The sequence below is a fragment of the Kogia breviceps genome, chromosome 6 (genome assembly GCF_026419965.1).
Source record: "Kogia breviceps isolate mKogBre1 chromosome 6, mKogBre1 haplotype 1, whole genome shotgun sequence".
NCBI lineage: Eukaryota > Metazoa > Chordata > Mammalia > Artiodactyla > Physeteridae > Kogia > Kogia breviceps.
This window is the reverse complement of record NC_081315.1, coordinates 34,030,300-34,174,478: the sequence shown is the minus strand read 5'-3', so window position 1 is coordinate 34,174,478 and position 144,179 is coordinate 34,030,300. Positions and strand designations below refer to the sequence as shown.

The window sequence follows — 144,179 nt, the reverse complement described above, 5'->3', positions numbered from 1 at the left end:
AATGTCCATCAACAGAAAAATGCACCAAGAGGAAGTGGTCCATGGACACAAGGCAATATGAGCCATGGAAAAGCATGGAACAGTGCCGTTGGCACCACCATAAAAGGATCTGGAGATAATCACCCAACTTGAATTACGAAAGAAACCGAAAGACAGGTATCCTATGGCATCACTTATAGGTGTTACCTAAACATTGACACCCATGAAATCGTTTCCAAGAGAAGGACATGCAACATCCAGAAAAGCAAATTATGTTTAACCAAATGGAGAGGTGTAAGGAATGTATGAATTAGGATATGGGGGTTAACAGATATTTACTAATACATATGAACTATATCATCACAAAATACCTATGGAATACCAAGAGAGGTCTACTCAACACTCTGTAATAACCTACACGGGAAAGGATCCAAAGATGAATACATCGATACATAGATATAATGAACCAGATTCTGTACACCTGGAACACACACACCATTTTAATCAACTTTGCTCTGATAATAAATAAAAATTAAATTTCAAAAACAAACAGCAAGTAAGGAGACAAAAGCTCTTGGGGATTTGCCCTGGCACCTTCCACTCTCATTTGCATCCTACTAACACGATTTCCAGGAAGGCTCTGTTGCCCCAAAACCCAGAGATGGAAATGGAGAAGTGCTGCCGCCTTGTGGCCGTTTCCCGCAAGAGCGGCTTTAAACCCACAGCTAAGGGTCACTTAACATTCACAAGGACTCAGGGCTGTAAAAGACACCGGCCCTCAAACAATGTCCTGATCTAGGGAATGGCCAAAAAAATTTAAAACAGACAAATGTTTCAAGGAGATAGTATGATAGTAAGCATGATAGTAAGAGAGTAAGTTTTACTCACTCTTTTTCAAAAACAAAGGAAAATGGATAAGGGCTCAACATCAGGAATTATTAGACTCATCGAATCTACAAAAACGTTTCAACTCACACAAGTCAACTACCATCAGCAGAAGGTCTACAAGCAATAAATGCCGAAGGGGTTTTAGAGAACTCTGTACCCTCTGGCTGCTGGTGAGATGTAAAGTGGTAAGAGCCAATCATGAGAACAGAAAGGAGCTGCGTTGAAGAGGAAAAACTGAGCCAGCATCGCATCCAGAAGGCCCGCCGCTGAGCCTCTCACCTGAGAACACCAGAGTCGAGAAGACACGGGCTGCAACAGCTGCACTGCAGGACTTTTCACAATAGCCTACACACGGAAGCCACCGAATGTCCATCAACAGATGAATGGATAAGAAGAACTGGTCGATGTACACAATGGAATATTAGCTATGGAAAACAATGAAACACTGCTCTTTGAGGCACCATAGTTGAGCCTAGAGATAATCACAGAACATGAGGTAAGTCGCAAAGAAAAACACATACCCTATGATATCACTTATAGGCGTTATCTAACACCTGACACAAATGAATTTCCACAGAGAAAGACACTCACAGACTCAGAAAACAAACTCTGCTTATCTAAAAGGAAAGGTGGGGGAACGGATAAACTAGGATTAGGCTTACCATATGTGTACAAATACATATTAAATACATAGATCAAGAAGACCGAGCATATAGCAAGGGAGCTCTACGGAACACTATGCAATAATTTACAGGGAAAGAGGAGCTGGACGTGAATATATATATATATAATGTACACATGAACCGGATTGTGTACACCGAGGACAAACAACATTCTAATCGTTACCCCGATTAAAAAACTTAAAACCGATGAACAAGAAGTAATGTGACCTAAACTTATGGGGGTTTCTCCTGGCACATTCCACTCCAATTGACAACCTGGGAACACGACTTCCAGAAAGGCTCTGCTGCCCTAGTGACCACATTTGGGAATGGAGCAATGCCGCCGCCTTGTGGCCGTTTCCCACAACAGCAGCTTTAAACCCAGTGCTCATGGTCACTAAATAGCCACACTCATTGCAGGCCTGTAAAGGACACCTGCCCTCAAAAGGAAAAAATCGTGGCGTCAAAAATCGACCAGAAAATCAAAACAGGGCAACCTTCCAAGAGGACAATTTCCAGAGGTTTATTGGGCTCACAGTTTTGTTCTGTTTTTGTTTAACAGAATAAAAAAAGGCGTGGAAAAATGCTGAACATTAGGAATTATTAAGGACCTGCAAATCCAAATTACAAAACCCTATCAGCTCACACCAGTCAGAATGGCCATCAGCAAAAATTCTGCAAACAATACATGCCGAAGGGGTTGTGGAGAAATGCGTACCCTCGGTTCTGAGTGGGACGTGGTAAGAGCCACTGATGAAAACAGAATTGAGGTGCCTTGAAAGTGTAAACTTTGAGGTACCATTCAATCAAGCACACCCGCTGCTGTGACTCTCGCCTGAGAGGATGAGAATCAAAAAGACACGGGCTGGCAATCCTGCACTCCAGCAATATTTGCCAGAGCCAACACGTGGAAGCAATGAAAATGTCCATCAAGGGGAAGGCACAAAGAAGAAGTGGTCCATGTACACAAATGGACTATTACTCCAATGAAAACTATAAATTCAATGTTAAGAACAAACATAAGTAAGGAGACATCAGCTTTGGGGGATTTATGCGGGCACATGCCACTCTAAATTAGAACCGAGGATCACCACTGGCACGAATGTCTGTGTCACTAGTCACCAGATTGGGGAACGCGGAAATGCTGCCACTCTCCGGCCGTTACCTGCAACGGCCGCTTTAAAACCTGTGCTGATGGTCACTTCATATGCACAAGTACTGGAGGGCTGTAAATGAAACCTGCCTTCAACATGCCTTGAGGGAGGTCATGGTCCAAATATCTCAAAATGTAGCACATACTTCCAGAAAATGATTCGAAGAGGTAAGCTGTACTGGCAGACTGAAGAAAAAAAGTACATGTCTGAAAGCTCAATTTCCATGGCTTATGAGATGCATGCAAAACCAACCACAAAGAGGTATCAGCTCCCACCAGTCAGAAGAACCATCAGCACCAAAACCACAAACAATAAATGCTGAAGGGCTTGTGGAGAAGCGCATACCCTCAACTTTTAAGTGGGACTTCACCTGGCAAGAGCCACTAAGGACAACAGAATGGAGGTGCCTTTACAAGGTACACGTTGAGCTACGACATGACCCAGCAGGCCCACTCCTGGGCCTATAACCTAAGAAGCCAGAGTTGGAAAGACACGGGCAGGGAAATCTGCATTGCAGCAGTATTACAATAACCAAGACATGGAAGCAACCACAAAGCCCATCAACAGATGAGTGGACAAAGAAGAACTGGTACATGTACAGATAGAATGTGAGCCAAGGAAATAAAAAGGCACAATGGCCTTTGCAGCACCATAGATGAGTCTAGACATAATCACACCGCTTGTAGTACGTCAGAGAGGAAAGACACACATCCTATGATATCACTTATAGGTGTTACCTAAAAATTGGTACCAGTGAAGATATTTCCACAGAGAAAGCCAATCACAGCTTCATTAAACAAACATATGGTTCACCAATGGAAAGGTGTGAGGACTGTATACATGAGGATATTGGGTTTAACAGAGATATACACACACAGGTGAAATGTATAATCACCAAACACCTACGGAATACCAAGAGAAGACCACACAACATTGAGTCATCACCTACATGGCAAAAGGATCCTGAGAAGAAGAGATGTATGTATACGTGTAAGAGAACCACATCTTGCACGCTTAGAACAAGCACAACATTGTAATCAAACTTCCTGTGATAAAAAAAAATAAAACGTAAATTTACAAAATGAACCAGAAGTACTGAGACGTAAACTTAAGGGGCTTTTTCCTGGCACATTCCATTCGAATTTACAACCTAGAACAGGACTTCCATTGAGGCTCTGTTGCCCTAGTAACCAGATTTGGTAAAGGAGAAGTGCTGCCGCCTTGTGGCCGTTTCTCAAAACAGCAGCATTAAACCCAGCGCTCATGGTCACTTGATATTCAAAATAATTGCAGGCCTGCAAAACACCTGCCCTCAAAACAAATCCTTGGGTCATAAATCGAGCAAAACCCTCCAAAGACATGCACATTTCAAAACGACGATTTCAAGAGGCATATTTTGCGCACATTTTGTCTCCTCTGTCTTTTTCTTGCTTTCTTTCTTGATGTTTAAAAACAGGGCATGGAAAAGTGCTCAATAGCAGGAATTAATAAAGCCGTGCAAATCCAGTCTACAAAAGCGTTCACCTCGCAGCCGTCAGAACGATCATCAGAAAAAAGTCTGCAAATAATAAATGCTGAAGGGGTTTTAGAGAACTGCCTACCCTCTAGCTGCTGCTGGGATGTAACCTGGTAACAGCCAGTAGTGAGAACAGGATGGAGGTGCGTTTACAGGTAAAAATGGAGCTACCATGTGATCAGGTAGGCCCACGGATGGGCCTATCACCTGAGTAGACCAGAGTCAAAAAGACACAGGCTGGCACACCTGCACTGCAGCCACATGTACCATAGCCAAGACTTGGAAGAAACCAAAATGTCCATCAACAGAAAAATGCACCAAGAGGAAGTGGTCCATGGACACAAGGCAATATGAGCCATGGAAAAGCATGGAACAGTGCCGTTGGCACCACCATAAAAGGATCTGGAGATAATCACCCAACTTGAATTACGAAAGAAACCGAAAGACAGGTATCCTATGGCATCACTTATAGGTGTTACCTAAACATTGACACCCATGAAATCGTTTCCAAGAGAAGGACACGCATACATCCAGAAAAGCAAGTTATGTTTAACCAAATGGAGAGGTGTAAGGAATGTATGAATTAGGATATGGGGGGTTAACAGATATTTACTAATACAGATGAAGTATATCACCACAAAATACCTATGGAATACCAAGAGAGGTCTACTCAACACTCTGTAATAACCTACACGGGAAAGGATCCAAAGATGAATACATCGATACATAGATATAATGAACCAGATTCTGTACACCTGGAACACACACACCATTTTAATCAACTTTGCTCTGATAATAAATAAAAATTAAATTTCAAAAACAAACAGCAAGTAAGGAGACAAAAGCTCTTGGGGATCTGCCCTGGCACCTTCCACTCTCATTTGCAGCCTACTGACACGATTTCCAGGAAGGCTCTGTTGCCCCAAAACCCAGAGATGGAAATGGAGAAGTGCTGCCGCCTTGTGGCCGTTTCCCGCAAGAGCGGCTTTAAACCCACAGCTAAGGGTCACTTAACATTCACAAGGACTCAGGGCTGTAAAAGACACCGGCCCTCAAACAATGTCCTGATCTAGGGAATGGCCAAAAAAATTTAAAACAGACAAATGTTTCAAGGAGATAGTATGATAGTAAGCATGATAGTAAGAGAGTAAGTTTTACTCACTCTTTTTCAAAAACAAAGGAAAATGGATAAGGGCTCAACATCAGGAATTATTAGACTCATCGAATCTACAAAAACGTTTCAACTCACACAAGTCAACTACCATCAGCAGAAGGTCTACAAGCAATAAATGCCGAAGGGGTTTTAGAGAACTCTGTACCCTCTGGCTGCTGGTGAGATGTAAAGTGGTAAGAGCCAATCATGAGAACAGAAAGGAGCTGCGTTGAAGAGTAAAAATTGAGCCAGCATTGCATCCAGAAGGCCCGCCGCTGAGCCTCTCACCTGAGAACACCAGAGTCGAGAAGACACGGGCTGCAACAGCTGCACTGCAGGACTTTTCACAATAGCCTACACACGGAAGCCACCGAATGTCCATCAACAGATGAATGGATAAGAAGAACTGGTCGATGTACACAATGGAATATTAGCTATGGAAAACAATGAAACACTGCTCTTTGAGGCACCATAGTTCAGCCTAGAGATAATCACAGAATATGAGGTAAGTCGCAAAGAAAACCACATACCCTATGATATCACTTATAGGCGTTATCTAACACCTGACACAAATGAACCTATTTCCACAGAGAAAGACACTCACAGACTCAGAAAACAAACTATGCTTATCTAAAACGAAAGGTTGGGGAACGGATAAATTAGGATTAGGCTTACCATATGTGTACAAATACATATTAAATACTTAGATCAAAAAGAGTGAGCATATAGCAAGGGAGCTCTACGGAACACTATGCAATAATTTATAGGGAAAGAGGAGCTGGCCGTGAATATATATATATATATATATATATATATATATATATATAATGTACAAATGAACCGGATTGTGTACACCTAGGACAAACAACATTCTAATCGTTACCCCGATTAAAAAACTTAAAACCGACGAACAAGAAGTAATGTGACCTAAACTTATGGGGGTTTCTCCTGGCACATTCCACTCCAATTGACAACCTGGGAACACGACTTCCAGAAAGGCTCTGCTGCCCTAGTGACCACATTTGGGAATGGAGCAATGCTGCCACCTTGTGGCCGTTTCCCACAACAGCAGCTTTAAACCCAGTGCTCAGGGTCACTAAATAGCCACACTCATTGCAGGCCTGTAAAGGACACCTGCCCTCAAAAGGAAAAAATCGTGGGGTCGAAAATCGACCAAAAAATCAAAACAGGGCAACCTTCCAAGAGGACAATTTCCAGAGGTTTATTGGGCTCACAGTTTTGTTCTGTTTTTGTTTAACAGAATAAAAAAAGGCGTGGAAAAATGCTGAACATTAGGAATTATTAAGGACATGCAAATCCAAATTACAAAACCCTATCAGCTCACACCAGTCAGAATGGCCATCAGCAAAAATTCTGCAAACAATACATGCTGAAGGGGTTGTGGAGAAATGCGTACCCTCGGCTCTGAGTGGGACGTGGTAAGAGCCACTGATGAAAACAGAATTGAGGTGCCTTGAAAGTGTAAACTTTGAGGTACCATTCAATCAAGCACACCCGCTGCTGGGACTATCGCCTGAGAGGATGAGAATCAAAAAGACACAAGCTGGCAATCCTGCACTCCAGCAATATTTGCCAGAGCCAACACGTGGAAGCAACGAAAATGTCCATCAAGGGGAAGGCACAAAGAAGAAGTGGTCCATGTACACAATGGACTATTACTCCAATGAAAACTATAAATTCAATGTTAAGAACAAACATAAGTAAGGAGACATCAGCTTTGGGGGATTTATGCGGGCACATGCCACTCTAAATTAGAACCGAGGATCACCACTGGCACGAATGTCTGTGTCACTAGTCACCAGATTGGGGAACGCGGAAATGCTGCCACTCTCCGGCCGTTACCTGCAACGGCCGCTTTAAAACCTGTGCTGATGGTCACTTCATATGCACAAGTACTGGAGGGCTGTAAATGAAACCTGCCTTCAACATGCCTTGAGGGAGGTCATGGTCCAAATATCTCAAAATGTAGCACATACTTCCAGAAAATGATTCGAAGAGGTAAGCTGTACTGGCAGACTGAAGAAACAAAGTACATGTCTGAAAGCTCAATTTCCATGGCTTATGAGATGCATGCAAAACCAACCACAAAGAGGTATCAGCTCCCACCAGTCAGAAGAACCATCAGCACCAAAACCACAAACAGGAAATGCTGAAGGGCTTGTGGAGAAGCACATACCCTCAACTTTAAGTGGGACTTCACCTGGCAAGAGCCACTAAGGACAACAGAATGGAGGTGCCTTTACAAGGTACACGTTGAGCTACGACATGACCCAGCAGGCCCACTCCTGGGCCTATAACCTAAGAAGCCAGAGTTGGAAAGACACGGGCAGGGAAATCTGCATTGCAGCAGTATTACAATAACCAAGACATGGAAGCAACCACAAAGCCCATCAACAGATGAGTGGACAAAGAAGAACTGGTACATGTACAGATAGAATGTGAGCCAAGGAAATAAAAAGGCACAATGGCCTTTGCAGCACCATAGATGAGTCTAGACATAATCACACCGCTTGTAGTACGTCAGAGAGGAAAGACACACATCCTATGATATCACTTATAGGTGTTACCTAAAAATTGGTACCAGTGAAGATATTTCCACAGAGAAAGCCAATCACAGCTTCATTAAACAAACATATGGTTCACCAATGGAAAGGTGTGAGGACTGTATACATGAGGATATTGGGTTTAACAGAGATATACACACACAGGTGAAATGTATAATCACCAAACACCTACGGAATACCAAGAGAAGACTACACAACATTGAGTCATCACCTACATGGCAAAAGGATCCTGAGAAGAAGAGATGTATGTATACGTGTAAGAGAACCACATCTTGCACGCTTAGAACAAGCACAACATTGTAATCAAACTTCCTGTGATAAAAAAAAATAAAACGTAAATTTACAAAATGAACCAGAAGTACTGAGACGTAAACTTAAGGGGCTTTTTCCTGGCACATTCCATTCGAATTTACAACCTAGAACAGGACTTCCATTGAGGCTCTGTTGCCCTAGTAACCAGATTTGGTAAAGGAGAAGTGCTGCCGCCTTGTGGCCGTTTCTCAAAACAGCAGCATTAAACCCAGCGCTCATGGTCACTTGATATTCAAAATAATTGCAGGCCTGCAAAACACCTGCCCTCAAAACAAATCCTTGGGTCATAAATCGAGCAAAACCCTCCAAAGACATGCACATTTCAAAACGACGATTTCAAGAGGCATATTTTGCGCACATTTTGTCTCCTCTGTCTTTTTCTTGCTTTCTTTCTTGATGTTTAAAAACAGGGCATGGAAAAGTGCTCAATAGCAGGAATTAATAAAGCCGTGCAAATCCAGTCTACAAAAGCGTTCACCTCGCAGCCGTCAGAACGATCATCAGAAAAAAGTCTGCAAATAATAAATGCTGAAGGGGTTTTAGAGAACTGCCTACCCTCTAGCTGCTGCTGGGATGTAACCTGGTAACAGCCAGTAGTGAGAACAGGATGGAGGTGCGTTTACAGGTAAAAATGGAGCTACCATGTGATCAGGTAGGCCCACGGATGGGCCTATCACCTGAGTAGACCAGAGTCAAAAAGACACAGGCTGGCACACCTGCACTGCAGCCACATGTACCATAGCCAAGACTTGGAAGAAACCAAAATGTCCATCAACAGAAAAATGCACCAAGAGGAAGTGGTCCATGGACACAAGGCAATATGAGCCATGGAAAAGCATGGAACAGTGCCGTTGGCACCACCATAAAAGGATCTGGAGATAATCACCCAACTTGAATTACGAAAGAAACCGAAAGACAGGTATCCTATGGCATCACTTATAGGTGTTACCTAAACATTGACACCCATGAAATCGTTTCCAAGAGAAGGACACGCATACATCCAGAAAAGCAAGTTATGTTTAACCAAATGGAGAGGTTTAAGGAATGTATGAATTAGGATATGGGGGTTAACAGATATTTACTAATACACATGAACTATATCATCACAAAATACCTATGGCATACCAAGAGAGGTCTACTCAACACTCTGTAATAACCTACACGGGAAAGGATCCAAAGATGAATACATCGATACATAGATATAATGAACCAGATTCTGTACACCTGGAACACACACACCATTTTAATCAACTTTGCTCTGATAATAAATAAAAATTAAATTTCAAAAACAAACAGCAAGTAAGGAGACAAAAGCTCTTGGGGATCTGCCCTGGCACCTTCCACTCTCATTTGCAGCCTACTGACACGATTTCCAGGAAGGCTCTGTTGCCCCAAAACCCAGAGATGGAAATGGAGAAGTGCTGCCGCCTTGTGGCCGTTTCCCGCAAGAGCGGCTTTAAACCCACAGCTAAGGGTCACTTAACATTCACAAGGACTCAGGGCTGTAAAAGACACCGGCCCTCAAACAATGTCCTGATCTAGGGAATGGCCAAAAAAATTTAAAACAGACAAATGTTTCAAGGAGATAGTATGATAGTAAGCATGATAGTAAGAGAGTAAGTTTTACTCACTCTTTTTCAAAAACAAAGGAAAATGGATAAGGGCTCAACATCAGGAATTATTAGACTCATCTAATCTACAAAAACGTTTCAACTCACACAAGTCAACTACCATCAGCAGAAGGTCTACAAGCAATAAATGCCGAAGGGGTTTTAGAGAACTCTGTACCCTCTGGCTGCTGGTGAGATGTAAAGTGGTAAGAGCCAATCATGAGAACAGAAAGGAGCTGCGTTGAAGAGGAAAAATTGAGCCAGCATTGCATCCAGAAGGCCCGCCGCCGAGCCTCTCACCTGAGAACACCGGAGTCGAGAAGACACGGGCTGCAACAGCTGCACTGCAGGAGTTTTCACAATAGCCTACACACGGAAGCCACCGAATGTCCATCAACAGATGAATGGATAAGAAGACCTGGTCGATGTACACAATGGAATATTAGCTATGGAAAACAATGAAACACTGCTCTTGAGGCACCATAGTTGGGCCTAGAGATAATCACAGAACATGAGGTAAGTTGGAAAACAAAAGACATATATCCTATGATATCACTTATAGGTGTTACCCAACAACTGACAAAAATGGACATATTTCCACAGATAAAGACACACACAGACTTAAAAAAACAAAGTATGTGTATATATAAGGAAAGGTGGCGGCAATGGATAAATTAAGATGAGCTTTACCATACCTATACAAATGCAGATTAAGTACATAACAAAAAGACCGAGCACATAGCAAGGGAGGTGTAGAGAACACTCTAATATTTTACATGGGAAGAGGATCTGTACATGAATAGACGTATATAATGTACAAATGAACCAGATTGTGTACACCTAGGACAAACAATATTCTAATCATTACCCCGATTTAAAAAATTAAAACAACTAACAAGAAGTAATGACATATAAACTTATGGGCTTTTCTCCTGGCACATTCCATTCTGATATACAAGCTAGGAACAGGAAGTCCAGAAAGGCGCTGCGGCCCTAGTACCCAGATGGGGAAATGTAGAAATGCTGCCTCCTTGTGGCTGTTTCTCACAACCGCAGCTTAAACCCAGTGCTAATGGTCACTAAATATTCACCAAACCTGCAGGCTTGTAAATGACAGCTGCCCTCCAAAAAAATCCTGGGGTCCAAAATCGACCTAAAAATTCAAAACAGGGCAAACCTTCCAAGAAAAGAATTTCAAGAGGTATATTTTACTCCCACTTTTTTCTTTAACAGAAAAGAAAATGGTGTGGAAAAATGATGAATTTTAGGAATTTTTAAAGACATGCAAACCCAAATTACAAAAATCTATCAGCTCACAGCAATCAGAATGGCCATTAGCAAAAATGCTGAAAACAATAAATGCTGAAGAGATTGCGGGGAAATGCGTACCCTCAGTTCTAAGGGGGACGTGGTAAGAGCCACTAATTAAAACAGAATGGAGGTGCTTTGAAAAGGGAAACACTGAGCTAGCAGTCAATCAATCATACCCACTGCTGGGCCTATCACCTGAGAAAATCAGAATCAAATGTCACAGACTGGCAATTCTGCACTCCAGCAATATTTACCACAGCCAACAATTGGAAGCAATGAAAATGTCCATCAACAGAGAAATGCACCAAGAAGAAGTGGTCCATGTACCCAATGGAATATTACTCTAATAAAATATATAAATTAAATTTTAAAAACAAACAGAATAAGAGACATCAGCTTATGTGGGTTTATCCATGCACATTCCTCTCTAATTTATGACAGAGGAACACCACTGGCCGTAAGGTCTGTTTTCCTAGTACCAGCCTGGGTTACGTAGAAAGACTGCCACCCTCTGGCTCTTACCTGCAAAAGCATCTTTAATCCTGTTTTAATGGTCACTTCTTGTGAACAAGTACTGCAGGGCTATAAATGAAACCTGCTCTCAAAATGTCTTGAGGGAGGTAATAGCCAAAATATTTCACAATGTGACACATACTTTAAGAAAACACTTTGAAGTACTAAGCTGTAATCACAGTTTGAAAAATAAAAAGGACATGCCTTAAAGTTCAATTTCAACGTATTATGAGACCCATGCAAATTCAATCACAAAGAGGTATCAGCTCACACCACTCAGAATAATCATCAACATCAAAACTATAAACAATAAATGCTGAAGGTGTTGTGGAGAAATGCATACCTTCAACTTTAAGTGGGACGTAACCTGGGAAGAGCCACTAATGAGAACAGAATGGATGTGCCTTTAAATTGTAAACACTGGGCTTCCCTGGTGGCGCAATGGTTGGGAGTCTGCCTACCGATGCCAGGGGCATGGGTTCGTGCCCCTGTAAGGGAGGGCCCCACTTGCCGTGGGACGGCTGGGCCCGTGGGCCATGGCCGCTAGGCCTGCACGTCTAGAGCCTGTGCTCCGCAATGGGAGAGGCCGCAGCGGTGAGGGGTCCCCGTACCGCAAAAAAAAAAAAAAATTGTAGACATTGAGCTACCATATGATCCAGCAGGCCCATGCCTGGACCTATAAGGCAGAATTGGAAAGACACAGGCAGGCAAATCTGCACTGCACAGTATTACAATATCCAAGATGTGGAAGTAACCGAAAAGTCCACCAACAGATGGTTGGACCAAGAAGAACTGCTTCATTTAGAGATGGAATATTAGCTAGGGAAAAAATGAAACAATGCCATTTGCAGCACAATAGATGAGTCTGGAAGTAATCATGCAACTTGTAGTAAGTGAGAAAGTGAAAGACACATATCCTATCATATCACTTATAGGTGGTACCTAAAAATGGTTACCAATGAAGATACTTCCACGGAAAAAGGCAATCACAGATTCATAAAACAAACTTATGGTTCACCAAATGGAAAGGTGTGAGGATTGGATACATTAGGATATTGGCATTAACATAGATATAGAAACACATGTGAAATATATATTCACCAAAACCTACGGAATACCAAGAGAAGACTACTCAACATTGTGTCATAACCTACATGGGAAAAGGATCCAAAGAAGAAAAGATATACATATATGTGTGAAAGAAGCACATCTTGCACACCTAGAACAAACAAAACATTGTAATCAAATTTGTTGTGATAAAAAATAAAAATTAAATTAAAAATATGAACAAGAAGTAATGAGACATAAACTTAACGGCTTTTCCCTGGCTCATTCCATTCTAATTTACAACCTACAACACACCTTCCATTAAGGCTGTGTTGCCCTATAGCCTGATTTGGTAAAGGAGGAATGCTGCCACCTTGTGGCCGTTTCCCGCAAGAGTGGATTGAAACCCACAGCTAATGGTCACTTAACATTCTCAAGGACTCAGGGCTGTAAAGGACACCTGCCCTCAAAAATTGTGCTGAGGTAGGCAATGGACAGAAAAATACAAAACAGGCAAATTTATGAAGAAGATAGTATGAAGAGGTTAGTTTCCTCACTATTAAAAATAAAAGGAAAATGGATAAAAGCTCAACCTCAGGAATTATTAGACTCATGCATATCTAATTTACAAAAAGGTTTCAACTCACACCAGTCTACTGACCATCAGTAAAAATTGTACAAACAATAAATGCTGAAGGGGTTTTAGAGAACTGTGTACCCTCTAGCTGCTGGTGAGATGTAAAGTGCTAACAGCCAGTCATGAGAACAGAAAGGAGCTGTGTTTAAAAGTAAAAATTGAGGTACCATTCAATCCAGCAGGTGCACCACTGGGCCTCTCACCTGAGAAGACTAGAATTGAGAAGACCCGGGCTGCAAAAGCTGCACTGCAGCCTTATTCACAATTACGAAGACAGTGAAGCAACCAAAATGTCCATCAACAGATGAATGGATAAAGAAGTGGTCCATGTACACAATGAAATATTAACCATGAAAAACAATGAAACACTGCTCTTTAAGTTACCATAGAGGAGTTTGGAGATAATCACAGAACATGAGGTAAGTCAGAAAGCAATAGACCTATACCCTATGATATCACTTATAGGCGTTATCTAATAACTGACACAAATGAACATATTTCCACATAGAAAAACACTCACCGACTTAGAAAAAAACCTATGCTTATCTAAAAGGAAAGGTGAGGGGAATGGATAAATTAAGATTAGCATTACCATACGTATAGAAATGCATATTATATACATATATCAAAAAGAGTGACCATATAGCAAGGGAGGTCTACGGAAGACTCTGTAATAGTTTACATGGGAAGAGGATCTGTACATGAATAAACATATATAATGCACAAATGAACCAGATTGTGTACACCTAGGACAAACAATATTCTAATCATTACCCAGATTTTAAAAATTAAAAAAACAAAGAAGTAATGAGACATAAACTTATGGGGTTTTCTCCTGGCACATTCCATTCAAATTTACAACACAGGAAAACGACTTCCAGAAAGGCTCTGCTGCCCTAGTACCCAGAGTTGGGAATGGAGAAATGCTGCCTCCTTGTGGCCATTTCCCACAACAGCAGCTTTAAACCCACAGCTAAGGGTCACTAAATATTCACCAAACTTACAGGCCTGTAAATGACACCTGCCCTCCAAAAATATCCTGGGGTCGAAAATCGACAGAATTCAAAAGAGGGCAACCTTCCAAGAAGACAATTTCAAGAGATATATTTTACTCACACTATTTTTTTTTTTAACACGAAAGAAAAAGGCATGGAAAAATGATGAATTTTAGGAATTTTTAAAGACATGCAAACCCAAATTACAAAAACCTATCAGCATACACCAGTCAGAATGGACTTCAGCAGAAATGCTGCAAACCATAAATGCTGAAAGGAGTGTGGATAAATGCACAGCCTCAGTTCTAAGGGGGACGTGGTAACAACCACTAATGAAAACACAATGGAGGTGCTTTGAAAAGGTAAACATTGAGCTAGCAGTCAATGAAGTACACTCACTGCTGGGCCTATCACCTGAGAAAATGAGAATCAAAGAGTCACAGGCTGGCAATCCTGCACTCCTGCAATATTTACCAAAGCCAACACTTGGAAGCAACGAAAATGTCAATCAACAGAGGTATGCACCAAGAAGAAGTGATCCATGTACACAATGGAATATTGCTCCAATAAAAAATATAAAGTAAATTTTAAAAACGAACAAAAGTAAGGCAACATCAGCTTTTGTGGGCTTATCCATGCACATTCCTCTCTAATTTATGACCAAGGAACACCACTGGCCGCAATGTCTGTTTCCCTAGTAACAGCGTGGGGAACGTAGAAAGGCTGCCGCCCTCTGGCCGTTACCTGTGAAAGCAATTTACAGCCTGTGCTAACAGTCACTTCATATAAACAAGTACTGCAGGGCTGTAAATGAAAACTGCCCTCAAAATGTCCTGAGGGAGGTAATGGCTAAAGAATTTCAAAATGTGACACATACTTTAAGAAAACAATTTGAAGAACTAAGCTGTAATCACAGTTTGAAAAAGAAAAAGGACATGCCTTAAAGCTCAATTTCAGTGGATTATGAGACACATTCAAATTCAACCACAAAGAGGTATCAGCTCACAGCACTCAGAATAACCATCAGCAAGAAAACTACAAACAGTAAATGCTGAAGGTGTTGTGGAGAAATGCATACCCTCAACATTAAGTGGGATGTAACCTGGAAAGAGCCACTAATGAGAACAGAACGGAGGGGCCTTTAAAAAGTAAACACTGAGCTACCATATGATAAAGCAGGCCCACTCCTGGGCCTGTAACATAGGAAGAAAGAATTGGAAAGACACAGGCAGGCAAATGTGCATTGCAGCAGTATTACAATAGCCAAGATATGGAGGCAACCAAAAAGTCCATCAAGAGGTGAGTGGACAAAGGAGAACTGATACATGTACAGATGGAATATTAGCTAGAGGAAAAAATGGAACAATGTCATTTGCAGCACCACAGATGATTCTAGAGGTAATGAGGCAAATTGTACTAAGTCAGAAAGCAAAAGGCACATATCCTATAATATCACTTATAGGTGTTAGCTAAAAATTGATACCAATGAAGATATTTCCACAGAGAAATGCAATCACAGATTCATTAAACAAACTTATGGTTCACCAAATGGAAAGGTGTGAGGATTGAATACATTAGGATATCGGGGTTAACATAGATATAGAGACATGTGAAATATATAATCACCAAAGACCTACGGAATACCAAGAGAAGACTACGCAACATTGTATCATAACCTACATGGGAAAACAATCCAAAGAATTATAGATATATGTATATGTGTAAAAGAAGCACATCTTGCACACCTAGAACAAACAAAACATTTTAATCAAATTTTCTCTGATAAAAAATAAAAATTAAATTGAAAAAAGAACAAGAAGTAATGAGAAATAAACTTAAGGGGCTTTCTGCAGGCACACTGCATTCTAATTTACAACCAGAACACGACTTCCATTAAGACTCTGTCATGGGCTTCCCTGGTGGCGCAGTGGTTGTGAGTCCGCCTGCCAATGCAGGGGACATGGGTTCGTGCCCCGGTCCAGGAGGATCCCACGTGCCACGGAGCAGCTGGGCCCGTGAGCCATGGCCACTGAGCCTGCGCGTCCGGAGCCTGTGCTCCGCAACGGGAGAGGCCCACGTACCGCCAAAAAAAAAAAAAAAGACTGTCATCACTAATAAATCAGCTTTATAAGCAATGTTGAAGGTAGCTTAAAAGAAGTCTCACTAATTATTGATAGTAACAAGAAAACAGACAAAAGTAAAAATTTCACTGCAAAAAGTATACATAGAGTAAAGGTAGTAGATCAAACACTTATTAAACTTCTGTAACGAATAAAAGACAACAGTAGTATGTTTTTTTAAAAAATAGAGGGCCCAAATAAATCAGAAATGAAAGCAATGATGTTACCACAGACACCACAGAAATACAAAGTATCCTAAGATACACCCAGGGTAACTCAGGGCTGAGACTGGACAGAGCGCACTCTCCATTCCCCTGTACATGACTTACAGAAGCCTCAGGAACTGAGGAGGGGGTCCATGAGGAGAGGCACAAGGTAGAATATATTAGGCATTAACATGATTGCATTCATCTTAAATGTGCCTGAACTACATTCACACAAGATGATTTTGTCCTGTATGTACATCGGCACCTCTAGTCGGAACTGCAGATCTTTGGCTTCACCACCTCTACTGACAGCATTAGCTTCACCTGCTATGGACCATCTCCTATAGTATTTATAGAACCACAAAGCATAGAAGCTTCACAGGACCCAGAGTCTGTGCAGCTCCACACAGTCTCAGAGTCTCAACTACACTCAGAGTCTCAACAGAGACTCCACTCTTGGAGGGCACACACAAAATAATGTGCACATCAGGACGCAGGGGAAGGAGCAGTGACCCCATAGGCGAATGACCAGACCTACCCGCTAGTTTTAGAGGGTCTCCTGCAGAGGCGGGGAGTGGCTGTGGCTCACTATGGGGACAACAACACTGGCAGCAGAAGTTCTGGGAAATACTCCTTGGCGTGAGCCCTCCCAGAGCCTGCCATCAGCCCCACCAAGAGCAAGGTAGGCTCCAGTGCTGGGTCACCTCAGGCCAAAAATCCAACAGGGAGGGAACCCAGCCCCATGCATCAACAGACAAATGGATTAAACTTTTTATTGAAGTTTTATTTAATCCACAGACAAGCAGATTAAAGCTCGGCCCAACAGAGCAACATCCAGCTCTACCCACCACCAGTCCCTCCCATCAGGAAGCTTGCACAAGCCTCTAAGATAGACTCATCCACCAGAGAGCAGATAGCAGAAGCAAGAAGAACTACAATTCTGCAGCCTGGGAAAGGAAAACCACATTCACAGAAAGAGAAAATGAAAAGGCATAGGACTTTATACCAGATCAAGGAACAAGATAAAACCCCAGAAAAACAATGAAATGAGGTGGAGATAGACAACCTTCCAGAAAAAGAATTCAGAATAATGATAGTGAAGATGATCCAAGACCTTGGAAAAAGAATGGAGGAAAAGATCGAGAAGATGTAAGAAATGCTTAACAAAGACCTAGAAGAATTAAGGAACAAACACCTAGATGAATTAAAGAACAAACAAACAGAGATGAATACAATAACTGAAATGAAAAATACACTAGAAGGAATCAGTAGCAGAATAACTGTGGCCAAAGAATGGATAAGTGACCTGGAAGACAGAAAGGTGGAAATCACTGCCATGGAACACAGTAAAGAAAAAGAATGAAAATAAATGAAGACACCCTAAGAGACATCTGGGACAACATTAAATGCAACAACATTCGCATTATAGGGGTCCCCAAAGGAGAAGAGAGAGAGAAAGGACTCGAGAAAATATTTGAAGAGATTATAGTCAAAAACTTCCCTAGCATGGGAAAAGAAATAGCCACCCAAGTCCAGGAAGCACAGAGAGTCCCAGGCAGGATAAACCAAAGGAGAAAAATGCCAAGACACATAGTAATCAAATTGACAAAAATTAAAGACAAAGAACAATTATTGAAAGCAACAAGGGGAAAATGACAAATAACATACAAGGGAACTCCCATAAGGTTAACAGCTGAGTTTTCAGCAGAAAATCTACAAGCCAGAAGGGAGTCGCATGATAAATTTAAAGTTAGGAAAGGGAAGAACCTACAACCAAGAGTACTCCACCCGGCAAGGATCTCATTCAAATTTGACAGAGAAATCAAAAAGTTTGCAGACAAGCAAAAACTAAGAGAATTCAGCACCACCAAACCAGCTCTACAAAAAATGCTAAAGGAACGTCTCTAAGTGGGAAACACAAGAGAAGAAAAGGATCCACCAAGACAAACCCCTAACAATTAAGAAAATAGTAATAGGAACATACATATTGATAATTACCTTAAATGTGAATGGATTAAATGCTCCAACCAAAAGACACAGGCTCACTGAATGGGTACAAAAACAAGACGCATATATATGCTGTCTACAAGAGACCCATTTCAGACCTAGGGACACATACAGACTGAAAATGAGGGGATGGAAAAATATATTCCATGCAAATGGAAATCAAAAGAAAGCTGGAGTAGCAATACTCATATCAGATAAAATAGACTTTAAAATAAAGAATGTTACAACAGACAAGGAGGGACACTACATAATGATCAAGGGATCAATCCAAGAAGAAGATATAACAATTATACATATATATGTACCCAACATAGGAGCACCTCAATATATAAGGCAATTGAAAACAGCTACAAAAGAGGAAATAGAAAGTAACACTATAATAGCAGGGGACTTTAACACCTCACTTACACCAATGGACAGATGATCCAAAATGAAAATAAATAAGGAAACATAAGCTTTAAATGACGCAACAGACCAGATAGAATTAATTGATATTTATAGGACATTCCATCCAAAAACAGCAGATTACACGTTCTTCTCAACTGCACATGGAACATTCTCCAGGATAGATCACATCTTGGGTCACAAATAAAGCCTCAGTACCTTTAAGAAAACTGAAATCATATCAAGCAGCTGTTCCGACCACAATGCTATGTGATTAGAAATCAATTACAGGGAAAAAAATGTAAAAAACACAATCACATGCAGGCTAAACAATATGTTACTAAATAACCAAGAGATCACTGAAGAAATAAAAGAGGAAATAAAAAACTACCTAGAATCAAATGACAATAAAAACACGATGATCCAAAACCTATGGGATGCAGCAAAAGCAGTTCTATGAGGGAAGTTTACAGCAGTACAAGCCTACCGCAAAAAACAAGAAAAATCTCAAATAAACAATCAAACCTTACACCTAGAGGAATTAGAGAAAGAAGAACAAAACGCAAAGTTAGTAGAAGGAAAGAAATCATAAAGATCAGAGCAGAAATAAATGAAATAGAAACAAAGAAAACAATAGCAAAGATCAATAAAACTAAAAGCTGGTTCTTTGAGAAGATAAACAAAAATGATAAAACTGTAGCCAGACTCAAGAAAAAGAGGGAGAGGACTCAAATCAATAAAATTAGAAATGAAAAAGGAGAAGTTACAACAGACACCACAGAAGTCCAAAGCATGACAAGAGATTACTACAAGCAACTCTATGCCAATAAAATGGACAACCTGGAAGAAATGGACAAATTCCTAGAAAGGGATAACCTTCCAAGACTGAACCAGGAAGAAATAGAAAATATGAACAAACCTATCACAAGCAATGAAATTGAAACTGTGATTAAAAATCTTCCAACAAACAAAAGCCCAGAACCAGATGGCTTCACAGGTAAATTCTATCAAACATTTAGAGAAGAGCTAACACCCAACCTTCTCGAACTCTTCAAAAAAAATTGCAGGGATAGGAACACTCCCAAACTCATTCTATGAGGCCACCATCACCCTGATACCAAAACCAGACAAAGATACTACAAGGAAAGAAAATTACAGACCAATATCACTGATGAATGTAGATGTAAAAATCCTCAACAAAATACTAGTACACAGAATCAAACAACACATTAAAAGGATCATACACCATGATCAAGTGGGGTTTACCCCAGGGATGCAAGAATTCTTCAATATAGGCAAACCAATCAATGTGATACACCATATTAACAAACTGTAGAATAAAAACCATATGATCATCTCAATAGATGCAGGAAAAGATTTTGAGAAAATTCAACACCCATTTAGGATAAAAACTCTGCAGAGTGTGGGCACAGAGGGAAACTACCTCAACATAATAAAGGGCATATATGACAAACCCAAAGCAAACATCATTCTCAATGGTGAAAAACTGAAAGCATTTCTGCTAAGATCAGGAAAAAGACGAGGATGTCCACTCTCACCACTATTATTCAACACAGTTTTGGAAGTCCTAGCCACAGCAATCAGAGAAGAAAAAGAAATAAAAGGAATACAAATTGGAAAAGAAGAAGTAAAATTGTCACTGTTGTCAGATGACATGATAGCATAGATAGAGAATCCTAAAGATACTACCAGAAAACTACTAGAGCTAATCAATGAATTTGGTAAAGTTGCAGGATACAAAATTAATGCACAGAAATCACTTGCATTCCTATACACTAACAATGAAAGATCAGAAAGAGAAATTTAGGAAACAATCCCATTACCACTGCAACAAAAACAATAAAATACCTAGGAATAAACCTACCTAAGGAAGTAAAATACCTGTACTCAGAAAAGTATAAGACACTGATAAAAGTAATCAAAGATGATATAAACAAATGGAGACACATACCATGTTCTTGGATTAGAAGAATATTGTGAAATTAGAACAATATTGTGAAAATGACTATACTACCCAAAGCAATCTACAGATTCAATGCAATCTGTATCAAATTACCGGTGGCATTTTCTACAGAACTAGAACAAAAAATCTTAAAACTTCTAGGGAGACCCAAAAGACCCCAGATAGCCAAAGCAGCCTTGAGGTTAAAAGAAAGAGCTGGAGGAATCAGACTTCCAGACTTCAGACTATACTACAAAGCTACAGTAAACAAGACAATATGGTAGTGACACAAAAACAGAAATCTAGATCAATGGAACAGGATAGAAAGCCCAGAGATGAACCCATGCACCTATGGTCAACTAATCTATGACAAAGGAGGCAAGGGTATACAATGGAGAAAAGACAGTGTCTTCAGTAAGTGGTGCTGGGAAAACTGAACAGCTACATGTAAAAGAATGAAATTAGAACAATCCCTAACACCATATAAAAAAATAAACTCAAAATGGATTAGAGACCTAAATGTAAGACCAGACACTATAAAACTCTTAGAGGAAAACATAAGCAGAACACTCTATGACATAAATCACAGCAAGATCCTTTTTGACCCACCTCCTAGAGAAATGGAAATAAAAACAAAAAATAAAAAATGGGACCTAATGAAACTTAAAATCTTTTGCACAGCAAAGGAAAACATAAACAAGACGAAAAGACAACCATCAGAGTGGGAGAAAATATTTTCAAATGAAGCAAATGGCAAAGGATTAATCTCTAAAAAGCAGCTCATGTAGCTCAATATCACAGAAAAGAAACGACCCAATCCAAAATTGGGCAGAAGACCTAAATAGACATTTCTCCAAAGAAGATATACATGTTGCTAACAAACACATGAAAGGATGCTGAACATCACTAATCATTAGAGAAATGCAAATCAAAACTACAGTGAGGTATCACCTCACACCAGTCAGAATGGTCATTATCAAAAAAATCTACAAACAATAAATGCTGGAGAGGTATTTATTGGAGAAAAGGGAACCCTCTTGCACTGTTGGTGGGAATGTAAATTGATATAGCCACTAAGGAGAATGGTATGGAGGTTCCTTAAAAACTAAAAACAGAACTACCATACGACCCAGCAATTCCACTACTGGACATATACTCTGAGAAAACCATAATTCAAAAAGAGTCATGTATCACATTGTTCACTGTAGCTCTATTTACAATAGCCAGGACATGGAAGCAACCTAAGTGTCCATCAACAGATAAATGGATAAAGAAGATGTGGCACATATATACAATGGAATATTACTCAGCCATAAAGAAACAAAATTGAGTTATTTGTAGTGAGATGGATGGATCTAGAGTCTGTCCTACAGAGTGAAGTAAGTCAGAAAGAGAAAAACAAATACCGTATGCTAACACATATATATGGAATCTAAAAAAAAAACACAAGTGTATGAAGAACCTAGGGGCAGGAAAGGATTAAGGACACAGACGTAGAGAAAGGGCTTGAGGACAGAGGAAGGGGGAAGGGTAAGCTAGGACAAAGTGAGAGAGTGGCATGGACATATATACACTACCAAATGTAACACTGATAGCTACTGGGAAGCAGCCACATAGCACAGGGAGATCAGCTTGGTGCTTTGTGACCACCTAAAGGGGTGGAATAAGGGGGTGACTGGGAGGTGCAAGAGGGAGGGGTTATGGTGTTATATGTATACGTATAGCTGATTCACTTTTTTATACAGCAGAAACTAACACACAATTGTAAAGCAATTATACTCCAATAAAGATGTAAAAGAAAAAAAAAAGAAAGCCCAGAGATAAACCTACACACCTATGGTCCACTAATCTATGACAAAGGAGGCAAGGACATACACTCGAAAAAAGACAGTCTCTTCAATAAGTGTTGCTGAGAAAAAATGGACAGCTACATGTAAAAGAATGAAATTAGAACACTCCCTAACACCATACAAAAAAATAAACTCAAAATGCATTAGAGACCTAAATATAACACCAGACACTATAAAACTCTTAGAGGAAAACATAGGAAGAATACTCTTTGACATAAATCACAGCAAGATCTTTTTTGATCCACCTCCTAGAGTAATGGAATAAAAAACAAAAATAAACAAATGGGACCTAATTAAACTTAAAAGCTTTTGCAAAGCAAAGGAAACTACAAACAAGACGAAAAGACAACCCTCAGAATGGAAGAAAATATTTGCAAACGAATCAAGGGACAAAGGATTAATCTCCAATATATATAAACAGCTCATGCAGCTCAACAGTAAAAAAACAAACAACCCAATCCAAAAATGGACAGGTGACCTAAATAGACATTTGTCCCAAGAATACATACAGATGGACAAGAAGCACATGAAAAGCTGCTCAACATCACTAATTATTAGAGAAATATAAATCAAAACTACAATGAGGTATCACCTCACACCAGTTAGAATGGGCATCATCAGAAAATCTACAAACAAATGCTGGACAGGGTGTGGAGAAAAGGGAACCCTCTTGCATTATTTGTGGGAATGTAAATTGATACAGCCACTATGGAGAACAGTATGGAGGTTCCTTAAAAAACTAAAAATAGAATTACCATATGACCCAGCTATCCCACTACTGGGCATATACCCAGAGAAAACCATAATTCAAAAAGACACATGCCGCCAGCCGCGGCGGGTCCTCAAAGTGTAGCAACAATCGACGAGAGGGGGTAGGGAACTGAACGCACCAAGGTATGGGATCAGAAGGGCACAAGCAACTGATGATTGCAAGGCAAGTTTAATAACAAAGCGTAGCCGTATATATACCCCTAAAGCAGGGTATTTGCTTAGTCATGCCTTATCGGCATCAGCTGGTTGATTGGCTTCTCAGCTTCTCCCTCAAAGGCACCAATTTCCCCTCCAGGGTTGCTTTTCCTAGCTTTAGGGAACAACCAGGGACTCCCAGTAACTGAGCAGGTTCCTGGAGCAATTTGGCCAAAGGCCATCTCCTTTTTTACGTTCATACCATAAAGTCCAGGATGCATACCAAGGAGAGTACAATCGGACCCTGAGGCTTATGAGGGTCTTAATGGCGCCTTCCTCAGAAGACAATGCTCGCCACAGACACATTCACCACAATGTTCATTGCAGCACTATTTACAATAGCCAGGTCATGGAAGCAACCTAAATGCCCATAGGCAGATGAATGGAAAAGATGTGGTACATATATAAAATGCAATATTACTCAGCCATAAAAAGGAATGAAATTGGGTCATTTGTAGAGACGTGGGTAGATCTAGAGACTGTCATACAGAGTGAAGTAAGTCAGAAAGATAAAAACAAATATCGTATATTAACGCATACATGTGGAACCTAGTAAAACGGTAGAGATGAACCGGTTTGCAAGGCAGAAATAGAGACACAAATGTAGAGAACAAATGTATGGACACCAAGGGGGGAAAGTGACGGGGTGGCGGTGGTGGGATGAATTGGGAGACTGGGAGTGACATATATACACTTATAAAATAGATAACCAGTAAGAACGTGCTGTATAAAAAAATAAATAAAATTAAATTTAAAAATTAAAAAAATAAAACAGAAAAAAAAGTTCTTTCCTTCCCATAGGCGTATTTATATGAAAGAATTATTTCCATGCTTTTATCTATAAATACAAGAAGAGGAATAAAACCTACCTTGAACCAAAAAAGAGAAAAGAACAACCCACTGGTCATACAGAGGAAAACCCTATCAGGTCCCTTGCTCCAGTGGTAAACAATTCTGAAGTTGGTCAGAGGTGGGGAATTGTCTCCCATGCAGCCAGCAGCTCCCCCGCAAGGAGCGTCCTCATTGCAAAGCTGGGGGACCGTGCCGAGGCGTCCCTGAGTAAACATGAGCTGACCCCCAGGCCAGCTGCTGCTGAACTGTTCCCACCCTTCCCAGGTAAAACACCTGAATGTGTGCAAGGACTTGAAAGCCTAGAGGAAGGGCCATGGAGCCACACCAGCCACAGCACGCAGGCCGACTTGGGGCCTGCAGGCCAGCCAGGATGGTCCTGGCCCCGGGCGCTCTTCTGGAAGCTTTCCATTTCCCTGCCTGACCTACCCCTCCTGTCCCGGCCCCCACTGCTTTTTTTCCTTCCTCACCTCTGCCCGGGGAGAAATTCCAGCGTCAGGTATGGGTGACACATCCTCTTCTTTAGCAGGTGGCAGCCTGGCAACTCCTGCAGAAAGTCCAGCAGAGCCCCACTCACACCGGGCCACCCACAGAGCCGTGGGCCCTACTCCCTCCCACCAGCCCGGCCCCGAGACTGCTGACGGGGCAGAGAATATGGCGTCAGGCACAGCTGCAGGGGCTCTTGCTGCCTGAAGCGGTGCTTATATTGACCTCAGCCCAGGCACACCTGGGGAGGGCTGGCTGGCCGGGTCAGGCTGCCCAAGTCAGCCAATCCTCGCCCCTCAGGGGCTCACAGTTGCAGAAAATGGGCCTTGCTGCACCGGCCAGGTCCAAGGAACAGGTGTGGCATCCTGAGGGTCAGGATAGACAAGGGGCTGCAGCCCTGGCTTGTTTTCTAATCATTTTATCTGGCCCATGAGTGGGAGACAACTTCAAGAAGACCCTCTCCTAATGAGAGGAACCCAGGAGTCAGGGAGAGGAGGGGTGGTGGGTGGAGACAGAGGCCTGGTGTCCCGGCTGCAGTGGAAGCCTCTGGAAGACCAGGCAGAGGGAGGCCACCCAGAGTGAAGCCCAGGGTCACAGACCTGTCGGAGCTACTGTTTGTTAGTTCAAATCCTGCTCTGAGGCACTCTAGGGCAGCACTGACTTACACCTGGGCTGGGGGTGCTCTGCAATGAGGGCTATGGGCACAGTTCCTGTGTGCTCAGCCCTGCCGGTGTACCTGCCCAAGGGGGTTCCATATCCAAGGAGGGGCCTGACCACTAGAGCCCCGTGGGCTGCTGGGGACCTGCCCAGGTGAGCCCCATATCCTGGGAGGGGCAAGACCACGAGAGCCCCGTGGGCTGCTGGGAACCTGGTAAAGGATGTCAGGACAGTCAGTGAACCACTGAGGATATACATCCAGTATATCCTATTCCTAATTCCTACACCCTGCTGGTCATTCTACCATCCACCAGGACATGGTATTCTGTATTAGACTTTAATGATGCCTTCTTCTGTATTCCATTAGTACCAGAGTCACAAGAAATTTTAGCTTGTGAGTGCCAGGACTCAACATAAAACAAAAACAATACTGCTGGGCCGTCCTGCCCCAAGGGTTCAAAAATTCCCACACCACCTTTGGGGAAACTTAACTAAAACCTAAAAGATCTACCTCTGGAGAAGGGAACCCTCCTTCAATATGCAGATGACATTCTGATCGCCAGCCCTACTAAAGAGGTCTCTGAACTACCTAGTCAATAAGGGATAGAAAGTGTTCAAGAAAAAGGCTCAAATATCACAGACTAAGGTGACCTGCCTGGGCTTCATTCTCACAGAAGGTCGGAGAAGCCCATCCCAGGAAAGGGAAGAAGCCATTTGCAGCCTTACCCCTTCTAAAACTAGAAGAGAGCTTAGAGGTTCCTGGGGAGGCCGGGGTTTGCTGCATTTGGATCCCTAACTACAGTCTAATAGCTGGGCCTCTATATGAAACACTGAAAGGAAAAGATGATGATCCTTTTGAAGAATCCAGAAGCAGCCTTTCAAGAATGGAAAGAGCAGTCAATTAAGACCCTTGCCCTGGAACTCCCTAATTTAGCTAAACCCTTTGACCTTTACATTCCCGGTCGAAGGTGAACCGCCCTTGGAGTATTAGTGCAAAAACTGGGACCACCTGAAATGGAACAATGCAAGAATGCCCTCCAGGGAGGAGAAACTACGGTCACCAAGGGCTTGGCCAGACGCCCCATCCGGCCAGGATACTGGGGGTATCTAAAAACCTGGAAATCAGCAGCCTGCAAGGCCAGCTCCCTCCTAAAGGAAAAGGACCCCACGTGGTGATCCTAACCACCCACTATGCCCTGAAGTTGCAGGGGTCGCTCCGTGGGCACACTGACCTCGAGTGAGGAAGCCCTCCAACTCCAACCTCCAGAGAGACAACCGGGGGCAATGGGCCCCCACGACGACTCGTGTGACCATCACTTAACCTGGAGCTTCTCTCAGCAAACAACAAGAGCGTGCCCCAAAAGAGCAGGCTACTGCTTGCAGGACTTGCTGCACCCAGAGCGGAGCTAATAAGCTTGGCGGGGGAACCGTAAATAACGCTGTCACCATAGAAAAGCCTACAGACACCGCAGTGACGGCGGCCAATGAGACCGGCTGGGCTCCTGGCTACTTGAAAAGGCCGTTGAATCAGTGGCCCTCATGGTCCTGGATCTCCACCGGCCTTGGATTGTCTGGGAGTTGAGCAGGCAGGGCTCTGACACCTGGTGCTGTTTGTATGTTAATTCAGGGGCCTAATTGAAGAAAGCGCAGATTACTGGTCAGAGCATCTAGGCTGGTAGAAACCATCAGCCTAAGGTGGCCCAACAAATGTGGGCGGGGTAAAACTGGCCCCCCCAGCGTCTCTGCGCATCTCTTTCCTCGACCTTAAAGGTCAGTAGAATCTGTAACACTTCCCATGCTGGGGCTCAGGTGGACGAGCAATGAGGGAGGAGCCCTGGGGACAATCAACCTCACCTGGAGGCTGCTGGGGAGAAGTTCTGCCCCTCCCCCCGGGTATGAGGACTCCCAACTCAGCACGAAGCAGTTACAGAAGAGGGGTCTGCACCCTCAGCGCCCCAACAATGAGGAATGGGGCAGAGGAGGGCTTTGTCAGCGGCAAAGCCCATGAAAAATTCCTGGGAGATAAAAATAGAATCTGGGCAATAAAATAAAGTCTAACCTGTTTTTCCTTTGTGCTTTGTCTAATTTCACTTGCTCCTAGGTTTCCACATGCAGAGGTCCCACACGCAGCACTTCAGACCCGATTTCCTAGTGCAAAATGGCTGGGCCGACACCTCAGCTTGCTGGGCCCCGTGCAGACTCCGTGGCATGGAGCCTGAGCTCCAGCCAACCTGGCCCTCGAGAGCTCCGCCCCTTCCGTCCCGCTGACGCTGCCGGGATCCCTACACAGCAGCCCGGCCCACAGCCCACGGGGGAGCGCACGCTCTCACCTCTCCGTTCTCTGATCAGAATATAAAGTTTCCTTTGCTTCTGAAACAAACTCAGTCTCACTCTTGGCTCCAGTGACATGCGGCACGGGGACCCTTGTTGGGGCCCACTCTGCAGGATCAGTGACAGAAATTGAGAACATTGTAACTTCAATGAACAGATGTGTGAGCCAAACTGTAATTAACACAGAGCAGTGTATAAGGCTCGGGTAAAATAAGATGTTTCCAACACTTCCATTTGACATTTCCATCACTTTATTATAAGTAAGGTCAGTGAAGGGGTTTGTCTTACTTGTCAGGTCAACATTAGAGAAATGAAGTGATTTATTTCCAAGGATGTACATCTAATAATCTTGGCTGAAGCTTCAATATTGTTTTGAATGATTTTCCATTGAAAATGATACTTCTCTTTCAGCTCCCCCATTTCTGAGAAGTATAAAATCTTATAATTTATTATTACCAAAGGCAAAAGGTGCTGGGAGGGATAAATTAAGAGTTTGACATTAACACATACACACTGCTATATATAAAATAGATCATCAACAAGGAACTACTGTATAGCACAGGGAACTACCTATGAGGGGAAATAATCTGAAAAAGAATAGATCGACATCATCTATCAATGACAAATAAAATGTAACCTAAGGGAGGCCGATGGTGAGCGCTTCTGACCCTGAAGACTTCAATCAGCTAAAGTTCGGACTCTGTCTACTGCCCAAGGCCCTTAATGAACATACGTGTAGCCATAGCTTAAAAATTCTCCAGTTTGGGGTTCAGGGAGATACTGATTTGGAAAAATGCCTGGTGTTCTCCTTACATGCACGGGACCCTTCCTACAGCTAAAACATGCCTGTGACACCCAGAAGATGGTTCACCGTTTGATCGGGAAGAGTTTGGAAAAGGCATCTCATCTCCTCATCTCCTGGTATTCGGGTTCACCCCTCCAGCCTCTTTCCTAACAATCTCCCTTCAACATCCTGTTGCACACAGTTTGGAGTTTTTCTAGAGGATGAAGCAGAAGGATAAGAAACAATGAGAGACAAGTCCTAGGTGTTCGGACAGGCACATGTCACTTTAATTTCCAATCAGGAAGACGAATTGACAGATTGTCCAAGGAAACAGAATAGGGCTTGAGGAAATCCTGCTGTTTCGTGGCCAGTTCCCAAAAACACAAGTTGAAAAATGGAACTCAGCGTCACTAAAATTCACGAAACTGCAGAGTTGAAAATATCTATCGTCGAAAAATGTCTTGAGCTAAGTCACCGAAAAGGATTTGTAAGCAAGGAAGGATGATAGGAAAGGGATTTGAAGATATAGAAAGGACTCGCCATTAAAGCACAAGAAAAGGGGCTGAACATTGCCAACGATGCAGTTGGCCAAAAAGGGCGTATGCGTTTTTTCTGAATATATTCAAGAAAAGGGCACACACCCTTTTTAGCCAACCAAACAGGTGGGCATTACAAATCAATACTACAAAAGGTATCACTCTGCATCAGTCAGAAGAGCCATCCTCATAAAGTGTAAACACCAGAAATGCAGGACAGGGCAAGGAGACAAGGGAGCCCTGTGAGGCTGATAGTGGAAATGTAAATTGCCAATGGCCACTCTGGAGAAGTGTATTGCGTTTACTAAAATATCTAAAAAAATGAGCTACAGACCATAGGGCACTTGCACTCATGGGCGTATATCTTGGGAAAAACAAAAATCAACAGGACACTGGCACCCCAACGTTTACTGCCTCTCTGTTTAAAAGAGCCTCGACTTGGATACAACCTAAATGTCCCTGGAAGGAAAAAATGGATAAAAGAGATGTGGTACTTATGTAGAGTGGAATATTACTCAGCCAGGAAATCAAAGAAATAAGGCCAGTTGCAACAACTCGGGAGGAGTTACCTATGATCATTCTAAGTGACATAAGTCAGAAAGAAAAAGACACATATCATAAGATATCACTTAAAGGTGGAATTAAAAATGGCTACACATGAAATAAATTACAAAAGAGAAACAGTCAAATATGTAGAAAACACACATAAGGCTGCTAAAGGGGATAGGTGGGGAGGGGTGAGGCATAATCCAGGAGGTTGAAATTAGCGAAGATACCGTACCAAATACCAAATTGATAATCGACAAGGCCTACACGGTACCTCAAAGAACTGTAATCAGCACACTCAAGTCACTGGAAAAGAATATGTACGACTGGTAAGAATCTGAAAAAGAATTTACTGATGTCTCTCTGTATGTGAATCAAGTGGATGTATAGCAGCAAGAAACACAGCATTGAAAATCAGCTGTAACCTATATAATAATAAATTTAAAAAAATAAAAGACAGTGAGAGAGAGAAAAATTCTTACAACTTTTGCTCAAGGGCTGTGATGCAACATGGATTGAACACATCTAGACCCACAGCAGGATGAGACATAAGGCTGGAAACTGTTCGGGCTAAGAGGATTAGTGAGGTTGGGTGAGCAAATGCAGACCCGTTAAAATAATACTGCCTGGTACCCATCCCAAATCTCCAGGTTCAAGGGAAACATGCAGCTAAAACATGCATGGGAAACCCAGAGGACTGTACACAGTGTGATCAGGAAAGGTGTCTAAAATGCACCTCATTTTTCATCTCCTGGTGCTCGGGTTAGCCATTCCAGCAGCTTTACTAACAATCTCCCCACTTGGAGAAGCAGCACCTTTAACCTCCTGTTTCGTACAGCTTGCAATTTCTCCGCAAGATCAATGGGAAGAGGGGGAACTAATGAGAGACTATCTCTAAGTGTTTGGACAGGCGCATGTCACTCTAATTTCCAATCAGGAAGAAGAATTAAACAAAGGCCCAGCCTGCCTCCCTGAACCAAAACAGGGCCTGAAGCAATCCTGTGGTTTTGTGGCCAGCTCCTAAAAAAGTTAGTTGAAAAATGGAGCTCAGGGACACTGCAATTCACAAACCTGCAGTGTTATAAATGATAACTATCATCCAAAAATATATTGAGGTAAGGCAACGAAGAGTATTTAAAGCAAGGCAGAATTGCAGGAAACAGTTTTCAAAAGGTAGATTGGAGTCGCCTTTAAAGCACATGAAAAGCAGCAGAATTTCGACAATGATGCAGTTGGCCAAAAAGAGCGTATGCATTTTTTCCTTAATGTATTCAGGAAAAAAAGCATACGCCCTTTTTGGCCAACCAAACAAGCGAGCAATGCAGATCAGCACTACAAAGAAGTCTCTCTTTGCATCCGTGAAAAGGGGCATCCTGAAAAAGTGTAAAATCCCGAAATGCAGGGCAAGCCAAGGAGAAAAGGGAGCCTGGTTATGCTGGTGGGCGGGATGTAAATTGCCCACAGCCACTCTGGAGAAGCGTATGGTGTTTCCTAAAACATCTAAAAAATAGAGGTACAGAGCATATGGCACTTCCACTCATGGGCATATATATCCGGAAAACCAAAAGTCGATAGGATACAGGCACCACAAAGTTTAAAGCTGCTCTGTTTACAAGGACCTCAACTCGGGTACACCTTAAATATCCCACGAAAGAGAAAAATGTATAACCAAGTTGTGGTATTTATGTACAATGGAATATCACTCAGCCAGGAAGTCAATATCATAAGGCTAGTAGCAGCATAATGAGTGATTTAGGTATGATGATTCTAAGAGAAATAAGTCACACTGATAAAGAAACTTATCATAAGATATCACTTATATAGGGAATGTAAAAATCGCTGCACATGAACTGAGTTACAAAACAGAACAGAGTCACACATTTAGAAAACACAGTTATGGTTGCTTAAGGGGAAAGGTGAGGTGGGGTGATGCACAAAACAATAGTTTGAAATTAGCACAGACACCATACTATCAACCAAATATGTAATAGACAAGAACTACTCATTGCTCAGTGAACTGGACTCAACACACCCTATTCACCGGAGAAGAATGTATCTGCGTAGTAAGAATCTTAAAAAGTATTTATTGATATCTCTCTGTAAGTGAATCAAGTGGGTGTAAAGTGGCATAAACACAGCATTGAAAATCAGCTAAACCCCATTATAAAAATAAATTACACAAAAAAATGACAGTGAGAGAGAAATTCCTACAAAATTCTTTCAGGGCCTGTTATGCAACCTGGACTGACCACATTCTGGATTGACTACATTCATCCATGACCACTTCTCACGTGCTCATGGAACATCCTCCAGGATAGACCATATCTTGCTTCACAAATCAAGCCTGGGTAAATTTAGGAAAATTGAAATCATATCAAGTATCTTTTCCGACCACAATGCTATGAAACTAGATATCAATTACAAGAAAATAGAAGTGTAAAAAATACAAATACATGGAGGCTAAACAATAGGCTACTAAATAACCAGGAGATCACTGAAGAAACCAACGAAGAAATCGAAAAATATATAGCAACAAATGACAATGAAAACATGACGACCCAAAACCCATGGGATGCAGCAAAAGCAGTTCTAAGTGGGAAGTTTATAGAAATATAATGCTACCTCAAGAAACAAGAAAAATCTCAAAGAAACAAGCTAACCTTACACCTAAAGCAGTTAGAGAAAAGAGAACATAAAACCCCCCAAAGTTAGCAGAAATAAAAGAATCATAAAGATCAGTTCAGAAATAAATGAAAAAGAAATGAAGGAAACAATAGCAAAGATCAATAAAACTAAAAGCTGCTTCTTTGAGAACAACAACAAAAAAAAAACCACTGATAAACCATTAGCCAGGTTCATCAAGAAACAAAGGGAGAAGACTCAAATCAACAGAATTAGAAATGAAAAAGCAAAAGTAACAACTGACACTGCAGAAAAACAAAGAATCATGAGTGATTATTACAAGCAACTATATGCCAATAAAATGGAAAACTGGGAAGAAATGGACAATTTCTTAGAAAAGCACAACCTTGCAAGACTGAACCAGGAAGAAATAGAAAATATGAACAGACCAATCGCAAGCACTGAAATTGAAATTTATTAAAAACCTTCCAACAAACAAAAGCCCAGAACCAGATGGCTTCACAGGTGAATTCTATCAAACATTTAGAAAAGAGCTAACACAGATCCTTCTCAAACTCTTCCAAAATATAGCAGAGGGAGAAACACTCCCAAACTCATTCTACAAGGCCACCATCACTCTGATACCAAAACCAGAGAAAGATGTCACAAAAAAATAAAACTACAGGCCAATATCACTGAAGAACATAAATGCAAAAATCCTCAACAAAATATTAGCAAACAGAATCCAACAGCACATTAAAAGGATCATACACCATGATTAAGTGGGATTTGTCCCAGGAATACAAGTATTCTTCAATATATGCAAATCAGTAAATGTAATACAGCATATTAACAAATTGGATAAAAAACATATGATAATCTCAATAGATGGAGAAAAACTTCCAACAAGATTCAACACCCATTTATGATAAAAACTTTCCAGAAAGTAGGCATAGAGGTAACCTACCTCAACATAATAAAGGCTATATATGACAAACCCACAGCCAACATTGTTCTCAATGATGAAAAGCTGAAACCATTTACTCTAATATCAGGAATGAGACAAGGTTGCCCACTCTCACCACTATTATTCAGCATAGTTTTGGAAGATTTAGCCATGGCAATCAGAGAATAAAAAGAAGTAAAAGGAATCCAAATTGGAAAAGAAGAAGTAAAACTGTCACTATTTGCAGATGACATGATACTCTATATAGAGAATCCTAAAGATGCTACTAGAGAACTATTAGAGCTAATCAATGAATTTGGTAAAGTAACAGGATACAAAATCAATGCACAGAAATCCCTTACATTCCTATACACTAATGATGAGAAATCTGAAAGTGAAATTAAGAAAACACTCCTATTTACCACTGCAACAAAAAGAATAAAATACCTAGGAATAAACCTACCTAAGGAAACAAAAGACCTGTATGCAGAAAACTATAAGACACTGATGAAAGAAATTAAAGATAATACAAACAGATGGAGAGATATACCATGTTCTTTGATTAGAAGAATCAACGTTGTTAAAATGACTCTACTACCCAAAACAATCTACCAATTCAAGGAAATCCCTATCAAACTATCAATAGTATTTTTCACATAACTAGAACAAAAAAAATTCATGATTTGTATGGAAACACAAAAGACCCCTAATAGCCAAAGAAACCTTGAGAAAGAAAAATGGACCTGGAGGAATCAGGCTCCCTCACTTCAGACTATACTAAAAAGCTACAGTAATCAAGACAGTATGGTACTGGCACAGAAACAGAAATATAGATCAGTGGAATAGGATAGAAATCCCAGAGATAAACTCATGCATATATGGTCACCTTATGTTTGATAAAGGAGGCAAGAACATACAATGGAGAAAAGATGGCCTCTTCAATAAGTGGTGTTGGGAAAACTGGACAGCTACATGTAAAAGAATGAAGTTAGAACACTCCCTAACACCATACACAAAAATAAACGCAAAGATCCAAAGTTAAAGATCCAAATGTAAGGCCAGACACTATCAAACTCTTAGAGGAAAATATAGGCAGAACACTCTATGACATAAATCACAGCAAGATCCTTTTTTGACCCACCTCCTAGAGAAATGGAATTTAAAAAAAAAAACTAAATGAATAGGACCCAATGAAACGTAAAAGCTTCTGCACAGCAAAGGAAACCATAAACAAGATGAGAAGACAACCCTCAGAATGGGAGAAAATATGTGCAAATGAAGCAACTGACAAAGAATTAATCTCCAAAATATATAAGCAACTCATGCAGTTCAATATGAAAAAAAAAAAAAACCCAATCCAAAAATGGGCAGAAGACCTAAATAGACATTTCTCCAAAGAAGATATACAGATTGCCATCAAGTACATGAAAGGATGCTCAACATCACTAATCGCTAGAGAAGTGCAAATCAAAACCACAGTGAGTTATCACCTCACACTTGTCAGAATGGCCGTCATCAAAAAAATCTACCAACAATAAATTCTGGAGAGGGTGTGAAGAAAAGGGAACCCTCCTGCACTGTTGGTGGGAATGTAAACTGATCCAGCCACTATGGAGAACAATATGGAGGTTTCTTAAAAACTAAAACTAGAACTACCATACGACTGAGCAATCCCACTACTGGGCATATACCCTGAGAAAACCATAATTCAAAAAGAGACATGTACCACAATATTCATTGCAGCATTATTTACAATAGCCAGGACAAGGAAGCAACCTAAGTGTCCATCAACAGATAAATGGATAAAGAAGATGTGGCACATATATTCAATGGAATATTACTCAGCCATAAAAAGAAATGAAAATGAGTTATTTGTAGTGAGGCGGGTGGACCTAGAGTCTGTCATACAGAGTGAAGTCAGAAGGAGAAAAACAAATACCATTTGCTAACACTCATATATGGAATTTTTTTTTAAAGTTCTGAAGAACGTAGGGGCAAGACAGGAATAAAGACACAGACCTACTAGAGAATGGACTTGATGATACGGGGAGGGGGAAGAGTAAGCTGGGACAAAGTGAGAGAGTGGCATGGACATATATACACTATCAAACGTAAAATAGATAGCTGGTGGGAACCAGCCGCATAGCACAGGGAGATCAGCTCAATGCTTTGTGACCCCCTGGAGGGGTGGGATAAGCAGGGTGGGAGGGAGGGAGATGCAAGAGGGAAGAGATATGGGAACATATGTATATGTATAACTGATTCACTTTATTATAAAGCAGAAACTAACACACCATCGTGAAGCAATTATACTCCAATAAAGATGTTTAAAAAAGACAACCCCCCCCCATATTATAATCTCAACAGATGCAGAAAAAGATTGAGAAAATTCAACACCAACTTATGATAAAAACTCTCCAGAAAGTTGGCACTGAGGGAACCCACCTCAACATAATAAAGGCCATATACGACAAACCCACAGCAAACATCATTCTTAATGGTGAAAAACTGAAAGCATTTCCTCTAAGATCAGGAACAAGACAAAGGTGCCCACTCTCACCACTGTCATTCAACATAGTTTTGCAAGTTTCAGTCATGGCAATCATAGAAGAAAAAGAAATAAAAGTAATCCAAATTAGAAAAGAAGTAAAACTGTCACTGTTTGCATATGACATGATACTATACACTGAAAATCCTAACCATGCCACCAGAAAACTACTAGAGCTAATCAATGAATTTGGTAAAGTAGCAGGATACAAAATTAATGCACAGAAATCTCTTGCATTACTGTACACTAACAACAAAAATCAGGGGGAGAAATTAAGGAAACACTCCCATTTACCATTGCAGCACAAAGAATAAAACACCTAGGAATAAATCTATTGAAGGAGGCCAAAGACCTGTATGCAGAAAACTATAAGACATTGATGAAAGAAATCAAAGATGATACAAACAGATGGAGAGATATACCATGTTCTTGGATTGGAAGAAAAAACATTATGAAAATAACAATACTATCCAAAGCAATCTACAGATTCAATGCAATCCCTGTCAAACTACCAATGGCATTTTTCACAGAACTAGAACAAAAATGTCATAGTTTGTATGGAAACACAAAAGACCTCGAATAGCCAAAGCAATCTTGAGAAAGAAAAACGGAGCTGAAGGAATCAGGCTCCTGACTTCAGAGTATACTACAAAGCTACAGTAATCAAGACAGTACAGTACTGGCATAAATACAGAAATATAGATCAATGGAACAAGATAGAAAGCCCAGAGATAAACCCACACACATATGGTCACCTTATCTTTGACAAAGGAGGCAATAGTATACAATAGAGAAAAGACAGCCTCTTCAATAAGCGATGCTGGGAAAACTGGAGAGCTACATGTAAAAGCATGAAATTAGAACACTTCCTAACAGCATAAACAAATATAAACTCAAAATAGATTAAAGACCTAAATGGAAGGCCAGACACTATAAAACTCTTAGAGGAAAACATAGGCAGAACACTCTATGATAAATCACAGCAATATCATTTTGACCCACTTCCTAGAGTAATGGAAATAAAAACAAAAATAAACAAATGGGACCTAATTAAATGTAAAACTTTTGCACAGCAAAGGAAACCATAACAAGACAAAAAGCCCTCAGAATGGGAGAAAATATTTGCAGATGAAGCAACTGATAAAGGATTAATCTCCAAAATTTACAAGCAGTTCATTCAGCTCAATATCAAAAAAACAAACAACCCAATCCAAAAATGGGCAGAAGACTTAAATAGACATTTCTCCAAAGAAGACATAGTTTGCCAACCAACACATGAAAAGATCATCAGAGAAATGCAAATCAAACCACAATGAGGTATCACCTCACACCAGTCAGAATGGTCATCATCAATTAATCTAGAAACAATAAATGCTGAAGAGGGTGTGCACAAAATGGAATGCTCTTGCACTGTTGATGGGAATGTAAATTGATACAGCCACTATGGAGAACAGTATGGAGGTTCTGTAAAAATCTAAAAATAGAACTACCATATGACCCAGCAATCCCACTGCTGGCCATACACCCTGAGAAAACCGTAATTCAAAAAGATACATGTACCACAATGTTCACTGCAGCATTATTTACAATCGCCAGGACATGGAAGCAACCTAAATGTTCATCGACAGATGAATGGGTAAAGAAGATGTGCCACATATATACAATGGAATATTACTCAGCCATAAAAAGGAACAAAATTGAGTTATTTGTAGTGAGGTAGATGGACCTAGAGTCTGTCATACAGAGTGAAGTAAGTCAGAAAAAGGAAAACAAATACCCTATGCTAACGCATATATGTGGAATCTAAAAAAATAGTACTGATGAACCTAGTGGCAGGACAGGAATAAAGACGCAGACGTAGAGAATGGACTTGAGGACGTATGTGGGGAAGGGTAAGCTGGGACAAAGTGAGAGTGGCATGGACATATATACACTACCAAATGTAAAGTGGATGGCTGGTACGAAGCTGTTGCATAGCACAGGGGGATCAGCTCAAAGCTTTGTGATGACCTAGAGCGGTAGAGAGGGTGGGAGGGAGTCTCAAGAGGGAGGGGATACACGGATATATGTATACATATAGCTGACTCACTTTGTTGTTCAGCAGAAACACAACACTGTAAAGCAATTATACTCCTTTAAAGATGTAAAAAATTAAAAAAGGAAAAAATGTCATGAGATGTAATGTACAGCATGGTGATTATAGTTAATAATACTGTATTGTACATTGAAAATTGCTAATAGATCTTAAAAGTTCTCATTACAAGAAAAACTTGTAAGTATGTGTGTGATGGATGTTAAGATTTATTTATATATGCAAATATTGAATCATTATGTTATATATCTGAAACTAGTATAGTGTTATATGTGAAATACATCTCAATAATAATATAAAACTCTTCTGGAATTTGTTATCCATATTTGTTTTTACTTACGGGTAGTTTGCAAATTGTAGTGTTCTCTAGTTGTGTGAAACATGTGAATCATGTGTGGCTTTATTTGCTTTTGATTGTTCTACATAGTTTACAGAGGATGTGTAAAGAGATTTGGGTTTTGGTGAGTTCCATTATTTCCAAAAGTTTTCCCCTTAGCCAACTGACTTCAGGAATCCCCCATAATACAAAAGAGCAAAGGACGGCAGTAAAGCACAAAGTTCTTTAGACTGTGATATGCCATTTCCGCTTGATGGTGGTGCTGCTGGACTTGTACGTGGTGATAAAGTAACACCCAATTTATGCGGGTCAGTCTCTATTAAGCCAAATCACGAGCTAAGACCTGTTTTTCAGGAGAATTATTTGCCTAAGATAACACCACTTTGTTTCAAATCTTAGAGGTCTTCATTGTTTTTACTATCAGAGATTATAAATGCTTCACGCACACATAATAATTAGTGACACATTTGAAGTACGTTGAACCCATTGAGTCAAAATAGGTGAAGTGAATAGCTGATTGCATTGCTGCATTTACCACATGTGTTTATTTTGCCCTAGATCCCTACTCAAAACCCATTAACTTCTGGTCACTCAGTAGATACATCAGTGTCGTTTTTCCTAATGTGTTTTTGTTTGGATATGGTTAACTAAAGATCTTTTGTTTCTGAGAACAGTTATGTCTTTTTACCTAAAAGAAATTTAGATAAAATGTAGATGAGTTAGACTGATAGATATAGATAGACTGATTTATCATAGCACTGTGTCTGAAGTAAAGGAAATTTTTAAAGTGTGATCTCGTATGCTTTCCTCATAATCATTTAGTTTTTTGTAATCCTTCCAGTTTGGTGTGCAAATATAAGCACATACCAGTGTTTTCTCCCTCTTTACCCAAAATACATCATAGGATTTTACACACATATTTCGCAACCTTGTTCTTTTTCACATCTCTCGTTCATATTAGGAATAAAGAGTATTCTTATTCTTTTGTACAAACTTTTATTGTGCACCAATAGATTTATCATTTTATTTAATCAGTCCCCTAATGATGGGTATTTGGGTTACAAACTATTTCAATGAATAGTGTTTTACAAATACCATTTCGTACACATATGCAAGTATATCCCAGAAGTAGGATTGCTGGATCAAAAGATTTAAGTATTTGTAATTTTGGATGATAGCTGCCGAATTGTTCTCTACACCAGTTTATAATCCCACCAGCAATGTATGAGAATGCTCATTTCCTTCAATGCCTCCAAAGGTTTAACAACCTTTTGAATTTCTGCAAATCTGAGTTTTTAGTTTGCATTTTTCTTATGAGATAAAGCACCTTTTCACACATTTAATGGCCATCCGTCATCTGCCTTCATACATTTTGTCCATTTTCCTCGAGTGGATTATCTTTTTATTGAAATTTAGAAATATTAGAGACTAGCCCTTTGTGAAAGAATTCTCCATTATTGTTCAAGTTCATCATTTGTCTTTTGACACGACCCATGACACTTTCTTGCCACACAGGTTTTCCTTTTTAAATTGGACTTACCAAATTTGTCTATTATGGCCTCTAGACTTTGAGTCATAGTTAGGGAAAACTTTCCCACTCCAATATTGTAAAGGAAAAACTAGAGAAGAGAGGTAAGGTTAAACTCTCTGCATAACCTTTCTTTCTGCTTACAAGGGATTTTATGCAAGCCAGGGGATCATGGCTACTCACTAGAACATCTCAGCCACAACCCCTGGCACAAAATTGTATAAAGAATTTGATAATGGGCTGTCTTTAGAAGTGTTTCCCTGCCCGATGAGCTGCATGATATAGCTAAGAAACTTACCAATAATGGCTTGTGGTCGATAGCTTATTATAGAGCTTGTGCTACAAGAATTAATGCAGCAAATAATTAGTAGCTATGTTCACAAGTCAAATGAATTTTCATATGCAGTATGAACAAAACTACTCAACCATAACATCACAGAAAGAGACAGTGCTTGATATGAATACACTGATTTGTATATTTCTGGTTGAAGGGGGTAGAAGGAATGAAAAACCAGTACAAATAAATGACTACTATATTCTTCATATAATTATACCTAAACAATATAGTCTACCATTTGAGTGCCTTCTACTTAGCAAGTGTTTTACCTTTAACATTATAAGGTTTATTTATATCATGATTATAGATTTGAAAGTATGGCTCAGAGAGATTAAAAAATGTGTGCAAGTTCAAAGAGCTGTTACTTGGCAGAAGTGGTAATCAAACCTGATGCCAAAGCTTATACATTTCCCACCATATAACTATGGGCCTCCAAATACACTATGTGGTCAGTAAGCTCTCTGAATTGTTTCCAATATACAATTGACCCTTGAAGAATGCAGGGGCTGGGGGTGCCCACCCTCCAGCACCCATGGTTCCATACTGGCTGATTCAACCAACCATGGATGGTATACTACTGCAGTATGTATTTATTGAAAAAATAATCCATGTATAAGTGGACCTGTGCAGTTCAAACCCATATTGTTCAAGGGTCAACTGTGTAATATTTTAAGTGAAAAAGTTATGTGGGAACTTGTACTTATTATTATTTGGGCCATTCCAAATGTTTCTATGAAAAACTAAATTGTCTGTTTATCTTCTGGTTTGCAATCTGAGTCACCTCTGCATCCCAAGGGCATTTCCACAGTAGCTAACAAAATAAATACTCGTTATGTTTGCTGAAGGAGTGATATGAACCTGTGAGTCACGGGAGTTAAAATTGTAAAATCAGATGTCAGAAAAAAATTAATCCTAGTTAAGTATAATGTCTATGGTCATTTAAATTAGAAGATCTAAGGCAGCAACCTGGAAAGTATTACATATAGTTAGGTGGAATGAACTTTCTTTAGAGGATGAAAAAAGAAACTAATTTACTCTCCGATAACTTCTGCTAGAAAAAACTTTAGCAGAAGAAATATATGCAACTATTTCATATTCTATTAATGAAAACCCTCTACTCCATACAATGAGTTGATCAACAAAGTTAATGTCTGGTATTCTAAGAGGAAAGATTTTTGTCTCTATAAATTATGCAAACCATCATTAGAAACTGATTACAGATGTATACTGCTAAACTATTCAACAGTCCAAATGACCTGGATTCATTAATTATTCATAAAAAAATGGAGGAAACATCACTGGGTTCATGACCAAAGTATTTCTATTGGTCCCTGAAAAGGACTTTTGTTACGTTTCACAAAACTATTAATTTTCTTTCTACAGTATCCTTTGCTTTGGTCCCAGTGAAGACACTGAGCCTATGTATACCAAGCAGGGGAAATTGTTCTCAGAAGGTCAAGGCGATTGTGAGAGCTAATTTTTTTGTGCATACTAATAAACAAAAGTGAAACGTGCATATTAGAAGCATCGTATATTTAATGCCAAAGAATTTGAATTCAAGTACAAAAGTTAACACATGATTTCAACATTAAAAACCATAACACTTATTACTCAAAGAACTATACAGTGAATATCAAAAACACAAATGGAGCATAACTATAAAAACCTTAAATACTTTAACAACAAAATTATAATGTATTTCTACAACAAACAATTAACTAAAATATTTATAGTTATTTTCAAGGACCACAATGGTAGATTGCTTTTTCTTTAGTACTGCATAAAATCTGCATCTTAATCTTTTTGCTCTTCATTTCTTTCTACATAATAGTCAGATGCTTCTGTTTATATAATTGTTCTAATCGCTAATAAGATAGTGATCCTTGGTAATCAAATCCAGTGTAACCATTGTCTGCAAGTGCTTTAATACTTGAGAAACTCTATTTAGCAGTTATAATGAAAAAATTTAATGTAAACTTCTGGGTTCTACTGACCACTCAGGAATCAGAAGTTATTTAAAATCCCAAAAGTTTAAAAAGAACAGCAGTTTGCTACAACTTTATCAAGAGAAATCACTACGTAACTTTAACTTAGCATTTTTAAAAGTTTTACAATGGTAGGTTATTCTGAATTGTGACTGATATTTACTATGTTGAAATAAATATATAATTATCATTTTAAAACCAAATGTACAAACCCGATTCTAAAATAAAACAGTATTTTACTTTGCATGTTTTACAAGGAAACTTTCATACTCCTGTTTATAATATTTTCTTCAGAAGAATGAGGCCTGATTGGAGATATATAGCCGCTGTCCAACATGGCTGCCATTAGCAAGTGATACTGTTGGTGGCAAGGGATAGCTTGGATAAGAATAAGGCCTTGAAGTGTAAGGAAGCAGGCTGGGAGGCCCAGAAGAGAGGGTAGCACTAACAGGGGAAAGACTATTTATTGAGCTGCGACGGAAATTGCTGTCTGTAAATAAATACATAACAATTATGCTTCACATCTTTATGGTTACAAATTTAATTCAAAGAGACAAAGCATTAAAACTATAATCACATTTTAACATAATGTTCTAACATTCAAAATCCTGATAATCTTATATTGCTGGTAAAGACTGTTTCAGCATTCACTGCATTGCAAATCCTGATAGTTTCATCAGTCAGTATTACGTGAACTTTCACTGACACAATGTTTCAGAGATTTTACTAGACTACATTCTTGGATATCTATTGTTTTGTGTCTTTATGATCACCGAAAAAGAGAACCTCTGATTTCTCTTGCTCTATCCACAAGGAAACTCCTTTTAAATTTGGTACTGACACTAAGGGATGGTCCAAGAAGAAAAGATATAAAACAGTGAATTCATATTTGCTTCTTTTTTGAAACTGTATTAGGTATCAAACCAGCAGACACATTTACCCCTGGACTGCAAAAACTGTCTAATATTTCATTATTTAAATACTAATGTAAACATTTATACAATCCCACAAACCAATTTAACATTAGAATCCCACTGGTACCATAAAACAGTAAAATGAATCATCTTTATAAAATAAACTTCAAGAAACCATTATCAACTTACAGTACAGAAAAAAACAAAAATTAAACTAAATTATTTCTTTAGAAACCAACATTTGAAATACAACTGTTCCACAATAAATATTCATCTTATGTATGATAATGTCCTGCTTCATTAGTTATAATGTTTATAGATGTGTGTGAGTACTAAAGACCAAATTTGTAAATCCTGTACTTTCCAAAAACTCAACTATGTTCTTTGGTGTAGAGTAAGCCAAGGGTGTGAAAATGACTATGAAGTGATTATTTATAAAAGGTATGGTGTTTCTAGGAACAGAAGAAATTAGGTCATCTAATGCACAGGTAAAGTTTTTTCTATTATTTTCCTGGTGCTATAAACGAGGCCTAAAAATGGATGTTAACTTAGTATTGCCATGGGACTTAATATTAAGCCAACAGGAATGAGATCAACTGCAGGAGAATAAGCTCAAGCAACATCAGAAAGGACCTAGTTAAGAAAAAAAATGGAAAAAATAAAAATCAGTTAAATATAGGTTTAATTTCTAGCACTGTAAAACTCTAATTAGAATTTTATAACCTTTTTATTTTTATTAATGGTACCATAAGATCAATAAAAGCAGTTTGTTCCAAGAAGACATAAATACATTCAAGGCATACAGTTAAAAATATTTTCAGTATTCTGAAACTGGATAAGGAATGACTTTGACACCATTTGCTTTTCTAATATACAAAAGTAGGATAACTCTAGGTATTAGAGAACTTTTTTTCTTCTCTTAAAGGATCCACTTTGCCTGAAGCATTATGGCATTGAGTATAAACAAAAACTTTGGTGTTCCATATAATTCAAATAATTGCTAAAAAAAAAAAGTTCTGATTCTCTCCTTCTAAACGTTATCACGCAAATACAATAAATTCCTTATTAAGCATGTATATATAGCTAGCTCTTTCAAATTTTAACAGTGTGGTACAGAAAACATGATTTAGAAGAACAGATCTTTAAATAGTTACACTTTTGTATGTGGGGAAATGTAGTTTTCAGAGAAATCACTTTCACTTTGGGTTTATATCCATTCAAGATCTAATGCAACCTACTCATGAAATGTGGATAAAAAAGAGATCTTCAGAAGATTTCACAAAGAAGATAGACAGACAACTGGCTACTAGCAGAGTGCTTATCAGGTCTGAAAATTTGTATTTCTGATATTCCCCTGATGTAAACGTTCAATTTACATATACCCTAATGGACTGTTTTATTCTCACATTTTTAAAGAGACTAAAATTAAAGTATAAAATTAAATGTTCACTTTGATGACTTTATTCATAGAGAATAAATCAAGAAAAAAAATTTCCCCCTAATACTACAAAGATTAGGAAACGAAAAGCTTCAGATGTTTATAAGCATTTCAAAAATAATTTTTTTACAATTTAAGAATGTAAGTATATTCGGGAAAACATCTGGGTGATTAGAAAATATAATACATGTCAAACTTGAGACAATATCTGTGACATAAACCTAGATGAACCATGTTTTCCCCTAACATACAACTTATATATCACAGACAATAAAAATCAGAAAACATCACTGATTAACAACTTAACAAATGAATTAAAATTCCTAACATATACTTACTTGCCCACCCCTGCTTTTTCTTCCCAATGAACATCCTTAGCTCTTCAATCCCACTGTTTCTGCCTCAGACTGGGATATTACTCCCCTTCCCCCCTCTTCTTAAGGGAATGATACAGAGGCAATTTCAGAATTTAAGTTTTACACTGAGAATTATTCAACTGTCTTAACACTTTTTAAATTGAGGTACAATTTACATACAATAAAATGCATACATCCTATGTGTTCATTTCAATGAGTACTGATAACTGTATAAACCTATGTAACCAACATCCAAAGCAAGATATAAAACATGTCCATCAATCTAGAAGTTCCCATTTATCCATTCCAGTCAAGAGCCCTTCTGTTGGAGGCAACCGCTTTCTGATTTCTATCACTATAGCTTAGTTTTGACTGTTCTTGGACTTCACATAAAATGTATTCTTAAAGTCTTTTTTATGTCTTCTCTCAACATAATTTCTAAGATTCATTCATATTGTATGTATCAGCAGCTTGTTCCTTTTTATTGTTCGGCAGTATTCTATTGAATGAATATACCACAATTTCTTTATCCACTCACACTCACCTGTTGATAAAGATATGGGTTGTTTCTAAATTTTGACTATTATGGATAAAGCTGTTATGCACATTCTTATACAAGTCCTTTTGTGGATACATATTTTCATTTCTTCGGGGTAAATAACTTAAGATTAGAATTGCTGAGTGGTAGGTTAGAGATAGATACTGCCGAGCAGTGCATTGTGACCATTTTTACACTCACGTCAATAAAATATGAGAGCTCCCGTTGCTCCAAACCCTCACCAACATTTGTTATTGCCAGTGTTTTTAATCATCGCTATTCCCGTGATATAAATGGTATCTCATTTTGGCTTTAATTTGGATTTGCCTTATGACTAATAACATGTTTAGTGACCATTTGAACATCTTCTTCAGTAACGTACCTGTTCAAGCCTTTTGATCATTCTTATTGGTTTTGTCTTTTTACCGTTGATATCAGTAAAGTTTTTGACTAATTAGATTCTCTAAATCAAAATATTAAATAGCAATAGGTTGAGTCCTCGGAAGTCTCTAATTCAAACCACCTCTTTCACTGAAGAATATTACAGACAAAAGATGGTTGATTAAGTGACGGTTCCATATTCCCACAGTTAAATGGAGAAAAAAACAAATTAAAAATTAGGCTTCCCAGTTACTAGGAAAGTATTATTTCCACTTGATCAAGCTTTTTTACTCTGGCAATCTTCTCAAAACTGGGTTGAGAGAAAGCGTTTCAAAAGGTTGTTGCGCGTAGGGGGAGAGAAATAAAGTAGAGGGCGCTCTAAGCTACCTGGCTTCTGCTTGAGCCTACCCATGCCCACACTTCCCATTTAAACTCACACAGCTCTGCATTCCCTTGCTTTAAATGCTAAACTTTTTAAAACATCTTTATTGGAGTATAATTGCTTTACAATGGTGTGTTAGTTTCTGCTTTATAACAAAGTGAATCAGTTATACATATACATATGTTCCCATATCTCTTCCCTCTTGCGTCTCCCTCCCTCCCACCCTCCCTATCCCAGCCCTCTAGGTGGTCACAAAGCACAAAGCTGATCTCCCTGTGCTATGCGGCTGCTTTCCACTAGCTACCTATTTTACGTTTGTCACAGCTTACCCTTCCCCCTCCCCATATCCTCAAGTCCATTCTCTAGTAGGTCTGTGTCTTTATTCCTGTTTATGTAACACTTCATTTGAAGAAAAGGCCCACTTCAACTCACACAGCTCTGCATTCCCTTGCTTTATATGCTGAACTTTTATGTAACACTTCATTTGAAGAAAAGGCCCTTTTAACGCTTTAATATAGAGACAACATTTTGATCAAATCCTCTAAAATTTCATATTTACATGTTAAATGGATACATTTTTACAGAATAACTTTGACCTATTGTGAGACTAGTAAATAGGCTTAACCTTAAGTGCCAATTGTAATCAAGCAGTAATCGCTAAAAGGACCCTGGATTCCAAAGGATTCTGAAGCTGTGTCTGGAATGAGCAAGAAAGTGAGTAGTAACTGTAGCGCCACATCTGACATGGGCGCAAGAGCAGAGCCTGGCAGCACATTCATCACCTGCTTGCCAGTCCCGCCTCTGCAGCGATTATAATTTGGTCTCCTACCTTTCTCCGTCCAGCACAAGAGACGAATACCACCAATATGTTCCTCAGTGAAAACTAAGCAACAGATATATACTGAATTACTCTCTTCTTGTGTGTCCCCTTTTCGTTTCTATTTTCTTACACCTCTTGACCAAACATCACAGATTCTCTAGCTGCTTGTTTCATATGAAGAGGGGGAAACCCTTAATAGAGACTTTAAAGTGAGTTCAGTTGAAAGAGTCTTCTCATACTAATCTTTTTCTTTTAGTTTGTTTCTGACCAGATTTTTTTTTTTTTTTTGCGGTTTTGCGGTTTTGCGGTTTTGCGGTACATGGGCCTCTCACTGTTGTGGCCTCTCCCGTTGCGGAGCACAGGCTCCGGACGCACAGGCTCAGCGGCCATGGCCCACAGGCCCAGCCGCTCCGTGGCATGTGGGATCTTCCCGGACTGGGGCACGAACCCGTGGTCCCCTGCATCGGCAGGCAGACTCTCAACCACTGCGCCACCAGGGAAGCCCGACCAGATATTCTTTAAATTAATTTTCCATTAGAAAGTACATTCTTCATAATTGGGTTTTTTTCTTTTCCTTGTTAGCTCTGAGTTCTACCTTCACACCCACACCCTCTCTTTTTGATGCACCTTTTTAAAGTGTACAATTCAGTGGTTTTTAGTATATTCACAAAGTTGTGCAACCAAACTCCACTATCCAGAACATTTTCATCACCCTCAACAGAAACTCTGTACTTACTAGCAGTCGCCCCCCCCATCCCCTCTCCGCCAGACTCAGCAACCACTAATTTTTCTGTTTCTATAGATTTGCCTATTCTGGATTTTTCATATAAATGGAATCATATAATTTATGTGGTCTTTTTAAACTGGCTTCCTAGCATAATGTTTTCAAGGTTCATACATGTAGTATGTATCAGAACTTCATTCCTTTTTATAACCACTGTATGGAGATACTGCATTTTGTTTATCCATTCATTAGCCAATGGACATCCAGGTTGCTTCCACCTTTTGGCCGTTAGGAATAATGCCGCTAAGGAATAATATGCACAAGATTTTGTGTGGACATATGTCTTCAATTCTCTTGAGTAAATAACTAGGAATGGAATTGCTGGGTCATATGGTAAACTCTATGTTTAACTTTCTGAGGTATTGCCAAATATTTTCCAAGGCAGCTGTACCATTTTAACACTCCCAACAGCAATGTATAAGGGTGAAACACCTGATATTTTGACCTATGAAATACATTTCCCACTTTAATACATATTTTAAGTACTTCTTTAGATTTCTATGAGATCTTTATTAAAATTTTTGAAAAAATTTCATTTTATCATTTTATTATTTCAATTTCTAACATTCCAAGAGCCATAACTTTAATAACTCAATAACTTTCTTTTACTGAACCACTGAATTTCATCTGCAAAACAAGTTTTTGGTAACAGTATTTATTATACATACCCAGAATATAAAATATAGCTGGGTTCAAACACAGAGATTTATAAAAATCATCTGTATTAGAATATTATTATCATTTATTATTTTGTACTGTCTCCTAGTACAGAAGACCAAGAGCTAACTATAAGGCAGAGGAAAGAATTTTCAGAATTGGTAATTATTAAGCAACTTATAACCTATGAAATATTTAAAAATCATTAACTATAAATTTTTAAGTGATACTTTTAGCTGGAATACACTAGTATTATCAAATTTACTGGCATTTTTACTTCATTTACTTTCCCTACTTCAATTCAATTTTTAAAAAGTATTTTTATTGTCTACTTAATTTTTCCTATCAGGTGACTGACAGCAAAGGGCAAAAAGTAGACAGGCAATGACCAATATTTTTTCTAAGACGAGGCCCTCAGGGTAACTCAGGCCACTATTTCTGTTTTAAGATGATTTATAGGAGGGTTTGAGTATGATAACCTTAGTATGAGGTGGCTGGATAAGAAAATTATTGTAACTGTTTCCTTGTAAGGTTCTAGTTAATCAGTTCTCTGATTTTACTAGATGATTGTATTTTTCAGATTCAATTTTGGGGGAAAAATCATCTATTTCTGTTTTCAACTACATTATTTTTTTAAATTTACAACGTATTTTCCCATATAATTTTCAAAGAGTGATTTGGATTTTAAATTCTTACTCTGAAACTTTGATATTGTATAACAATCATAAACATATACTTTGTCAGATATCAGTACTTTTATTTTTAAGAAATTACAGCCATTTCATTCTAAATTATCTCTAAAGATTATAATTTAAACATTCAAAAACAAGGGTTTGAAATCCTAGAAAATGCAAACTAATGTCACTATAGTGAAAGCAATCAGTTCAGTGGTTGCCTGTGAAAGAGAGTAGAAGGAGGAGTGGATTATAGTAGAGATGATAGAAATGTTTATTTTCTTGATTATGGTGTCATTTCACAGACTTATACATAAAGCAAAACTGACCAAAGTGCACACTTTAAATATGTGCATTTTATTGTATTTCAATTATACCTCAAAAAAGTTATAAAGAAATCCCAAGTGTTTCTTCTAGGTTAGTTTAAATGTTTCTCAAACTACATCCCACACAATTCAAGTACCTTTGCAAAACAAGAATCCCTTAGGCCAAAACACATTGGGAAAATTTTAGGAAAGATGGGTTTAACAGCTAAACAAATTGCTACTACAATTATTCAGGATGCTAACATGCATTATGATTTCCAAGGGGAGTATATATAGTACATGGTTCTTCCCAAAATTGACCATAGAAACAGTTATTTCACTCAACAACTTGGCAAATCAGTTTGGGAAGAACTTTTAATAGGGATACTATATAATGGGAAAACATTAAAAACAAATCAGAAAAATTCTTAAAATATATTAAACACAGCAATTATAAACTCAAATGCCTTCAGAGGCCAAGATGTAACAAACAAAAGAAGAACTCAAAAAGGACCAAATATAAAACACAAATGCTGTCCTGTTATTTGTACTGAAATGAAACCCAGTTGCTTTCCTTTCAAAAATCTGAAGAGACCAAACAAATCATATCAAGAGCTTCCAGTTTGCTACCTTTGTATTAAGAGATTGAATTATGTCAAATACCTTTTAATGCTAGTTTCTATACCATTTTGGAAAGAGAGGGATAAAAGAGCAGCCTATGAGAGGGAAAATTATGATCCAAGCTATAGCAAACTAGAATTGTAACCTACTCCAGAACACATGGATTACTACCCAGGGAACTACAATTCTTTTTGCCTCTACATGTAAAAAGGAGTTTGGATAGTAATAATCTTTACTCAAACTATAAACTACCTTTAGCTTCCTACTAAAACTTATCCTTCTCAGTACCATGTTGGAAAAACTAAACAGTGAATCCTAATAAACAGAACTTTTATTCTAAATTGTAGCAATAATAATTTTGGTTTAGTAAGTTTGAAAAAACTAGAGTTCCATTTTCAAATAAGTTTGAGAAATTCTGCGTAATCTACTTTATAATACACTTATTCCAACTACATCCACCTTAATACTGTTTGCCATCCTGGTTGGTTCACAATGTACACACTAGCATGTTAAAAGTTTTCAGAAGACCTGAAATATAGAAGTCAGTTTAACTTTTTAAAACTTTGCTTAATGCATCTATAATTAACAAAGCTATAATAATTTAAAATTTTCACAAGGTTTCATTGAACAACTTTAAATATTTCTTCTTAAAACCATAAGAATAATAATTTATAACTGGCTTTCTGGAAACTAAACATATCACTTAATATTCCTAAGAGGCTTCTTACCTGTTTATTTTCTCCAAATTCTTCTACATAAGTCCAGGCTGAAGAGACTGTGTTCCCTGTCTGTAAGCAGTGAAGACAGAAAAGAATTGAGTCTTTAGATTGATGTTACCCCTTATCTTGGAAGCGCATGGAATCCTTGATAACTTTAGGTAAAAACGATTTGATCAGTAAATATGAAAATAAATTTAGAGGAAAAGAAAAAAGTGATTGTTATTTCTGAAGTTCTGCAAAGATGAACTAAAAGAATAGTATTTTGATTTTGGAATGAAAATTATGAATTAATACATTAACAGAAAAAACATCTTTCTATACAAATTAAGTCCTTATTAGTTGGTTTTTCCAAGAAGTACTATTCTACCAATTAAGTAAGAAAAGGATTTTAAAAACAACTGAGATTCCCGATTTTTGATAAGCAGATAGCCAAAGAATCTAAGTGAATTTGAAAAATATCAATATCCTTTCTTTCCATCTTAAAAAGAAATAAATGGCCAAAATAATACAAACCATAAAAAGTATCTGGCTTATTAAGAGCTAAACTTTAGAAGCCTAGTTTAGCCATATATAGTACAACTCTGGACATCCATTCATTTTGGTGGATGTCTCTTCATAGGAATGTATATCCAAAGCTATGCTAAGCAACTGCATTAGAGTGTGAACAAATGAAAAATGTTTGATGATCCACATAAAACTACAGATTTTTAAATACCCATCTTCAAGATAACTCAGCAGAAAAAACAGTCACAGTATTTTCTGAGTTTTACATAATGAAATAGGTAATTTAATCAACCCCCCCCCAGTGAGAACTATAACACCTAGACAATTATTAAAAGCAAAACTACCTACATGAAAGCACTGAGAATGGCCAAGACTGAAGAACTGTGGGACTGTGATCTTAGACAAGAAACCCAAAGAGGTGTGCACGTCTTCTGGAGGTGTGTTTTGCCTAGGAGGGTTGGCCAATTCTAAAGAATTTGAAAGGCAAGGGAAGATGGCAAGAGACAGACAAATTTCTGAGGATAAGAGGACAAAAACTGGAACTGAGGAGCTACTGATGAGGCAAGTCTGGAACCGTGAATAAAACTGAACCAGAAGTAGACCAACTTTAATGATGACTAAATTCAAATCTTCTCAATCCCTGCCTGGATTAAGACAATCTGGGACTGCCAGTCCTTTGGTCACCTTTCTGAAGCAAAAATAAATCCTCTCTGAATAAAGTTAACAGCATGTTCGCTTTCAAATTATCTCCACATTTTTTCATATACAATATCTAGAATTCAAGCGAAAAGAACCAATCAAATAAAGAGATAAAACAATGTGGCCTAAAAGCACAAGAAACAAAAGTCAGCAGTAACAGATTTACAGGAAATGTAGATAAAGTTTTCAGAACTAGATATTAAAATAATTATGACTAAGATACTCAAGGAAATAAAAAACAAACCTGAAAATTTTGGAGGGAAAGTGTAAATCATAAAAAAAAGTCAAATGAAATTTTAGAACTGAGAAATAAATTCAAATAATGGCTTTATCATGTTAGACACAGATGAAAAAAAGAATTCATGAACCAAAAGATAGGTCTGAAGAAAATATGCAAAGTAAACATACAAAAAAATTGAAAAGAACAGAAAGAACATAGTAGATAAACGGGATACAATAAAACGGTCTAAGAAATGTATAACTGGAGTACCAAATAGAAAGTATAGACAAAATGGGACAAAAGCAATATATGAAAACAGAATCACTTAGAACTTTCTAAAACAAGTGAAAAACACTGATCCACAGATTTTAGAAGTGGTGAAAGTCCCAATTAAGATAAAAACTAAGAAAGCTACACGTAAGTCTATCATAGTAACACTTGTGAAAATCACAAGAGAAAATATTAAAAGTAGCTGGGGGGCGGGGAGGTTTACAATATAGGAGTAATAAGCAAATTATAGCTGACTTCTCAACAGAAACAACAGAAGCCAGAAAACAGTGAGTGGAATTAATAACCTCAAAGAATTAAAGGAAAGTAACTGCTGATCTAGTAAAAATACCCTTTCAAGAGGCAGGTGAATTAAAGACATATTCAGGCAAAAAAAACTGAGGTAACCTGTCATAGGTATATTCATACCAAAGAAAACACAAATGAATGTTCTTTGAGAGAATAAAGAAATAATCATAGTTGATGCATAGGAGGAAATAAAGAGCAAAGGAAATGATATATAAATGGTTAATGAATACTAATCTATATTAACTAAAAACTATTATAATTAGGTATGTGGGGAGTTAAAACATATACATTAAAGACATACAGAAATATCAAGACACTACACAAAACTGGAAGAGAAAATTTAAAAAGTTAAGAGTGTACTAAGGTCCTTGCATTGTCTGGAATGGAATAAAAGCACTAATTAATATTAGATTTCAGTGAGTTAAGAATACATGTTGGGCTTCCCTGGTGGCGCAGTAGTTGAGAATCCGCCTGCCGATGCAGGGTACACGGGTTCGTGCCCCAGTCCGGGAAGATCCCGCATGCCGCAGAGCGGCTGGGCCCATGAGCCATGGCCGCTGCGCCTGTGCATCCGGAGCCTGTGCTCTGCAACGGGAGAGGCCACAACAGTGAGAGGCCCGCGTACCACAAAAAAAAAAAAAAAAAAAAGAATACACATTGGAGTCTACAGGGTAATAACTAAAAGGATAATAAAGACTCTATGACTACTACAGCTAAAAGAAGAAGACAGAAAAAGGCAAATAAATAATCCATCAAAAGAAGCAAGAGGGGGGTTCTCTTGTGGCGCAGTGGTTGAGAGTCCACCTGCCAATGCAGGGGGCACGAACCCGTGTGCATCTGGAACCTGTGCGTCCGGAGCCTGTGTTCTGCCACGGGAGAGGCCACAACAGTGAGAGGCCCGCGTGCCACAAAAAAAAAAAAAAAAAAAAAAAAAAAAAGAAGCAAGAAAGGAGAAAAGGGAAATAGAATAGGGACACAGAACAAGGAATAGAAAGCAAATGGCAAGACAACGGACTTAATTCTAAGCATTTCAATAAGTATATTCAGTTCAAGCTGAGCAAACTCAAAACAGACTTTTAACAAAAACAAACTTCAGCAACAACAACAAAACCTAACCATATATTGGGCTCATCTTAGGACTAAGATATAGGGAAAGTAAAAGTTAAAATATAGAAAGAAATACGCATGCAACCCTAATCAAAAGAAAGCTTGTAAGTCTATGTTAATATCAGAAAAAGTATTCTTTAAGGCAGAAATGCATGATAGAGACAGAATGACACAGTATAATAATAAAAGGTACACTTCACCAGAAAAATATAACAATTCTAGATTTCTATGCACCTAATACACAACCTCAAAATATAAAAGGCAAAAACTGACAGAACCAAAAGGTGGAAAAGATAAATTTGTAGTCATGGTAGGTGATTTTCATGACCCTCTCATAGTAATAGAATGAGCAGGCCAAAATAACATGAAAGATAAAGAAGTTTACATATAATTAGTAAACTTGGCCTAATTTATATTACAAGTTGAACTATGTGCCCAAAAAAGATATATTGAAGTCATAACCCCTAGTACCTCAGAATGTGACCTTATTTGGAAATAGGGTAACTGCAAATGTAATTAGTTAAGATGAGGTCATACTGGAGTAGGGTGGACCCTTAATCTACTATGATTGATATCCTTATAGGAATAAAGAAACACAGAGAGGAGAATGCCACGTAAAGACACAAGGACACACAGGGAGAAGAAACCATATCCAACCAGGCAGAGGCTGGAGTAATGCATCTATAAGCCAATGAACTATAAGACTACTGGCAAACACTGGAAGCTAAAAGTGGCAAGGAAATTCTCCCCGACCAGCTTCAGAGGGAACATGGCCCCACCAACACCTTGATTTATGATTTCTAGCCTCCAGAACTGTGGGAGAATAAATTCCTGTTGCTGAAGCCATCCAGATTGTGGTACTTCGCCACAGCAACTCTAGCAAACTAATACACAGCAATTAACAACTGGAAACACATTCTTTTTAAGTAGGCATGAAATATTTACTTTAATTGGTCATTAAAAGACAAAGGACCAAAATGATACATAATATACTTTCCAATCATAGTAAAATAAAAAATATAACTACAAAAAATCTTCATATGTTTAGAAATTTATACTGGTGAAAAGAAATCAAAATATTTTCAAAAAGATGATGATAAAAATAAAGTATATCAAAACGTATGTGATGCAGCTATAACCATACTTAAGAGGTCAATTTGTAGCCTGGAAATGCATACAATGTAATAAAAGAAAGGCTGAAAACTCTAAACTAAATGGCTTCTTAAATGATATTCCACATATCCAAAAAATATACAACATCAATCCTAAACAAACTCTCCCATAGAATGGTAAAAGAGAAAAAACTTCCTAATGTTTTTATGAGGAAAAGTATGGGCCAATCTTATGAATGAACATAGATACTAAATCCTAAAGTATCAAAAATCAAATTCATCAATACATAAAAAGGATAATGTACCATGACCAAACTGGGTTTATTTCAGAAATGCAAGACTGATGTCACATTCAAACATCAATCAATGCAATTCACCACATTAAAAGAATAATAGACAAAGTGATATAATTATATAAATAGATACAGAAAAAATTCATCACCCATTTGTGATAAAACCTCTTAACAAACTAGGAAGGGACTCAAAGGGACTATTCTTACTGTGATAAAGGGCTTCTATAATAAAAACCACAGCAAACATCATACCTTAATGGAGAAATATTGAAAGTATACAAGGATGCCTTCTATCATTATTTGTATTCAAGACTGGACAAGTGGTTCTAGCCAGTGCAATAAGGCAAGAGAAAAAAGAAAAGTATAAGGATAGAAGGGAAGAAAAAAATTCTCATTATTTGCAATTGACATGACTGTGTACGTAGAAAAATTTTAAATAATGTAGAGTCAAAACAAACTATTATACTCAAATGTTTTACTCAATACATAAAAAATAAATTTTTTTTTTTTTTTTTTTTTTTTTTTTTTTTGTGATATGCGGGCCTCTCACTGTTGTGGCCTCTCCCGTTGCGAAGCACAAGCACAGGCTCCGGACGCGCAGGCTCAGCGGCCATGGCTCACGGGCCCAGCCGCTCCGCGGCATGTGGGATCCTCCCGGACCGGGGCACGAACCCGTGTCCGCTGCATCGGCAGGCGGATTCTCAACCACTGCGCCACCAGGGAAGCCCTGTATTTTATATAGACAGGAACAATCAGAAATAGAAAAGGCACCATTTGTAATGGCATTGCAAAACTAAATACCTGGGAATAAATCTAATAAAAAATGTAAGAGATATTTACACAAATATTTACAAGCTACTGAATGTTTGGAGAAATTAAAGAAAGTCTAAATAAATGGATAGATCTATAATTTTCATGGATCAGAAGGCCCAATACTATAAAAATGTCATTTCTTCACAAATTGAGCCACAGGTTCAATTCAATTCCAATCAAATTCCCAGTAGGATTTTTTTGGTAAAAATTTACAATCTGATTCTAAAATTCATGTGGAAATATAAGGGCTGTGATGAGTCAAGATAATTATGCAGAAAAAAGCTGGGAAGATATTCTCTACCAAATATTAAGATTTTCATAATTAACACACTGTAATAAAATCGATCAATGGAAGAGAATATAGAATGTACAGTAAGACTTATACATATGTATGTGTATATAGGTATGTGTGTGTGTGTACACACACATACATACAATACATACTTCACAACCTCACTAAATTTGAAAGATAAAAAAAAGTTTCCAGAAGATAATACAGGAGACTATTTTATCACTTCAAGGTAAGCAAAGATTTCTTAAGCAGGGTACAAACAGTACTAACTTTAAAGACTAATAAGTTGAACCACACTAAAATTAAGAACTTCTGTTTTTTTCAAAGAGTATCATGAAGAGAGTAAACGGTAAGCCACAAGTGGAAGAAGGTATCTGTTAAAGTATATCTCCAACAAAGGGCTTGTATCTTAATAAAGAAAAAAAACAGATGACCAAATACAATAAAGGGACAAGAGACTTAAATCAAGAGACACTTCATCAAGAGGACATCTTAATGCCCTATAACCCTATTAAAAGATGCTCACTATCATTACTAAATAGTGATATAGAAATTATAATCTCAACGAGACAGCAATATATATTAACCAGAATATTCAATATTAAAAGACTGATAATACCCAAGGTATTGGCAGGGATATGTATGGAACAACTGAAACCCATGAGCTGCTAATAAAGTGTAAATTGGTATAATCACTTTGGAAAACTGTTTGGCATTATCTACTCAAGTTTTAAAAATATGACCTACCACTTTCACTCCTATGTATTCAACAGAAATACATGCAAAAACACCACGTACAAGAATCTTCAGAGCATCATTATCTCAAAGAGCCCAAACTGAAATCACTCAAATTTCTAACAAAAGAAATAGCAAATAAATTCTATGATTTCGATTGAATCCTTACACTGATGAGAGTGAATGAACAGTACTGCTACATGCAACAACATGGGCCAATCTCATAAACATAATGTCAAAATAAGCCAGACAAAAGTTTACAAAATTTTGTACAAATTTCAAAAACAGAAGTAGTCAAAGACTGGTTTCCTTGGGAACAGAGAGAGTAATATCTGAGTGTGGGTACAAAGGAGGCTTCTAGGTTATTGATATTTTATGTCTTCACCTAGTGGTTACACTGATGTGGTCCCTCTGTGGCAATTCACAAAGCTTTCAGTTATGAATTGTGTACTTTTCTGTTTGTATGTAATGTAATAAGTTATAAAAAAGAGGAAGCAGAACATGCACATGAGAAGTTGATCATTTATAAAAAATTAAACCATTTAATAAAGTTACTATCAATACAGAATAACATATAAAAGAAACATGATTCAAAGTAATTTTAAAAAACTATAATGGTGATTTTCAGTAGAGATGCTAAATGGAATTACTATTAAATATGGAAGAAGTCTTCCTTCCAAAATGCCTTCACAGACTACCACCTGGACCTGGAGTTTTTAGAATTAGTTTTCTGTTAATCTTTAAGTTGAATGAAATCAAGTTCAACAGGAGAAAAATGCTGGGATTTCAATTACTGATATAGGACAATTACATTTCTGTTAATAAATATGCAGAAGACACAAAGTTACTACTGGTGCTTTAGTCCAGTTTAATTTGCCATTTATTAGTGTCAATCCTTTAAAAAAAAAGACTGATATATTCCGATAAATTATTTTGAATGAGATTATTCAGTAATCAAGACATAGAAAGAGGCCAGGAAAAGAAAAGGTATATTGAAAGTCAAGAATAAGAATAGGATACATTAAACTTCAAAGGTCAGAGACAAGATCTTGTTTTCTGAAAACTGAAATCATTGGATATGTTATTTTACTCTTCTGCTATGTAGGAATGAGAGCCAAAAGAAAGATAAACTATGTATAATTTCCACTAATTAGAATTCTAATTTTCATTATACTCATGAAGACATGACACTATGACTATGTGTCATGTAGAACTATGACTTGTTCTATAAAGATGTGATGAAAAGTTTTAAAAGTCACTTAAAACTAAATGTTACAAGTATATACTGTATTTTGAAGATTTTACTGGTTTCAGTTTGAAGAAGATTTCCATATACATTTTATAGTAAATGGTATGAAGATGAAAAGCTGTTTTTCAGACTCTCGGATGTGTCATACTGCTATTTCTTCTTCTGAAAATAGAAAGTGACTAAATGCACAGGATTCCAGTATATTCCAAATAAGACTGCTTTATTAGTATCCTGAATTTTCAGGGCTTTTCCTGCCTTTAGGAAACTAAACTGCAACAACTCCATCTCCTAGGTCTATAGCTGTGTAGAAGAATGAAGAAATGCAATGCTAATATAAACTAAGTTTAGAAATAATACACAATAAGCTATTGCCAATTACTTTGCACTTGTGAAGTCCTAACAAATGGCACTAAATAGAACTGTAGATTACATAATGAACTTAGGAAGCTATCATAATGTTCATTAAAATAATAATAATAATGTACATAATATAATCCCTTATATTCTATACTACATTTTGTTGACAGAGATAAAAACATGAAGTTTTTCTCAGATAGTTTAAAAGCAACTACTAAAACCATACTCTCCTGTTCTTCCAATATCCAAATTTCATTCATATATATACATACACACACACACAATACATATCTACATATTCAATATAAAATAACCCATGACTCAGTCTATATTTCAAAGGTTTCACTATTTTAAAACACTTCATCAGCCTTTTAAAAATTATTTACTGTTCATTTCTACTTTAGTGAAATATAAATATATATCATCCTGTTAAGCACCATTCATAATTTGTCTGCACCTACCAACTCTATATCTCAGATATTTCTTTTTTAATCCTTTCTTCTTTCTGCTCAAAGCACAGCCAAACTTTATCTTTCTTCAGAATTTTATCTTTTAATCTTACAGAATGTAGATCACTTTCAATTATTTGAAAAGCACCACATGCTGAACATTAAAGGAGGAGATAGTACTGACCTATAATAAATGAAGGACATAATAACAACAATTTTTTAAAATATATGTACAAAGTCCCCTGGCTTTATCATCCTAACGGATCAAAACTTTATAATAGTAAATAATCAGTAATATAAAAATTACTAAATTGTTGAGTAATATTATAAAGAACAAATCATTCTCAGTTACAATGTACAAGAAAAGCTTTGTATAACAGATAAAGTAGATAAAAGTAGAATAATATTCCAAGCAGAGTAAGCAGCACTAGGAAAAGCTTGGAAACACCAGTGAGCATGGCAAGTTCAGATAATCAAAGCAAGAGGTATTATCTATGGTTAGGTAAGATGGGGCCAAACAATAGAGCATCCTGAACAGGAGAATGTGGAGTTCAGAGGACTTTATTACATTACAATAGCAAGCCACTGTAGGTTCCTGAGCATGGAAATAATGATGGAAAAAAATAATCAGACATGGGCTTCCCTGGTGGCGCAGTGGTTGAGAATCCGCCTGCCGATGCAGGGGACACGGGTTCGTGCCCCGGTCTGGGAAGATCCCACATGCCACGGAGCGGCTGGGCCCGTGAGCCATGGCCGCTGAGCCTGCGCGTCCGGAGCCTGTGCTCCGCAACGGGAGAGGCCACAACAGTGAGGCCCGCATACCACAAAAAAAAAAAAAAAAAAAAAATCAGACATAACTGGAGTGATAAATTATGTTGCTGAATTACAAAATGAAACGTTTGGAGTATAATCAAAAAGCAAAATGAGAATACCAAGCAACAAGAGACCATGAAATAGACGTAAACAAACTGCCTATTTGAAATTCTGTCTAGCATCTGATGGAGGAAAAAAACACTTATCTTCTGCCACCTTGACACATATACCATCAGCTGGCAATGCTTATCCTAGAGTAAACTTAAAAATCTCAAAGCTACAATGTAAACAAGATATGTTCGCAAGATCTTTGTAGCTCTGATTCTTCCAGGATTCAGACAGATGTCCTAGGTCCACATTACACAGAGTGGTCTGGTATATGGGCTTGTTGGACTAGTGGAGATAAAACTGTCTCCGAAAAGCAGATAAAGCATGAAACAAAAGCCCATTACACTATATTTTAAGTTTTAGAAGAATAAGTTGCCAATAATATTCCACAAGTTCACAGTCTGTTATCAAATGTTTAACATTAGACAAGGTCAGTTTTTCACTGGGATCATGTGAAGTTAACAAAGAATAGCAGTTAAGAGCACAGCCTCTTTGCACAGCCTGGGCAAATTATTCAATCTATTGAAGCCTTGGTTTCTTCATTTGTCAGAAAAAAGAAAGTGAAGACATTAAAATAATATCTATAGTACCTCAAAGAATTGACAGAATAATATAGTATCATGTAGAGACATTTAGCACAGTACCTAACACACAGTAAGTGCTCAAAGAATCTTAACTATTATTACTAATAAAATTCATTATAAATAATTGGAAAAATCTGTTGTCTTAGATTTGTTTTCTGAATAAGTATTATTCTTCGATACTTATATAGCATATTTTAATATAAAAGGTACTGCTGTAGGCCCTTTACAATTTTTTTTTTTTTTTTTTTTGTGATATGCGGGCCTCTCACCGTTGTGGCCTCTCCCGTTGCAAAGCACAGGCTCCGGACGCGCAGGCCCAGCGGCCATGGCTCACGGGCCCAGCCGCTCCGCGGCATGTGAGATCTTCCCGGACCGGGGCACGAACCCGTGTCCCCTGCATCGGCAGGCGGATTCTCAACCACTGCGCCACCAGGGAAGCCCGGCCCTTTACAATTTTAACTCATTTAATATCTATAATTACCCTATGAGATAAATACTGTTAACATTCAGATGAGGAAACTGAAGTACTGACAGGTTAAAGTAACTTTTCCAAGTAGGTAATGAAGCTGGGATGTGAATCCAGGAAATCTGGCTCTGAATGCCATGCTCTTTTATTTAATGTGGCCTGTACGCTACACTAAATTTAAAGTACTGAACTTCCTTTTGCTGTAATTCTTTCTAAATGGCAATGTACTATTTCCTGACCCTCTCATCTCAGATTAGGTCAGGTCATGCAATTACATTTTCTCATAACACCCCACACTTCTTTACAGTGTTTATCAGAACTGTAACTGAATAACTGTCTCCTTCAATACAATGTAAACTCTATGAAGGCAGCAACTGTGTCTGATTCACTACAGTGATCCTCAGGACTTCATATAAAGCACAGTGTTCAATACATATTTGTTGCATGAACATATATATTAACAAGGATTAACCATCAGCCAGCTAATAAACTGAAAATGAAAATAATTAAGCCTACAGGACTGAATAATAACAAAAAGGTTATACATATGATAAGAATAAGGATTCTAAAAATAAACTTTCTTAAATCAAAGTGTGAAAAAGGGCAAATTTTTCAGAAGGCATCCAAATAGCAAGGCTAATACACTCCACGTAGGTTTAAAGAAGATAATTCTGAGTTAAAATAGTCTAGTAAAGAATCTTGCTTCACCTCCATACATTTACTTAACAATGTAAAGAGGTTTAAGAGGTGCAAACTACTAGGTATAAAACAAATAAGTTTAAAAAAGTGTAATGTATAGCACAAGGAATATAGCAGCATTTTATAACAGTTTAGCATGGAGTATAATCTATAAAAATATCAAATTACTATGCTGTACACCTGAAACTAACAGAATACTGTTAACTCAACTACACTTCAATTAAAAAATTAAAATTTTTAAATAAATGTTAAAAAAGTAAAGGTTTTTTTCCTTTTGTACAGAGCTTTTAGTAGTTTAAAAGCTTACATGGTTCTGCATTATATTCAATCATAATCTACCTCCCTGAAACTTTCCTCTATTAGACTTAATTCCAACCCCTGGAGCTTCATATTGAAGTCTCTCTTCTATGTGACAGGTCTTCAAGCATTTGAAGACAGCAATCATATTCCCCCTGTAAATACTGCATTAATATTTACAGACTAAATAGATCTACATACTTCAGTTGTTCACTGTCCCAACTTCTTATTACAGAGTTTCTAAGTCTTCCATAGTTGTCAATGTTTAATTAAATGCTGGTGCCCAAAAGCAAACAAAACATTCCAGATATAGGCTGAGCAGAATAAAATTATTTGGGCTGAATACTACATAACTTTCCAATTTTGCCTTGAGTTACAGTTGACCCTTGAACAATGCAGAGGTTGGGTGCTGAGCCTCTGAGTAGTTGAAAATCTGCATATAACTTATAGTCAGCCCTCCACATCTGCAGATTCAACCAACCTTGGATCTCATAATACTGCAGCATTTACTACTGAAAAAATTCCACATATAAGTAGACCAGCACAATTCAAACCCATATTGCTTCCAGAGTATATTAATCTGACAATCTCTAGAGTAGAATGACTCTCATTCTGGTTTTGACAAAAATTCAGGTTTTTACTATTGGTTGGTTGGCTGACTTTCATTCTTTGTCACCTTATTTATTTTATTATAAAAGTATGTTATACAAACAGAGGAATGTATAAAATATAGATGTACAGTCAACATAATTTCAAAAATAAAAAAATGTACTCACCACTCAGGTGTAGAAACAGAAGATTATCAATACCTTAGAAGTCTCTCTTGTATCCTTTCCAACTTCTCCTTTTAGTCCTTAAAGTAATCATGATCCTAATTTTTAAGTGTTAACCATTCTCTTGCTTTCCTTTATAGTTTTGTCATATATTCCTTCATCCCTAGACAATATATTGTTTAGTTTTTCTTGGCTTTATTTTCCTACTCATAATTTCCCATTGCCTCAATTCCTTCAATGTAAGATTTGAATCTTTTCATATTTTACTTATTTTTAATAAGCCACCTCATATCTTTCAGGGAGTGAAGCAGGGACTACAGTGGATAGCCCATCACAAGTTAAAAAAAAAAAAAAGATAAAGGTAAGATTAATATTCTGCTTAGGTCAGCCTGCCCCATCAATATGAGACAATTCTATCTCTCCCCAAAGAAACTGAGCTGAGGGGAAGTTGAACATCTTTCAATCTTTCTCCTAACCTGGATTTTATAATAGGGCTTTAGAATGTATGTAAATTCCCTGAATTAATTAACTACACATTTAAAGAGCACCCCAGGATAAATATAATTAAATAAATGAGGCAATGACATTTGAATTATTTAGTTTCAATTTATTCATACCTCATATCTAAATATAAATATTTGCTAGTTGACTATAGAAATTCTTCTCATATAAAAACTTTAAAAATAGAACATCAGACTAAAAGAACTGAAAATAACCATTACTGCCTAAAAATTCAGATAAAATCTCAAGGCAATGAAATTTGCCTTATTTACCAATTTAAATCAAAGACTGGCTGACATCAATCTACTTGCCAAAGCCTAAGACGATTGATGGAAAAAGGCTGTTCATCCTCCTTCCCAAGTCATGTTCAGTAACATGCCACTCCCTGCTTGTGGCATAAACCACAATAAATAAAAATAATAAGCAAGTAAATAAATAAAAGTGCAAATATTTGTAAAAAACAGGAAAAGTGAGGTTTAAAAAAGACTGGTGCATAAATGAGAAATAGATGATTGTAAAAAAGAGCAGGGCTTCCCTGGTGGCGCAATGGTTGAGAGTCCGCCTGCCGATGCAGGGGACGTGGGTTCGTGCCCCGGTCCGGGAGGATCCCACATGCCGCGGAGCGGCTGGGCCCGTGAGCCATGGCCGCTGAGCCTGCGCGTCTGGAGCCTGTGCTCCGCAACGGGAGAGGCCACGAAGGTGAGAAGCCCTCGTACCACTTAAAAAAAAAAAAAGAAAAAAAAAGAGCAGATATCGGGCTTCCCTGGTGGCACAGTAGTTGAGAGTCTGCCTGCCGATGCAGGGGACACGAGTTCGTGCCCCAGTCCGGGAAGATCCCACATGCCACGGAGCGGCTGGGCCCGTGAGCCATGGCCGCTGAGCCCGTGCGTCCAGAGCCTGTGCTCCACAACGGGAGAGGCCACAACAGAGGCCCGCGTACCACAAAAAGAGCAGATATCCTAGAGAGTCACAGATATCCTAGGTGCATTTCAATACAAGTACTTAAAAATCTTAAGTCAGTAAATCATAGACTTAAGAAATAAAGAAGGAAAAACAAACACAGCTATCTCATCATATTTGTAAATCCCCCTCAGAAGCCAAAAGAGTGCTTTCACAGGGTAAGTAATCCTATTTTTGCTCAGTATCTCCTCTTTCCCTCTAGTTCTTAAGAGAAAAGAAATTCACTTTCCAATGCTTTGATATCTTCATTATTCCTATACTTGATATATCTAAATTTTACACCTAGGAATCCCTCAAGGAAACTTGATTTGTGATCTCTCAAAGAAATATATGTAGACACCTAATACGAGTAAACATTTCTCTGTTTGAATTATTTTGCTTTTGGTAAAAATTATAACTTTATAGTGCAGAATACAATTTTAAACCTGTTTTTCAAAGAATCATAATGGCTCATTTGGAACCTTTTAAATTCTGTGCCCCAAATTATCCAATACAGGTATCCCCCACTTTTCAAAAGTTCACTTTACACCATACATTAGTATCTGTTTTTGCTAACCAAAAGAAATCCAAAGAGGATTTTCACTTCTGTGAAAAAAAGCAAAAATAGCGTTCAGGGTTTGTTTTGTAGCAATTTCATTATAAAGGCGGCATGCAGCCTGAACATCCAGACTGGCATGGCCAAGATCCTTCCCCCAGAACTACATCAGTACCTCAGCATCAAGCCATCATAGCTTTGAACTGTATCTGTGAGCATTTATGCTTTACCTTGATTTATTCTGTCCATCTGTTAGCAAGATGTGTCCTAAGCTAACTGCTTCTTCGCTTTATGCCATTTCAGCCTACAAAAGGTTTCACAGGAATGCTCTAACTTGGATAGTGGGGGGAAATTGTACTTTCACAAATCTATAACTACATATTTGGTCACCTTTGGACCAAAAATTGACATAGCAGAAGAAGAAAAACAAAGCCATAGACACATATGGCACACCTGCTGTAAATCTGTTTACCCCCTAATCTGGTCAGTAAACAAGCAGACTGGAACATGTATGCTGAAACAAAGGTAACAAGAAAAAAATTAATTTCATGGGCTTGTAGTCTTACAACAATCCACCTATAAAACAGTATTACAAAAAAAGTGTGAAGTATCTCTAGAAATAACATCCTCAGAAAATATAATGAAAGGAAATCAAATATGCAAAATGAAAAGTGAAGGTCAACATAACTACTGTATAAAAGAAGCTGGAGTTTTACATCCTAGTTTACAATGTTTATTTATTCACGTTTATTCTTGATTAATCTGTGTATAAAAATCAAGCTATACTGTTTAAACATGTAAGAATGAGGGAGGTTCAGAATATACTCATCAAATTATCAGGCAATACAATTACAACAGACATGTTTTCTAATGATTGCATTCCTATATGCTTTTTAACATAAAGTTATAAATACAATTCATAGTAGAAATCATTATCAGGGTGGTATGTAAGATTATGCTTATTAAAAGCAATGCAGGAAGGTATACAGCTAGCCAAATAAATCATTTTCTTAAAATGTTAATTATTTTATATATATATATATATATATATATAAAAATCAATATACTGGCCATTTTTACAGCTCAAATGTCACTTGCTGTAAGGAATGGCCCACATGTAACTAATAGATCTTTAACCATATATTACAAATTTAAGGGCAAGAAAATCCAAGTTGTTATTAACATTTTGGCAATTTAGAGATTCTAATTAGAGTTTTTTTATTTTGTTTGCTTTTGTTTTAAATCTCCAGAGGGACGTGCACTCCTCTTAGAGGTAACACACTATCAGATATTAGATAGAGGATGTATCCTTCTAGGATAGAGGATGAATTGCTCTACGATAGATAATATATCTGAAATTAACTAATAAAAGTAGATACTATATTTAATCTTAACCAAAAGGCCTGGAAGCAACTCACATTGAATAATCTTAAAATGGTTAAAAGCACAGATGATCACTTGAATAAATTCATCACAATAAAACCATTCTTCCAAAACATTTTCTGTCTCCATTCACTAGTTCATTCATTCTATAGCACAAGCAATTACTGTCTACTAAATATTAAACAGGAAACAGAAATAAAGGCTCGATAGTGCAACCTCTACATAGATTTTCACTATTCTAAACCCCCCAAATAAGTAAGCCTTAGAGGAGAGAAAAATCAATACAACATTGAAATTCCTTTTAAAGCCACACTGAAAAATAATTTAGGGGACATCATGTGGCAAAATTATGAATTGCTGCTGACATCTAAGAATGCACATGCAAAATTTATTGTGTGGCCTTTGATACAATAGGTGAAAATTTACAAACCATGATTTTTTAAAATATTAAATAAAAATATCATATATTACATTTATAAATTAAACAGCAGTTGCTACTATTAAAACTAGTGTATTAGAACAAATATTTTAGGAATGTATTAACCAAAGATACTAAGAAATTGTAGGACAGAGGATCAAGCATGACTAAATAAATGTATAAAGTAAATGAAATCACATGATCACATTCATCAGTTAGTAACATAACTATGAAACAAATACTGGTCACATGATATGTTTTAATATACATCATTATTTTCCTAGATTTTCTGTTACAAAAAGAAAACTAATTTCCAAACTGTTAAGTAATTAGGTTGTTTTATAAAATCTTGGTTTTGATTATAATTAATTGACAAATTCAGGGAAAGAAATAAAAATTACTTGTTATCATGAAAATGAAACAGGTAACTGACTCATTTTTTTAATCTAGTTGTTCTGCTATGAAGTGGACAAATATAAGCATTGAATTATTATATATGAAGAAAGGAATATTAAACTGAGAAGAGTTAATTCCTACAAAAGTAGCTCTTGATTTTTAACTATTTTTAATTCAAATATCTTTCTCAGTACATAAACAAAAAAAAACCTCAAGTATTATTTTTTGTACTTCATAGTTTTTGTCATATTTTAAACAAAACCATAATTTGGGGGAGAAAAATGTCCTTAGAGGTCACCAAGTAAAACCCTGATACTTTTAGAGATGAAGGCACTGAGGTCCACAAAGAGTAAATGATTCATTGCCCATTTCAAGGTCACAATTTGTTGGCAGCTGAGACTACAGCTTCTTTTACTTTTACTTGACTACTCATTACCCTGTTAAGCTTCTCCTCTCACAGCAGCAACTCCGTAACGATTATGGTCCGTTAATACAAGTGTTAGTAAGATAAGAATTATGAGTAATACCAGATGATGATCTTTCAGAAAAAAAAAAATGTAAGTTTCAAGAGGAATAGAAACACCTTTTCATGAACAATGGGCCCTCTCAGAGGGTCAAAGAAACATAGTTGAGTTAATGGAATTTTCATCTCACCACTTGGTCATATGAAAACAAATCAACGTATAAAATGCTGGTGCTCATCCTACATAACTAGGTGAATTTTAAAGCAAATTCAGCAAATTATTTTTGTTCTTTAAAATGTAAGTTTGAAATAGTATAAAAGTTAGATCTGTAATTAAAACTGGAAAGAAAAGAATAACTTTCTAAAAGTATTATTATTTTTCTTCTAATTATTTATAATAAAATTTCACTATAATATAACCATTATATTATACTTAGCTTAAGTATCTTCTAAAATTATTTCTTAAATTTAAAAAAACTAGAGAAGGTTTCTCCTTGTTTCAAAGCAATGTATTGGCAAATTTTTTAAATCAAAATTTTATTTTTGCATTTCTGCCCATCAATCTGGAAATAATGATAGCTCATAAGAAAAAAGCACCAATTATTTTTCAGATTAAAACTTCTCAGAATAGTATACTTTCATCCTGCTGTATCTTCTAGTTCAATAACTTTCAACCAACTTACAAGTGATAACAGAAATCAAAACCTAATCCCCTAATCTTTAAATGATATTAAAGGGATAGCAAACACAATGGTTATCATGCTTAGAATATATATATATTAAATATTTTAGCACTCAATGACGAGAAAAAAATTAAAGTTTCTGATGATGTTTGTCATTACAAAGTCAAAACAGGAAAAGCAATATGCAAGTCACACACAAAATGAATACTGAAGAAAGTACAGAAGATATAAAAAAGATGAATATTCACACATAAAATGGTCCACACAAATCAGAATGGATTCATCTAAGAAAAAAATTACTTAGAGAGAAAGCAAGCACAGTCAACACAGTTGTATTAAAAAAAAAAAATCTGCAAAGTCTCAAAAAGCAGGACTGATAAAATTTCAGTTAACTAAAAGTCCACATCTTCTCAATTTCTAATTCTTAAAATCTCACCGAAATCACCAAAGCAAATGCTATACAGAAATGTTTGCCATTAAGTCACCATCACGCTGTGTTTCTAATAGGTGTTTGCTCATATTGTGTCCCTTTCTGCCCATAAACTCTCCTCAAGATTTACAACCCAGATCAGGTGGGAGGCGTCCCCTTCCTCTGTACTCCCCAAATAACCTATGCTTAGAGTTTGTGTCTCTGCCTTCTTCAGCAGACTGTGACTCCTTAAGAGCCAAAACAATGTTTTATTTATCTTTAGCCCCAAATTGCTTAGGAAAGTACAATTAACACATGAGAGTTATTCAAAACAGATTTGTTATTTAACTAAATTTTATCAGTCATGGCCAAAACAACAGTACAAAAGTCAGATGAAATTAAATCAATGGCACAAGCTCGTTTGTGACAGAGGTTCTTCACCTCTGTTTTAAAAGATTTAGCGGGCTTCCCTGGTGGCGCAGTGGTTGAGAGTCCACCTGCTGATGCAGTGGATACGGGTTCGTGCCCCGGACTGGGAAGATACCACATGCTGTGGAGCGGCTGGGCCCGTGAACCATGGCTGCTGAGCCTGCGCGTCTGGAGCCTGTGCTCCGCAACGGGAGAGGCCACAGCAGTGAGAGGCCCGCGTACCGCAAAACAAACAAAAAAAGATTTAGCTGGTCATTCAAGTAAAAAACTACCACTTGCATCAGGATTATACAAACACAGAAATGAGACAAGAAATGCCTTGCCTACAGTTATTTGTTAATAAATTATTTAATAAAATGAATTATGAACACACACTGAGGCTACCTCCCTACCTCCTTCCACTAAATATTTTCCAGGACTTTCTTCTTCAAAACTAAGACTTTCCTTTATCTCCTTGATTTTGATCTCCTAGATGGTGAAGAATCAATCCTCCAGGGGAAAGCAGTGGCAATATTAGAAGGCCCAGATTCAAAACAGAGGCAAAGTTTTAGCAAAAGCAGGATTATTCACACTGATAGTCTGATCCATTATTAAACAGATACAAAATTATGAGATAGAAAAGGCTTATTTAAAAAGATGTGATACTGAATTACCTAAGATGTTTCCATACATCAAATATTTAGTATAGAACCTATTTCCTAGCCCCCAAGTCTGTACTCTACCCATTAAACCCAGTAAGTATCCTATTTATTACAGCTTCCTAATATAACCAGGTGATAAATAATTTCTTACCCTGCTGGTTGGGTGCTGAGTTCCCAGTGAGGTTAGGGAGGTTATTCTCTGACATTTTGGAGATGGAGACAGTCTCTATCTTTGAAGTAAAAAAAGGTGTGTGTGGGGGGTTAATTTTGGCATTAACCCCAGTTTTCAGCTTTTCTTAAAATATTTTGCTTAAAATAAAGCTCGCTATAAGTGGAACCAAAAACAAAAACCCAAAATATTTTAAAAATTTAAGGTACTATGCAATGAGAACATTTGGGATTCTAGTAAGAGCACTAAATGGTCACCAGAAGTACTCTGGCTTTAGTACTTATATAGATACCTGCTCTCCCTTGGAAAAAACGTCTATTTTTCTCAACACCAATGATCATCATTTAACTAAATAAAGTCTAATTGTTTTCCCTTTTATTTTTCAGACTTGAAAAATGGGCGTGGTAATGCCAAAACAATGTGGATAGTAAAAGCACATTCTTAAAGAGCTCTGAAATAAAAAGGTAAATGACTGTTTATATCACATATAATAGCAAAAGATCATTAAGGTAAGATTTCATAGTAACGCTCGAAATAGCATCAAAACTGAAAGGGTAATAGAAGAGTGTCAAAGCAAATTAAAAAATAAAATACTACACCCAAAGAAAACATCTTAAAATAGCAGTTAAATTCACTATCTAGAAAATTAGATTCAAATTCTTCAAGAAAACAGAGGCAAAGGATGATAACGAACTGCATTTAAGGGACTCTAGGAACCAGTAACAACCTCTCAAGATCTCAAAACAATCCAATGCTTGAAACATGCAGGATATATCAGTAACACAGTATCCCTTCCCCTCTAAAAACACATCACTACCACCAAATGTTCTCAATCCTGAGCCATCCAGCAAAACCCTACACCCTTTATCTAAAGGAAACTGCACATAAAAAGGCATCAGCTATTTAAAGCCCAATATTAACAAAAGGAGAAGCTGCCCCCACCAACACTGCCAACAATATTCAATCTATTCTTAACCTGCCCTGTGGCAATATGTAACTTCCTGCCTGTCTATAGCTCCTGCCCCTACTTTAATGACCTCTGAAGATCTGATATTTGCTTTCTTATCAAAGATTCCTAGACCCCTGACCTCTGATTCTTCCACTTCCTCGAATTCTCTCTCTTTTCTTGCTTAGTTGCCTCTTAACTCAAGCTTCACTCATACTCCTAGTCAATCACAATAAGGATTTTTGTGGTACTGTCTGTAGACAAGGCCTCAAGCTTTGTGTTTACAAGCCCTAGTATTTAATTGAAATTTTTGGCTTATATTTGGATCTTAGCTTTTGCCTCTGATGATGAACTAAAACTGAAAAAATATATAAAACACAAATTGTTCAATTTTTTATTATAAGCAGTTTTGATATAAACTTTATAAAATCTGAAATAGAATGACTAAAGCAAACTGTCTGTGCCCTCTAAGAATTTCAATTCTCGAAGCTAACTGTATCCCTAATGAACATAATCAAGTTGGAAATGCTATAACTGAACAGGTTTTCTTTGGGAAATAGGAGTTAACTGTGGCCCCACGACTCAAGTAAAAAACATCTTAAAAATCGAATTAAAAGCAGATGGGTAAACCATGTTTAAATCGAAAATCTGACAAACTAAAAAGAGTTTTAAGAATCTTGGAAATTTAGTTAAATTTGTAAAGGAAATGAATGGATATAGAAATAAAATGTTTCAGCATTACCATGTTAAATCAGACACAAATATCTTGCTCAGTAACTGAATGCCTAATATTCTACTCCAAAAGAATAATTTAATCCAATTTGCTGTAAGAACCGTAATGTTAATCATTTGCTATCCACCTAATTTTATCTTTAAATCAGTTGTCTTTATTAAAATAAAAATGGAAGGATTTCTATTTTGTAAATTAACAGAAATCATACCTAAGACTTTATTAAGTTAGATGACTGTAAAATTCCCAAATTCCAAACTAAATTGAGGACACTGCTGAAAAGTTTCTTGTAGGGAACCCTCCCTCTGCTCTAAAATTCTGACTCCACCTCCTAATCAGAATCTCCTAAAAAGATTCATCATAATACCATGGGAGTGGCCATGATGGATAAGCAAGTCTATATAGTATATAAAAATTACTCTCCCTTTTGACAATGTTTTTCCCCTTTGATTTCCTTTTCTTACCAAATTTGAGAATATCAACTTTAAATAGATATAAGCTTCAGTAGTATGATTCTGCAACTATGTAACAAATCAATTTAAGCTATGACTTTGACAATTATAATCAAGAACAGTTATAATCCTTAGTAGGAGACCTTTTCTTTCTATTGGACTTTTCAATAAGCCAATATTTTTCTAATAAATATTATTTTGAGCATGAAGTAATAACCAACTGAAATCTACAGCTGCATTTAAAAATGAGACAAACTGGTGCAGGGGGAGGGGAGGAGGGGAGGGGAGAGGTTAAAATAGTAACAAACAGGCAGTAGGAAAATACCAGAGAGATATTACATCTCCTCCTTCACAATGCCAAATATTTAGTCAGCATATGGCCCAAAGCTTGTCTTAATTATCCCTCAAATACTTTAGAGAAAGTTACTTTTTCTAAAGCATGAAATTAAAGAGAATGGTCATAAACATCTCTTAATAATGCTTTTTGTCTTTCATGAGTAATAATGACAGATTTCCAGATTGGTGAGCATAAGGTTGTGTCTACACATGACCCATCTGAAATGCCTCTGATTTTACCAACTCCCTATCCCTGCCCTCAAAAAGAGATTATTGTGTAGACTTCACCAAAGATGCAGTAACACTCTTATAAATTGGTTTAAGTAACAGATCTTGTAACTTATATAGAAATCATTTCAAATGAGGATTAGTCATTACAAAAACAGTAAATTGATGAAACAGGATCATAAACTCTAAAGTAAATCAAAACTAAATGATCCCCCCCAAGTAAGTAATGTTTAAATAGCTAAATATAGGAAGTTTATACAAAAGAAAAGTCTCAACAAAATTTACCATGAATTCACAAAATTGAGGTAAAATTTATGTTAAATACTCACCACTAATGTTGAGTTCAAAAGAAATGAATTTATAAATAATCTATAATAATACTTCCTAATTTCATATTCTACAATATTGTTTAAAGTACTTTCAAACTTACCCAAATGAAGTAACGTAAACTGGGCTGCCAGTTCCTTTGCATCTTCCAGAGTAGTACAGAGTTTGTCTGGCATGAAGTAACTCTGGGATCCATTTGCAATAGCAGGAATAATGATTTTATATACCAAGAGTACTTTCCCATCTTGACTTGTTGTTGAATATAAATAATATTCTGGTGGTGCCCAATTATTTTTGTTGCAGTAATAATCCAAATGCATTACTGCAGAATTGAAATGACTGGATTTTAAAGAATACATACTAATTGGAGTAAGCTTTGTTCCAGGAAAAAATGGATAAGTGCATCTTTCAATTTCAGGGGGGCTTGGGCTATGCTGGCCATTGAGACGAGCTGGAAGAGTTGGTGGCTTGCCTAGAGTTTTGGGGTGGCTCTCTTCTTTGTTAGCAAACACAATCAGGTTTTCCGAATTGGGGCTAATCTGACCATTAAGATGCTGTCTCCAAGTGTTTTCTTTATTTACAGGTTTTGCCAGTGTTACCTCAATACTTGCTCCATCAATGCATTTTCCATTCATAACAGACATAGCAGCCACTGCATCTTCTCGGTTGAAAAAGTGAACAAAAGCATAATCTCTAAGTTTCTTTACTCGTTCAACCGCACCAGGTTTGAATTTATTGAATTCTACTTTAATTGTTTCCTCTGTAGTTGAGATCATTAAATTTCGTACATAGAGAACTTTAACTCTCTGCATGGTTTCCTCATCAACCTCTTTCTCTGGGTCAGCCCAATCTACCTGAATGGTATGGCCCCACAGTTGGAAGGTTCCTGTAAAAAAGAATAAATTAATTTGAAGACAATTAAAACAAATAAAAGTCAAAATTAAGTAAAACTGTTTTTCCAAAGAGGCAGAAACTCAAATACATATCGATATATTTGGTCAGCATTAGTTTCCTACTCACAAAATAGTTTTTACTAAGGCAAACCTAACCAGAACTTATGGTAAAATTAATTTTAAGAGTCAAAAGAGGGCTTCCCTGGTGGCGCAGTGGTTGAGAATCTGCCTGCCAATGCAGGGCACACGGGTTCGAGCCCTGGTCTGGGAGGATCCCACATGCTGCGGAGCAACTAGGCCCGTGAGCCACAACTACTGAGCCTGCGCGTCTGGAGGCTGTGCTCCACAACAGGAGAGGCCGCAATAGTGAGAGGCCCACGCACCACGATGAAGAGTGGCCCCCGCTTGCCACAACTAGAGAAAGCCCCCGCACAGAAACAAAGACCCAACATAGCCATAAATAAATAAATAAATAAATAATAAAAGGCACTACCTAATCAGAGGACTCACACCAACTCTAAAAAAAAAAAAAAAGTCAAAAGAACAAAAACACTTCAAAGATGGACCTTTATTAGAAGAATTAGGTACTGTCCTTTGTATTTTTATCAAACAACAATTAACAGCTAAATTAAAATGTATACATTCAGTAAATCAGTAAATTATTATAAATAATGACTCATAAGATCAGCTTCATGTCTTTTGGAATCACTTGATTTATTTTACTTCCTTAAACAATCTCCATTCCTCTTTAAGGGCACTACATATTTTCATAAGTTGATCTATGAGGTACTGTTGACTGTCCATATGTATAGTAAGGTTAACACAGAAAAATAACCTTTGAAAAAGGATAAGTTTACCTGGAATTAGTTTTCTCCTAGCCATAGCAGCAGCTCTGTGAGATTCATATTCAACAAATGCAAAACCGCGATTTTTGGTCTTATCAGTTGCGCTTGGGTAAACAATGACATCTATAACTCCTTCTGTAACTTTCTTCATTTCATCCAAGATTTCTTCCTTCTTCTTTTCCTTCGGAATAGCTCCAATAAATAATCTACAATTATCCAAGCTTACACACACACCAATAAACTTCCCTGGTCGAATCTCATAATTATTAAGAATTCTGATGGCTAACTGGGCTTCTTCTTTTGTAGTATACATCACAAAAGCATAACCTCGATTTTCACCACTAAATTCCATCATAAGTCGAAATTCATATATCTTCCCAGCTCTTTCAAATACAGGAACTAACTCATCTTCATACATATCACGAGGTATTTTTCCTACAAAAACTTCACAGCCTCTAGGTGGAGGTGGACCTTCCCAACCTGAAAGATAAAAATAAATAAACAGACAAATAAATTCTAGTAAGATATTTATGATGTTCACTATTCAGTAATTCATTCCACAAATTTACTGTGAGCCTTCTATGTGCTATGCACTATTACAGGTGTTGGGGATACAACAGTGAACAAACTAGAAGCCCCCTTCCCTCATGAAGCTTATATTCAACAGAGAAAGGAGACAATAAGTAATAAGTGCTATGGAGAAAAATAAAGCCTGAATGAAATGAGGGAATGAGCCTTGAGGATATATCAGAAAAAAGAAAAGCAAGTGCTTTTTATATTAGTTATATTAGAAAAACCAGAGCATACAGGTCTGCATAGGAAATGCATACTTGAGGGAGGAGTAAAATGGTAGCCATCAATGCAGTCAGAAGCCAAGATTTTCTTTAAAGTCTGACAGAAAGTTAATTGGAGGGTTTGAGCAAGGAAATTGTACTGGCTATTGGTAGAAAGGCAAAACATTATATCCAATAACCTGTTTGCATCTAGTATAAACAGCACTCCTCTACTCACTACTCTCAAATTCCTCCCCAAATGACCTCCCCTTTCATAGCTAGAGTACCCTTTCCCAATTAACCGAATCCTGACTTCTTTCTCAACTGCTTCTTAAACCAAGAGGAGAGTTAAAAAATGTAAGGGAAAGACATGCCATAACACATATAATCTACCTCTTTTCCCTCCCAACAGTAAAAATGATTGCTGACGTCTTAAAGCGGTTACAAGGAAAGAGCTATTGTTTGGGATACTCGTGGAGATATATACCTGATGTAAATGACTACATTAAAGATTCAATTTTTTGAACATAAACAAATTCACACCTGGAGGCGGACCACCAAACTTCCTTTGCCCATTTTCTTGAACCATGTTGTATCCAGTCTTTTCCATCAAAGCAAGTAATGCTGCTTCATTCTGAGTACCAGTTCGGACTTTACTGCATCCATTTGTTCCATCTGTATTTTCTTCATTCATGGTTGCAGTTCCTAAAGCAAAGTTTAAAAGCAGTGTTTATGACATGGAGCGCCAGGAGGAATCTATGAAGCACTTCTTTGAGTAGCAAAAAACCAAGGATAGTTGTGGCTGCTACATTTGGTTATCACTGTAGCCCTGCCCCCAAAGTTCTTCCCTACAGTGGAAGCTGGAAACCTCTTTTAATGTCTGTGATCAATTAAGCAGTACCTTTTTAAGGCCTAATCTACAAAGAAAGGAAGTCAAAAGTGAAAAAGAGAAAGGCAACAACAAAAACATAAGTGGGAAAACAGAAGTAACTGAAGGGGAGTTAGAGGAGAAAAAAGCAAGCAGAAGTAGTAACAAAGTATTCAGAAATTATAAAGTGATAGAGCTAAAATTAGGTGACCTCCAAAGTCCTTCCTTGTTTTAAAATATCTGAGTTTTTCTGAGTGATGAGGAATACAGCTACAAACACATCCATATCATGCACATGACACCCACACAATCTTTTTACAGTCTTTAAATTTCTTTCCAAGTAATCCTATTGCATCCAATGAGGTAATTCTGAATACGGCAGGAGAGTAAGTAGCTCATGCACCCATACAGCTTCTACCTGCCATCTACCTCACTGCCTTAAATTTAGCAGCCCAGGGCTTCCCTGGTGGCGCAGTGGTTGAGAATCCGCCTGCCGATGCAGGGGACACGGGTTCGTGCCCCGGTCCGGGAAGATCCCACATGCCGCGGATCTAGCAGCCCAGTGTTCTTTATTAAACTACTATTAAAGTAACTTAATAAACTACTACTTTATTAAACTACTATTAAAGTCATTTATCAAACTGCCTACTGAGTTTGCCTAACGAGCAATGAGAATGAGGTTTTCATTTGGCATCCTGAAGTCAACAGATCAAGAACTGAATGTCATTTTATCTTCCAAACATGTTCCTTCATGTTTTACCTGACTTCCATCAATTCATCCATCCAACCAATAAATGGCACCACGAGGAGTATGTATTACTCCTTCTCCAAACTGTCACAACCAGAAACTTGGGAGTAAACCCTGAGTCCTTCCTTTCACTCACAGCTATCAGTCACAAAGACCTGCATATTTTCCCTTCTAAATATTTTTTTCTTTTCTTTTGAAGGAAAGAATTTTTATTTTTTATCACAGCATCTAACAGTTCTCAATAACTTTGAAATAACTCTATTATGTGCAACATAAAATTTTTAAAGAATGCTGTAAAAATAAAGACATGAACATCGTGTAGAACCAACTGTAGACCTTGAATGTAACCCCATAATACCTTATGGGGTATTAATTTCTTACTAATTTCTTACTTCTTTTGGTTGAATTTTTCCATGTAAATTCTACCACTTCAAAATAAATTGACCTCCCTTCCTTCAGCTGATAGAGCATGTAATTAATTTCTACTTTTCAAAAATGAAATGCATTTGGTAAATGTACCAGAAAGAACTTGTTCTCATCAAGAGGCAACTGCCATATAGAGATTACAAGCAGATACACACTACCAAATGTAAAACAGATAGCTAGTGGGAAGCAGATGCGTAGCACAGGGAGATCAGCTTGGTGCTTTATGTCCACCTAAATATTTCTTGAAATCAATCTTTTCCTGTCTATCCCCACAGCCTGTTCTCAATTACTTCTTACTTGAATTAGCATAGTCGTTCCTCATTACTCAGTATCCATAAGGGATTCCCACAGATACCAAAACGCACAAACGCTCAAGTCTCATAAAATAGCATAGTAGTTGCCTGTAACCTATGCACCTCTTCCCACATACTTTAAATCATCTCTAGATTACTAGAACACCTAATAAAATGTAAATGGTTTACGAACAGTTGTAAATACAATGTAAAGACTATATAAATAGTTGCCAGCATTCCTGGCAAATTCAAGTTTGGGGAACTTTTTGCAATTTCTTTTTTCAAATGTTTTCGATCAAAGATTGGTTGACTCTGCAGCTGTGGAACCGTGGATACTGAGGGCCAACTATGCTAGGTTCCTAACCATTGTTCCAGGTTTTAGCCTTGTCTCTTACAAACAAAATCTCCACAACGCTGTCAAGATGATATAAAATATGTATATGACTACTTTAAGCTTCTCCTACAAATCAAAACTAAGGGAAAAAAATGGGTAAATTTATTTTTTAAATCTTAGAGTCAAGAAGGCCCTGCTAAAAAATAAACAAAAAGCCTCAAAGAAAAATATTACTAGATTATTTTTACCACCTAAGTATTAACTATATTGAAGGCAAAAAATACCACAAAACTAGGATGGAAAATTACAAACAGGGAAAAATGATCTGCAACACAACATAATAAAAGGCTAATTTCCCTCAAATAAGAAGAGCAGCATGGTGTCATAATTGAGAGCAAATTCAGGTACCTAAACAACTGCTTAAACGTGAACCCTGGTTCCTCCCCTTTACTAGCTATGACTTTGGGCAAGTTTGGCCTCAGTTTGTCTCTAAAAGGTAGATAGTAACAGTTTCTACTTCATAGAGTTATTGTCAGGATTAAGCATAAAGTGCTTAAAATAGTATTTTGCATATAAGCACTATAAATGTATTTACTATCTAATACAATATATAATTAATAGTAATTTCTAATAAAATAATACTGTTATATAATAAATTAATAAAACAATAAAAAAAACTTGCTGACCAGGGACTGCAAACTCAAATTCATTCATTTATTCAAGAAATGTTTATTAAGGACCAACTGTGTGCCAGGCACTATTCCTTATGTCTGGGATACATCAGTAAGTAAAAGAGCAAAATTCCTCCCTTGTATAGCTTATACTCCAGTAAGGAAAACAAATGATAATACAAGTAACATGTAAATAGTATATGTTAAAAGATAACAGTTGGGGGAAAAAGAACAGAGACAGGGCACATGGGTGGGGAAGAGGTTTGCAGAAGACAGGGTGTAATTTTAAACAGATAATCAGCATAGGCCTCCCTATAACATTGAGGAACCTAGCCACTGCAGTTATTTGGGAAGAACATTCAACACAAATGGAAAAATGAGGACAGAGGCCAAAGAGTAGAAGTATGCATGGTACATATAAGGTACAGCAAGGGGACCAGTATGGTAAAGCCAAGAGGAGAACAGTGGGAGATGAAGTCAGCAAGGTAACAAGCTGCCACATCACACAGACCTTGTAAGTCAGAGGTGCTGAAGGACTTCAAGGTTTATTCTGAGTAAATGAGGAGCCACTGGAGATTTTGAGCACAAGGGTAATATGAGCTTTCATTTTAAAAGGAACACCTGGGGCTTCCCTGGTGGCGCAGTGGTTGAGAGTCCGCCTGCCGATGCAGGGGACACGGGTTCGTGCCCCGGTCCGGGAGGATCCCATGTGCCGCGGAGCGGCTGGGCCCGTTAGCCATGGCCGCTGGGCCTATGCTCCGCGACAGGAGAGGCCACAGCAGTGAGAGACCCGCATACCACTAAAAATAAAAAAAATAAAAAAATAAAAGGAACACCTGGCTATTGTATTGTTCTACTAAGCAGGGAGAACCGCACAAAGTTGGAAAGGGCTGAACAGAAGGTATCTTCCCGCCAAATTGAAGTATTCAAATACAGGTTGGACATGCTGAAGAGATTCAAACAAAGGGTGCATTGCTGGACCATGTGGCTTTTAACGTTCCTTCCAAAATCTAGTACAAGGAGTTCACGCATAGACCCTGCCTTAAAAGGACTTACAATCCAGGAAAGAGTAATATCATCATCATCATCATCCAGTTAGGTGCCTTCTATGTTTTAAGCCTGCATTTCAGAGAGCATTATCTCTACAAGAGATTCATAGTTCCTTGAAAACAAAATGTTGCAGGGTTGGAAAAAAAAATGGAAATTAATTCAATTTAAAAAACAATAATAAAAACTGTAGAGACCAAACAAAATACCTGCAGACTTTCTGTGGTTTAAACTCTGGGCTGCATAAGAGCAGAGATCCCACCTGCCTTGAACACTTTCCCTGTTACCCACCACAGTGCTTGGCATACAGTAGGTATTCAGTAATTATTTGTTGGATGAAGAATCTAACAGAAAATTCAAAAAAATCCTTAACATAACTTCATACACTTTGGGCAGGTATGCATTAAATTGGAATGATTTTTTTGAGGAAAATTTGTTAATATTTATTAAAATCTAAAATGTACATATACTCAGTAATTCAATTACTAAGAAATTAACCTATAGGTATAGTTGCACAAGTATATAAAGATATATGTGCAAGCATGTTCACTGAAACATTGTATGCAAAATAAAAAATCTAAAAACTATCTAGTTGTCTACCAATAGAGGAATGATTTAAAAATTATGGTATAACTACACAATGGAATGTTATGTAGTTATTAAAGAATGTCATAGATTTGTGTGTGCTGATATGGAAAAATATTCAAGAAATATCACATGAGAGTAAGTTGGAGAACAATACATTTTACTATATATCAACTGTGTGTTTTGTTTAAAGATATATATGTATACACTCACAGATGCTTGTGAATACAAAAATTAAGGCATACAATTTTGGAAAAATTTACAAGGAACTTTAACAGTAGTTATCATTGGTAAGTAGGAATGAGGAGTTACGGGAACTTAATTTGTCACCTTTCTGTGAATATCAAGAGTATGCTACTTTTATTAAAAGCAGAAAGCCCTTTCAGGGATTTCCCACTCTTCCGTAAAGATAAAATCTAAACTCTTTTTTAGAAAAGTCATAAAGGTCCTTTCCTAACCTGGCCCACCTACCCCTCTCCAACTTCATTTCTTACTACATGTCAACAACACTTATCTAGTTGCAATTTTGCAAATGTGCCATGTTCTCATATACCAGACTTTGCACAGGCTGCTCCCACAGTCCTTCCTCACTTTCTTTGCCTTTCCCACTCTTAATATTTTCCCAAAAAACCCTTGTCGACCCTCCCTTCTCAACGCTAAATTAGGTACTGTATTCCTTTGTACTGCTACCACCTCAGAGTGCTGGGCTGTGAACCCCTACCGCTCCTCCTCTCCAACCCCCAACAGAGTTTTAGAAGGGTCTAGTCTGATTTCCAGATCTCTACCACAATGTACATTCCCTGGCATATGTTTAATGCTCAATGAATGAGACAGGGAGAGAGAGAGACATTGTGGTTTAACTAAAAGTAATGGACGTGGGTTCTGCTTCTCAGTCAACAGACCTTTGACAAATCACTTTATACTTTTACCTTTACTAATTTCTGAAATTCCATTTTATGCTTATTTCTGCATTCATTTATTTACCACATTATATACTCTGCATGACGACAGGCACTTTATACACATTATCTCATTTAGTACTTACCCTCTGAGGTAAGTATTCTTTTTCATTTTAAAAATAAATAAACTAAGACTAAGAGAGACTAAAGTCATAGCACTTGTAGGGTAGATATGCAAATTAGAGACCCATCTGCCTAAATACTGGACTCCTAAACCCCTACTTTATATTACCCTCGTTTTAGTTATTTAATAATCTGAGACCTCCAAAGAGTGATAATAATTTGCCAGAGATCATATAACTTATAAACTGCAATAACAGTACCTGAATCCAGACTTTTTTCAGAATAGCTTTTAAAAAAAGGTTAAAATAACTAATCAATTATTCATGACTTCTTTGAAAAACTACGACACAATTTAAAAAAACCCACAACACTGTACAAACTTAGAGGGAAAAAAAAATCCATCAACAAAAACTTTTTGGAAAACCCCTAATAAAATAATTTCAAACTTATCAGAGACCTTAAAAATCATCTAATTCAACCACCCACCTGATGTTTACATCCTCTTTATAATATTGCTGGCAGGGCAGTCATCCATCTTATTCTTTAATTCTTACAACAAACTCACTATCCACTAGAGCAATGTAAGTTTGGCTAACGCTTGAAGAAAGTTCTTCCTTTTAATGGATCATAATCTCTTTCCTCGTAACTTTCACCTATAGGTTCTGACTTTATTCTTCTTCTGGCCAAACTGAACATGCCTCTTTCATATAACTGCATTTGAAAAACGATTCTTCTCTTCTCCAGGCTAAACATTATCAGTTTCTTTAAGCCAACATCTTCTAAATTGATGTCCCTAAAATGATTATTCCAGGAGCTATTAACAGATAGGCCTCAAAATTGTGTTCAATGCCTAAAAACATCTGAGAATCACTATACTTTCCTCTTAAGAGCATCACAAGGAACATCAGCATATTTAAGCCCACAAAAAGTTTTAGTTAAACAAACCTCTCAGCTTTGTTTAACTCAGTGTTTTCCAAACATTTCAATATGATACCCTAATTTTCCTTAGTACCTCTATTAGCTTTCTATAGAGTCATTTGGAAAATGGGTGTTTTAACTGCTTCTTGTATAGTTTCATATTCCCTCACTATCCTCTTTTTCCTTTAAAAGCATGATGGCCAAGACTGAAAAGTCCACCAGTACAGAGAAAGATTTCATGTTTTACACAGCTGCATGACACTCACAGTTCAAATTAAGCAAACTGTCAAAAAAACAAAAACAAAAACACCCTAATCTGTCCTAGCCTATATCAAGTAACCAGATTTTAGAGTCATACTGAATTTCATCTTCTTAGGTTTAGCCAACCAGTTCTTCCCACCCTCCTCTCTAATCCAACTGGTGCTCCATACATGAAATGACCTAACTTATCCTGCTCTTCCAAGACACAACTTTCACATATGTGCAAGCTTAATTAAGAGCTATCTTTCCAAATATAATAAAAAAACAACTTAAATCTTCCCTAGTCTAACCAGTGAATAGTAACAGAATTCAACATTGGCTTAAATAGTCAACATTCTGTCATCCTTGTAATAAAACAGAATATCCACCCATTAGTATTATTTGGGTACTGATAATTCATTTTTTAAATGTATTTACACTTGAAGAACTGGTATATGTGATATCCTAAAGAACTTTTGTTTTAAATAATAAAGCTACATTGTAAAGGCCCATCTCCAGAAATGTTAAAAAGCTGTTCAGCTTCTCCTTAATTCCTCCTTCCATGTTCATTTCATCATGGCTAGTAAAGTCTCATTTCTCTTTATATAATTTTCAGATTCTTTTAATTTACTGGCCTCATATATTTACTAAACAGCAGAAGTAGGAAAGAAGTCTTATCAAGGGAAAAGTCTTAAGTCTGTATATTCAGCTAACTATGTACCTTATACTATACTTCAGGAATATATTTTATTAATGTGACATCAAATCCCAATAAATAAATCAATGTATTATTAATAGATTCTTATAAAAGAGATGCTACTCTTTGACAATCAAAATCATTAATGAGAGAAAGATTAGTTAACCAACATTTTGTCTTTAAACACAATTTTTTTCTACTATCATTCCTTTAAAATCAAAAGCATTTTAAATGATATAACTACCTTTCTCTGTTTAAGATGGTTTTTATTCTAGGTTTTGCCATTATACCATCACTGAAGACTTCACAGTAAGAAGATATTATAATTGCAAGTGGACCTTAAACCACCTCCAATTTTATACATTGGAAAATCAAGAGTAAGCAAGGTAAAGAAATTTGCTTAAGGTCACAAAACTAGTAACTAAAAAGACCTGAGGCTCAAGCCCTCAGAGATTTATAAACTCTGGCTCTCTTCTATCATTTAGTCTAGAGGAAACTTAATGGAATAAACATCCCACAGGACATCATACTGGCCCACTACACTAAAGACATCATGCTGATACAATGTGGAGAAAAGCAAAGTGTGAGATTTCCATTTTTAAAACAGGCTGCAGGAAAAAGTATGAGGAAAAAAATACTCTAGTTTAATATGCTACCTAACACATGAAATTTACTGCCTATAAACATAATAGATAAATACAGCTTCTGCTTCTATTTTATCCAAAGAAGTCTTGGACTTTTTTTTTTTTTTACTGTAATGCATAGCCTGCTCTAAATGGCTGATTTCTGCAACTCACCCCACCCCTCCAATTACTTTATAGACATATATTTTGGGTTAATCCATGTCACTGAACTTATATTTTTGAAGACATTATCTAAAGCCCCCAATAGGCTAGACTCCACATTAAAGACTCTTTTCACTAAAGAAATACTAGAATCGTATGTTATATTCAGTACATTTCAAGAAATCTCAATCAAAATATAAAAACTTGAAATTACATAAGTATAAGATACACTGGAAAGTCACCAATCCTACCTTCTTTAAAAAGGAGTATGTTCTTAAAGTTTCCAAAACACAAGTAACATATGCGCATATCAAAGTCACAATTAAGTTTAAAAGTATCTAACTTGAAGACCATACTTAATCTAACCAAAATACATTTCTAAAAGAGCCAGAATTCAAGAACCTCAACCAGAGAATTATAAATCAAATCTAAAACAGGCATACAATATCTTTATATTCATTCCAAAATGTTCCAGAATCAATCTGAGAATTACCAAAATTCCAAGGAAGCAAAGCAGTCCAATACACTATGACAAAGCTGACATACCAACTGAAGCCTCCAAGGCTCAATTAGTCCTCTGCCACTTTCAGCTATGTATACAGTCCTAAGTGTTTTACAAACTTTCTTCCTACCCTGCTGATCCAAGGAATCTGAGTAAAGGAAGGAGGGTCCTCCTGAGCATGAGAATGACATACATAGTTTATGAAAAAAAAAAAAAAAAAAAAGTGGGAAGAGTAGATTAAAAGTTGTTGTACCCTATAAACTCTAGCTTTCACAGATAAATCTTTTTTCCTAAACTTTGGACTTTCAAAGATTCCTCTCCAAGGAAGAAAAAGAAAAACAAAAAAATCCACTAAGCTATAAAGCAGAAGTGCAAGATAGGATAGCCAATCACAGGATAGATATTCAAGCACCAATTTGAATCAAGCCTCTAGCTTGAAATGCTAACTATATCTTCATTAATATTAAACATCTTAATAAGTTAACAAAAATATAAAATTTCAAATTCCTTCTGCCTTTCAAAATAGAAAATATATTAATGAAAAAATAACAAGCACAATTTTAGCAAAATATAAATGAAAATTAATCATTCATCTAAAGGAACTTGTCAGTTGTGTTCAAACTACTTAAATTGAAACTTCATCTTCTGAATTACTGTAAAAATTTATGAAGTTGTGAAAATGAACATTTTATAAATTTTATTTGGATTTTTAAAAACTGAATGCAATAGTGAAAAAGTATTAATTTTTAAAATATCAAAATATATTTCTAGAAAGCCATTAGATCTTTAAGGCATCCCTTAAATTACATGGCATTAAATTCCTCACTTGTTCAGTTGTTACTGAGTGTGGTACATGGTTAGCAGGTCAATGCAGGTTTTTTAGCAACAACTCATTTTAGTGACAGACTGCACTACAGGAACATGGTTGGAAAAATGAGAAGGATTAGTCAAAAATGTATGGATGTGTAAGTCTAACATTAAAAGGGTATAAATGGATCAGTTCAATTCCATTACTTTTATGAAAGAATGAGAGCACATTTTTATTCCTAGAAGTTAAATACATAAAGTATAAAAAGTTTTAGTACTAGGTGTCTCACAACCTCTAGCAATACTGTGGAGGGCAGGTTTAAATTCAGAAAAGACTTAAAAATTGAACTACTTTAAAAAATAATTGTAACTAAAAATAAATTTTTAAAATAGTGCTTTGAATACAAAAGAGTAATATGCTCTTTGAACTTCGGATAAAGCTATCCACAATAGGACCAAAATTCTTGTACACTACTATAAAATTATGCATTACTATTGCTTACATAAGGTTTTCTATAAACTGTCACCTGAAATCTGTTACAATTTGAACACAGAGATCATATTTTCTTCCCTCATTTTCTTGCTTCACCAACTCTCAGGTAATAAAATGAGAAATAACACCCAGCATTAATATGCATATCTGGACAAATTTTACACCAAACCCTCCTTCAACTAGCATGTCTAAGTTTCCTAACAACAAAAATGACACCCTTAAAAATATAAGCCTTAATTTCTGTCCACAAATTGGGCATATTCTTGTTACTAATAATTTTTACCTCATTATATATCTAGTAATGCTACATCTTATTTTTCAATAAAATATACACTTTACATTTCACTTTATATTTCAAGTGTTGATATGTATTATAATCTTAGGTAATTACGTTCAAGTTGAATACTCCATCTTCTTAAGTGAAAATTAGCAACTGAAGCAGTGCTAATTATAGCACTGCTAATATTTAATAACTGCAGCACTAATAGTAATCCTTATGTCTATAATGGCACATAATTGCAAACAAGCTATTCTTAAAATAGAATAGCTTTAATGTGTACTCTGGGAAGGAATATATCATTAGAGCCCATGATGAATTTTAATTCTGAAAAGCTCTAAATGGAAGTTTGTTGAACTCCTCAACTATACACTGCAGTGATTCTTGAAAGGAAAATACCTTCTAATTTTTTTTTTTTTAATTTTTTTTTGCAGTACGCGGGTCTCTCACTGTTGTGGCCTCTCCCGTTGTGGAGCACAGGCTCCGGACGCGCAGGCTCAGCGGCCATGGCTCACGGGCCCAGCCGCTCCGCGGCATGTGGGATCTTCCCGGACCGGGACACGAACCCGTGTCTGTCCCCTGCACCGGCAGGAGGATTCTCAACCACTGCGCCACCAGGGAAGCCCTCTAATTATTTAAATAAGCAAAATTCTATCAACACGAGAATGTTATTTATATGTTAGTCTACTTATACATGCAACATATCCTGCTTCCTGGTTCTATAGCATCATCCTCAAACACAAAGTGGTTCAGATGTGTAAAAGAAGGCAAGTCTTTAAAATCACCTGCTGATGTTCCATGATATTGGCCTATATTAGAATCACCATATACGATAAAGGCTATAGAGTATTCATCAAGAATGTAAAGACACAGCTTAAAGAAACGTCAACATTAGCTAAACTAAATTCACATATGAAGCAACGGTGCCCAAATAAACCAAGCATCTTCACAAGGATCTCAGAATTCAAACCCACGCAAGGATGAAACCCCAGGTCTCCTGACTCTAGGTTCAGCGGTCTTTCCGGTACCACCCCCCAAATTTTTTATTTAATTAGTAATTAAAACCATCTGGCGTTAGGAAACAAAGATGATACTGTGCGGGTATTCACGCGTGTATACCGGCCATGGCTAAACGCCGCTTGTCGCGGGGGAGAGGGGTCAGTATCTCCCTCTCCACCCGCAACCCGCCACTGTCAACACCCGACACACATGAGAGCCCTTGGGGAGGAACAGAAGAGAGTCCAAGGCAGAGAAGAAAGTTCGAGGCTCATCCCCGTTACATCTCGATGAAAAGAACGACGTAATTGCCAAATCTCACCCAGCAGTGGGACGCCCAGGGCGTCGTCCCAAAGCCTCCAGAGGGGACGCGCGGGCGCTACAACGGCTGCACGACCGGGAGATCAGGCGGGCGGCCTGGACCTGCGGCGGTCGACAGAAGAGTGTTAGAAGAAGAACATGAAGGGAAGCGGATGGGAAGCGGCCGGAAGGCGGCGGGGGAGAGCGGAAATAAGGCGGAGAGAGGGCAGGGCGCCGCGGACGGAAGGAGCCGCAGAGGGGCCCCGACGGGACCGCGGGGCTGAGGGCGGACTGTCTGCGAGGCCACGCGGCACAAGCGGCGACGGCGGGACCAGTCTGCTCAAAAGATGCCCCTGGGGCGGGAAGCCACGCCGAGGGCACCTGCCCTCCCGCTGCTCGACGGGGCTGGGGCAACCCGCAAACACCGCCTCCCGCCGGGCTTGGGTCCCCGCTGCTCAGTTGCCGGGGCAGGGAGTCGGACAGGGCTTTCTGCAGCCAGGAGGCAGGGTCTCCACCCGTTACCAGCGGTTTGGCAGTGTCCCCGCGGCCCCCATCCCTTCCTCACCCCTCGGGTCTTCAAATGTTCGTCCTAAATCCCTGGGACCAACGACCACAAACCGCCGCCACCGTTTCGGCGCCAGTCGCTCGGAGCGGTGGTCGCCGCAGGGGGGAGGGGAGCCCACGTGGAGGAGCTCGCGCGGTCCTCGCGCCTAGCCTGGTCTCCCAGCTGGCGCAGCGCTTGATGGCCTTGGCAGCCCACGAGGAATGACGCCTCGCCCAATCAGTGACCAGCCCCGGGAAGGGGGGCGGGGGAGTGGGCGGGACCAAGGTTTAAATCCGAAGGTGGCTCTTGAAAGGGGAGAAAAAAACTCTTGGAGTGACAGACGCTTTAGCCAATTGGAGCGAGAAGAGCCAGTTGTCGGCGCAGTTGTGGGCAGAGACTGATACCAGAAAAGGGTCGAGCGAGTTTTGTTGAGGCGATTAAAAACAGGGGCTGTGATTTGAACTTACGTACTTCTCTTACTTGGGGGGAATGTGGATGCATTGTAAAGGTTCTTTTTCTCAGCGTTTTCAAGTCTTAAACTGCTAGTCTGACCCGACAGTCATATATACTAACTGTGGACCTCTTTAAATAAGGACTTGGGGTGGGGGTGGGGAGGTATAAGCCTAAAAGGAGGATTTGCAATAGACTAGACTTGTAAAGATTGAGTGATTTAAGTGCGCAAGAGGTTGGACTTAGTAGTAATAGGTCGGACTCTACCGCTAATTAGTTGGGAGAGTGATTTTGCGGTGGCGGAGCTGAAGAACCAGGTTTTACTCGTGTAAAACCAGCTTTCCCGGATACGGTTGTGTCGCATTCTGCACGCATAACCCTAAATTTGGCCTCCTTTAAAAAGAGAGCTTGGGGGCTTCCCTGGTGGCGCAGTGGTTGAGAGTCCACCTGCCGATGCTAGGGGACACGGGTTCATGCCCCGGTCCGGGAAGATCTCACATGCCTCGGAGCGGCTGCACCCATGAGCCATGGCTGCTGAGCCTGCGCGTCCGGAACCTGTGCTCCGCAACGGGAGAGGCCACAGCAGTGAGAGGCCCGCGTACCGCAAAAAAAAAAAAGTAGAGCTTGGGTTTATATGGCAAACAACGAAAGAAAAAGATGACTTTAGGAACCAACTCCATAGATTCATGGAATATTAGAACTGGAAAGAACCTAGATCATGTAGCTTCTCCTTTAACAAAGGAGGAACTTGATGCCGAGAATAATCCACTGAGTTAACACAGTAACACAGGCCCCCTAATTCCCAACCTCGTGTTGCTTTCTTCTACACTGATTTGTGACTTCAATTTGTTGTCTCCATATATTCGAGGCACTAATGAATGTCTTAAATTTGCTTAGTTAACAAGTCGTGTGTGCGTGTGTATATATATGTATATATATGTATTTTTTTTTAAACATACTCCAACAGTGAGGAATGAGCAAGAACTTTGGAGTCATACAGATCTGGGCTCAAATCCCTATGTTACCATTTTGTGATTATGACACCCTGGAGAAATAACTTCTCTGAGCCCCAGTTTAAAATGGGGTTCATGAGGTTTAAATGATGATGTTAATAATGAGCACTTACTATGTGCCAGAAACAACTTTAAGGGATTTTCACATTAGTTCATTTATTTTTCCCAGTAACTTTGGCAAACATGCTAGCCCCCTGTAGCCCCACGTTTCAGTTGGGGAAACTGGGACACACAGAGCTTAAGTAGTTTACTTAAGGTCAGATAGCAATTAAGTAGCCCCAGTTTGTCTCTGAAACCTGCAGACAAAACCACTATGTTATACTGTCTGAAAGTGTGTCCAGAAACAAGTGGCATAATACCCAGTGCATACTAGAAGCTCAACAAATACTCTTCCCTAAAGTCTCTGCCTTTCAGTCAATGAATACCAATCTCATTTATATAGGCTGCATGCATTCAAAGTACAGCAACCAGAAAACCTAGACTGATGGGATACACCTACTTAGCTTTTTTTTTTAAACATGTCATTTCTACAAGGATGATAATTGTTCTATCATATTGATTACTATTTGTGGCTGCTCTTTTTATTTCTCTGAAGAAAAAGATTCCTTACATTCTTAATTTTCATGCTGATGCCTTCTCAATTCCAATTAATTATAAATAACACGTGTTTAAGGTTAAACTAACTAAAATTGTGTTAGACATATTAGTCTGAAAAGTTTAATCATTTTTTAAGGAGTTGCTGTAGGATCCTTAAAATGACACTAGGTGGAGATGTTATCTTGTGAGCTGCACAAGATGTTCGTGGAAGCAGACTGAAGGGTTGTTTTACATTTCCAGTTTTCTTTTTTCCTTTTTCTTCTACTCCAAGTGTAAAGGAAACCAAATAAAGAAAAGTTCCTCAATAGGCATTAGAGTCAGGCCAAAGAACTTTGCTTTAGATAAGACAGTGTTACTTAAAGACCCCTCTGCTGCTTATATTATATGTCATTCTGGTCAGATTCCTTCTAAATCTTTTATTATCCATAGCCTATAAATAGGTATATTTCTCAAATGCTATTAAAACTATATTCTTTACATGTAAAATTGAAGGAATGACGTTTAACTTTATTTCTCAAGGTTCCTAGAAAAGAGAATCTAAAACACTTATACCAACTTGAATTATTTTTCAGGAATAGATCCCAAATTAGGGTTTATTAGAAGTTTATTTGCAAGTTTATGGGGAATGTGATCCAAATGAATGGAAGAAAGAAGATGAGCTATGTAGAGGTGTTTTTGACTGAAAAGAAGCCAAAAGTTGAAAGATACTTATTGGTGAGGGAGAAAATAGAAGGGGAGCTCTGTAAATGCCAGAAAGATAAATAATACTGTGGAACATGGAAAGAAAAAGTTACCAATAAAAAACTGGAGGAGTATGCAAAATATAGTTGGATAAAGGATCTGGATACCATGTAAATGTGTTTTTCCCCATATTAAATGCAAGCTTTTTGGATTAAGTTATCTTCACATACCTTCTATAAAATATAAAACCCCAAAAGGGAAATAAAAGCAATGAGAAGTCCTTATAAATGTTTAAAATCCAGCTTGGTCCTAATAAAATGAGTAAAAAGTGAACAGTTTTATATAAAAGAGCCTTGTATAGCAGTTTGCTTTGTTTTCCATGTGTTGGAGCTTCCTTCATCCATATCTGGCTGTGATGGCACAGATCCACCAAAAACATGGCAACTACTTCCATGTTTATAGAACTAATGAATATAGCTTGGGAGCTAGAGAAGCTCCTTTAATTTGGTGACTCTCAAATCTAAATGATATCTCAAAACCCTTTCAGAAGTATAGGAGCTTTTTCCATACTTACATTAAATATGTTTAATTCAATTCACTGCCCCTTACTTTCTCACCCTGATTTGTTGCTTTCTGCCTGACAGATTAATTTGAATTTTTCATGACTCTGGGATGTGAATGCCAGTACTAAGATGATGATAAAGTAGAATAGTGCTTTTTCCAGTTTTGGTAATAGGTTACACCAAGCCATCTTTACATCCATTCAGTGTACCTCCCATGATTAACAACCTAGCTTTCCAAGGCAGCACATCTTTGGGATCTTCATACATAGGTTAATGGTCTACAAAGGGAGTAAATCCATAGCTAAGGCCTGGAGACACATAAACAAGCTAATTGTTCATCAGTGGGTGAATGGATAAAGAATATGTGGCTCATATATATATATATATATATATATATATATATATATATATATAAAATGGAATATTAACCATAAAAAAGAATAAAATCTTGCCATTTGTGACAACATGGTTGGAACCTGAAGGCATTATGCTAAGTGAATAAGTCACACAGAGAAAGACAAATATTGTATGATCTCACTTTTAAAAACTGCAATAAACCTCAGAATATGCAATGCTAGTAACTATGTGGAAGGAAGGAAGGAAGAAAGGGGAAATGGAAGAAAGAAGAAAAGAAAAAAGAAAAGAAAAGAAAAAAGAATCTTGCAGATACAGAGAACAGATTAGTGGTTCCCAGAGGCAGGAAGTGAGGGGAGGGCAAAAGGGTGAAAGGGGTCAAAAGGTACAAACTTCCAGCTATAGAATAAATAAGTCATGTGGATGTAATATATAATGTACAGCATGATGACTGTAGTCAATAATACTGTATTGCATATTTGAAAGTTGCTAAGAGCAGATCTTAAAAGTGCTCATCACAAGGAAAAAGGTGTAACTATAGATATTGGTAGATGTTAACTAGACTTATTGTGGTGATCATGTTGCATTATATACAAATATTGAATCATTATGTTGTACACTTGAAATTAACACAGTGTTATGTCAATTATACCTCAATTTTAAACATTAAAATATGGGCTTCCCTAGTGGTGCAGTGGTTGAAAGTCCGCCTGCCAATGCAAGGGACACGGGTTTGTGCCCCGGTCCAGGAAGATCCCACATGCCGCGGAGTGGCTGGGCCCGTGAGCCATGGCCGCTGAGCCTGCGCGTCTGGAGCCTGTGCCCCGCAATGGGAGAGGCCACAGCAGTGAGAGGCCCACGTACTGCAAAAAAGAATAATAAAATAATAATAAATTTAAAATGATTAAAATAATTTTAAAAAGGAATTGAGAACCATTATGCTAGAATCACCAAATTAATTTGATGTAGCCTTCCTAGTATAGAAAAAAAATGCAGTAAACCTCAGAATATGGAATGCTAGTAACTCATCTTTCAATAACATCATCTGTCAATAATGGTAGAGCTATGCTGATCATCTGGCCCTCAGTTTCCCATTTTCAGTTTAAAAAATCCAGTCATCCAATTAATTTTTAATCAACTACAATATTAGAAATAGTGTTAGGTAATGCAGAAAAAAAATATTTTCCCCCTCTGACTTAACTCATAACATGAGAAAACTGACACATGTAAAAAATAATTTTCTGATAGTGAAGATTAGAAACGTAAACACTTGGTTGGGGAGAGAGCATGATGAACTCTTTCCTGTGTTATCTCACTGGTGTAGTTATGTGCTTCCTTGGATAACAAGGTACAATGGAACCAGAGCTGACTGACACCTTAAGAGTCATCTGGGGGGCTGGAGTGCCAGCCCCACGTCACAGAGCCAGTCAGCGGCAATACTGGATCCCCAACTCCTCACCTCTGACTTCCAATCTTATGTACTAGCTCTCACAGAAACTTTTAAATTTGACTTTTAACTTCTGTATATTTATCATGGCACTTTTTTAAAGTGCCATGATAAATATATTCAATGAAGAAAATTACTTTGGCTGAGGCCAGCTTGGCTCAGAGACATTAGTACACCTGGCCATGAAGGATTCCTGAAGCAAAGCAGTAAGTACCTCAGGTATGACTTTTCTTTTATTGCACCCCATAGATGGTGCCTTCCCTAGATGACTATAGCTCTGACTCTCCAACTCTGTCACTTGTCACAGCAGAGGAAGTGGAAGGAGACTCCTTCTTTGTGCCAAGAACATTTTGCATTTTCTCATATGCAGGGAATACAGGGCCCATGGAACTCTAAGGGGAAAAACAGAATGCCATTATAATCCACAATGCAGTCTGCATTTTTTTTGTTTGTTTATTTGGGGTTTGGGGGATTTTCTTTATTATTTCTTTTTTATGTTTTTTTTTTTAGCTTTCTGGTAATTTTATTTTAATTTTTATTAGAGTATAGTTGCTTTACAATGTTGTATTAGTTTCTACAGTACAGTAAAGTAAATCAGCTATATATATACATATACCCCTCTTTCTTGCATTTCCTTCCCATTTAGGTCACCACAGAGCATTGAGTAGAGTACCCTGTGCTATACAGTAGGTTCTCATTAGTTAATCTATTTTATACATAGTATCAATAGTGTATATATGTCAATCCCAGTCTCCCAATTCATCCTATCCGTCGTTCCCCGTTGATATCCATAACTTTGTACTCTGCGTCTGGGCCTCTATTTCTGCTTTGTAAATAAGATCATCTATACCAATTTTTTCAGATTCCACATATATGTGTTAAAATATGATATTTGTTTTTCTCTTTCAGACTAGCTTCACTCTGTATGACAATCTCTAGATTGATCACATCTCTACAAATGACCCAGTTTTGTTCCTTTTTATATCTGACTAATATTCCATTGTATATATGTACCACATCTTCTTTATCCATTCTTCTGTTGATGGACATTTAGGTTGTTTCCATGTCCTGGCTACTGTAAATAGTGCTGCAACGAACATTGGGGTGCATGTGTCTTTTTGAATTATGATTTTCTCTGGCTATATGCCCAGTAGTGGGATTGCTGGGTCCCATGGTACTTCTATTTTTAGTTTCTTAAGGAACCTCCATATTGTTCTCCATAGTGGCTGTATCAATTTATATTCCCACCAACACTGCAAGAAGGTTCCCTTTTCTCCACACTGTCTCCAGCATTTATTGCTTGTAGATTTTTTGATGATGACCATTCTGACTGGTGAAGTAACACCCCACTGTGGTTTGATTTGCATTTCTCTAATAATTAGTGACGTTGAGGAGCTTTTCCTGTGTTTATTAGCCATCTGTATGTCTTCTTTGGAGAAATGTCTATTTAGATATTCTGTGCATTTTTTGATTGGGTTGGGGTTTGTTTTGATATTGAGCTGCATGAGCTGCTTGTAAATTTTGGAGATTAATCCTTTGTCAATTGCTTCATTTGCAAATATTTTCTCCCATTCTGAGGGTTGTCTTTTTGTCCTGTTTATGGTTCCTTTGCTGTGCAAAAGCTTTTAAGTTTAATTTGGTCCCATTTGTTTATTTTTGTTTTTATTCTCACTACTCTAGGACGTGGGTCAAAAAAGATCTTGCTGTGATTTATGTCAAACAGTGTTCTGCCTATGTTTTCTTCTAAGTTTTATAGTGTCTGGCCTTCCATTTAGGTCTTTAATCCATTTTGAGTTTATTTTTGTGTATGGTGTTAGAAAGTATTCTAATTTCATTGTTTTACATGTAGCTGTCCAGTTTTCCTAGCACCACTTATTGAAGAGACTGCCTTTTCTCCATTGTATATTCTTGCCTACTTTGTTGTAGATTAATTGACCATAAGTGTGCAAGTTTATTTCCGGGCTTTCTACCCTATTCCATTGATGTATGTGTCTGCTTTTGTGCCAGACCCATACTGTTTTGATTACTATAGCATTGTAGTATAGTCTGAAATCAGGTTGTGTGATACTTCCAGCACTGTTTTTCTTTCCCAAGATCATTTTGGCTATTCGGGTCTTTTGTGTTTCCATATGAATTTTAAAAATTTTTGTTCTAGTTCTGTGAAAAATGCCATTGGTAATTGGATAGGGGTTGCACTGAATCTGTAGATTGCCTTGGATAGTATAGTCATTTTAACAATATTGATTCTTCCAATCCAAGAACATGGTATTTCTTTCTATCTGTTTGTGTCATCCTCAATTTCTTTCATTAGCATCTTGTAGTTTTTGAATTACAGGTCTTTGGCCTCCTCAAGTAGGTTTATTCCTATGTATCTTTTTCTTTTTTATATGATGGCAAATGGAACTGTTTCCATACAGACTGCAAGTGAGGGGATTCCCATTCCAAATAAATGGAAATCTAAAGAAACCTGGAGTGGCAATACTTATATCAGACAAAAAAGACTTTAAAATAAACACTGTTATAAGAGACAAAGCAGGACACTACATAATAATCAAGGGATCAATAAAAGAAGATATAACAATTGTAAACATATATGCACCCAACACAGGAGCACTTCAATATATAAGGCAACTTTGAACAGACATAAAAGGAGAAATTGACAATAACACAGCAATAGTAGGGGCTTTAACACCTCACTTACATCAATGGACAGATCATCCAGACAGAAAATCAATAAGGAAACACAGACCTTAAGCAACACATTAGGAGATTGGTTCAAGACAGCAGAGTAGAAGGACGTCTTCTCACTCTCTCTTGCAAGAGCACCGGAATCACAATTAATTACTGAACAATCAACAACAGGAAGACACTGGAACTCACCAAAAATGATATCCCACATCCAAAAACAAAGGAGAAGCCACAATGAGATGGAAGGAGGGGTGCAATCACAATGAAATCAAATCCAATAAGTGCTGGGTGGATGACTCAAAAGATGGAGAACACCCACCGGAGTGAAGGTTCTGAGCCCCACATCAGCCTTCCCAAACTCGAGGTCCAGTAATGGCAGGAGGAATTCCAAGAGAATCACACTTTGAAGTCCAGTGGGATTTGATTGCAGGACTTAGACAGGACTGGGGGAAACAGAGACTCCACTCTTGGAGGGCACACACAAAGTAGTGTGCACATCAAACCCAGGAGAAAGGAGCAGTGACCCCATAGGAGACTGAACTAGACCTACCTGCTATTGTTGGAGGGTCTCCTGCAGAGGTGGGGGGTGGATGTGCCTCACCATGGGGACAAGGACACTGGCAGCAGAAGTTCTGGGAAGTACTCCTTGGCATGAACCCTCCCGAAGTCTCCCATTAGCCCCAAGAAAGAGCCTGTAGCTTCCAGTGCTGGGTCACCTCAGGCCAAACAACCAACGAGGAGGGAACCCAGCCCCACCCATCAGCTGACAAGCAGATTAAAGTTTTACTGAGCTCTGCCCACCAGAGCAACACACAGCTCTACCCAGTCCCTCCCATCAGGAAGCTTGCACAAGCCTCTTAGATAGCCTCATCCACCAGAGGGCAGACAGCAGAAGCAAGAAAAACTACAATCCTGCAGCCTGTGGAATAAAAACCACATTCACAGAAAGATAGACAAAATGAAAAGGAAGAGGACTATGTACCAGATGAAGGAAGAAGATAAAACCCCAGAAAAACAACTAAATGAAGTGGAGATAGGAAACCTTCCAGAAAAAGAATTCAGAATAATGATACTGAAGATGATCCAGGATGTTGGAAAAAGAATGGAGGCAAAGATCGAGAAGATGTAAAAAATGTTTAACAAAGACCTAGAAGATTAAAGAAAAAACAACTGGAAGAATTAAAGAACAAAAAAACAGAGATGAACAATACAATAACTGAAATGAAAAATACACTAGAAGGAATCAATAGCAGAATAACTGAGGCAGAAGAACGGATAAGTGACCTGGAAGACAGAATGGTGGAATTCACTGCCACAGAAAAGAATAAAGAAAAATGAATGAAAAGAAATGAAGACAGCCTAGGAGACCTCGGGGGCAACATTAAGCACACAACCATTTGCATTATAGGGGTCCCAGAAGGAGAAGAGAGAGAGAAAAGGACCCGAGAAAATATTTGAAGAGATTATAGTCAAAAACTTCCTTACCATGGGAAAGGAAATAGCCATCTAGGTCCAGGAAGCACAGAGAGTCCCAGGCAGGATAAACCCAAGGAGAAACACACTGAGACACATAGTAATCAACTTGACAAAAATTAAACACAAATAAAAATTATTAAAAGCAACAAGGGGAAAATGACAAATAACATACAAGGGAACTCCCATAAGGTTAACAGCTGATTTCTCAGCAGAAACTCTACAAGCCAGAAGGTAGCCACATGATATATTTAAAGTGATGAAAGGGAAGAACCTACAATCAAGATTAATCTACCCAGCAAGGATCTCATTCAGATTCAATGGAGAAATCAAAAGCTTTACAGACAGGCAAAAGCTAGGAGAATTCAGCACCACCAAACCAGCTCTACAAAAAATGCTAAAGGAACGTCTCTAAGTGGGAAATGCAAGAGAACAAAAGGATCTACAAAAACATACCCAAAACAATTAAGAAAATGGTAATAGGAACATACATATCAATAATTACCTAAATGTGAATGGATTAATTGCTCCAACCAAAAGACACAGGCTCACTAAATGGATACAAAAACAAGACCTATCTATATGCTGTCTACAAGAGACCCACTTCAGACCTAGGGACACATACAGACTGAAAGTGAGGGGATGGAAAAAAGATATTCCATGCAAATGGAAATCAAAAAAAGCTGGAGTAGCAATATTCATATAAGATAAAATAGACTTTAAACTAAAGAATGTTACAAGAGACAAAGAAGAACACTACATAATGATCAAGGGATCAATCCAAGAAGAAAATATAACAATTATAAATATATATGCACCCAACATAGGAGCACCTCAATACATAAGGCAAATACTAACAGCTATAAAAGAGGAAATCAACAGTAACACAAAAATAGTAGGAGACTTTAATACCTCACTTACACCAATGGACAGATCATCCAGACAGAAAATTAGTAAGGAAACACAAGTTTTAAATGACAATAGACCAGATAGATTTAATTGATATTTATAGGACATTCCATCCAAAAACCGCAAATTACACTTTCTTCTCAAGTACACACAAAACAGTCTCTGGTATAGATCACATCTTGGGTCACAAATCAAACCTTGGTAAATTTAAGAAAACTGAAATCATATCAAGCATCCTTTTTGACCACAACACTATGAGATTAGAAATAAATTACAGAGAAGAAGACATAAAAAAGATGAACACATGGAGGCTAAACAATATGTTACTGAATAACCAAGAGATCACTGAAGAAATCAAAGAGGAAATTTAAAAATACCTAAAGACAAAGTACAATGAAAACATGATGATCCAAAACCTATGGGATGCAGCAAAAACAGTTCTAAGTGGGAGGTTTATAGCAATACAAGGCTACCTCAAGAAACAAGAAAAATCTCAAATAAACAGTCTAATCTTACACCTAAAGGAACTAGAAAAAGAAGAACAAACAAAACGCAAAGTTAGTAGAAGGAAAGAAATCATAGAGATCAGAGCAGAAATGAATGAAATAGAAACAAAGAAAACAGTAGCAAAGATCAATAAAACTAAAAGCTGGTTCTTTGAGAAGATAAACAAAATTGATAAACTATTAGCCAGACTCATCAAGAAAAAAAGGGAGAAGACTCAAACCAACAGAATTAGAAATGAAAAAGAAGAAGTAACAACTGACACAGCAGAAATACAAAGCATCCTAAGAGACTACTACAAACAACTCTATGCCAATAAAATGGACAACCTGGAAGAAATGGACAAATTCTTAGAAAGGTAAAACCTTCCAAGACTGAACCAGGAAGAAATAGAAAATATGAACAGACCAATCACAAGTAATGAAATTGAAACTGTGATTAAAAATCTTCCAACAAACAAAAGTCCAGGACCAGATGGCTTCACAGGTGAATTCTATCAAACATTTAGAGAAGAGCTAACACCCATCCTTCTCAAACTCTTCCAAAAATTTGCCGAGAAAGGAACACTACAAAACTCATTCTACGAGGCCACCATCACCCTGATACCAAAACCAGACAAAGATACTACAGAAAAAGAAAATTACAGACTAATATCACTGATGAATATAGATGCAAAAATCCTCAACAGAATACTAGCAAACAGAATCCAACAGCACATTAAAAGGATCATACACCATGATGAAGTAGGATTTATCCCAGGGATGCAAGGATTCTTCAATATACGCAAGTCAATCAATGTGATATACCATATTAACAAATTGAAGAATAAAAACCATATAATCATTTCAATAGATGCAGAAAAAGCTTTTGACTAAATTCAACACCCATTTATGATAAAAACTCTCCAGAAAGTGCATAGAGGGAACCTACCTCAACATTACAAAGGCCATATATGACAAATCCATAGCAAGCATCATTCTCAATGGTGAAAACCTGAAAGCATTTCCTCTACTATCAGGAAAAACACAAGGATGTCCACTCTCGCCACTGTGATTCAACATAATTTTGGAAGTCCCAGCCACAGCAATCAGAGAAGAAAAAGAAATAAAAAGAATTCAAATTGGAAAAGAAGAAGTAAAACTGTCATGTTTGCAGATGACATGATACTATACATAGAGAATCCTAATGATGCCACCGGAAAACTACTAGTGCTAATCAATGAATTTGGTAAAGTTGCAGGATACAAAATTAATGCACAGAGATCACTTGCATTCCTATACACTAGCAACGAAAAATAAGAAAGAGAAATTAAGGAAACAATCCCATTCACCTCTGCAACAATAAGAATAAAATACCTAGAAATAAACCTACCTAAGGTAGTAAAAGATCTGTACTCAGAAAACTATAAGTCACTGTTGAAAGAAATCAAGGATGACACAAACAGATGGAGAGATATACCATGTTCTTGAATTGGAAGAACAATGTTGTGAAAATGACTATACTACCCAAAGCAATCTACAGATTCAATGCAGTCCCTATCAAATTACCAATGGCATTTTTTACAGAACTAGAACAAAAAATCTTAAAATTTGTATGGAGACAAAAAAGACCCCAAATAACCAAAGCAATCTTGAGGGAAAAAAAAACGGAGCTTAAGGAATCAGAGTCCCTGACTTCAGACTATACTACAAAGCTACAGTAATCAAGACAATATGGTACTGGCAAAAACAGAAATATAGATCAATGGAACTGGATAGAAAACCCAGAGATAAACCCATGCGACTATGGTCAACTAATCTATGACAAAGGGGGCAAGGATATACAATGGAGAAAAGACAGTCACTTCAGTAAGTGATGCTGGGAAAACTGGACAGCTACATGTAAAAGAATGGAATTAGGACACTCCCTAACACCATACACAAAAATAAACTCAAAATGGATTAAAGACCTAAATTTAAAACCGGACACTATAAAATTCTTATAGGAAAACATAGGAAGAACACTCTTTGACATAAATCACAGCAAGATTTTTTTGACCCACCTCCTAGAGTAATTAAAATAAAACCAAAAATAAACAAATGGGACCTAATGAAACTTAAAAGCTTTTGCACAGCAAAAGAAACTATAAACAATATGAAAAGACAACCCTCAGAATGGGAGAAAATATTTGTAAACGAATCAATGGACAAAGATTTAATCTCCAAAATATATAAACAGCTCATGCAGCTCAATATTAAAAAAAACAAACAACCCAATCCAAAAATGGGCAGAAGACCTAAATAGATATTTCTCCAAAGAAGACATACAGATGGCCAAGAAGCATATGAAAAGCTGCTCAACATCACTAATTATTAGAGAAATGCAAATCAAAACTACAATGAGGTATCATCTCACACCAGTTAGAAGGGGCATCATCAGAAAATCTACAAACAACAAATGCTGGAGAGGGTGTGGACAAAAGGGAACCCTCCTGCACTGTTAGTGGGAATGTAAATTGATGAAGCCACTATGGAGAACAGTATAGAAGTTCCTTAAAAAACTAAAATTAGAATTACCATATGACCCAACAATCCCACTACAGGGCATATACCCAGAGAAAGCCATAATTCAAAAAGACACATGCACCCCAATGTTCATTGCAGCACTCTTTGCAATAGCCAGGTCATGGAAGCAACCTAAATGCCCATCGACAGAGGAATGGATAAAGAAGATGTGGCACATATATACAATGGAATATTACTTGGCCATAAAAGGGAACAAAATTGGGTCATTTGTAGATATGTGGATGGACCTTGAGACTGTCATACAGAGTGAAATAAGTCAGAAAGAGAAAAACAAATACCATATATCAACACATATATGTGGAATCTAGACAAGTGGTAAAAATGAACCAGTTTGCAAGGCAGGAATAGAGACACAGATGTAGAGAACAAACATATTGACACCAAGGGGGGAAAGTGGGCAGAGGGGGGTTGGTGGTGGGATTATTTTTGGAGATTGAGATTGACATATATATATATACACTAACATGTATAAAATAGATAACCAATAAGAACCTGCTGTATAAAATAAAATTCAAAAAAAGAAATTAGACCAGATGGACTTAATTGATATCTAAAGGGCATTCCATCCAAAAGCAGCAGAATACACATTCTTTTCAAGTGCTCATGGAACATTCTGCAGGATAGATCACATGCTGGGCCACAAAGCATGCCTCAGTAAGTTAAAGAAAATTGAAATCATATCAAGTGTCTTTTCCAACCACAGTGCTATGAGGCTAGAAATCAACTACAAGACAAAAACTGCAAAAAACACCAACACATGGAGACTAAACAATATGCTACTAAACAACCAATGGATCACTGAATAAATCAAAGGAGAAATCAAAAAAACATAGAGACAAATGAAAATGAAAACGCAATAATCCAAAACCTATGGGATGCAGCAAAAGCAGTTTTAAGAGGGAAGTTTATAGTGATTCAAGCTCATCAGGAAACAAGAAAAATCTCAAATAAACAACCTAGCCTTACAAAAGTAACTAGAAAAAGAAGAACAAACAAAACCCAAAGTTAGTAGAAGGAAAGAAATCATAAAGATCAGAGCAGAAATAAAACAGAGACTAAAAAAATCATAGAAAAGATCAATGAAACTAGAAGCTTGTTCTTTGAAAAGATAAACAAAATTGATAAACCTTTAGCCAGACTCATCAAAAAAACAGGGAGAGGGCCCAAATCAATAAAATCAGAAATGAAAAAGGAAAAGTTACAACAGACACCACGGAAATAGAAAGGATCATAAGAGACTACTACAAGCAAGTATATGCCAATAAAATGGACAACCTAGAAGAAATGAACACATTCTTAGAAAGGTACAATTTCCCAAGACTGAACCAAGAAGAAATAGAAAATATGAACAGACCAATTACCAGTAACAAAATTGAATCAGTTAAAAAAAAAAAACTCCCCAAAATAAAAGTCCAGGCCTGGATGGCTTCACAGGTGAATTCTACCAAACATTTAGAGAAGTTAACACCTAACATTCTGAAACTATTCCAAAAAATTGCAGAGGATGGAACACTTCCAAACTCATTCTATAAGGCCACCATCACCCTGATACCAAAACCAGATATCACAATAAAGGAAAATTGCAGCCCAATATCATTGATGAACATAGATACAAAAATCCTCAACAAAATACGCACAAACCAAATTCAGCAATACATTAAAAGGATCACACACCACAATCAAGTGGGATTTATCCAAGGGGTGCAAGCATTTTTTGGTATCTGCAAATCAATCAATGTGATACATATACCACATTAACAAGTTGAAGAATAAAAATCATATGATTATCTCAATAGATGCAGAAAAAGCTTCTGATAAAATTTGACATCAATTTATGATTTAAAAATAAAACTTTCTAGAAATTGGGCAGAGAGGGAACATACCTCAGCAAAATAAAGCCCATATATGACAAACCCACAGCTAACATCACTCTCAATGGTGAAAAGTTGAAAGCATATCCTCTAAGATCAGGAACAAGACAAGGATGCCCACTCTCACCACTTTCATTCAACATAGTTTGGGAAGTCCTAGCTACAGCAATCAGAGAAGAAAAAGAAATAAATGGTGTCCAAATTGAGAAGGAAGAAGTAAAACTGTCAGTTTGCTGATGACATGATAGTATACATAGAAAATCCTACAGACACTACCAGAAAACTACTAGAGGTCATTAATGAATTTGCTAAAGTTGCAGGATACAAGATTAATACACAGAAATATGTTGCATTTCTATACACTAACAAAGAAATATCAGAAAATGAAATTAAGGAAATAGTTTGCATTTTAAATTAAAGCATCAGATCTTTCTAAGCAATTATTATATCTGTTCTAATTTGCATTGATCCGCTTGTATGTAAAATCTCTAGGGCATCCCTGAAATCACTGACCTTTTATGTTTTGCCAGCTTTTAGTCATTCTATTCCAATTCTCATTCTTAATAAATGAGATACTTTTCCATCTCAACCTGTGTCTTAGCACCACTGGAATCTTTTTCTGTAGGAATAATGTATTTAAATGGAAACTTGAAAGAAATACAATCTGTAATTGAAACAACTACAATCTGTAATTCTGATTTTCATTCTGTCCTGTGTATATGGGGCAGGCTAACCAGACTGAATTAGAACCACTTCTCTGGTTCAGTCCAGTAGGCCCCTGTAACCCAGAGACAGGGCTTTAGTTCTATGAATAATTAGGAGATAGAGTAAGTCCTAAGTATGTGTTTAAGTTCTAGGAAGTGGGTGAGTAGTCTACGTCAATTAGTTGGAGGTGTAAGAGGAAAGAAGGGGAGTGGTCAGTAGAATGACTACAGGATGCAAAATCAGAATGACTGCTTTATGAACAAATATTAATAGCAGGAAATTGTATTAAAATTTTACACAAATTTGTTTTTCTTACTACTTATTTTTACTAGATGTGACAAATGGTTAAGAATATCTTATAGTCTATACTTGTAGAAAGCCTATTTTTATACACAGATACATATATTTTTATGTCTGCATATAAGATATTTTCATATATTTTATATGCAGAATGGTGTTCAATAAAAGGCACTGTTATTATAAAAACCTATATGAAAATTTCAGCTCTTCTCTTTCCCAGTTGTACATAGGCTTGGTCAATTCATGTAACTCATGTAACCTCTCTGAGCTTTAGTTTTCACAGTTGTAAAATGGACATAATACCAACTTTCTCACAGGTGTGTAGAATAACATGACATAGCAAGTTAAAACACTAAGCCCTGTACTGGACACTTTGGGATTTGTGATTTTTGGGTATTATCTCTTGAATTGTTTGCCATGGTTTGTTTGTTGTTTATTATAATTTTAGAAATTTTGAATAGACATTTAAAGAGTACTTTCTCTTACATTATACTTTCTCACAATTCAGAATTGACTACTGGGTTAATTAAGATCTGGTCATATTTACTTTAATCTTTTTTTATTAAAAAAAGTGTATATGCATGCACACATATGATAAAATTAGAATCCCTCTGGACACCAGTGCTAATCCCATTTATACCCTTTGCCCATTGGTTGATATATTTATTCAACACACATTTACGGAGTGCCTACTATGTGCTAGGTACAGTGCTAGTTGCCAGGGTCAGTATTCATGATGAACCAGACTAAAAAATCCTTCCCTTTACTTTACTCCAGCTACAGTGACTTTCAGCCTTCTTGACCATACCAGGCAAACTTCTGCATCACAGCCCTTATTCTTGCTATTCTGTAATCCTGGAATGTGCACCCTCCACAAAGCCAGGTAGATGGCTATTTTATCTTCTTGAGGGCTTTTTTGAAATTTCACTTTCTCAGTAAGACCTTCCAAGGCCATATTGTGTGAATTACATCCTTCTTCCATATCATACATACAAACTATATCTATCTCTGCTTTATTTTTCTCCATAGTGCTTCTCACCATCTAACACTGTATTCTATTATCTTGTTATTATCTGTTTCCCCTACTAAAATATGGCATCCAAGACTGCAGAGATTTTGGTCTGCTTTATTCATTGCTCAATCTTCAGTGCCTAGCACAGTGCCCTCAAAAATTATATGTCCAATCAATGAATAAGAGATTAAAAATTAGAGCAGCTTATTTTCCTCTCAATGTTTAATGATTGAAGTGACCTAATGAAAGAGAAGTGTAATTTATGTGATTTTCAAAATTGCTGATACATAAAAAGATATCATCCCCATCTTCCTGCTTCTATAGAAAAAGTAGAATACTTATTTTCAAAATATGCATGGAATAGCTTTCATAATGCCACGGTTAGATAACTTATAACTAACATATTTTGAAACTGATGAAAATTACTCCAAAATTAGCTTTTGGAGAATGTATGCTGCTCTGTTGATTTATCCCTTGATTTGACATTATGGTGAATCAAATTTATGCTGACCCCAGAGGAAATTTTACATCCAGCCTTCACGTTAGCCTCTAGAAATGTACTTAGCTGGTACATCAGGGGTCTTCAGCCAGTACTGGTCTGCGGCCTGTTAGGAACTGGGCCGCACAGCAGGAGGTGAGTGGCGGGCGAGCGAGGAAAGCTTCATCTGTCGCTGCCCATCACTCCGTATCGCTCGCCTTACCGCCTAAACCATTGCATCCCCCCCCCCCCGTTGCCTGCATTACCGCCTGAACCATCCCACCTGCCCCCCACGTCCATGGAAAAACTGTCTTCCACGAAACCGGTCTCTGGTGCCAAAAAGGTTGGGGACTGCTGCACAGGACTCCATCCTTTCACTAACCCCAGTGAAAGAATAATTCAAGGGCATAAGCAACATTGTTCAATAAAAATTGTCTAGCTCCTACTTATTTCTAAGTACTTCAGTAAATCTAAGAGTTGTAGTTCAACACATTTTTTGAGTCAGAGTGATAAGATGGAAATGAAATGGGCTTTGGAATAAGACAGTTCAAATACTGGCAGTGTAACTTTAGACACAAATTACTTAGCCTCTCAAAGTCTCCACTTTCACATCACTTACACTTACAACAATATTGTCTGTCGTGTATGTTGGTTGTCTAGATTAAATAAGATATTGTATCAGTCAGCGTAGACCAGGTTAGGCTGCAATAATAAACAGTCCCACAAATCTCAGCTTAAAATAACAAAGGTTTATTTCTCTCTTGAGCTACAGTAGCTGTGGGTCTGCTCCCATGCAGCCATTCCTCCTCCCTTTACTCAGGAGCCCAGACTGATGGAGCACTGCCACCTGTCACATTGTAGGTGGCCATGGCAGAGGGACAGGAGACCTCTGGGTGATCTCACATGGGCAATTACATGCTAAGTTCCAAATTGCCACATGTTCTTTCCAATCACAGTTCGATAGCTGGGACTGGTCACATGGTGCCACCAACAAAAGTATCTAGGAGGTCACCACCAACAAAGGGACCTAGGAGGTAATCATGCTACCGGCACCCAAAATGTGGGTGCCTGCATGTTTACTAAGCAACATCAGTGATGACTACAGCCATTCCATGTAAAGTGTCTAGCATAGCATCCATCTCACATACGTCCCTTTCCTCTCTCCAGCCTACTCCCCCCATATGCGTTCTTGTTTATAAAATGGAAAGATCTATATCTCAGAAACATTATCCTTGAATTCCCAAACTGTGTTCAGTACAATACTTAAACCAGAAAATGCTCCATGAAAAAAAGTTATGTGATAAAATTAATTTGAGAAACGCCACATACTATATCCCTTTCAGAAATTCTCAGTGCACAGTGGCTTTATAAAAGTTCAGAGATGTGGCAAAGATAATTGTTTAACTCTGTTTCACCCAAAGTTTAACAAACTTATTTAATCACCCAACAGATTCATAGAATAGCTATTAATTACTTGTGGAACACCCATTGAATACTTCCTAGAAAATGTTGCTCCAATGAATTTAAGAGTGCGGTGAATTTCCAGCTGACAACGAAAAGGGTCGTAGCATTTAAAAACAAAATGTTTGTTACCGCAATAGAAAAAAAACCCCAAAACCACCACCTGTGGGACAGTGTAATTGTACTTATTCTTTAGAATTGATTGAGCACTGTCTTACACACTTAGAAACACTTTAAAAGAGCTGGTAGTTTAACTGGGGAGCGAGACAAGCCCGCTGTCAACAAGGCCAGTGCAAGGATCTCAAACCGCAGTGTGACGTGTTTCAGGGTGGGCTCAGCCTCTGTGCTTGGCCCCAGCCCCCATTTTAGGGTCACAGATAAAGGGAGCTGCTGGGCCTGCATCCAGCGGTTCACCCCCACTCAGGAGGGGACACTCCGGTGTGAGCTTCGTTCTTGTTTCCTCACAGTGCTGCAAAAATTCTGTCGGGCACTTAACAGGCACTCTTGGGTCCACATGAAGCCGGGAGGCCTGTCCTTGTCAGAGACTAGGCCAAGCCCCTGGCCTTTGGACAGGGCCATCCTGAGCCCCTTGCCCCGCCTGCTCCCATGTCTGCCTTCTGTCCCACCCCCTAGGCTAATTTCCGCTGTAGGGCCTTACCCTTCAGACCCCACCGTCAGCTCCGTCTTGGTTTCTCAGTGGCCCCTGTCAACAGGGATTCCAGGGCTTGGTTCACAAGTGGTATAGAGACTAGAGGAAAAATGTTTAGAACTATATATAGGAGGATAATCAATCCTGTCTGTTCTCAGTTAATGGCCAAGACAGATTTCTGCTGAATCAAAAATATCGCGGGCTTCCCTGGTGGCGCAGTGGTTGAGAATCCGCCTGCCGATGCAGGAGACACGGGTTCGTGCCCTGGTCCGGGAAGATCCCACATGCCGCGGAGCGGCTGGGCCTGTGAGCCATGGCCGCTGAGCCTGCGCGTCCGCAGCCTGTGCTCCGCAATGGGAGAGGCCACAACAGTGAGAGGCCCGCATACCGCAAAAAAAAAAAAATATCGCATACGTCACACATGTAAATAATATCCTTGGATCTGTAACCCAGGCCCCTTATTGTTTGTGATTCGACCACCTGCAATAGGCCTACGAGTTTTGTTTGAGGATTTGCATGGTTGCCTGTTGGTGGAGAGCCAGGATGGTCCACTTGTCATCTCCCCTGCACCTCAGCTTTGCAGTATTCACCCTGTTAAGTTCCAGGGCTGTGATGTGATTTGGATTGTTAATTTCATTGCCCAGAAGTGACTCCTCACATACCCAGAGGGTAAGTCCCAAACACCAAGATGCCCACTTAGGGAGCTGCTGTGCATCTGTGTGTGTACCAAAAAGCAGATGGTAGACAGACCCACCTATTATTATTGTGATGGGCTTTGTTTCATCTTAATACCATCTTGGCATTGCTTCACAAAAGGAGGCTGCTTTGTAAACAGTTCACTGTGGAATATAGAGTGTTCCCTGGTGTCAGCTCATAACTCCATCAGAGGACTGCTGAGCTTGAATAGCATCTGGTATAACTGGGTGCAATTTGCATGGATACCTTAACAAAACTAAAACCAGACATCAACTGTGTCAGCTAAACTTTCACAGATTCCAGGGGCAGGGGCCACTACCTTTCTGTTTCACTTCCTTGGGTGAGGATTTAAAATCTTAAGAACAATTACATCATATTGAACCAAAGTTCAGTCTCTGTGGCCAGAAAGCACAGGTAAGGACTAGGAAAGTAAATAAACCCCTCCTCACGACGAGTGACCACCAGCTAGATGTAGCAGTATGATCTCGGAAAGAAATTGATGACTTCATTTGCTTGACTGCACACAAATAGGGCACTGTGAAATAATAGAGAATTTAGAGTAAAAATACCACAGTTTGAGTCCTGATACTACATTTCTGACTATGGGCTCTTGAACATTTAACCTGCTTAACCTCAGATTCCTTGACAGTTAAACAAGAATAACACCTTGGTGGTTAAAAACCACTCAATAGGGCTTCCCTGGTGGTGCAGTGGTTGAGAATCCGCCTGCCGATGCAGGGGACACGGGTTCGTGCCCCGGTCCGGGAAGATCCCACGTGCCGCCGAGCGGCTGGGTCCGTGAGCCATGGCCGCTGAGCCTGCGCGTCTGGAGCCTGTGCTCCGCAACGGGAGAGGCCACAACAGTGAGAGGCCCGCGTATCACAAAAAAAAAAAAAAAAAAAAAAAACAAAAAAAAAAACCACTCAATATTTTATTTATATATAAGTACTTATAGGCTCAGTATTTATAAGCTCAGTTTCTTCATTATAGGGTAATAATTATTAAATGAGTGAATGTATGTGAAAGCCCTTTATAAAATAACAAATGCAAAAATGTCTTATTTTCTAAAGTCACTTTCAACTCAGATAGTTCCAATACTATGGTTGCAACATACCTGCTCCTTCAGAGTAGAAACTTTTATCTTCCACCTCTGAAGCCCCTCCGCCAAGTTCAGTGCCTAGGATATCATGGACACTCAATACACGTGAGCCACATGAAAGGAATGAAGCAGAATCTGAATCGTTTGTTGTGGGAATGAGTTGGCTGCCTTCAGGAAGTAGTTAGCATCCTAAGCCTGAAAGTACCAATGTGGAGTGGTTGGTAAAATTGCCAAATGTGGTTGGTAACCACAGGGCATGAGAGCTCCCCTTCTGGTCTCCCAACTCTGTTTATTTAGGTTTCTGTTTATTAGTTTTTTTTCACAGATTCTGGGTTCCTAGGAGAGACCTCCCTAACCCCACCATGTCTACCTCATACCAGGCAAAAAATGTGTGCTTAGGAGCACATTCGAATGTGCCAACTTAGGAGCATGTCAGTAAAAGTTCCTTGAGCCTGCCCAGGGAAAGAACCAAGCAAGGGTGGGGTGGCGGTGAGGGGGGAGCAGATAAAAGTTGACCTTTTCTAGTTTTCTTAGCCTGCCTTGCTATCTAGGTGGGAAGATAGCTTTGGGATCAAAGGGATAGCACTTGGCTCCAGAGTGGTCGTGCGAATGAACACTAGCAAAGTAAAGAAATCTGACTGAACTACAGAAGGAGATGTAACAGTCTCTGCAGGAGCAGCAAAGGGAAGCGTAGGTGTAGCTGTTCACCTACAGAGGAGCTTGTCCCTCATACAGATTGCTGTGGCGCTCTAAACCCACTTCCTTTCTTCTCTTCATTTTCAGACTTTCTCTCATCTTGTCTTATGTCTTCAATTCCTTTAGAGTTTTAAAAATAATTGTCACAAACATTTTTGTCACTTTATTGTCACTTTCAGTCCTCATCCAGGTGTTGACCTGAAACAAATAGACTCCCAGCTATTTCTCCAGCAAAGATGGGTTTATTTGGGATCAGCACAGAATTGCAATTTGAGGTCTGCAACCATGGTGGGCCATGTGCAAGTCCCCTACAAAAGTGGAGAAGAGGACTCTTTTATAGAGGGGAAAGGAAATTGGGAGAGCTGTAGTAAATCAAGGGTCCATGGCTTTTCAGTGGCTGAGTCCTTCACGGAAAAGGAGTCTTTCTTCCTATTGGGCTCAGCTATCTTCACAGGGCATAAGAGCTCCCCCTTCTGGTCTCCCAACTCTATTTAATTGAGGTTTCTGTTTATTCATTTTTTTACCCAGGAAAAATTAGGTGTAGTATGAAATGAAAAGAATTTACCATTGTTTGAAATAATGCCATTTACAGAAACATGGATGCAACTAGAGATTATCATACTAAGTGAAGTAAATCAGACAGAGAAAGACAAATAACCATATGATATCACTTACATGTGGAATCTAAAATTTGACACAAATGAACCTATCTATGAAACAGAAACAGAATCACAGATGTGGAGAACAGACTGGTGGTTGCCAAGGGGGATGGGGTTGGGGGAGGGATGGAGTGGGAGGTTGGGGTTAGCAGATGTAAGCCATTATATATAGGATAGATAAACAACAAGGTCCTACTGTATAGCACAGGGAACTATATTCAATATCTTATAATAAACCATAATGGAAAAGAATATTTAAAAAGAATGTATATATATGTATAACTGAATCACTTTGCTGTACAGCAGAAATTAACACAACATTGTATACTTCAATTAAAAAAACAAAACAAAACAAAAACCAAAAAGAATGTACTGTTGTTGAATTCCCTGGTAGTCATTTGTCTGTGACTTGCTAGAGGTGAAGTGGAGAAAGATTTGTGTGGAGAGGTGGGAGTTTGGAGGAGGTGCTAAGGGAGGCTGGAGAGGAAATCAATCTTGATGTCGCTCAAGTATGTAGCAATTGCTACCTCTTTGGTTTCCACCCAGCAGTGAGACACGTGATCAGATCAGGTGTCTGGACTAATGTGGAGCTTAGGTTCTTCAGCCTGAGCAGATCCTTGGAGGCAGCTGCAGGCCCAGTCAGGCTTAGCCAACAAAAGCTGTTTATCTGATAAATCTTGGAAGTTCAGCTCATTGTTTGACTCAGTATAAACAAGGAGACTTTCTCAAGAATGCTAACACATTCTTCTTCAAAGAGTAGGTGACTCAGTCAAGTGCCAGATAAAACGGTCTCAAAATTCTTCATGTATTGGGGTCAACATAGGACAAAGGGATAAGAAATCATTACGTTGTACAATTTTTGTTGGACATGTTAGCCATTTGGATTTGTTTAATCTTCCATTATGATTTTTTTCATGAATATTTGTGGAGATTTAATTGTAGAGAATCTGAAGAACTTATGAGGTCACGCTGCTCAAAAAGTTTCCAGAAGCAGTTGAATCTGAGTCTTGTATTGTGTCTTAATCTCTGCTCCATCATTCTGTGAAAGGGAAGAAATGGCAGTGGACTTCCCTCAACAGGTTGTTGGAATAAGAGCCCAAGAATAGAGTCCTGTGCAGTCTGTTTTATATTTCTACTCCTTCCCGATTCTCCTGACTCTCCTAGAATTTCTTCTATTTTTATTTTCATTTTTTTTTTACTGAAGTATAGTTGATTTACAAAAAGTTTCAGGTATACAGCAAAGTGATCCAGTTATACATATATATGTAAATATATATTCTTTTCAGATTCTTTTCCATCATAGGTTATTACAATATATTGAATATAGTTCCCTGTGCTATACAGTAGGTCCTTGTTGTTTTCCTATTTTATATATAGTAGTGTGTATCTGTTAACCCCAAATTCCAAATTTATCCCTCTCCTACCTTTCCCCTTTGGTGACCATAAGTTTGTTTTCTGTGTGTGAGTCTTTCTGTTTTGTAAATAAGGTCATTTGTATCATATTTTTAAGATTCCACATATAAGTGATATCATATAATATTTGTCTTTCTCTGTCTAACTTCACTTAGAATAATAATCTCTAGGTGACCCTGCTAGAATCTCTATCTGAATATGTGTTTTTTCAAAGAAGCCAGTAGAAATGGGAACGGTCATTGATTTGACTGACCCTCTGATACTAATCACTGTTCTGAAAGAAAAGTACTGTTCTGATGATATTACAAATAGGGTGACTCTTAGAAAAGAATTATGAAAATTAACTTCTGATTTATGTTCTTAAATGAGGCATAAAGCAGTTCATAGTATGTTTCATTCCAAGCAAGGCTGAAGTGAAAACAGACATGTCAGATATTATACTGTTCTTTGAGTCTTTGTGCTTTGTTTCCTTCCTTTTCCCACCAAACTACTACAAAAAGAAGCCCACGCTCCTTTCCCATTTACATTACGACCTACAATCTGCCTTCTCCCCTGACCTTCCTAACAGCCCGCATCTAGCGTTAGTGGGATGCTGACCAATCAAGGTCACTCTGTCTCCTTGTTTGTCAAGTCCAGTGTGAACAGCCTTTGGCCCTTCTCTCTCTTCTCTATCTTGATGCTGTTCATACACTTCCTTCTAAAGCTCACCCCTCCGTGGCTTCCTCACAGTCTCCTCTGATCTGCTCTAAACTTTGTACCAATATTCCTCAGTCTGCTTCTGGAAATGTTCTTGATCTTTCTTCCTCCCTCTTACTTGTTTGTGACTCTAGTCTCCTATCATTACATTTTATTTTAATCCTTCATAGACACCCCAAAATGGTCTAATTCATAGCCTGGGCTACATTTACCACTGTTATAATTCCCAGTACCTCTCTGTCTTGAGCGTGAGATTCCAATTTGCAGCTGTTTATATTTCCACCTATGGGACCCCAGGCTACTCAAACTTTGTATATACCAAACCAGGCTCTTCCTACTTCTTCCAAGGCCCGCTCCCCTAAATTAGCCAGTATGGCACAATACAACCAGTTATATTGATGGGTGCCCAATTGTTCCTGTTAGCCCTCAGATATGCTTCTTGACTTTCACAGCAGGCTGTTTCCCAGGCTCTCCTGTCAGCTGCTCTCTGGCTTTGTTGGCCAATGTAAGGCCCTCACAAGACAAGAGATTGGAGGCTGAGTGGAAGAGAGAAACCAAGGTATCACACACACATACACACACACACACACACACACACACGCACATGCACATCTTGCCAGACAATACTTAGAAAAGTTAGAAAAGTTTGTGTTCTTGGTTGGACACTGTATGAAACACCATCCCCCTTTTACACTCCTCGAATCATTCCATTCTCTCCTCTCCATCCCCAGCTGCCACTGACTTACATCATCCAGTCTTCATCATTTCTCTCCTACATCTTGGTGACAGAATGGATGTCCTTTGAGTTACGTCTCCTCATGCAATCCATCCTCTATGTTGTTGCAGACTGAGCTCTCGAAGGTGATGATCAGGTACTACTCTCCCTCTAACCTGGCTGATAGCCATCTGCAAAGGAAAATCAGTTACAAGTAGCTCCTTAGAGTAGCTCCACTGTGACTTGGAGCCCATGCTTGTGCAACTTGGCAACAACTGATTGGCCCAAGGATGTCACCTGATCTGAAGGTATCTGACCTAAAGGATATGAGAGGGTCCAGTGGCCCATGAGGCATCCTGGCTCGAGAACTTTGTTCATTGGAAGCACCAATATTGCACCATGACTAGTCAGCCTAATTAGATCCTTTGGCAGTTTTCAGTGAGAGACAGAGACCTGGTAGAGTGAGGCAGGAGTGAAAGAAACAGTAAAGGATTTAAGGAAAGCCATCAGAAGCAATGACACACCGAGTGTTTGTTAGTAGCAGCAGGGAGGCAGGCATGGGAGTAGCAGTTAAAAGCTCAATGGGAAGAAATGTCGGGGACAGAATCTAGAGTCAGGAAAAGGATGGCACCAGGGTCGCTGCTGGGACATGGGAGCAGCTGTGAGCTGACTGGGGAGAAGGGACCCATCACCTGTTTGAGGAGATTCCTATACTTCCCGCTTCTCTGTCTACCTTAAATTAACCTCTGTCCATAAAATGTTGTTTCTTTTCCTCACAATCTGATTCCACCCCTATTCATCACGTGTTTCACAAAATTGCACACTTATTAGATTCAGCTGAGGCACTTGGAAAGTTTAGGAAACATTTTCTCTGTATTCGGGACTTTAACGGTGTAAAGCCCCTCATGGTCTTGCCTCTTGTCTCCAGCATTGCCTGAGCAGAGCTATTCTTCCTCAAAGGAATGGTGAGTTCCTTGTAACCTTACTGAGCACCTTTTTCTCAAGGCAACATAAACACAGGTGATTGTTCTCAATGACTAGCAGCAATTCAGCTGCAGGAGGGGTCTCATGACTTGTGCCTTTGTATTTACTACTCCAGGTGCCTGTAATGGCCTGGAAAAGGAGTTCTCATTCACTTTAAAGATTTGTATTCTTTACAGCTCAGTTAAGGTGTCAGTGAAGACTTCTCTGCCATCATCCCTCTCCTTTACCGACTGGTCTCATCTCTCTGTTCTTCTGACACCTCTACAAGCTTATCGTTTTGAAATCTATTGACTTGCCATTCTCTCTCCTTAGACTGAGCAGCTACAGAACTAAGATTCTAACTAGTTCATTCTTGTGTGGCTCTGCTTGGAGTACACAGAAGGTCTGCAAGAAATTAATACATTCATTGGGGGAAAGCTTGTCCAGTTTATGGGAGGGAGGCCTCAGGGAACTGATGTGGTACAGTGGAAAGAAAGCTGGAGTCAAGGTTGGGATCTGGCTCTAATTATCTGCATAATCACAAAGTATCTCAATCTCTGTGCCTGATTTTCCACCTCTAAAATCTGGTTAGAGGTTTAAGGGTTCAGCCCAGTAACTTCTGTGGTCCTTGCAATGCTGTGAATGCATTTCAAGACTGGCCTGGGACTTGTTCCCGTTGATGCCTCATCTCCACCACACCCACGGCCAGTGTAAAGCTGCAGGCTGCCTTGGTAGCATTACACATCTGGTTATAGAGTTCATGCCCATGGCTCTGATTGTTGCTGCTTGATTTTGTGTAATGGAGAAGGGATTTGTTATTTAATATTACACAGAACCCTTTTCTACATAATCAAGGTAGGCTTCAAGATGTAGATAACGTAGATTATATCAACCCGAAGGCAGAGCCACAAAAAACTTTAATTTCAAATATATAAAACTATGTTCAGTAAAGGAAGCTTTGAGAGGCAAAAACTTTCAGGCTACCATGTTCAAAAAAAGTGTTTTGTTATCTACTTTTATGTATTTCAAATTCAAAGATGAGAGGGGACAGTATGTAAAATTGATTTTATTGAACATGCCATGTATACCAAATATAAAACTAGTTGAGCTGACAGATCTAGTTAGGTAAAGCTCTCTAAACAGATCCTATATAACAGAATATTAGCAGCCATCATTTCTAACAGCCTTCTCATCTATAACAAAAGACTTTTGCCATTGGCATAACTTTGATATTGCCAGAAAACATTTTTGATACTTGAAAGTAATAGTATGAAATATAAAATGGAAAAATATGAAATATATATTCTGAAAAAAATAATTTTTAAAAAACAAATCCATACTTATTTGCTTGTTCTTGGGAAGAAACATATCTAGCAGAACAAAGATCTGGAGCATCCAATTTACACATGGTCACCACATTAATTTATGGTTCAGGAACCAACTTTCTGGCAGGAAAGAAGGATGCATGACTCCTCCCTAACACCCCACCAGGAGTTACTCATGAGTCAAATATAAGGATTTGGCTAAAGTCAGCTGACAGTTCCTTGACATGTTTGCTCTCCGCCCTTATAATTACAGGCCATTACTTGAGAGACTGAGGACCATAACTAGTCTCCTAAGATCCCCTTGTTGTCTTGCCCCGTGCCTCCATCTTCCGACATGCTTGTTGGGAGTTACCTCTCTGAAGCCCAAGTCTCCATTGCCCGTTCATAAAGTCCACACTTGGTCTACACAAGACTTGCACCACCTGATTGCTCTCCCAGAATCTCTCCTCATCAGCCCTGCTCTGCTTTAGCCTCTGAACCACTTGCACTTGCCTGAATGCCCCATGCAGTTCCAGGCTTTCAGTCCCTGAGTTAGAAAGTTCTTCACTCTTCTGTGCCAGGCACAGTGGGGGCAGTTCTCGTGCATTTGCTTATGCTGTTCGCAGTGTGTAGCATGTCCTGCCCCAAATCTGTCCTTTTGGAAAACACTCCGATTTTCCAAGCCTCAATACAGTTCCTATAATTTTGAACTTATCAGTGAAAACGAACCACTTCTTTTTCTGTGCCTTCAATCAGCTCTATTGCAGGAAGTCTTAATACATCCTTCTGTGTATATGAGACCATCAGCTTTGAGGAGAAGGTCAACGTCTCATTCATCTTTTCATCCCCAACACCTGCATAGTACCTAATACTTGGATTATTTCATTTTAGCCCTGGCGAGCCCTGTTCAGCCTTTAGCGAGGTATGGCAAAAGAACAAAATAAGCCACCAAAAGCTGCATCAGACACTACTGGATTATCATTTCACAAGTGAGAATAGAAATGTGCAGGACCGTAAGGATGAATCTTAACTAATGAAGCCCAGAGGAATTCACTAGAGACATTAATGGCTCAGGGTTTCTTCCCTAACCACAATCAAAGATAAATGCTTCTCTTTCTACCTTGTTAAGCAGCTAATCAAACTGAGCACAACAAAATGAAAACTGTCCTTTTCTCCTAGTTCAACAGATTCAAGGGAGTATAAACCTTCTTTCTGGTTCCCTCTTCCTACAAGTATTGGAACACATCAGTATGATAAGACCCCCTCTTACTATTTCTCTGCCTGATGCTGGCACTTGCTCCTTCACACAGATTTCTCTCACCCTTCGGGAAGATTTCATTTCTTCTACCCCTGTTTCCCCATAGCACTGTATATACTCTAATGCAGGTAGTTAACAAATAATCATAATTCTAGACCATGAAATTGTAATAAGTCAGTGTCTGGCACATAATGAGCACACAAATGATGAACTGAATCTTGCTTTAAGGATGAGTCAAGACTAATTATGTTAATTCCAAACTTAAGTACTTCCCTTGGCTTTTAATGAGGGATCATGATCTTTGAACACAGATTTAACATCACACAGTGGTTTTTGCTACCTGCAATACCAAAGTCTGCAGAAGAAGATGTTAATTATTTATGAGGACACCATATTTTTTTAATGAATTTATTTAAACAATCGCTACATGAGTAATATACAGTAAGTGAAAAACCACTAATACAATGGAGTTCTCATAGTGGTTGTTTTTATGTATACACACTTAAGATAACTTTAAGTGGTTGGAATAGGCCCATAGAACACTTTACTCTGTGGTGTTTGTCATTTCATGCTTCAATTATTCAAAACATTTAAATAATTAAAGTTTATTATTAAACTCTGAATTTGTTGTAGGTAAATTAGTGGTAATGTACTAAAATCTGCTCTTAAATTTGTTTTGATTTGAGTGACTAACCCCACCCTCCTCAAACCACTCATTATGTGACTCATTATTTTGTGGTTCTTGATAGTTTATAAAGCAATTTTAATACTTGAAATGCAAGTCTAGCTTGTAGCTTACTTTTTAGAATTTGGTAATTTTGTAAAAGTACTTGCATGCTTGCTTTAACACTGCTACATCCCAACTTTGATATTAAAACAGCCTCTGTGTAATCAACTTACATGCCTGGTGGTACTAAGACACTTAAAAATGATTTCTAACAGTTATTTCCTTTGGTCCTACTTGTTTGGGTTTTATATATTGCTGAAGCATCATTCTTTTAAGGATGTAAACTATACTGACTTAGCAATGAAATGGAACAAATGAAACAAATCTCAGCGCTTTTACAAATTATACAGTGCATTAGTAAGTGCTTTAAAATTAAACTATGCAATGACAACATACAAGCAAGTTACACCACAGACACAAGGGCATAAGAAAATGGATTGAACATGCTTTTACGTTCACCTCCACCAATGCTCTATACTAACTACACTGGTATGATAATAAAGCAATCAAGAACTAACTTAATTTGTCTCTCTCATCAGTCTGAGTGTATGTGGATATCTGTGTATTTAACTGGCACATATGCACTCCAAGTACCCAAATTACTTCAATCCTATGTTCATTTTCCTCTCAGAGTGGTTTACAGTAACTACAGTGGAAAATAAAAGGAAAAAAAAATGAATGCCAGGTTTCCTACTAAGTAAAGCCAAATCAAATCAAACTATAGCATTAGTAGCTATTTCTGCAGGAAAACACAGATTTCTATAGTTCTGGTCAGTTACTTTATCATTAAACCTTACCTTTGCCAATATTGTTTCAAGTAATGAAGTTTTTTTGTTTTTTGTTTTTGCTTTTTTTTTTTTTTTTTTTTGCGTTACGCAGGCCTCTCACTGTTGTGGCCTCTCCCGTTGAGGAGCACAGGCTCCAGACGCGCAGGCTCAGCAGCCATGGGTCACGGGCCCAGCCGCTCTGCGGCACGTGGGATCTTCCCGGACCGGGGCACGAACCCGTGTGCCCTGCATCGGCAGGCGGATTCTCAACCACTGCGCCACCAGGGAAGCCCTGAAGTTATTCTTGACCTATTGGAAATTATATATAATACGTGAAAAAATTGTGATTTTTTTGGCCAATCATCAAACATTTTTTGAATAAGGGGCATTTTTTAAGTTTAATATAATTTTTCAATGAAACAATATAAATTTACAATAAAGTTAGTGGTCTCGTTCAGTAAATTGTCCAATCTTCTAATTCAGGCTTAACAGAGAAGAACAATGATTACAGGAGAAAAAAAAATAACACAAATAATCTCCTGCGGCCATCATCTTAGGGGCTGATTTTCTTGTAATGGAGAATTCTAGCACAAGCTGTCATGTTTCCAAGATTCACAGTGCTTTGAAATGGAACTGCCTGGGAAGATTCAGAAAGCCTTTGTTCTTGGGCTTACACGGTAAGCACTTTGTGTGATTCTTAATCACATTTTTATCCAGAACACAGTATTACAGGTCACATTTTTCTCAACGATGCTTATACTGATTTGTGCTCTATAAATATAAACATATCTACACACAGAATACACACACTGAAACGAGGGTATGAAGTTAGCCAGCCATCCATAAGCAGAATGGAATAAAAATTGCAGGAAGGGTAGTATATGATGCCAAACCCAGACAGACTATAGATGCCAATCCCAAGACTGCCGAAGCAAGAACACTTCTCTGATCACGAATAATTATCTTCACATTCTCACAAAACTGGAAAATAAAATTTAAGAATATTAGAAAAGGTGGCTAAACCTAGGAAGAATCACATATACCAAATAGTAGAGTTCAACTTTCCCAGCTATTTTCTATCTACCAGAAGAATTAGAATTGCTCTCACGACCTTGGAAAGAATTTAAGATGTTAATAGTTCAGTTTCTTGATTCTACATCCCATAGTAGCTGAAATGATACTTTAGGCAACTAGGTTAATACTGGCAGTTGCCTTTGTACATACACAACATTCATAGAAAACTACAGAGAATGTAACCAGATAAAAGTTATTCAGGATTAAAGGTTGTCTTTAAAGATAACCTGAAACTGCCTCTCAATAACAATAACATATTCTAAAGTAAAATGAGCAAACGGATCTCTAATCTCAAGCAAATAGAATTTAGCCTATCATTATTGGTGAATTCAATTCCTACAACTCACCGTTCTAAAATTTGGTGATACTTTTGATGATAACGTTGTGATAAGTCTCAAAATCTAAAGGCATAGAAAGTCTAATTTTGTTGTCATATCCCATTCCCTGCCCAAATATATTAAATTCATAATCAATTATGTGACACAAAATTGACTGCTAGAAATAAAGATAAATTAAACAGGATCCTTACCCCCTGAGGAATGCATTTTTCTAAGATAATTTTTTTTCCTTAGAAAACTAGTTTTTCTTAGAAGTAATGGCCTATGTCTGAGTCCTGGATCACCTTTTCATCATTTAACATGTCCAGACTACGCTATTCTCCTCCATGGGAATACTGAGGTTGTTGTGAGGATCAGATGAGATTTTTTTTTTTTAACATCTTTATTGGAGTATAATTGCTTTACAATGGTGTGTTAGTTTCTGTTTGGAGTCTGTCATACAGAGTGAAGTAAGTCAGAAGGAGAAAAACAAATACCGTATGTTAACACATATATATGGAATCTAAGAAAAAAAAATGTCACAGATGAGATTTTTTTGCAAGAGTACTTTGTATTCATCTGCATGCTGTATAAATGTAAGGTATTACAACGATGATTATCACTGCTAGATCTGTTGACAATTACCTCTACTTCATCAGTGTGGGGGCAGAATTTAGCAATTAATTGCTTCATTTTGCTAAAAGTTTCCTACTCACACTGGTTTTAAGCTCCTTTTCTAGATGTGTCATTTTATATGCTTTTAGGGTCTCCTACAGTGGTGTATTTAGTACTGGAGAGCTAGGTTTCCAAATTCTTAATGGAATGAATGCACAAGTCCAATATATTTTAACACACTACCTTCACTGCAAGGCTGTCTCTGTCTGTACTTTTATACAGTATCTCAACAAATATGAAATTTCCTGTTGGTTATCCAGATGTCATATGTCGAACATATGATTTGTCTTTTTACTAAACTAACAAGACATTGAGTAACAAATACACAATCTTAAAGTGATGAGGATCAAACTGAATGAAGTTTTCAGGACAATGAGAAAAGCTGCTTGGCAAATAATGGGGAGATATACATTTAGGTAAATAAGAATATTGTCTTGATACAGTCATGCTTCTTTTATCTTTTTCCAATAATTTTTAATTAAGGCCAACACAGAATCATTGTGGACTCTCTTTCCCCCAAAAGAAGACTTGCACAAGGAGCATCTCATTTCTAACGTCCTGTTCTTGTTCATTTGGCCATCAGTCCAGGAGGTACCCCTGGTGTTGCTCCACAGAAGGAAATGTCCTCTAGGTTCTAGTTGTTAAGAAGCCTACAGGGGAACTTTTGAGCACTGAATCCCTGGAAATTAAAAGGGGTATGTGTATTCATTTTAGCAATGCAAAGCAATATCAGCAAAGAAAAAAAAGCATAAGGAATAGTAACAGTTACTAATTAAAGGGCTTTATAGCTTATGAAATACTGAAATTGTTAACAGTAATACAAAATAGTTTAATTTTATGATTTCCAAACTTGTAAAGAAGAGCATCACTACAAAGAAAAAAAAAAGATTCTCTTCCAGTTCACTTTCACATTAGTTGCAGTGTTTTCCTGAGGGAAAGTGCTCTTGAGAGCTTTTATAAAAACAAATGTAAGTGAGAGACAACTTTGCAACTCTCATGTTATGCTGATAATAGTTGTATATATGAAGAACTCAACGATCAGTCCCAGAATTGTCATTCCTTATGTTTCCAAAAAATCGAAAAGAGTCCTCCTTCAGTATTAATGACCTACTTCTCTCAGGGCATGTTCAAAAACAGTCCTTAGAATTGGAAAATTTGGGATGGGGATTTTTTTTTCCTGGGAAATCTACTCTGTGGTCAGATTGTTTGTTAGACCATTCAAAGTGAAGACAAAAAACTCAAGTTTCACAAGAGGTGCTATGCAGCAACAGCAATTAAAGCACTTCTCTACGTCTGTAAAATCTTACAGTTTCCAAAGAGGAAAAACTACTCCAACTAGTTATTTATGCTGATTAAATATTTTACTACCTTAAAAAAGCACTTGTACTGTGTTTTTTGTTTTTTTGGAGAAATCTATAATACAGTGCTATATGTGTTCCATGAAAGGGTAACTCCTAATTATGGGAGGGAAATACTGTTTTTCCTTAGAGAAATTCTTTGCTTGGGTCCTAAGTAAATCTGACGTGCTTCCTTTTGAACAGTTTTGGAGCCAGTGTTTGTAAATGTGGTGAAGTTCATTTCTAAACAGGCATGGACTGAAGCTGTGATTCTTGAATCACTGCAGAGTGCTCTAACTGTATTTTCATTTTGCTTAGAAAAGAATCCCTAGATTGAGACTGTTGTAGCTTTATAAACAATCTGTAAGGAGTTTTATATGCAGATGTATACAAGCACTATACGTTCATGCTCTGCGACAGGAGAGAAAGATTTTCACATATGGGTCAAAAAATTAAGATGTGGAGCAATAAAAAATTGGTTATATGGATTTAGATTCTTTTGGTACCCAAATATCTAAACATGAAGAGTATAATCTGAAGCTTATTAAGTGATTGCCCAGGTTTTCGTTGTGAAGGGTGCGCACTAATAATACCTCTTCAGCAACTGCAGAGAAGACTTCCAATTGCAAATGAAGTCGCAGGCTTAAAATTTGCTTTTTACAAGTTAAGAGGTTTCAAAAGGCAATAAAAACCCAATGTTTTTCCTTTGGGTTTGTAGCTAATTTAATCATCTTAAATTCTAACAGTTTTTCCTCCCTTTTTATAGTACCCATAAAATTACCTTCCAACATTTAATGGCTCTTCTTGAAAACCAATTGTTTTGATCTCTGGGGAACCCAGAAACAATCTAACCCACCTGTGGGGCTAGTGTGTAAAGGATGCTTAACAATGGGGAAGTCTAGATGGGGATTAAAGCCAACACAGAAGGAATGCAGAATACCAAGGAAAAGACTTCTCTGAAGCTCAGCCACAGGAGTAAGGGATCTGCCAGGGAGGTCTTCTTAACGGAAATTTTGGCAGTTTATCTTAAGCAAAGGGAATTCACTCCCTGCAGCTTATAGATGGGGAAAACAGCATGCTTCCTTGTTTTAAAGGCACAATAATTTGTACTATACAGTGTTACGGATTAAATATAAACTCTGGACACCTTCCTTCCAACTGCAATTCTTGGGTAAAGTTGAAAGCACACGGCGACAGATTTTCTGTGACCCACCCAGTCACCTGCCCATTGTCACTTCAACTACGCTGGATGGACACCCTGATGACTTCTGCAGCAATAAATGGGCAGCTCTCTGGCATCGCTGGCAGCGGTACTGCATTGCCACACTCTTTTCACCGTGCGTTTCGAGATACCCTACAAGGCATATCGCCGTTTATTTATTTGGCTTCCCTGACGAACACCAGAGGGTTCGTTACTAAATCTAGAAGTCAATTCCTGCTCCCAGGGGATAGGAAAGGTTAGGGATGGGAGGGGGCGTCCCCACCGAGCCCACCAGGGAGTCACACGTGGTACCTTGTCGGCCTGGGGGCTGATCGCGGTGCCGAACCTGCAGTAGGTGACGAAGTGCTCGCAGTTGTTCCACAGCAGGCTGTAGGGAGTCATGCCCAGCAGCTTCTCCGCCCTCCGCGCCACCTCTTCGTTGAGCAGCGCCTTCTTCTTGAGGGACCTATCCAGGTGATTGACCAGGATGTCGGCTCCGTAAGCGAAGTCCTCCACTGTGTCCACGCGGATACTGGCCACCCTGCCAATGACTCCCAGGATGAGACGCTTGTTGGAGACCACCTTCTGCGTGAGCTCCTTGTCGTCAGTCAGGGCCAACAGGATGTCAGGCATCATATGGGCGACACGGTTGTCGCCCAGGTAGATGCCATAGTGTGTCAGGTGGGTCCGAGGCACCTCCAGCACGTCGCCGCGGAGAAAAGAGTTGATCTCATAGAAAGTGTTCCTTGCCTTGTCTTCGCCCGGGGCGCCTGAACTGAAGAGCTTGAAGCTGGAGATAAGGAGCAGCTTCTCCAGCACTAGTGACACCGCCTCCAGCATTGGGTTCTTCATCCTGCAGGGAAAAGGGTGTCTTGGGGGGACCGTCGCCACTCGGGCACAGCCGGGCCGGGCAAGGTGAGCTGGCCGGACAGGGGCGCTGCGCTTCTGCTCACCCGCAGGCCAGCAGCCCAGTGCCACGGGGCACGCCGTCTGCGCAGGAGGCAGTGAGAGAAAAAAGGGAGGGGGAGAAGCCAGGAGATCGGCTTGACCGCACCGCACTGGCGACTGAGGAGGATGAGGAGCTGGCGGCGGATAGCCACGGAATCAGCGGGACCCGCCCCGCGAGCCCCAGGCCGGGAAGCGCAACTGGAGGCTGTACCGGGGAGTAGGGCCGCGCGCGGTGCACTCAGCTGCGCCTTTTCTGTGGCCTTTTATCGCCCTCGAGGGGGCGGGGCCGAAAGCCGTCACAGACCCAGGGAGAGAGCTGATTGGGCGCCGGCGGCAAACGCCGCTCGCTGGGGTGTCGCGCGGGACCGCAGGCTCTTTGGAAGGGGCGGGCCGCCTCTAGGCTTCTAAGTTCCGTCCTGCGACCCGTTCCACATGCAGGCTTCTTCTTACGCTGGATACCTTAGCACTTACCGCCTTTAATTGGCCGTTTGGGGAGAGTAGTGGCCGAGGCGTGACCGCACAAAAGATCTTGCACCTGTCTAGACTGGGGCGCGTTCTGGGCACGTTGGGGACGTTTTCGGTGGGAAGTCCCCTCGGGCGAGATTTCTGAGCAGAAACCACCTCCCGCCAAAGGGTTCTCGGAGACCTCGGCTTACTAAAATATTTGCATATACTCTGGGAAGTATGCGCGCCTCGGAAGCCTGCAGACTCCTTCCTAAACTCCGTAGAGGCGTGGCCCCGCACACCGCGCACTCTCCTCCCCTTTAAATGCCAGGTATGCCCCTAGCTTTCAGCTGGCGCGCGGGTTGAAAGCGACCGCGCGGGTGGGAAACGACCCCGCGGATGATCGGAGCCCGCGGCGCCTCCGAGCTCAGAGGCACCAGTGACCGTTGAGCGTACGGCTCCCAACGGTCAGCACGTAAAACGGCGAAGCGCCCAACGTCCTCCTGGAAAGCCAGATTCATGTCTAGTTTATTTCTCCTGCTTCAGGGTCACATGGATCCAGCTTCGGTTCACCCACCGAAACTTTGCCGCTCTCTTAAAGCGCAGCCCACCGGAGGTGACCAAGGAAGGAAGAGGTCCTGCCCCGCAGCGGGCCCCATGCTCACCGGCGAGGCGGTCCTGGGGAGCACTCCGGCTAGGGAGCAGCGGTCTCGGCGTCCGCGCCAGGCTCGGCACGCGGTGTCCCGACCCAGCGCAGAGTTCCGTGCTAACGCATTAAGTAAATGCTTGAATTCCTCGGACAAAGGCCGCAACGGAGAGCCTTGAATTGTTCCACAAAGCCTCCCTGTGTGGGGCTAATAGGTTTCCTCAGCGAGCAGATTCTCCGCTCGCCTGGGGGAGGGGCCTCCCGGCGGGTGATGGATGAAGGGACATTCATCTTACCTGGAGGATGAAGGGGACCATGGAGACCAGACGGGGAGGAGGCCGGCTCCCCATTATCCTCCGAGACCCGGCCTTCGCTCCCGCCCCCTATCTGTCAGTCGTCCCGCTTGCTGGTGACTTTTGTTCATTTCACAAACGATTTCGAATCACATTATAGTCCCGGCAAAGAGAAGAAAATTCCATTACCCACAAAAGAATCGAAAGATGAAGCGGGGAGAGGCAGTGGATGAGGAAATTTTAAGACATCCATTTCCCCAGTCTTACCCCCAAATTTAAAGAAAAGTGCAATTAGTGGGTAACTTAAACTAATCAAACTCCTCCGCACACAGGCGCCTGTTAGCGTCTGGCCAGCAGACCAGCTCTGCGGCTGGACGGGAACTCTGGGCAGTCTCTGGATGTTTTTAGAAGTCTGATCCAGACCTTGCTGTACACCGTAACTGCAGTTACGTCGGACGGCAGACGTAAGTTTCAGGCTTCACCTTCCGGCCAGAGACGTCCGACTCTTAGGCGCTGCACGCGCTGGTCTGGTCCAGTTCTGGGAAAGCACAGATACCGGGGCCTCCAGGGTCAAGAGCCAAACGGCCCGGCGAGATCAAAGGGGACTTGGTAATTAGCGATTTCCGTCCCTAGTGGTCACTAACCCGGCTTATAACGCTACGACCGGGGCGAATTCTGCACCCGGCGAATTTGCGGGAGACAAAAGCATTGAGAACTGCCTCAAGGCTCCACAGGGAACTCTTTCAGAGCAAAAAAAAAAAAAAAAAAAATTAAGGAGAAATCACCTATAGACCCTCCTCAATGGCCGCATCCCCACGGCGTTTTGTGAGGCAGGCAGCGCCAAGCTGATTTGCATTTGATTTTTCTTTCCCGGTGGGGTTAATTTTGGGGAGTCACTTAAAGAAAAAAGGAGATTAACATGAGGCATGCATCCGAGTACCTTGCTCAAGATGTAGGCATTCTGCTGTCTTGGGAAATGAATGGTGGTAGGGAGTGCCCATTGTTTCTTTCTTGAAGAATATTTTGCCTGAATGTTATGCCGTTAAATAAATTAATTTTTCTCATTGAAACTGTCCTAAAGCTGCCCTCTTTGCTTGCCTGCAGGAAATTCGGCTTTGAGGAGCCCGAAGGAGACAGTGGAAGGTCTTCATTTGTCCATTTCTGAAGTCTCCTCAGACTTATTAAGCTAGGAGGGGTTAGTGAGGATTAGGCTGTTTTTCAACTGGAAAAATGCAGCGTCAAAAGAGCTCTTGTTGGCTGAACTGATTGCCCTCCCCTATTCAGCGATCGTTGAACATTTCCCTTGCAACTATTCAACGTTCTCAGAGTTGCATATGTCTGTGAGCGGTCTTTTTTTTTTTTTTTTTTTTTTGTGTGTGTGGTACGCGGGCCTCTCACCGCTGTGGCCTCTCCCATTGCGGAGCACAGGCTCCGGACGCGCAGGCTCAGCGGCCATGGCTCACGGGCCCAGCCGCTCCGCGGAATGTGGGATCTTCCCGGACCGGGGCACGAACCTGTATCCCCTGCATCGGCAGGCAGACTCTCAACCACTGCGCCACCAGGGAAGCCCGGTCACTTTTTGATGGCTCCCTAGAGGCACTCTTCATAAAAATATGTATATGCACTAATAGGCTCACATTCCCGCCAATACTTTCCTGCCTGAATCAATTTGAGCCAAACTAAGGGAAGACAATTGCTATTAGAAGGAAAGGCCCAAGAGAAATCTAACATCAGAACTTTCTCCTTCCTAAATCAGAAGGGGTCATTTATTCGTAGAGGGGAGAATATGGCTTGGTAGAGAGACCTCTAGTTCCCCAGTTGTACAAAAGGCAGCTACATTCAACAAGTTTCGATGTGCAAATGCCTTAAATGCACTCAACTGGGTTGCCGGGTCTGGCCGGGGGATTGTGAAACAGCCGTGGCCGTCCTGGTCAACACGTGGACATCAATGCACTGTGGACTCTCTCCTCGACCACCCCTTCCTTCCCTCCCATGGAAAGTCGCAGGACAGCCACAGCAGCTGCTCAGGCCCGGGTCCATGTCTCCCAGTGGTGAAGGCCAAGATTTCACTGGGTTTCTGCACAGAGGAGCCTGGAATCAGGGCTCACAGTGCCCACCTAACTTTCAGGCTTCACCTTCCCGCCATGGATCCCATTGAAGGTCCCAGGAGATAGAGCTCCTGTTCTCGGGGACAAGGGGTGGCGGAGTCCTGCAGAAGCCAGGTAGGCTAAGGGATTTCCTACCTAAAGACTTTTTACCTCTGGAGACCCTCTTCCTCAGAAGTCTATGGAGGAGAATAGGATCACAGTATCATGTGCTTCCTATGTGCTAGGCACTGAACTAACAAGCATTTTCTCACTTAGTCCTCATAACCCTATGAGGTGTCCTCTCCATTTTACACAGGAAGAAATTGGGGTTATAGCTCAGTCTCTGTCACCGTGTTAGTGTGGATAAGGACTGAACCACAGGTTCTTTGCTCCCAGGTCCACCACCACTGGGGAAGGTCTGACCTCCCATCAGTTCATCCACCTGTCGTCCATTCATTTACTGAGTGCCTGCTATATGCCAGGCACTGTGCCCAGTCCTGAAAACTCAATGAAAAACCCAACCCTAAACTTAGATCCCACAGCTTTTCTTTTTAATTTGGACTTCATTTCCCTGCTTCTCTAGTGCCACGGATTCCAATTTTTTTTAACATCTTTATTGCAGTATATTTGCTAGATTCCAATTTTTAACATCAGTTATTTTATTGCCATAGAGAAAGATCTGGTTACAGTGCTGTTTAATAGTATACCCTCACCAGGAAGGCCCCAGCACTGGAGTGGCCAGTAGTCCTATGCCCTCCTTAGAAACAGAAATAGGAGCGGGGTAGGTGTTGGGTATCTTGCCCAAGGACACAGAGTCAGAGCAGAACCTAAGTGCAGTGTCCCAGACTTCTTACCTCTTAGAACTTCTTTCCCCTAAACCTGATAAAGCTGGCTTTCTAAACCTCCTGTTTTTGAATTATCATCCTTCAGGATTATTTTGTTGTTTCTCTTAGACTTTTTTAGATTATTACATCATTGGACACATAAATAATGATGGTCTTAACACGTTTTTCTTCTGAACTAGCTGCCTATCTACTTTCAGTTCCTTTACATACGCTTAGCTCTGGCCCCATGGACACAAACAGGCCTTAACTAGCTCACTCTAAGGAGACAGGGAGAATAAAGGCTTTTGTGAACTTCCCTCTGGAGGCAGAGGAAAAAGGGCAGACACCTTTTCACGGAGCCTGGGAACCCAGGGCTTCCTGGAGTGTTTTCTGGCGGGATTCCATTACCTCCTGGGAGGACGATTCCCCAGCTTCCTTCCTGGCTGGCTAGCACCTTATTATGAGGGCCTCAATCCTGCCTAGAGTCTTTAGAAAGATTAAAGGCAGCAGCTCCACCCAGACAGGATTTAGTTGTTTTGTTGTTGTTGTTTTGGAAACCATAAAATAAGAACACTGAGCGAGCGAGCGCAAGGAATTGACAGTTGATGTTGTAGAGAATCACGGCCCTTGTAGATGAGCACAGCTTACTATGAAGTAATCACAGGTGGGGGGGCTGCGATGCGGGGGAAGGAGGCAGAAGCCCCGAGCCTAAGGCCTGTGCCACCCTTTCCACCCGCGTGAACTCTGACAAGTCGTTTGCCACCCACAGGCCTCAACTTCATCGCACTAAAATGGCAGTGATATTTAGGAGGGCAGTTTTGAGGATTAAGCAGAACCACACTTATTGCAGCATCGTATGAAGGTTCATACTGTGAAACCCCATCTCGAATATCATCTGTATTATTCACCAGTGAAGCAGAGTAAGGCAGAGGTGCTTTTCCCTTTCTGCCTGGACAGCACAGTCATCCAAGAATGCAGAGTAGACAAAGGACTCGCTTTTCCTCACACAGCCCTCCCGATGTCTCAGCACACAGCCGCAAGAGTGAGCGGAAAGTAGGCACAGAAGTGTTTGGAGCCCTGCTCCTCCTACTCACCGCCAAGGAAGTCCTCTATAATTCATGAGAACAAAGATAAAAACCCGCCATTTGTTCGAAAGTGCATCTCACAGGATCCAAAAACCCCCCAAAGGTCCACTTTAGAAATGGACATCATACCAAAGAATGACTAAAATATCTGAGATGCCCGTGACATGTAAAGCACAGTTCACTTTATTTTTTTTTTTTTTCAGTTCACTTTAAAATACAAATAATAAATGGCAAGCAATGTTACTTCCTAATAACTTGGAGCAGATAGCAACTATCTTATACATTCATCTTTTTTTCCTTTTGATTCTAATTTACCATTATGAGGCAATAGTAAATGCGAATACTGGGGGACCCAGGTTCGTTAACAAAAGCAAATGTGACAATCAATAACCTTTGGCTACATATTCAAAAGACAATTACCACACCACTGTATTCATATAGGAACTGTACAGAGAAATCAGGTACTGTTACGCTTCAAACAGGATAACACTGGCGATTACCAGTAATGCTAAGTATGAGGAACGGTGATGAATGCCATGTTATTATTTATATTTCAAAAATCCTTTCTAAATACATAGACACCCTAAGGGTAAAATGGCAGGTAACTGAATACAGAACTTTCTTAACATCAGTCTTAGCTTTTGCTACTCATATCTGATGCTTTGTGAGATCACTGAGACTCATGAGGCCTCATCTGTGAAGTGTGCTGAGCTGGATTAGAATGAGATGCTCTCTAAACCCCTACAGTGTGAATGGTCCCTGGACCTATGAAAATCAAAGTACTCAGGCCCTTCAGAGAGTCTTAGCTGTTGTCCTTGGTGAATTTTCACAGTGAGTAATTAACAGAAAAAGAAGATAAATCACTGTTTACTAATTAGAAAATCTAAACAGTGTTCACAATAACTGCTTTAAAAAGTGCAATGCCTCAATTGAATTAAAAAAAAAAAAAAAAATAAGATGGGCTTCCCTGGTGGCGCAGTGGTTGAGAGTCCGCCTACCGATGCAGGGGACATGGGTTCGTGCCCCGATCCGGGAAGATCCCACGTGCCGCAGAGCAGCTGGGCTCGTGAGCCATGGTCGCTGAGCCTGCGCATCCGGAGCCTGTGCTCCGCAACGGGAGGGGCCACAACAGTTAGAGCCCCGCGTACGGCAGAAAAAAAAAAAAAAAAAAAAAAATAAGAAAGAAATCACTCATACTCCAGTGAAGCAGTAATTACACAAGGAGGAGAGAAGAGACTGAGCAGGGGTTTGGCAGCAGTTCATGCTGGAAATCAATGACTCTTTTGATAACATCTGTTCAATCGTACAGAAATTTTAAATAATGTAAACACACAGTTTCATCAATATTTTGTAGCAATATGTACCACTGATTGTTGAAATGAATGTCTTTAATTTCTAAAGTTAATTTGAAGGGAAGTGAGTGTACCGTTCTGGTATTTTTGTAATTACATTTACTCTTACTCACCCCATGCTAAAAGAAAATTCAATGTAGTTCAGCTAAAGCTGATTCATACCTAAACGGCTCAAGCAGTTATAAAAAAGGGAAACTGGATTTTAAATTGTCTCATACTTCTTAACTGGGAGAATTCCAAGTGGGCAGCTCTCTCATGAAGAACCAGGCTGCCTGTGTTCTCCAGGGTAGGCACAAAACTTTGTGCTTGAATTAAGTTCACTTATTTTTACCCTGGTTACCCTCTAAAATGACTTGCCTTTATGTTGGATTACATAAAGTTACTTTCATTTTATTTACACCCAGACTTCACCTGTAAAGAATGTGAGCAGAATGGAAACTGGATCACACAGAATTAATACGGAAAATAAATTCAATAACTTTTTTCCTTAAAGATGAATAAAAAATCTATGAAATTGTTTTCATCCACATAGGAGTTTAAATCAGAAATCACTGTAATTTTAATGTTCAACTGGTTTAACTTTCAAAAAGAATAAACCAGGATATGCGTCCTTTGTTCATACTTATTTCACATTTTAACACGTCTCGCACTTTCTCTTTTCCCATCTTCATTCTTTTACCTCTCTTATTTAATTCCTGAAGGGATGGTTCTGATATTTTTTCGTGGTATCCTCTAAGGGCATTATTCCCACTGGAGGACAGATGGCATCCAGAAAATCAGGGTCCTAAGTGTGTTCTGGAACCTGGGAATGCAAGCTCACAGCTAGCACAAAAGTGGGCTCAGGGCCCTTAGATCACTCACCTCATCCTCTAGGGACCTGCCTCTCATAGAACAGTAAGTAACCAAACCAGCCAGGCAAGAACCTCCAGTGCCAGGCCGGACTCAGCAACAGGGAAGCCACTGGAGGGCGACCCTGGCGCTGGGCCCAGAGGTTTAGCCAGACTTAGATACCCTCAGCAACAGTATTAGATTTCCTACACTCAGTCCTATATCACCAAGAATATTGTGATTCTAAGTATATTGGTTAAACTTTTCATGCCTTGGTCCACTCATCTACAGAAGCGGTGACTGGCGATGATGACTCTCCTGAACTTTCTGGAATTCAATGTAGCAATAGCTCTAGACAGTCCTGCACACCTCACCACCAAGTCAAGTATAAGATGACAAATCTAAACTCTGTTTCCTTAGACTATGTTTCCTCCTTCATTTGTGTTTCCTTTTGTGGAAAGGGAGCAGATTTTCTTATATGTCTTTTATGGCTATACCATTTGGTTTTCAAATAACAATTTCTGATTTTTGTCCTTTTAAAAGAAATAAAGTGAGGCCTCCAGTGTAGAATACCTAGCAGAGGTTTGTTCTTTTTGCAGAATACCAAATTAAGGAAGAATAACTACAGAAAGAGTGATTATTGATATTGTAAAAGAGATGTATTGCTAAGGAGCTATTTTAATAAATGTACTTGACCAAAAATGTGACTTTTTAAAACTCATTTCAGGGGCTTCCCTGGTGGCGCAGTTGTTGAGAATCCACCTGCCAATGCAGCGGACACGGGATCATTCCCTGGTCTGGCAAGATCCCACATGCCGCAGAGCAACAAAACCCGTGCGCCACAACTACCGAGCCTGTGCTCTAGAGCCCGTGAGCCACAACTACTGAGCCCACGTGCCTAGAGCCTGTGCTCCACAACGAGAGAAGCCACTGCAATGAGAAACCCACGCACTGCAACAGAGAGTAGTCCCCGCTCGCCTCAACTAGAGAAAGCCCGCGCGCAGCAACAAAGACCAACACAGCCAAAAATAAATAAATTAAATAAATAAATAAAATTCATTTCAGCAATATTATCTAGAAATGTATCATCCTTGATTAAAACAGTATATTCATAAATGTTCCAAGTTCATGGTGGGCATTCAATAAAAACTACTTACAATTTTATCTTAACCATTGTATTTAAAATTTTAATTATAAGTTACTCATATTTGGATTAGTTAAGAATCTTAAATCCATTGGCTAGTATTTCAAAATTATTCCCGTGTTTAAGATTGTATTGCCTTGGGTAAAGGGTCATCTTTTTGAGTGACCTTAAAAGTCCCTTTGATTCTAAACTTCCACACTTCTTTGAGAAAAACTAAAGTAGTACATTTTAGTATTTTCCCGCTAGCCAAATGTCACATTTATAAAGCAAGTCATAATGATAATAAAATATTAGCATAATTTACATTTTATTTAACTATTTTAAAATTACAGATTATATATCAAAAAATTATTTATATCAGTAAAATATTCGCAAATAGCCAAATAGATTAGATGAAGTGTGCTAAGTCATAATATCTGTGTATTCCTGAAGTCACATACATTTGTTCCTCCCAAATAAGTAAAAACCAAGGGGTAGGCTGAGTCAGCACACTACGAGTAGAAACGGTACGGGGCAGTTGTTAAGAATGTCTACTCTGTAGCCAAGTTGCCTGAGTTCAAATCCTGGCTCTTTTACTTAGCTCTGTGACTTTGGGTAATTTACTTAACCCCTCTGGTCTCAGTTACCTGCTCTTTAAAATGAGTATGATGATAAATATGATGCCTACCTCACAAGGTTGTTGTATGGATTAAAGAATGAACATGCATATATTATTCAAGAGCAATACCTAGTTCTTATTCAAGAAATGATGGCTACATAATAGTTTTCATTCTGGAACACATTTAGCAATCTGCGGATTGTCTGTAGCTCTCGTGTAAATTTGCAAGAGGCAGCAAAGATCCATACAGTAGTAGGAAATTCTACTACTGAATGGGGATGGGAGAATTCTAATCTCTGACCTACCTCCATAAGGATTGGTTGAATATTTCGTCTCAGGTTCTGTGTGGGCTCAGAAATACAACAGTGAATGAGGTGCAGTCTCCTCCCTAATGGAGCATAGAACCTGGCCAGGAGGAGACAGGCCTAAATAAACTTCCATAATTCAGTGTGATGTGCTGAAACGGGAGCGTGTACTACAGGTTCTGGGAAATGGATGAAGGAGCAATTCATTCTAACTGGGGCAGGGAAAGAGGGAGCTGGGATAACACCGAAGTTGTACCGTGAGGAGCTGGAGTTTGTTAGGCACACACAGTAGAGGCAAGTTAATGCCAAACGGCCAGGCAGGCTAAGGAAACATGAATAAAAGCAAGATGTTTGAAAAGTGTTTGGTATGTTTTACAAAGAGCAATAACACAGCTCAACCAGAATATAAGGTGTACGCTTCTCTAAGAGCAGAGGCTAGAGCCCCACCCCGGAGGTCTGAGGGGGCCGTGGAGGCCCCCTAGACCAGGCCAGGAGCTCAGACTTTATTCCGCAGGCAGTAGGGAGCTGTGAGAGGCTTTCAGAAGGGGGAAAGAGAAGGTCTGGGTTGGAGGGAGAAGGGAGAGAAGCTGGAATCAGAAGGCCATTTAGCAGTCCAGGGAAGAGAGCTAGAATAAGGGGAAGGAGCTAGAATAAGGAGCAGGAGATGGAGGGGTAGGGGAAAAGTTGAAAGGTATTTGTGGAGATAGACTGACAAGGTTTGGTGACCATTATGTAGTGCTGGTGGCTAGAGTGCTCAGAGGAATACGGGGACCCAGGGGGGACTCTGAAGTTTCTTGCTGGAGCAAGTAGACAAGAGTGAAACCCTTCACAGAGAGGAAGAAGGCAGGAGCAGGAATAGGTTTGTGGGAGGAAGAAAATGAGTTCAGCTTGGGATCTGTTGTTTCCAGAGTCTACAGCTTTTCAAGTGGGGATGTTCATAGGCAGATAAATAGTGAAGCAAGATCTCTGGAGGAGAGTCTAGCCAAGAGAAAGAGCTATGGGAGTCGGAAGCATGAGGGTGGCAGGTGAAGTCTTTGGAGGAGGGGGAGCTGCCAGGGGCGGCATTCGGCATGGGAGAGGGGCGGCCAGGACAGAGCTCTGCAGAAAGGGAAGGGGCACTGAGGAGTCGCCAAGGTTCCTGAAGCAGGAGGAGAGGCTGAAGAAAGTCGCGGAGGAAGGCTCAGAAGTGTCCAGGGCAGACAAGCTAGCAAGGGGGTCAAGGGGCCCCTGGATGAGGCAATAAGGAAGGCCCTAGTGCTGGGGAGGGGGCCAGACTGCTGCAGGAGGACGCAGTAGGGTTAGGCAAGGGGGAGGGCCAGGCAAAAAACGGAGATGATTATTTCCAAAAATTCTGCAGTGAAGAAAAGGAAAAAGGATCAAATGGAAGGTTTCTTGTAGTTTGGATTGCTGTTCCCCTGAGTCAGGAGAGCAGGAAGCAGATAAGAAACGGAGCTTTGGAAACATCTGGAAGTGGAAGCAAAAAGACGGCATTGCCTTCACCCACTCACTCTAGTTTGTGCTGTAGACTCTGAAGAAGAAAACTGCCAAAGCCAACCCGTTGGCAAAGTCTGAATAGATGCCTCAAGAGTTGATGCAACAAGGGAACTCATGCCAGTTAATGGGTGTATAATAAGTTGACACAGTGACAGCAGGCCATTTGCTTATGGCACAGATCTTAATGAAAAAACGAGAGAGTTCTGAGTTCCATTCCTATTCAGAGCATTTGTTTACAGTAAATTTTACAAGCGTGTTCCCAGGAGCTTGATCTTTTTTCTCCCCATTTGTCAAGTAACACTAAGCTCTTCCTTAGTGATGTCAATCTCTAGTATTAAATTAGAGGTGTGGTGGGGTGCTGATGAAGGAATCCTAGTCATGATGGACACTAAGGAAAATCAGACTCATCAGGATAATTCATTAAAATTCTTGCTCACATTTTTATTATGTCAAATTGCTTCAAAATTATCACCAAACTATTTACTACAAAACAAACAATATTTATAGTTAAGTTAAAAGTGGTTTGTCCCCTGGACTAAAACGCAAAAGTAATTTTATGGCCAACCTTGAACTTAATTTGAGTTCAAAGTATGAGGTCACTATACTATTAACTTACAAACTCTTTCCTACTGAGAAGGATAAAATATTCAAATATTTTCTCTTTTCTCAAAATCAGTGTGACGATACTACGAATGTGTTAAAATTGTATAAGTAATTGATAGACTGCTTCTTTGAACCTGAACTTATTCTGTACACTTATGCCTGAAGATTATTTAGAATAGGTAATAAGATGTTTAAAGAACAAGGAAGAGGAAGATACTCTTTAAACAAATCACAAGATTAGCCGAGCTTGGATTTGGGTATCAGAGAGAGATACGCTAGAAGTGAATATATTATTAAACAAATCACAATTTATTAAGGTTTTAAAGTATATGCTTTACAGAATAAAAGAACACCTTTATCAAATGCCTACAGAATATATCTATTAGTCTTGTTGTCTGTCTCATATGTTAAATCTTTACTGTTTATAGTTCTGTGTTAAAAATCACCTACTCTCTTCTACTTTCCAGTGACCACATTATTAATGCTGGTATTCAATCCACCCAAGTGGGTGTTTACTTATAATGCGTATTTTCTACATCCTTTTACCTTGGATTCAATTTTTCATTTGTACTAAGAAACAATAAGTTTCCCAATGCCAAAGCTCTTTATCCATCTACTAATGACTTTAAATCAGGAACGCCTTTAATCTGGAAGTCCAGTACCATTTGTCCAACTGTTTTGCCCTGTTGAACAAAACAAACAGAAATGTACTGAATGTTTAGAGGATTCTATTATAGTTACTAATTTTCATGTCACACATTTTTAAAAAGTGACCTCTATTTAAATGATTTGGATAAATAAGATTTTATTTGATATAATGACAATTAAGAAAATTTAAAAACACATACTAAGGGAACACAGTTACAAATAAAATATATTACTTAGTAGATGAATTCTAGGTGAAGCACGAATGAAAAAAGTATGACAGCAGAACTACAGAGAAGCTGAACTGAGGATAATTTATGTAGTTCTGGCCTTTTAAATTTTGGATTGAATAAAATTATTTCTATGACTTCTTATTTATTTTAATTTGAGATATTGATTAAGTACGTGATGTGGAAAGAAATATGAAAGAGATACAGAGGAGGACAAAGATCATGCAATTTTAAAAATTTCATTTCAGGCCAGTTCTACTGAGAATATTTTGCCTATATCTGATGCCTCAGAATCACTTTAGGAGCTACTTACAAAGCAGGTTCCTCAGCCCTGCATCAAGAGCTTCCAAGTGAGTGGGTCTGGGGTGGAGCTAGGAATCTTCATTCTAACAAGCGCCCCAGGTGATTCTAAGGAAGGGAGTCCTCACACCTTGGGAATCACTGAAGCTTGTTTTTCTTCCTTACAATTCTTCCAAACCTTGGGTCATTGCTGAAAGGTCATGGGGCCAGATGAGGTTGACAGTGGAGTCCAAATGGTAAGGCACTCCCACACACATATGTGAGAACCTAAGAGATACACCCACTAAAAAGATATTGTAACAATACATTTATTAAAAATTACACAGCCACCACCAGTTGTCAATAATAAGTAAGAAGATCTATCCATAGCAAAGTTTCAAAATAATAGGCAAAATTTAAGGCTAAGTGATACACTGGACTGAGTTAAAGTTACGGACTTTTGTTCCTTCCTGGGATGACCCAGGCATATCTGAACCCAATGCCATAGTATCTGGCATCAGCTGATTCTGCACCATGGTTATAAGAAAACAATTTTCTTTACTTCAAATAATGGCTCTTCTTAACCTATAGAATACTAAATACTCTTCAGTTTCAAGATTAAGTCATATATTAACTATTTTCTTAAACGTCGAGATATGCTAAGTTTTTTCTCTTGTTATATGGTCTTCAAATCCCCTAAAGTGACACTCACTAAAATGAAAACAATTATGTTTCACTAAGAAGTTATCCAAAAAAACTTCACTCCTGTTTTATTCCTGATTCTGAACTGAGAGCTCTGTCATATTAGTCTATATGTTTCATAGAATGTTGTTGATACAGGCTGGTGTCAACAACACATGGGAAAATACACAAAAGAGAAAGCACTCACTGTTCAGATGCTTACCTGTGAGTCACTTCTCAGTGAGGCAATGCCTCCACCACCAAGGCAATTTTTCAAAACAAAGTTTAATGCATATGTTCCTGGCAATTCATATCTATGGAGTTAAAAAAAAGAAAAGATGAATTATAACAAATTTTACCAAATACAAGAACTGCTGAAGGAATTATCCACCTCCCAAGGAAACCCTACAAGTCAACCTTGGATAGCCATGAAAAATTAAGGTTGGAGACTTAAATGTAAATATGAATGTAAACAGATATTTTTCTCAAGAATGCAATGAGTGAAACACTGAGGCTATTCACGCAGGATATTTTCATTCAAAAAAGAAAAGCACTTGGTAAATGTGAAGATTAAGGCATTTTTTTCTTTTAACTTTTAATTTGTACCTAATTACAAACTTCTAGAACAGTTGCAAAAATATGAATTCCCTATATTTTTCACCCAGATTTTCCGAATCTTGCTTTATCCTTTCTTTTTCCTTCTTTCTGTGCACACACACGCACACACACACATTCATAAACAAATATGTACATTTTTTTCTGAATTGTTTGAGAATAAGCTGTAAGTATGATACCGCTTTACCCCTAAATCCTTCAATGTGTTTCCTAAAAGTAAAGACATTCTCTTATATATCACAGTATAATTATCAAAATCAGAAAATTAACATTGCTACAATTATCTAAACTACAGATTAATTCAGAATTTGCCAATCGCCCCAGTAAAGTCTGTTACAGTGAAATAAAGTTCCAAATCATACATTGCAGTCAACTCATGTTTGGTCGTCTTCTTTAATCTAGAACAGTTCCTCAGTCTCTTTCCTTCCTGACACTGACATTTTTAAGGAATACAGGCCTGCTATATCCACCAAATTGTATTTGATGTTTCCTCATGATTAGGTTCAGGTTCTGCATTTTTGGCAGGAATGCACAAGAGCGATGATGTTTTCCTTCTCATATCAGTATGCATGTGATGTTGATCTGTCCCATTATTAGTGAGAATGAAAAAAGCAGTACCTGACATCTGGGATCTGAGGATGCTACCAGCTAGGCCTTGGTGTTGCTAGGAGCTGGGCTGGCACTCATAGCTGGGCCTTGGTGTTCTATCGCATATAAACTATTTTCCAGAGTGTCAATATTAGTCAAGGCCACTCTGTGACATTGTGACAAGACCCTTCCATTATCATGCCTGAACACAGACAAAACAATGAATATTATCATCATTATACAAATGGCCAAACATCCCTCTATACTAGCTGATATGTGCACCTGTGATTTCTTGATCAATTATAGCTCTAGTTTCAGTCTAGTCTTCCTTCCTCCTATATAAGATTTAATGAGATACCCAAGACAGAATCACCCCTGCTTCCTGACAGCTTCCAATCCCCAGGCACTTCCTTAACCCTTCTCTCAAGGGTTGACTTAATAAGCCCACATCCTGAGTCCTTATTCACACCCTCTTACTGAGAGGCCCCAGGGTTTCCCACGGGGGCATTTGCCCTCACTGCTTGTTCAATTACAGGAGTGTTCCTGGCAGTCTTAGACTGCAAGGCACTGACACTAGTGATGATAACTTTGATCAAATGGTTAAGGGATGTCTGCCTGGTTTATCCATTGTAAGTTACTATTTTCCTTTCATAATTAACATGTATCTTATAGGGGGATAGTTTGAGACTATGTATATATCCTGGTAATAATATCCAACTTTCTTTCATAGTTTTTGCATCCACTGATGATTCTAGCCTGAATCAATTATCACTAAGGTGTTTGCCTGTGATATTGTGATTTATAATGTTATCCAACTCAGGTTTGGCTGCTCGCCACTTGAGAGACGAGTGTTGGTTGGGAAGGAAAAGTTACTTTATTCAGGAAGCCAGAAACCGGAGAGAAGGTGTCCACCAATTCCAAAGATTCTGCTTGAACATGAAAGTTTTTAAAGGGAGAATCATTTGGGGAAGGGGTCAGAGTTGTTATCTTCCACTGTGTGCAGACTTTCTTTGATTGGTTGATGGTAACAGGGTGGTGCTCCAGGAATCTTGTGCCCAGCCTGAAGTTACCATCCTCCAACTGGGTGGGGGCCTTAGATCCTACAGAAGAACTCAAAGATTTTGTTATGTATATTCCTTGAGGAGGAACCAGGACCCTGCCCCAAGGCTGCACTATTGTTTCTTGACTGCTCCTCCTTTGTTTCTGTAATCCCTCCCTTCCCTGATAAGCAACTGTTTGAATCTGCCCTTTGGAACTCAGGGAAGGTCAAGGAGGTTGAATGAAGCCTATTTCCTACAAACAAGAAACAGAAGACACAGAAAGGATTTGTACCTGGGAGGGCGCCACAGGATCCTGCTCTGTTTCAGTAAGAAATATATATTTGGTCTTCCTCCCCATTTCAGGCACAAAGCTTCTAAAACACTTGGAATTTCTTAAGAAGTGCTGAGAGGGATAAAGGTGTCTTTTGTTATGTTAATGAGGTGCCTTTTGGAATGTTCCTAGATCACTTAAGGATGGGGGTTGGTCACTAGAGGAAATAACCACATGATTAGAGAGTTGTAAATTTCAGTCCCATCTCCCTGACCTTCAGGGATTGGAGAGGGGTTGGTTGGACATGGAATCAACTGCCAAATGGTCAGTGATTTAATCAACATGCTTATGTAATGAAGCCTCCTTAAAAACTCAAAAGGACAGGGTTCAAGAGAACTTCCAGGTTGGTGAACACATGGAGATGTGGGGAGAATGGACACCCGGAAAGGGCAGGGAAGCTCTGTGACCCTTCCCCTATGTATCTCTCCCATCTGGCTGTTCCCAAGTTGTATCCTTTTATAATAAATCATTAATCTAGTGAGTAAATGGGTTTCCTGAGTTCTGTGAGCTGCTCTAACAAATTAATTGAACTCAGTAGGGGGATGTGGGAACCTTTGATTTATAGCCATTTGGTCAGAAGCACAGGTGAAAATCTGGACTTGTGACTGGAGTCTGAAGGGGCAGGGGAATAATGTCAGAACTAAGTCAAATTGTAGGACACTCAGTTGTCCAGAGAATTGGTGGTGGTGTGGGAACACCCTCCCAAGTTGAAATTGGGTCCAAGAACCCAAAATATTGTCAAATAGTAATATTACTATTTTCATCATTCTTTCTACAGTAAGGAGTTAGATTTCTATCATAAGGAAAAGCTTTCCATTCTCCCCTACATATTAATGTTGTTTTCAACTTCATTGTATTTTTATTTTATTCAATGGATTACAATCCATAAACATTTAATTTATTTTGATGGTCAAATTATTGCAAGTTTGTCTAGTGGGAGCTCCTTCATAATGGCCCGGGTCTTCTTTTGCTTTGTCTCCGTCATTCTTTGAGCATTTCTCTACTTTCTGCCACCACAAGATGTTCCAAGCTCATCTTTTTCTTCCCCATCCCAGTCCTACAATCACCATTTCTCACAGCCCTTGTTCTACTTCTGGGTAGAATAATATTTAGAAATAAAAATTTGGACACTTGGTATGTTCATTGCTACTGGAGTGTCACTGCTTCTAGACCCTCTTGGCCCACAGAAAAAGGAAATAGCTGTGTATACATACACATACATGTATACCCAATACATATATATACACACACATACATAGGTACATGCACGCATATGTTGTACTCTACATCTATTTCCTTTCTCTTTATATATTAAAAACCATGAGTTTATCCTGATACCTCCAATCTAATCCTGCAGGGGTCCTTCTAGAGTCAGACTGCATTTTAAGCACACTCAAGCATCATGGATAAGAGTACAGAGCATGCCCTCAGCAATGGCAGCTGTAATCAAGGAGGCATTTACAGGATAGGGATACTATGGTCCTTATGGACATGAATGTCCAGTGCTGTGTTTAGCAATCCCTCTGCCGAAAGCCCTGATGAGAGTCAAGTGATAGTTTCTTCCAGCCACTGCCCTACAGTTATTTGTTAGTCTTCCCAAGTCTCAGCAATGGTAATGGTGGCCTTCATATCAGCAACGGGCTTCCATCAATCCTAAACTGATTTTTTTCCCACTGTTTCATTGACAATTAGTTTGAAGAAGGCTTATTAGTCCATGGTAAAACTTGCATTTTAACATATACAAACTTCCAGTTTCTTTACTATAGTTTCAGCACTAGCACTAGCATACTGCTATCAGCCTTAGAATTGAAAACTGTTTACCAGGACACAAAGTTGGTGGTAGAAAAAAAGAAGTCTACACATATAGCGTATCTTGTGTTAATCATGAGGCTGGTATCAGGATGAATTATTTTTCCTCTGAAATTTTTTGCCTTCAAGCTTTTGATCATGGACTAAACCAGGTACCATGAAGTATACGTTGAAGTCAGAATATCTCAAGAGACAGTTCATGAGAGTGTTCCAGGTAAGATTTATTAATGACCACAAGGCAAAGTTACATTGTATCTTCTGTCCAGTGTTCATTGTACTTATAGCATGGGGAAAATATATATGTACACACACAAGGTGGAATGTGGGCTTAATGAGGACATTGAAAATTATATGAGAACTGTTATTAATGATACTTCTATAACTACTAAAATTATATTCACAAAGTCTGCTAGTGAATTTCAGGTGATACGGAATTCTCCCCAGACTTTTTTCATTTATTTCTTGATTTACTGGACAAATATTTCTATGCAGAATATATACTAGTCTTCCGTAACAATCCAGGGCAGCGTGTGACAAGAGAATAATATAATGTCCTTTACGAGCTCAAAGAAGGATGAAATGTTGGCCAAGATTGACTCATATTATACAAAGCTGAATCACTTTAAGCACATCAGTGCTAGGTCAGGGCAAAGCCCCAAATCCACATGTGCCACACAAGCCATCACGCTTTAGAAGCATCAATGTCCAACTAATGCAAGAGAGGGACACCTAGTTACAGAGAGGGAAACTGTGAATGAGATCAACAGTTTATCTACAAAAACAGATAATCATACTTCAGATAACTAAGAATCAAGATACTAACCTTAATATTTAAAAACTGTAAAAATATTTTACCAGAGACTTGAAAAACGTAAATTCTAGCACCTTGTTCAAACTAGCACCAAACTAAGCTCATGATACCCACATTATTAAATTTTGGATCACTTTAAACATATCAGTGCTAGATCAAGGCAAAGCCTCAAACCCACATGTATCGCACATCCCGTTACCTTGGAAGCATCAATGTCCAACTCTGCAAAAAGAAATACTGCAAAGGAGAATGTCTGTCACCCGGCTGCAGAGAGGGAGACTATGGGGGCATTCCTCTGGTGAGGTAAGGGGTTGGAGCACAGGGGTCAGGAGGACAGACTGGGGATCTAGACTGCCTGGGTTTGAATCCTGGCTCAACTACTGTGATCTCTGGTAAATTGTTTCATCACTGTACTTCCCGCCTAGTATCATAAGGTTGTGAGGAGGAATAAGTGAATTAATAAGCACTGAAAAAACCCTGAGTAGATCACACAGACTTTCACTAAATAATTAATACCGTCAATATGTGTTTATGAGGTCCTTCTACATGGAGGACATTGTGCTGTGGTTTACATGCTACTTCCTGCAAGGATTTTTAATATGGTCAATATAAAATTACCTGTTAAGCTTTTAAAAAACTGTGATTCAGAGACCATTTTATTTGCCAACCAGTTTATGTCCTGTGTATTCACTTTCACTTACCTAATCAGTAGTAAGTTGGGAACACATACTGAGGCTGTATGAAGTGCTGCTACTATTGAAATGGAGGAGGACCCTCTGGGGCTTCTGGGTACCAATCCTTTCCACGTTCCCATTTCCCATTTGTAGGAAATAGGTTTCATTCAGCCTCCTTGACCTTCCCTGAGTTCTAAAGGGCAGGTTCAAACAGTTGCTAGTCAGGGAAGAGAGGGGATGCAGAGACAAAGGAGGAGCAGCC

At 38.7% G+C, this 144,179-nt stretch overlaps 2 protein-coding genes across 3 annotated transcripts; both read right to left on the bottom strand.

Moving 5' to 3' along the window:
* Positions 1 to 43,913: 43,913 nt before the first annotated feature.
* Positions 43,914 to 138,298, bottom strand: RBM46 (RNA binding motif protein 46). The gene is made up of 7 exons (XM_067036912.1): positions 138,273 to 138,298; positions 113,972 to 114,131; positions 76,238 to 76,399; positions 74,934 to 75,401; positions 73,287 to 74,069; positions 51,041 to 51,100; positions 43,914 to 43,989 (listed from the first exon to the last, which is right to left on the bottom strand). Exons 3-6 carry the CDS (start codon positions 76,386 to 76,388, stop codon positions 51,045 to 51,047), a joined length of 1,458 nt encoding a protein of 485 aa, XP_066893013.1. The 5' UTR covers positions 76,389 to 76,399; positions 113,972 to 114,131; positions 138,273 to 138,298; the 3' UTR covers positions 43,914 to 43,989; positions 51,041 to 51,044.
* On the bottom strand, positions 114,069 to 138,337 carry LRAT (lecithin retinol acyltransferase). 2 transcript variants are annotated; one of them, XR_010841192.1, is made up of 4 exons: positions 138,273 to 138,337; positions 123,876 to 124,416; positions 118,990 to 119,940; positions 114,069 to 114,131 (listed from the first exon to the last, which is right to left on the bottom strand). XR_010841192.1 is itself a non-coding variant. In XM_059066093.2 (3 exons), exons 2-3 carry the CDS (start codon positions 124,413 to 124,415, stop codon positions 119,788 to 119,790), a joined length of 693 nt encoding a protein of 230 aa, XP_058922076.1. In that variant the 5' UTR covers position 124,416; positions 138,273 to 138,337; the 3' UTR covers positions 118,968 to 119,787. The 2 variants fall into 2 exon arrangements, 1 of the variants encoding a protein (XP_058922076.1); XM_059066093.2 differs by lacking the exon at positions 114,069 to 114,131 and having other exon boundaries at positions 118,968 to 119,940.
* Between the last annotated feature and the right edge of the window lie 5,842 nt (positions 138,338 to 144,179).

Coding starts and splice junctions, on each gene's coding strand:
- RBM46 (XM_067036912.1), bottom strand. CDS start 76,388: ATGAATGAAGAAAATACAGATGGAACAAATGGATGCAGTAAAGTCCGA. Junction 75,402..76,237: donor GTTTGGTGGTCCGCCTCCAG/GTGTGAATTTGT, acceptor TTTATCTTTCAG/GTTGGGAAGGTCCACCTCCA. Junction 51,101..73,286: donor GTTTACGTTACTTCATTTGG/GTAAGTTTGAAA, acceptor CACTGCTTACAG/ACAGGGAACACAGTCTCTTC.
- LRAT (XM_059066093.2), bottom strand. CDS start 124,415: ATGAAGAACCCAATGCTGGAGGCGGTGTCACTAGTGCTGGAGAAGCTG. Junction 119,941..123,875: donor TCAGCCCCCAGGCCGACAAG/GTACCACGTGTG, acceptor TTTATTTTCCAG/TTTTGTGAGAATGTGAAGAT.